The 142,506-nt window shown below is 48.0% G+C and overlaps 6 protein-coding genes and 1 pseudogene across 8 annotated transcripts in view; 4 read left to right on the forward strand and 3 right to left on the reverse strand.

The window, feature by feature from the left end:
• The window catches only part of LOC141116825 (gonadotropin-releasing hormone II receptor-like), a 10,651-nt gene extending 8,033 nt beyond the window's left edge, over positions 1-2,618 (forward strand). The window contains exon 4 of the mRNA XM_073609277.1: positions 1,500-2,618. Coding sequence (XP_073465378.1) covers positions 1,500-1,993 — 494 coding nt within the window. The 3' untranslated portion in view covers positions 1,994-2,618. The remainder of the gene's footprint in view (positions 1-1,499) is intronic.
• Positions 2,619-11,122: 8,504 nt separating this feature from the next.
• Positions 11,123-17,402, reverse strand: RBM8A (RNA binding motif protein 8A). Its single transcript, XM_073609285.1, has 6 exons — positions 17,224-17,402; positions 15,441-15,500; positions 15,236-15,313; positions 12,933-13,069; positions 11,747-11,883; positions 11,123-11,479 (listed from the first exon to the last, which is right to left on the reverse strand). The coding sequence occupies exons 1-6, from the start codon at positions 17,288-17,290 to the stop codon at positions 11,434-11,436; spliced, it is 525 nt and encodes a 174-aa protein (XP_073465386.1). The 5' UTR covers positions 17,291-17,402; the 3' UTR covers positions 11,123-11,433.
• Positions 17,403-24,746: 7,344 nt separating this feature from the next.
• On the forward strand, positions 24,747-37,647 carry LIX1L (limb and CNS expressed 1 like). Its single transcript, XM_073609287.1, has 6 exons — positions 24,747-25,036; positions 29,357-29,520; positions 30,354-30,494; positions 33,448-33,543; positions 34,092-34,169; positions 34,742-37,647. The coding sequence occupies exons 1-6, from the start codon at positions 24,829-24,831 to the stop codon at positions 34,982-34,984; spliced, it is 930 nt and encodes a 309-aa protein (XP_073465388.1). The 5' UTR covers positions 24,747-24,828; the 3' UTR covers positions 34,985-37,647.
• A 16,611-nt stretch (positions 37,648-54,258) lies between these two features.
• LOC141116833 (nucleoside diphosphate-linked moiety X motif 17-like) lies at positions 54,259-100,499 on the forward strand. Of its 3 annotated transcripts, XM_073609290.1 has the most exons (9): positions 54,259-54,312; positions 54,436-54,584; positions 57,253-57,375; positions 57,685-57,868; positions 58,480-58,505; positions 58,595-58,687; positions 99,239-99,337; positions 99,414-99,550; positions 99,789-100,499. In XM_073609290.1, the coding sequence occupies exons 2-9, from the start codon at positions 54,510-54,512 to the stop codon at positions 99,976-99,978; spliced, it is 927 nt and encodes a 308-aa protein (XP_073465391.1). In that variant the 5' UTR covers positions 54,259-54,312; positions 54,436-54,509; the 3' UTR covers positions 99,979-100,499. The 3 variants fall into 3 exon arrangements, with proteins under 3 accessions (XP_073465391.1, XP_073465389.1, XP_073465390.1); XM_073609288.1 differs by lacking the exon at positions 58,595-58,687; XM_073609289.1 differs by lacking the exons at positions 58,480-58,505; positions 58,595-58,687 and adding an exon at positions 71,890-71,915.
• A 6,537-nt stretch (positions 100,500-107,036) lies between these two features.
• On the reverse strand, positions 107,037-107,171 carry LOC141120774 (U2 spliceosomal RNA; annotated as a pseudogene).
• An 11,971-nt stretch (positions 107,172-119,142) lies between these two features.
• On the forward strand, positions 119,143-128,597 carry LOC141116834 (nucleoside diphosphate-linked moiety X motif 17-like). The gene is made up of 9 exons (XM_073609291.1): positions 119,143-119,271; positions 119,355-119,502; positions 121,555-121,677; positions 121,987-122,170; positions 123,205-123,230; positions 123,315-123,407; positions 126,986-127,084; positions 127,170-127,306; positions 127,455-128,597. The coding sequence occupies exons 2-9, from the start codon at positions 119,428-119,430 to the stop codon at positions 127,612-127,614; spliced, it is 897 nt and encodes a 298-aa protein (XP_073465392.1). The 5' UTR covers positions 119,143-119,271; positions 119,355-119,427; the 3' UTR covers positions 127,615-128,597.
• A 94-nt stretch (positions 128,598-128,691) lies between these two features.
• Positions 128,692-142,506, reverse strand: part of PIAS3 (protein inhibitor of activated STAT 3) — a 54,310-nt gene continuing 40,495 nt past the window's right edge. The window contains 13 exon segments of the mRNA XM_073609069.1: positions 128,692-132,147; positions 133,817-133,857; positions 134,007-134,140; positions 136,094-136,262; positions 136,403-136,539; positions 136,639-136,799; positions 138,185-138,258; positions 138,359-138,464; positions 139,342-139,476; positions 139,563-139,653; positions 141,660-141,710; positions 142,192-142,213; positions 142,216-142,275. Coding sequence (XP_073465170.1) covers positions 131,887-132,147; positions 133,817-133,857; positions 134,007-134,140; positions 136,094-136,262; positions 136,403-136,539; positions 136,639-136,799; positions 138,185-138,258; positions 138,359-138,464; positions 139,342-139,476; positions 139,563-139,653; positions 141,660-141,710; positions 142,192-142,213; positions 142,216-142,275 — 1,442 coding nt within the window. The 3' untranslated portion in view covers positions 128,692-131,886.

Consider the following 142,506-nt stretch of genomic DNA (forward strand, 5'->3'; position numbering starts at 1 on the left):
ACTGTATCAAATACTTACCGTATTTGTCTTTTCTTGGCTCCCATGCATGGGCGCCTATATATGGATTGGCGCCAAGAAAATTGTATCATATACTTACCATATGTTTCTTTTCCTGGCACCAATCCATGACAACATACATATGGAATGGTGCCAGGAAAATGGTAAATTGTATCTAACACTTACCGTTATTTTTCTTTACTGGTGCCAATCTATTTGTATGCTGCGATGTTGGTAGCAGGGAAATTGAATATGGTATCAAATACTTACCGTAATTTTCTTTTCCTGGCGCAAATCCATGGCAGCATACATATTGATTCGCACCAAGAAAATTGTATCAAGTACTTACTATAACTTTCCTTTCCTGGCACCAATCTATATGATATGTATGCTGCTATGTTTGTGCCAGATACCTGGAAAATTGTATCAAATACTTACCGTAATTTTCTTTTCCTGGCACCAATCCATGGCAGTATATATATATGGATTGGCGCCAGTAAAATGGTAAATTGTATCAAGTACTTACCGGAATTTTCCTTTCCTAGTGCCAATTCTTATTTATGCAGGCATGTTGATGCCAGGAAAATAGAAAACTGCATCAAATACTTACCATAAATTTTATTTTCCTGGTGCCAATCCATGGCAGCATACATATGGATTGGCGCCAATAAGATGGAAAATTGTATCAAATACTTACCGTAATTTGCTTTTCTTGGCGCCAATCCATGGCAGTATACATATGGATTGGCGCCAGTAAGATGGAAAATTGTATCAAATACTTACCGTAATTTTCTTGGCACCAATCCATAGCAGTATACATAGGGATTGGTACCAGTATAATGGAAAATTGTATCAAATACTTACCATAATTTTCGTTTCCTGGCACCAATCCATGGCAGTATATATATGGATTGGCGCCAGTAAAATGGAAAATTGTATCAAGTACTTACCGGAATTTTTCTTTCCAAGTGCCAGTTGTTATTTATGCAGCCATGTTGATGCCAGGAAAATAGAAAACTGTATCAAATTCTTACCGTAATTTTCTTTTTCTGGTGCCAATCCATGGCAGCATACATATGGTGGTTATATCAGTACTGAGAAAGTCCTTTTAATCCCCCCCTGGGTGTCTATGTGTATGGGTTAGCTTTGGCAACTACCCCCACATCTTCACCCTCCCCAATCACATACATATGGCTTGGCGCCAGAGAAATTGAAAATCGTATCAATTAATTACCATCATTTTCTTATCCTGGCACCAATCCATATGTATACTACCATGTTTGTGCCAGGAAACTAGAAAATTGTATCAAATACTTACCTAAATCTCTTTTCCTTGAGCCAATCCATATGTATGGTGCCAGGAAAAATAATTATCAGTTGAGTCAGACTTTTGGTGGCTCCTCTCCCCTCTCTATGACTTGCTCTTCCATGACTGACCATTTGGCTAAACCCAACCGTTGACTTCCTGGTTGTCCATTGAGTTGATTTATTCTTTCTTCCAGTCTCCTCCAGAGAAGTCAACCTCCGGCGCTCCTACAACAACATCCCGCGGGCTCGGATGAGGACTTTCAAGATGTCGCTGGTCATCGTCTTGACGTTCATCGTGTGCTGGACTCCGTACTACCTCCTGGGGATCTGGTACTGGTTCTCCCCGGAGATGCTGACCAGTCGAAAGGTTCCTCCATCCCTCAGTCACATCCTCTTCCTCTTTGGCCTTTTCAACACATGCCTGGACCCCATCATCTACGGCCTCTTCACCATCCACTTCCGCCGGGAAATACGACGAGTCTGCAGGTGCGCCACTCAGGGAAAGGACGCCGACGCGACCTCGCTGGGTACCGGGTCCTTCCGCATCTCCACAGCCGCCGTGCCCTTGAAGAGGTCGGCGGGTGCTTCGGGGGGCTCCTGCAAGTTCGACCTGGAGGTGACCGGAGTGGGCCTCCATTCAGGGAAATGCGAACACTGTAAGCGTCAAATCGTAGAGAGCTTTATGTGAATGAGCGGCCATCGGAGGTCACCCGGCGGGCAAAAACATAAAGAACAAACTGAAAGCTACTTTTTTTTCAGGGTATTGTGGTTGTCTTGTTGATCCTGAATGTTGTGTTTTCGGTAGAGCAGAGGTTGTAATCCCTCATCACTCCATCCAAAACAGAAAATAATATTAGCTTTGATTACATTTTAAAGGGTGCTGTGATGTTTTCAGAAACTATGTGCAGCACCCCGCTGGCCCCTCCTACCAGCTATGCTTTTCATAGACAAGCACAGGGACCCAGTGATGCACTGCACTCGGCTTACTATGCCTCAAAATTTCACCTTTTTTTCAGATGAATAAATTTCACGACATCAAAAGTGGTAAAAAAAAAAATGGGCCAATTGGTGAAATTACCAAGAAAATTAATTATACAAAAGGAACAAAAAGTCTTAATACGTGGGCGAAGAGTTTCTACAAAAACTGATATGGTTGGTTGATAGTCTTTTCATCGAATTACAGTGCAAAGTCAAAAGTCGATCGCCTAGGGCGGCTCCATAAGTGTGATTATTTCTGATGATAGCAATCAACAGTTACCGAGCTAATGGTTTTATAATGAGACCCATAAGAGACGGGGGGGGGGGGGGGGGGGGGGGGGGGGGTGAGGGGGCTGGGACTGAGAGGGGGTGGACAGCGCCCTCTTGTGGTCACAGGCAAGATTTGTTATTGTCCTTCTACAAGACGTATGTTGTGTTTGTAGCCGGATACCATTAAATCCTGATTTTATTAGATCATTGACCTGCTCGTTATTTTACATGTACATCATCTTCTGTGTTTATGTTAAACACCTCATAATGGGCACAGCGGGTGTACAGACCCGGGAACTCAGCACAGGGATGGTGGGAACCCCTCATAATGGGCACAGGGGGTGTACAGACCCGGGAACTCAGCACAGGGATAGTGGGAACCCCTCATAATGGGCACAGCAGGTGTACAGACCTGGGAACTCAGCACAGGCATGGTGGGAACCCCTCATAATGGGCACAGCGGGTGTACAGACCCGGGAACTCAGCACAGGGATGGTGGGAACCCCTCATAATGGGTACAGCGGGTGTACAGACCCAGGAACTCTGCACAGGGATGGTGGGAACCCCTCATAATGGGTACAGCGGGTGTACAGACCCGGGAACTCAGCACAGGAATGGTGGGAACCCCTCATAATGGACACAGCAGGTGTACAGACCCGGGAACTCAGCACAGGGATGGTGGTAACCCCTCATAATGGGCACAGCGGGTGTACAGACCCGGGAACTCAGCACAGAGATGGTGGGAACCCCTCATAATGGGCACAGCGGGTGTACAGACCCAGGAACTCAGTACAGGGATGGTGGGAACTCCTCATAATGGGCACTGCGGTTGTACAGACCTGGGAACTCAGCACAGGGATAGTGGGAACACCCAGAAATTGACAAGGCCCCCATAAGGCATTGGAGCTTGACCTGCACTGCGTGAGCTCAGCAATCAGTACCAGGATGCAGCGTGGGGGTGGAGGGGGAGGGACAGAGCATGTAGTTTGTGAGGGTATCAGGTATTATATCTACACACTGATCAGAGCAGAAGCTAAAACTGATACTTGGTTGTGTTTTTCAGCAGCTTTCCTTCTGAGAACAACTTCTTTTTATAGAACAATAGATGTCCTGATTTTTCGAAGGACAAATTGATTCTATTTTTATATTGAGGGCTGCGGTGTAATAGCTTTTTCCTCACAGCGGCGACGTTTCCGCAATCCGCCTGGCGTCTCAGGAAGATCGTCCGGTAATACGATATGAGATGTGTTTCCCATCGCTAGAAAATTACCCCAACATCAGCGACCTTGAGCACGGACGCAGCCTCCCCCACCCCCCCATTAGCAGAGAGACGTGCGGCTGTTCCTGTAAGAGGAGAAGGCAACGACCGACTCATCCACTGATCCGTCTACTGCAGAGAGTGATCAACTAGATTCTACCATTCCAAATGGTGTCTGGAGGGAAAGATTTCTGCCACTTGTGTTTTGGAGATGAAGAACTAAGAATATAATAATGATGCATATCTGGTGCCACTTCCACTTTACAGAGCAATATCTGGCCAGTTTACACAGCCATATTTAGTGCCGCTTTTACGTTTATAGAGCCATATCATTTGCGGTGTTGGTTCCAGTTTACACAGCCATATCTGGGGCCGCTTTTTTTTTTTTTACAGGGCCATATCTCACACTGCTTTGACTTTACAGAGCCATATATAGTGTCATTTCCAGTTTACAGGCCCAAATATTATGCCACCCCCACTTTACAAAGCCATATCTGCTTATGCTTCAAGATTACCCACCCATATCTGGTGCTGCTTTCACTTTACAGAGCCATATCTGATGCTGCTTGCAGTTTACAGTCACATCTGTGCCCTTTCCACATCACAGAGCTATAACTGGTTTCACTTCCAGTATAAACAGCCATATTTGGTGCCGCTTTCACTTTGTAGTGCCGTATCTGGTGCCCTTTCACTCCACAGAGCTATATCTGCTTTCACTTCCAGTTTAAACAGCCATATTTGGTGCCGCTTTCACTTTACAGAGCCATATCGGATACCCTTTCACTCCACAGAGCTATTTCTGGTTTCACTTCCAGTTTAAACTGCCATATTTGGTGCCACTTTCACTTTACAGAGCCATATCTGGTGCCCTTTCCACATCACAGAGCTATATCTGGTTTCACTTCCAGTATAAACAGCCATATTTGGTGCCGCTTTCACTTTACAGAGCCATATCGGATACCCTTTCACTCCACAGAGCTATATCTGGTTTCACTTCCAGTTTAAACTGCCATATTTGGTGCCACTTTCACTTTACAGAGCCATATCTGGTGCCCTTTCCACATCACAGAGCTATATCTGGTTTCACTTCCAGTATAAACAGCCATATTTGGTGCCGCTTTCACTTTACAGAGCCATATCGGATACCCTTTCACTCCACAGAGCTATATCTGGTTTCACTTCCAGTTTAAACTGCCATATTTGGTGCCACTTTCACCTTACAGAGCCATGTCTGGTGCCCTTTCCACTTCACAGAGCCATATCGCGTGCGGCTATTAGTTTACAGTCATATCTTGTGCTGTTTCCACTTCACAGAGCCATAACTGGTGCCTCTTCCACTTCAGAGCTATATCTGGCTTCACTTCGAGTTTAAACGGCCATATTTGGTGCCGCTTTCAATTTACAGAGCCAAATCTGATGCTGCTTCTAGTTTAGTCACATCTGTGCCATTTCCCCTTCACAGAGCTGTAACTGGTTTTACTTCCAGTTTAAACTGCCATATTTGGTGCCACTTTCACTTTACAGAGCCATATCTGGTGTCCCTTCCACTTCACAGAGCCATATCGGGTGCTGCTTCCAGTTTACAGTTATATCTTGTGCTCTTTTCACTTCACAGAGCCATAACTGCTGCCCCTTCCACTTCACAGAGATATATCTGGTTTCACTTGCAGTTTAAATTGCCATATTTGGTGCCACTTTCACTTTACAGAGCCATATCTGGTGCCCCTTCCACTTCACAGAGCTATATCTGGTTTCACTTCAACCGGGCTCAAGCAGCTATACTGCGGCAGAATGGCTCACCTGGGCGAAATCCCGTATATATACTGCTTTGCCCAGGAGAGCCACTAGAGGGCGCACGCACCTGCTGCACAGCGGGGGACCCGATGCAAGTGGGCAGCGGACGCATTCGCTGCTGGCCACACGCGATCCTTTGCACGAGAGCCAGCACGGGGATATGTGTGTGTAAGCACACAAATCCCTGTGCTGTCAGAGGAGAGAAGACAGACCGTGTGTTCCTACAAAGTAGAGACAGCGATCTGCATCTCTCCTAGTTAGTCCCATCCCCACACCGTTAGAACACACTGAGGGAACACACAGTTAAGCCCTGGGATCGCCCCCTAGTGTTAACCCCTTCCCTGCCAGTGACATTTATACAATAATCAGTGCATATTTATAGCACTGATCGCTCTATAAGTGTCAGTGGTCCCAAAAATGTGTCAAAAATCTCCGACCTGTCCGTCGCAATACCACTAAAGATCGCAGATCACCGCCATTACTAGTAAAAAATAAATAAAATAAAAATGCCATAAATCTTTCCCATAGCTTGTAGACTCTATAACTTTTGCGCAAATCAATCAATATACGCTTATTGCAATTTTTTTACCAAAAATATGTAGAAGAAAACATATCGGCCTAAACTGATGAAGAAATTATTTATTTTTTTAATGTGGGGGATATTTATTATAGCGTTAAGTAACATCACATCATTACAATGTGAACTAAGAAAATGCCACGTGAGCACATGTGACAGTGACTGGTGAGCAAAATGATAATACATATAAGTGTTCAATTCAAATAAACATCAAAAACAATATCAAATATAAAGTCCATAACACCAAAGAAAAAGTCTGTGATAACAGTGCATAAACGATGATGAGCAGGTGTTTTCTTGTACGTGCAGAAAAATTATTTAGACCCAGTAGCCTGGTAGATAAATGGACCATGGAAGAACAGAGGTGCACGGAAGTTTGAAAACAATGCCAGGACCATCACCGGAAAATAAGGTTTGGTTTGCCAGTATAATACCTGTGGCAGAAGGGCGAGCCATGAATTTACCTCTACCGTGACTGGCCGCACATATGCAATCAAGCAATTTTGCACGTGTGCCACCACCGGGATTGTCTACCTGCTAACCTGCCCTTGTGGCAAACAATATGTGGGCCGTACTATTAGATCCTTTACTGTACGGGTCTCAGAGCATATTAACCTTATTAAGGCAGGTAGTACTAAACATACTGTCCCTAGGCACTATAGGGAATGTCATGATAGAAATCCTACTGGCACTCAGTTCCTCGTCATAGACAAATACACGGCCCCTTGGCGGGGGGGGGGGGGTCGACTCTTAGGGGTGTCTCCCGTCTGGAGACATACTGGATTTACGAATTGGGGTCCCATTTTCCGCAAGGTATCAATGTTGAATGGGACATCAATTCTTTCATTAATCAGGTGTAAATTTAGATTTGATCTCTCTCTTTTTTAATATTTTTTTTTTATTTTTTTTTTTTATTATTCATGCTAGCCCGATAAGCGATGATTTCTGTAATTTTTATGTAGCGTTACGGTATTATCTGATTCTCTATGTTTTTTATCATGCTTATATACTGTATATGCGATTTTGTTATCATAGCTGTACAGAAGATTGCTCCGATGCCCCCTACTGGCAGTGTCTGGTAGGCTTTTTGTCTGAATTTTTACATCTTAGATTATGGGATAATGTTCCCGTTTTATGATTTATGCATAAAACAATTTTTTATAACTTGTTTAACCTTTAGATTTTTGTAGGTACTTTTAAGTTTTTTTGCAATTTATTATTTTTCTGGATTTTTATAAAGTTCTCATATCTTTCAGCATTACGCTTTCCACCCTTGATGACACTTTGTTGTCCTTTCCGCCCCTTTATTAGGAGGCTGGGCTCCACTTCCTGGTTTTTGGCGATTGTGCTGGATGTAGTCAAACTGACTGAGAACGGGGCTTGGTTAATACCTCTGAGCGCACCGCCGTCGTTATTCGGCCATACGCGTGACGTCATCGCGTTATGGGACGGCTGACCGAAAACAAGGCTTGGGTGACGCCTTTGGAGCGCACCGATGTCGCTACCTGGCCATAGGCGTGACGTTATTACGTCACCGCGCTCAAACGAGGCTTGATACTGAGTGTGGAGCGCAGCGGTGCGGATGCGCTCTCACTCATTTGATAGAGCTATTGATAGTGAGGCTTGGTTACGGATTTAACCATCCGGACCAATGCCAATTTATATTCACCTAATATTTTATAATACTTTATTATTTGGGCCTTACATTTGAGTATATGACCTCAGTGTCTAGCCCTCAAATGAATGGCTTTAAAAATAATGTGTAATATATGCCCCTCTAACCGGAAATAGGGTCATCTAAATCACTTCCGGTTTCGGACACTTCCAGTGGGGGTCATTATCTATCTGTCTATAAATAGAGCGGTGGGGTGAGAGGGTTCCACACCCCAGAAGACGACTTTTTTAGTTGAAACATGTCGGGTGGACCCCTCATGACTACCGCTACACGATTTATATGCTATTCTTATCTGCAAAAAAATGTGAGTTTGTTTTTTATTGCTATTTTTTAAATAAATCCAAGTTTAAACGTTATTATACTATGTGAGTGTTTTCATCCCTCACATGCAACACGAATCTTTCGCTTGGCTTATGGTGGTACATCTACTAATGAGGAAGTCGTGCTGACCATTTCCCCCTCCCCCTCGTTTTGTGCGGTGATGACATCTGACCAGATAACACATCTAGACCTGTTGGTCATCAAGCTTTTTTGACCTGTATGGCATACGCTATTTCAGGCCACTACTTCTGGTAAGCCTCCATATTTTCCGGTGATGGTCCTGGCACTGTTTTCAAACTTCCGTGCACCTCTGTTCTTCCATGGTCCATTTATCTACCAGGCTACCGGGTCTAAATAATTTTTCTGCACGTACAAGAAAACACCTGCTCATCATCGTTTATGCACTGTTATCACAGACTTTTTCTTTGGTGTTATGGACTTTATATTTGATATTGTTTTTGATGTTTATTTGAATTGAACACTTATATGTATTATCATTTTGCTCACCAGTCACTGTCACATGTGCTCACGTGGCATTTTCTTAGCTCACATTGCAATGATTTGATGTTACTTAACGCTTAGGCTTTTATATTGCATACACTTAACAAATAGCGCCACACTTTTAATTTTTTGTTGTTATTTTTGTCCCTGAGTCTACGGGTGTGTTGGCTGCTTCCTTAGTTTGCTTTTAGCGCAGCACCATACTCTTTTAATATATTTTAACGGATATTTATTATAGCAAAAAGTTGAAAATATTGTTTTTTTTCAAAATTGTCACTTTTTTTTTTTTTTGTTTATAGCGCAAAAAAATAAAAACCTCAGCGGTGATCAAACACCACCAAAAGAAAGCTCTATTTGTGGGGAAAAAAAGGACGAAAATTTTGTTTGGGTACAACATTGCACGACCACGCAATTGTCAGTTAAAGCGACGCAGTGCCAAATTGTAAAAAGTGCTCTGGTCAGGAAGGGGGTAAAATCTTCCGGGGCTGAAGTGGTTAAAGGGCCATATTTTGTGCCGCTTTCACTTTACAAAGCCATATCTGATGCTGCTTCCAATTTAGTCACATCTGTGCCATTTCCCACTTCACAGAGCTGTAACTGGTTTTACTTCCAGTTTAAAACTGCCATATTTGGTGCCACTTTCACTTTACAGAGCCATATCTGGTGCCCCTTCCACCTCACAGAGCCATATTGGGTGCAGCTTCCAGTTTACAGTCATATCTTGTGCCCTTCCCCTTCACAGAGCTATATCTGGTTTCACTTCAAGTTTAAACGGCCATATTTGGTGCCGCTTTCACTTTACAAAGCCATATCTGATGCTGCTTCTACTTCACAGAGCCATATCGGGTGCGGCTTCCAGTTTAGTTATATCTTGTGCTCTTTTCACTTCACAGAGCGATAACTGGTGCCCCTTACACTTCACAGAGATATATCTGGTTTCACTTGCCGTTTAAAACTGCCATATTTGGTGCCACTTTCACTTTACAGAGCCATATCTGGTGCCCCTTCCACTTCACAGAGCCATATTGGGTGTTGCTTCCAGTTTACAGTTATATCTTGTGCCCCTTCCCCTTCACGGAGCTATATCTGGTTTCACTTGCAGTTTAAACTGCCATATTTGGTGCCACTTTCACTTTACAGAGCCATATCTGGTGTCATTTTCTTTTGCTAGTATTCACATTTCAGCCTTTTTCTGTAACGAGGGTCCATGTTTCGGTGCACACTAGGAAATCTAGAGAGAACCTGCCACGTGAGGCTCTAGGAGGGCTGTGACTGTACATTCCCTCTCTTAAAATCTTGCGGTTTCAGTTCTTGGCATCCCGAACTTGGAGCAAGCGTGCGGCCAATAAATTTAAAGGGGAAATCGTACTCCCTGGGGCCAGTGAAGGTTTTGGTGCGGGGGGGGTGTTTGATTGCACTTAGACAGCACACAAAGCAGTATACATAGATAGTATACAACTCAGTTATACATTGGGGGATTCAATAAAAATAAAAATCACATGAAGAAATACAGGATCTCTTTATAATATGCATACACCATGACTCATGAGTAAAACCTGAGATTTTCAGTATCTGCCAACTATTGATCAGCGATTATTCTTTATGGTCAAGATGAAGAAGAGTATAAGGAATAAAGATAGTCATCAGCGCCATCTTGTGGTAGAATCTGGAAGTGACAAAGTCGTATTTGAACTTGTACCTATGCATCTGCATTGATGAGTCCTATTGCGGTCTTGAAGTGGTTAAGATCATGTTCTGTGTGCACCCGCCCCCTCCCCCAGATTCAAACACCGCGCCCCCCTCCCCCCAGATTCAAACACCGCGCCCCCCAGATTCAAACACCGCGCCCCCAGATTCAAACACCGCGCCCCCCAGATTCAAACACCGCGCCCCCCAGATTCAAACACCGCGCCCCCCTGCCCCCAGATTCAAACACCGCGCCCCCCTCCCCCCAGATTCAAACTCCGCGCCCCCCAGATTCAAACTCCGCGCCCCCCTCCCCCCAGATTCAAACTCCGCGCCCCCCTCCCCCCAGATTCAAACTCCGCGCCCCCCTCCCCCCAGATTCAAACTCCGCGCCCCCCTCCCCCCAGATTCAAACTCCGCGCCCCCCTCCCCCCAGATTCAAACACCGCGCCCCCCTCCCCCCAGATTCAAACACCGCGCCCCCCTCCCCCCAGATTCAAACACCGCGCCCCCCTCCCCCCAGATTCAAACACCACGCCCCCCTCCCCCCAGATTCAAACACCACGCCCCCCTCCCCCCAGATTCAAACACCACGCCCCCCTCCCCCCAGATTCAAACACCACGCCCCCCTCCCCCCAGATTCAAACACCACGCCCCCCTCCCCCCAGATTCAAACACCACGCCCCCCTCCCCCCAGATTCAAACACCACGCCCCCCTCCCCCCATGTTGTCTGAATAAAACCCATTCCCAATCAGGTAACATAAAAAGACTTTATTTAGCAGTTTTGGAACAATCTCTCACACACACCGACCACCTTCTGATATCATCGTATTTCCTTCAGGCTCCATTGTGGCCTCTGGTAGTAATCCAGTGCGGTCCAATGGTGGATCTCTTATATTTAGGACAATCAGCTGTACAGGCCTGACCGCCTTCCTCCCTCCCACAAGGGGGAGCAACGTACACCCCACACACTACCCCATCATTACCAAAAACACAGCATAACAAGAACATAAAAAGGGGGTTAAGAACAGAAAACGGATGCAGGGTGCTGATTGGGGGGGGGATCTTTAGCGCCGTCTCCTGTCCGGACTTCTGCTCCTCCTCCGCCCACTTCTGCAAAAGAGGGAAAAATAAAATAAAATTCAGAGCGGGTTATTACTGGGCATCAAATCCATTGATGACATTTCTCCTTAAAGGGAACCTGTCTAGTCCCAATGCAAATCTGTCAGAGCTTACACAGGGTCACCGACCTTCTCCCCTCCCCCCAACATGCCTGGCTACTTAGATCTGAGCACTGAATCCCAGGAGAAGGTCACAGATTCTGCCCTCTATTTGTCCTGGTGACTTACTGTTATCAAATCTAAGGGAACAAAATCTTACCGTCTCTTTCCCTTTGGTGGTCCACGAACAAATCCCCAATCCACGCTGACCGGCTGCCCCATGAGGTCCTGACCGTTCAATCCTTCCATAGCAGCCAGAGCCTCTTTGTAAGTCTCGTATTCCACCAATGCGTAACCCTACAAGAGACAGAGAGTCACAGAAAATTAAAATGGTGACGGGGGGGCCCTTTAAAACTAAAAGTTTAAATCAGTATTTATTTCTTGCTATAAAATTAATTATAACCACCCCCCAAACATGACATAAAATATTGCAACAATCACCATTTGCAGCGGGCACGAGCGCGCCTACAGTATCCCATGCACGAAACGACGTACAGGTACGGCATTTCGCGCAGCCAGGGGCCGCGCTGCCACAGTATATGAGCGGTGGGCGGTCTGGAAGCGGTTAAACACCTTGACAGGTTACCAGTTTAGAGTTAGGAGGAGGTCTAGTGCTAGAATTATTGCTCTAACGAGAGAGAGAGAGAGAGAGAGAGAGAGAGAGAGAGAGAGAGAATCTATCTCCTTTATAATAGAAATAGGGATGACAGGTCCTCTTTTTGGAGGGATCTGGAGTCAAACACCCCCAAATCTCTCCTTTACTTTAAATGCAAAATATAAAAAAAAAATAAAAACACACACGCAAAAAATACTAATAAATAAATAAAATAATAAAATGGTTACTTCTGCCCTAGACCAGAAGGGAGGTCATGACGGCGCTCCAGTCCTCCAAGGCCACAGAGGTGATCAAAGACTATCTGGTCTTTGTTCACCTCTGTGACCATCCGGCTGCACCATCAGATCGTTTCTCGGGCGCGCATTTATTTTTTCCTTTATATACTTTATATACTGGCCTTTTAAAATTTATTTTTTGACCAAACTTTATTGAACACAACATCCCTCATGATAGCATCGACACCAACAGGTCCTCTTTATGGAGAGATCTGGTGTCTATTCGACCCCAAGATTTTTTTTTTCCCTCTGCCCTTAAAAAGCATCTGAACAAACCAAGATGGGTTCGATCTGATGCTTTCCCAAAGCCAGTAATGGCGCCATTTAGATCCAGTGAAAATACTGGAAGTGATGAAATACTCAGGAGATGAAGATGAATCGGGGGGACATTCCGGTCCTCAGTCATCTCTATGGTCAGTCGGCTTCAGTTCCTGGACAGAGAGAACATGTCTCACCTTCAGATATCCCGTCCTGCGGTCCAGATTCAGATGAACGTTTTTGATCTCTCCGAAATCAGCAAACTTATCGTGGATATCCTCTTCTGTGGCCTCCTCGTGGACTCCGGTGATGAACAAGATCCAACCCTCCACAGCTGGCAAGAAAAAAACATCAAATGTCAGATAAAAACAGTCACTGTGCGCAAATCTGAGGATAAACCCCCAACTGTCCTAATAGGGTGGAGACCTGACCAGGGCTCCGGGTGGGTTCAACGGGCCAACAGAAACCAGAGGACCAGTAACTCTGCACAGCAAACAGAGGAAATAGGCACCGCCCCCATTTACCACTTCATGCCCGCCGGCATTGTACTGCGGACGGGTGGCCGCTGTAGGCAAAGCGAAGCACTGGTACTACTTCCAGGTTTAGGGCTCCCCCTGGCTGGCTCCTGCTGGGACTGTACACACCGGGAGCCTGTCAGCAAATCCCACCCAAGCGATTCACGGACGGGACCTGCTGATCGGCTGTGTCCAATCACAGCCCAGAGCTCTGTGTTGACATTCAAACACAGAGCTCTGTACAAAGGGCGAGCGATCTCTCTGTTTCTTATCTCTGCAAAAACAGGGATGAGAAACTTAGAGATCAGTTAGTAATATGTGCCTACACATAGTTAGGCACATATTTAACCCTTTGATCACCTCTGATGTTAACCCCTTCCCAGCCATCATTAGTGCAGTGTATAGTATTATCACTGATCACAGTAGTAGTGTCACTGGTGATGTCACCAGTCAGTTCCTCTCCCCCCAGCAGCATCAATTAATGTCAGATTATCCGCCGCCCCATTGTTAAATACCGCCATTACCAGTATATATAAAAAAAATAATAATAATATTCCAGTATATGACTAAGTTTCAACTTGTGCGACTTCCCATGCGACCTGGGATCGCAAAGTCACATGACAAGTCGTACCCCATGATTTCCAATGATTACCGTTCATATCTGTGGGACTTCAAGTCGCAGCGACTTCAGAAAGTAGTTCCTGTACTACTTTGGTCCCACTTTGATGTGACTTGCTGTCCATAGACACAAGAATACGCAGGAATTGCTTTAAGTCGCATCAAAATCATGGAAAAAAAAAAAAAAAAAATAGCACAACTTTTTAGGTCGCAATAGTGGAAAACTAGGCTTAATTCTATAGTTTGTAGACACTATTACTTTTGCGCAAACCAATCAAGATTTTTGTTTTTAACCAAAAACATGTAGTAGAATACATATTGGGCTATATTTATGAAGAAATTAGATTTCTTTAAATTGAATGTTTTATAGCAGAAAGTAGGAAAAAAAATAAAAATTAAAGTAACTGCGTTACTTTAACTGACAATTGCGCAGTTGAGCGATGCTGCACCCAAATAAAAAAATTGATGTCCCTTTTTTCCCCCCACACAAATAGTTTTCTTTTGATCACCTCTGCAGGTTTAATTTTTTGTACTATAAACAAAACAAAAAAGCGACAATTTTGAAAAATATAAACAATATTTTTTTTAAACTTTGTTATAAAACAAAATAATAATAAAAAAAAAAAGTCAATTTCTAACTTTCTGTTATAAAACATCTAATAAAAAAAAAAAGTCAATTTCTTCATCCATTTAGGCCAATATGTATTCTGCTACAGGTTTTGGTAAAACAACAAAAAAAAAAAAAATCCCAAAAAAGCATATATTGATTGGTTTGCGCAAAAGTTATAGCATCTTACAAACCATGGTATATTTTTATGGAATTTTTTTTTGTTTTTTACTAGTAATGGCAGCGATCAGCAATTTTTAGTGGGACTGCGGCGGACAAATCTGACACTTTTTGGGGACCAGTGACACCAATACAGTGATCAGTGCTTAAGAAAAAAAAAAAAAAAAAAAAAAAAAAAGAAAGAAAAATTTTTTTTTTTTTCCATATTGTGAAAGATAACGTCACTTCTTCCTATTACAAGGAATGTAAATATCCCATGTAATAGAAAAAAAGCATGACAGGTCCTCTTATATATGATATCTGGGGGGTCAAAAAGACTTCAGATCTTTATTTTATATTCCATTATTCTCTTTTCTATTCTATTATATTGGGGATGTAGGTGACGGGGTCAATGTTTTTCTGTAATAAATAGGACCGTTCAGTAACGGAAGTCTTGCTCCGGGTGGCAGTGTGGACTGGAGGATATAAATTTGTACTCTAGGACTTGATCGGGTGTCCCCATTAGAAGATTCCGCCCTTCATCATCTACCAAACACCAAGGAGGACGAGGTGAGGTGCCGCTTCCATCACCCGGACTTACATCTCTGAGGGCCGGGCTCGTCTCCGTCCTGCTCCACACTTTCGTAGTCCTCTCGGACGCGGGCCCGGGACCCCTCCTCTGTGGGGGGGAACAAAGAGACAAAATTAGCCTTCATCTAAAGGACAGAAAATGTCCAATTGTTCGATCTGATCGTCTCCTGAGACACCAGACCACAAGTATAGGCATTGGGGGAGGGAGATCTCACCTGCACCGAATCCTCGGCCTTTCCTCTTCTTGGCCTTCTCCTTCAGCTTGTGAATACTTTCTGGAAGGGAAAAGGATAAAAATTGGACGGGTCAATATCTATAGTAGGATGGATTATTGAGGTTGTGGAGATGTTTGTATCCCCATTGTAAAGACTTCCCTCACTTCCTGTTCTGTTGAGTCCATACAGAAGGTGGTTGGGTTTTACTGATAAACTACGGATCATTTTTTATTACAGCTGACAGTCATTTTATGAACAGCGACCGTCATCTCCTCCCCGATCCAGCCCTGGGTGTCACCTGAAGTACCACAGCCAATCAGGAAACAGACCTCAGCTTAAAGGGCTAAGCGAGACGTTGTTTGGTGGTCAAACAATTTGTCACCTGGGGTGGAGGCACCTCTAGTCCTCCTCCACTGGTCTTCACCCGCTGGAGCGCCAACACCCCACAGTCCTCCCCCACCTGGTCCTCTGGCACCCCTAGTCCTCCTCCACTGGAGGCACCTCTAGTCCTCCTCCAGTGGTCTTCACCCGCCGGAGCGCCAACACCCCACAGTCATCCACCACCTGGTCCCCAGGCACCCCTAGTTGTCCACCACTGGTTCTCACTCCTGGAGCGCCGGCACCCTACAATTCCCCCCCACTTTGTCCCCAGGCAGCCCTAGTCCTCCTCCACTGGTCCTCACCCGCTGGAGTTCCGGCACCCCACAATCCTCCTCCACCTGGTCCTCTGGCACCCCTAGTGGTACCCCTAGTCATCCTCCACTGGTCCTTACCCGCTGGAGCGCCAGCACCCCACAATCCTCCCCCACCTGGTCCTCTGGCACCCCTAGTCCTCCTCCACCGGAGACACCCCACAATCCTCCCCCACCTGGTCCTCTGGCACCCCTAGTCCTCCTCCACCGGAGACACCCCACAATCCTCCCCCACCTGGTCCTCTGGCACCCCTAGTCCTCCTCCACCGGAGACACCCCTAGTCCTCCTCCACTGGTCCTTACCCACTGGAGCGCCGGAACTCCACAATCCTCCCCCACCTCCTCCACGGGAGACACCCCTAGTCCTCCTCCACGGGAGACACCCCTAGTCCTCCTCCACGGGAGACACCCCTAGTCCTCCTCCACGGGAGACACCCCTAGTCCTCCTCCACGGGAGACACCCCTAGTCCTCCTCCACGGGAGACACCCCTAGTCCTCCTCCACGGGAGACACCCCTAGTCCTCCTCCACTGGAGACACCCCTAGACCTCCTCCACTGGTCCTTACCCGCTGGAGCGCCGACACCCTACAATCCTCTCCCACCTGGTCCCCAGCCACCCCTAGTTCTCCTACACTGGTCCTCACCCGCTGGCGCGCCGGCACCCCACAGTCCCCCCCCCCCGCACCTGAGACAACCCTAGTCCTCCTACACTGGTCCTCACCCGCTGGAGCGCTGGCACCCCCACAATCCTCCCCCACCTGGACCCCAGGCACACCTAGTCCACCTCCTCTGGACTATCCCCCCGGCGGTCCCCTGGCGCCCCTCGCCCTCCCCCCCGCCGGTCCCCTGGCACCCCTCTGGCGCCCCTCGTCCTCCCCCCACTGGTCTGCTAGGATCCATAGTCCTACCAGTTAACCCCCCTAATGTACTCCGCTTGTACCCCTAATCCTCCCCCATTGGTTTTCTGGGTCTCATAGTCCTTTACACTGCCCTGCCAGGACCCTCAATACTTCCCACCAACCCCCCTAACACTGTCCACCCGGATCCCCCAGTCCTCCCCCTCTATGGGGCTCTCCCACCCCTCCTCTCACCATCACCGTCCTCATCCATGGCGAAATCCTCCCCGCCAGCCTCGTGTAAATCCAGAACATCCGCCATGATCGCTGTGCACTCTCCGGGGAAACCAACGGGCTACAGGAGACAAGAATCACTCCTCTTCCGGCGCCGCCTGATGACGTATCTACAGTTGCGTCCAACAGGAGCGGAAGTGAGAGGGCGTGTACCACCGGACGGTCTCTACATTGAGGGTGGCAGAGGGGCGTGGCCGACATGAGCTGGGCGCCATATTGGAGGTGGCAGAGAAAAAAAAAAAGCATACTTCATCTTCTGCATGTCATCCAGAAATAAATCATCCCATGTCTCATAAATACCGGACTTTGTATCAAAATGTATCTAAAAATAGTCTTTATTTCTATCTTTGTAGTCATCGCTTCCTGCCTGAGGTCTGTGAGACACCAACTTAGCGTGGAACCCCCTTTGATACACGATATTGCCAAAAGTATTGGGATGCCTGCCAACCCAGCCTTAAAGCCCTGTACACACGATCGGATTTTCCGATGGGAAATGTCCGATGACGGGCTGTTGGCGGAAAATACCATTTGTACGCTCCATCGGACAATTGTTGTTGGATTTTCCGCGGACAAATGTTGGATGGCAGGTTTTAAAATTTTCCGCGGACAAATGTGTGTTGTCGGATTTTCCGATCGTGTGTACACAAGTCCGTCGGACAAAAGTCCAAAGTACAGACACGCATGCTCGGAGGCAAGGAACGAGCCGGAAGCGGCCGGTCTTGTAAAACCAGCGTTCGGAATGGGGAATTAACGCTCGTGACGCGGCAAATTATGAAATCGGGAAATTCAGCGCACAATTCTCTTCTTCTTTAACCGCTTCGCCCCCCGGAAGGATTTACCCCCCTTCCTGACCAGAGCACTTTTTGCGATTCGGCACTGCGTCGCTTCAACTGAGAATTGCGCAGTCGTGCGACGTGGCTCCCAAACAAAATTGACGTCCTTTTTTTCCCCCACAAATAGAGCTTTCTTTTGGTGGTATTCGATCGCCTCTGCAGGTTTTTATTTTTTGCGCTATAAACAATAAAAGAGCGACAATTTTGTAAGAAAAAAAAAAAAAAAAACAATATTTTGTACTTTTTGCTATAATAAATATGAAATAATAATAATGAAAATGAAATAAATCAAATAATAATATAATAAATATCCTATTTTTTTTAATTTTTTTTAAAAAGCAATTTTTTTTCTCAGTTTAGGCCGATATGTATTCCTCTACATATTTTTGGTAAATAAAAAATCGCAATAAGCGTATATTGATTGGTTTGCGCAAAAGTTATCGCGTCTACAAAATAGGGGATAGATTTATGGCATTTTTATTTATTTTTTGTTTCTTTTTTACTAGTAATTTACTAGTAATTCATTTTTTACTAGTAATGGCGGCGATCTGTGATTTTTATCGTGACTGCGACATTGTGGCGGACACATCGGACACTTTTTTTTTTTAAACGCATTATTTTTTTACTTTTTGCTATAATAAAAAACCCCCAAAAATGTATAAAAAAACATTTTTTTTCCTCAGTTTAGGCCGATACGTATTCTTCTACATATTTTTAGTAAAAAAAACTGCAATAAGCGTATATTGATTGGTTTGCGCAAAAGTTATAGGGGATATATTTATATTATTTTTATTTTTTTATTTTTTTACTAGTAATGGGGCGATCTGCGATTTTTATTGTGACTGCGACATTATGGCGGACACGTCGGACAATTTTGACACTTTTTTGGGACCATTGGCATTAATACGGCGATCTGTGCGATTAAAAATGCATTGATTACTGTAAAAATGTCACTGGCAGTGAAGGGGTTAACCACTAGGGGGCGGTGAAGGGGTTAAGTGTGTCCTAAGGAGTAATTCTAACTGAAGGGGGGAGGGGACTGTGTAGGGGAGATGACAGATTGTCTGTTCATATTCTGTATGAACAGACGACCTGTCTCTTCTCCCCTCAGAGAACCGGAAACTATGTGTTCACACACACAGTTCTGGGTTCTCTGTGTCTCAGCGGCGATCGCGGGAGCCACGATCCGTCACTTCCTCTAGTCAGTCCCCTCCCCCTACAGTTAGAATCACCTCCCAGGGAACACAGTTAACCCCTTCACCGCCCCCTAGTGGTTAACCCCTTCACTGCCAGTGACATTTTTACTGCCAATGGTTCCAAAAAATGTACATAGAGAAAAAGAACCAACACGACGGACTATCGCGATACCAAAGAAGAATTTTTAAGACTAAATATTTTTAATAAATTTATTATACAAAAAAAATTTCATACATAGAAAACACCATAAAAATATTAAAATTATTCTGAGGGTTTTAAGCAATAATCATTACAAAGTCAAAAAGATGGTTGACGCGTTTCACTTATTAGCTTCTTCAGAACCACTCTACTTAGTGGCTTGTAACAGAAAAGCATAAACTTGGAGACCTGGGAGAAAACAGACAATATTGAAAATGATTCTGAACATCTTTTCTGTGGGTTCCAAAAATGTGTCAAAAGTGTCTGACGTGTCCGCCATAATGTCGCAGTCACGATAAAAATCGCAGATCGCCGCCATTACTAGTAAAAAAACAAAAAAAAATAATTAAAAAATGCTATAAAACTATCTCCTATTTTGTAGACGCTATAACTTTTGCGCAAACCAATCAATATACGCTTATTGTGATTTTTTTTTTACCAAGAATATGTAGAAGAATACATATCGGCCTAAATTGAGAAAAAAAATTTGCTTTTTTTTTAAAAAAAAAAAAAAAATGAGGATATTTATTATATTATTATTTCATTTATTTCATTTTCATAATTATTATTTCATATTACAAAATATTGAATTTTTTTAAATTTCATATTGATTATAGCAAAAAGAACAAAATATTGTGTTTTTTTTATTTCATATTTATTATAGCAAAAAGTACAAAATATTGTGTTTTTTTTTAATTTCATATTTATTATAGCAAAAAGTACAAAATATTGTGTTTTTTTTATTTCATATTTATTATAGCAAAAAGTACAAAATATTGCGTTTTTTTTAATTTCGTATTTATTATAGCAAAAAGTACAAAATATTGTGTTTTTTTTTTAATTTCGTATTTATTATAGCAAAAAACACAAAATATTGTGTTTTTTTTTTATTTCATATTTATTATAGCAAAAAACACAAAATATTGTGTTTTTTTTATTTCATATTTATTATAGCAAAAAGTACAAAATATTGTGTTTTTTTTTAATCTCGTATTTATTATAGCAAAAAACACAAAATATTGTGTTTTTTTTTATTTCATATTTATTATAGCAAAAAGTACAAAATATTGTGTTTTTTTTATTTCATATTTATTATAGCAAAAAGTACAAAATATTGTGTTTTTTTTTTTTTTTTTCAAAATTGTCGCTCTTTTTTTGTTTATAGCGCAAAAAAATAAAAACCGCAGAGGCGATCAAATACCACCAAAAGAAATCTCTATTTGTGGGGAAAAAAGGACTAAAATTTTGTTTGGGTGCACAACCGCGCAATTGTCAGTTAAAGCGACGCAGTGCCGAATCGCAAAAAAACGCTCTGGTCAGGAGGGGGAGGGGGGGGTAAATCCTTCCGGGGCTGAAGTGGTTAAAGAAAGAAAACAAATAAAATTAGACATGAAATCTGCCAATAGAACTTAACCAAAAAGTGCATTCTATGCATCCAAAAATATAAAGAATATACCAAATCAAATCATTATTATTCAACCAAAAAAAAAAAAAAAGCCTCACGCATGTGTCCTGCTTCTTAACCACTTCAATACCGGGCATTTTCACCCCCTTCCTGCCCAGGCCAATTTTCACTTTTCAGCGCTGTCGTATTTTTGAATGACAATTGCGCGGTCATGTAACGCTGTACCCAAATGAAAAAAATGTTTATCTTTTTTTTTTACCCCACAAATAGAGCTTTCTTTTGGTGGTATTTGATCACCTCTGCGTTTTTTATTTTTTGCGCTATAAACAAAAGAAGAGCGACAAGTTTGAAAAAAAACGATATTTTTTTTTTTTTTTAAATTTAACAAAAAGAGACAATATTTTTTTACTTTTTGCTATAATAAATATCCCAATTTAAAAAAAAAAACAAAAAAACAATTTTTTTTTCTCAGTTTAGGCCGATATGTATTATTCTACATACTTTTGGTAAAAAAAAATCCCAATACGTGTATATTGATTGGTTTGCGCAAAAGTTATAGCGTCTACAAAATAGGGGATAGATTTATAGCATTTTTTTATTATTATTTTTTTACTAGTAATGGCGGCGATCTACGATTTTTATCGTGACTGCGACATTATGGTGGACATATCGGACACTTTTGACACTATTTTGGGACCATTCACATTTATACAGCGATCAGTGCTATAAAAATGCACTGATTACTGTATAAATGTGACTGGCAGGGAAGGGGTTAACACTAGGGGGCGATCAAGGGGTTAAATGTGTTCCCTAGGGGAGTGATTCTAACTGTGGGGGGGGGACCCACAAGGGGAGGAGACCGATCGGTGTTCCTCTGTACTGGGGACACACAATCGGTCTCCTCTCCCGACAGGATGTGGATCTGTATGTTTACACACACAGATCCACGGTTCTGCTCTGTTATCGGGCAATGGCGGGTACCCGGCTCCCGAGTGACGCATGTGCGTGCCCCCTAGATGGCCGGGAAGCCCAGGACGTCATATGACGCCCGCCCCGGATGGGAGATCCCTCCTGTGGACGTCATATTACTATGGGTGGGGTATGAAGTGGTTAATATAGGGGGGTCAACAATGCCAAGAGTTGGTGAAAGCAGGGGTCCGTCATCCGGAGATAATTCCGAAAATCATCCGGATTATTCTCCTGGAGCTCCCGCAGCAAAGGCATATGACATCATTGGTCACCATTAATGAAGCAACCAATTTTTGGTCCAAGAAATCCTCCTCCTCCTGTTCCTGGACTGGACTTGGGTCAAACCAAAAACTCCAAGGCCAATAATAAATAATACGTTATCTCCTCCGATTCCGCAACATGGCTGGTTGACGAACGGCCGTTCAGAAACGAACTGAAAAGTGCGAAATGAAAAGAGCGAAATGAAAAGCGTGAACCGAAAAGCGCCAATTGAAAAGCGCAAAATGAAAAGCGCAAAATAAAAAGCACGAAAGGAAAAGCGCAAAATAAAAAGCGCAAAATGAAAAGCGCGAACTGAAAAGCACAAAATGAAAAGCGCAAAATAAAAAGTGTGAAATGAAAAGTGCAAACTGAAAAGTGCGAAATGAAAAGTGCCAAATGAAAAGTGCGAAATGAGAAGCGCCAAATGAAAAGTGCGAAATGAAAAGCGTGAACTGAAAAGCGCAAAATGAAAAGTGCGAAATAAAAAGTGCAAAATAAAAAGCGACAAATGAAAAGCGTGAACTAAAAAGCGCAAACTGAAAAGCGCGAACTGAAAAGCGTGAAATGAAAAGCGTGAAACGAAAAGCGCAAACTGAAAAGTACGAAGTTAAAAGCGTGAACTGAAAAGCATGAACTGAAAAGTGCGAAATGAAAAGCGCCAAATGAAAAGTGCGAAATAAAAAGTGCAAAATAAAAAGTGCGAAATGAAAAGCGCAAACTGAAAAGCGCGAAGTGAAAAGCGTGAAATGAAAAGCGTGAAACAAGAAGTGCGAAATGAAAAGCGCAAACTGAAAAGCAAGAACTGAAAAGCGTGAAATGAAAAATGCAAACTGAAAAGCGCCAAATGAAAAGTGTGAAATAAAAAGTGCAAAATGAAAAGTGCAAAATGAAAAGCGCGAAGTGAAAAGCACGAAATGAAAAGTACGAAGTTAAAAGCGTGAAATGAAAAGCGCAAACTGAAAAGTGAGAAATGAAAAGTGCAAAATAAAAATTGCGAAATGAAAAGCGCAAACTGAAAAGCGCGAAGTGAAAAGCGTGAAATAAAAAGCGCGAAACGAAAAGTGCGAAATGAAAAGTGCGAAATAAAAAGTGCAAAATAAAAAGCGTGATATAAAAAGCGCGAACCGAAAATTGCAAACTGAAAAGTGAGAAGTGAAAAGCGTGAAATGAAAAGTGCGAAATGAGAAGCACCAAATGAAAAGCGTGAAATGTAAAGCGCCAAATGAAAAACGCAAAGTGAAAAGCACGAAACGAAAAGCGCGAACTGAAAAGTACGAAGTTAAAAGCGTGGAATGAAAAGCGTGAAATGAAAAGCGCAAACTGAAAAGTGCGAAATGAAAAGCGAGAAATAAAAAGCGCGAAGTGAAAAGTGCGAAACGAAAAGTGCAAAATAAAAAGTGCAAAATGAAAAGCGCAAACTGAAAAGCGCAAAGTGAAAAGTGTGAAATAAAAAGTGCAAAATGAAAAGTGCGAAGTGAAAAGCGTGAAATAAAAAGCGCGAACCGAAAAGTGCAAAATGAAAAGCGCAAAGTGAAAAGCGCGAAATGAAAAGTGCGAAATGAAAAGTGTGAAATAAAAAGCGCGAACCGAAAAGTGAGAAGTGAAAAGCGCCAAATGAAAAGCGCAAAGTGAAAAGCACGAAACGAAAAGCGCGAAATGAAAAGCGAGAAATGAAAAGTGCGAAATGAAAAGTGCCAAATGAGAAGTGCGAAATGAAAAGTACGAAGTTAAAAGCGTGAAATGAAAAGCGTGAAATAAAAAAGCGCGAACTGAAAAGCGAGAAGTGAAAAGCGTGAAATTAAAAACGCAAACTGAAAAGCGCCAAATGAAAAGTGCGAAATGAGAAGCGCCAAATGAAAAGCGTGAAGTTAAAAGCGTGAAATGAAAAGCGTGAAAATCTCCATAGGCGACACTTTGAACATTTTTTCCAGTTTAGAATTACAGAGGAGATCTGGTGATAGAATTATCGCTCTCACTCTGACGTCACGGCGATACCATTTTTTTTTCTTGTTTATATTTTATTTTTAGTTTTTATTTTATTATATTTATTAATATTAATATTATTTATTCATATTATTTTATTATATTTTTATGTTTATTTTATTATATTTATTTATATTATTATTATTTATATTTTTTATTTTATTTTGGGGATATTAATTACTGAGAACATAATCCCCCAGGCAGTAGAGCCTTCTGCCACCCCTAAGGAGCATGCGCATTGCACTGCAATGAGAACGCGCACAGGAGCGCGCCGTCATCCCGGGTTATAAGCGGGACTTTCACGCCCACGCCGATGACTGAGATTGGCCTCGCCCCTTTTTGTTGGTGTTGAGTGACGGATCGACCGTGCTATCCTGCGCCGCTTACTCATCAGATTGAGGCGTGTGATTGGTTGGTTGCGCTCAGTCCCGCCTTCCCCTTTTTATTGAGCTCGGTCCCGTTATTCACACACACTGAAGCCTTAGAGAGCTGTTGATTGGCTGGTAGTTGAAATGCCCCGCCTATCCAGCAGATGAGTGGCACTTCAGCCTCCTCAGTACCGTTATTCGGCCCGCCCCCTCCGCTCATCTGCCGTGAGGATTGGCTGGCGATGTTCTCAGTTACCATCCGCTCCCGCCTACCCTGGTGTAGGAGGCCGCTGATTGGCTGGCAGTGTGTTGAGTGGCAGTAGGCTCTCCTGGGTCCCGTTCTCCGGCAGACATGGAGTCGGTGGGCGCTCAGAGGCTGCAGCCGGGGGTGTCCGGGGGAAGTCTGCGCTCTCTCCGGCCCGGGGTGACGGGCGGGGCTCAGGCCACGGCTCCTCCCCCTCCGCTCAGCCTCGGGGTGTCCGGGAGTCCAGCGGTGCTGCGGGAAGCGGTGGAGGCGGTGGTGAGGAGCTTCGCCAAACACACCCAGGGCTACGGGAGAGGTGAGGGGCCCCGGGGGGGAGGGAGAGGTGAGGGGCCCCGGGGGGGAGGGAGAGGTGAGGGGCCCCGGGGGGAGGGAGAGGTGAGGGGCCCCAAGGGGGGGGGAGGGAGAGGTGAGGGGCCCCGGGGGAGGGAGAGGTGAGGGGCCCCGGGGGGCCACAGACTGGGGAGCAACGGAGGTTTATGACGTCCCCCCCCCTACTTACCTTATAACTACCCTTTGTGTCCCCCCACTTATAGAAAAATTGCCTCTCGTCCCCCCCGTCCCTTATAATCGCCTCTTGTTGTCCCCCCCGTCCCTTATAATTGCCTCTTGTTGTCCCCCCCCGTCCCTTATAATTGCCTCTTGTTGTCTCCCCCCCCCCCCCCTGTCCCTTATAATTGCCTCTTGTTGTCTCCCCCCCCCTGTCCCTTATAATTACCTCTTGTTGTCCCCCCCCCTCCCTTATAATTACCTCTTGTTGTCCCCCCCGTCCCTTATAATTACCCCTTGTAGTCCCCCCGTCCCTTATAATTACCTCTTGTTGTCCCCCCCGTCCCTTATAATTGCCTCTTGTTGTCGTCGTCCCCCCCCCTTATAATTGCCTCTTGTTGTCGTCCCCCCCCCCCCCCCCCGTCCCTTATAATTGCCTCTTGTTGTCCCCCCCGTCCCTTATAATTGCCTCTTGTTGTCTTCCCCCCCCCCCCGTCCCTTATAATTGCCTCTTGTTGTCCGCCCCCGTCCCTTATAATTACCTCTTGTTGTCCCCCCGTCCCTTATAATTACCTCTTGTTGTCCCCCCCGTCCCTTATAATTACCTCTTGTTGTCCCCCCCGTCCCTTATAATTGCCTCTCGTTGTCCCCCCTCCGTCCCTTATAATTGCCTCTCGTTGTCCCCCCTCCGTCCCTTATAATTGCCTCTCGTTGTCCCCCCTCCGTCCCTTATAATTGCCTCTCGTTGTCCCCCCTCCGTCCCTTATAATTGCCTCTCGTTGTCCCCCCTCCGTCCCTTATAATTGCCTCTCGTTGTCCCCCCTCCGTCCCTTATAATTGCCTCTCGTTGTCCCCCCTCCGTCCCTTATAATTGCCTCTCGTTGTCCCCCCTCCGTCCCTTACAATTGCCTCTTGTGTCCCCCCCCCCGTCCCTTATAATTGCCCCTAGTGTTCCCCCCGATCCCTTATAATTACCATTATTATTATTATACAGGATTTATATAGCGCCAACAGTTTGCGCAGTGCTTTGCAACATTGGGGAAGACAGTACAATACAATACAGGAGGGATCAGAGGGCCCTGATCCTGAGAGCTTACAATTACCCCTTCAAGCCCCCCCCCCTCCTGTCACTTATAATTGGGGGTAATTATGGGGGAGGACGTGAGGGGTCACGAGGTTTAATTTATAAGGGATGGGGGGGGGGTCTTGGGAGGCAATTATGTGGGGTGAGGGGTAATTTATAAGGGCCGGGTGGTATTTATAGGGGACTGGAGGTCCTGAGGGGTATTTATAGAGGTGGGGGGGGGTGGATAATCATGTTGGTGGGATAACAAAGTGACAGTTATTGATAACAAGGGGTTCATTAGGAAGGGTAAGGGGTAAACTGGGGACATCTGTCAGATGAGTGATATGGGGGGGTAACTTTGGAAGATGGAGATCTGAGGGATTAGTTATTGAGAATGGGGGGGGGGGGAGGTTGGTTTGGTATGTTGTTTATTATTGGGGGGGGGGGCAGCGTTCAATATGAAGGAGGGGGTGTCATGGTGTCATGGGGGGGGGGGGGTTTGGTCTGGGATGTTGTGTTTATTATTGGGGGGGTGGGGAGGGTTCAATATGAAGGAGGGGGTGTCATGTGGGGGGGTTTGGTCTGGGATGTTGTGTTTATTATTGGGGGGGTGGGGAGGGTTCAATATGAAAGAGGGGGTGTCATGGAGGGGGGGGGGGGGTTGAAGGGATAAGTTTTGTCCCCATATATAACATTCATAATAAGACCTGACAGTCTCGTGTTTCAGGCATTGGAGGGCGGCCCATAGACTGTAGATATGTGTCCCGGTTATGAGGTAAATAATTGCGGGCAGAGAAGGTGGTGGTCTCGCTCCTCGGGGTTGGTAGATGTATGGAGTGTAGTCATTGCAGATCACATCCCTTTATTTATTTTTCCTCCGGTCTCTCCGCGTTCCTCTGGTGGTTTGGGGGGGGGGGGGGGGGCGCTGTTCAGCACATGTGATAATCCCATCCCCAGCTGTGTGCCGGAATCCTCCCCGTCTGCTCAGAGACGGCGCTGGGATCAGACAAAGCCGCGGAGTGGTGGAGCTCCTCCACCATATGGGATCAATTCCTCCCGACATCTCCAGCCCTCCTTGTCACTTCCGCAAATGTTTTCATTCTTTTCATGTAAACTTTTCTTTTTTTTTTCCCCCGGCAGAGCTGACGGTCAGGAGATGTAGTCGCAGTGACCGCAGCCTCACTGTGGGTGGTGGTGGTGGTGGTGGGGGGGGGGGGGGCAGGGCTGGCGTTGGATCCTCACTTGGCATCTGTCGGGATTAATATAGAAAATTAGCAGCTGCTGAATCGGCGCTCGTTCAATGATTGTTGCTTGGGATCGGGTTGTCTTCCTGCTACCGATTCTGTATAAAGTTTTTTAAAGGACATGTTCATGTTTCAGTATAGAAACTGCCCTGCATTACCCCATCATCTCACCCCCCGCCCACCTAGTTGCCCACTTCACTCTTTACAATGACAGTGGATTACAACCTCTTTCTTCCACCCTGCCCGCCCCTACGTGGTGCGTCCCCAACTGATTTTATAGGGTGTAAGGCCACATTCAAGTCTGTAGGAAGCTCCTGCATGGGCAGTGTGCCACAATACATCTACAGGGAGGATGTAAACATGGGAGGGGTACCCCCCAATGGAGGTTATTCAGTGTAAGTAGGAGGGAGGAGGCAGGCCATGAGGGGAGATTTTGAAGGACAGGGTGGCAATGAGAAGGTAATTATGAAGGACAAGGGAGGTTATTAGGTGTAAGTAGGGGAGAGGAGGTGGGCCATGAAGGGATATTTTGAAGGACAGGTGGCAATGAGAAGGTAATCCTGAAGGGCAGGGTGGCAATGAGAAGGTAATCCTGAAGGGCAGGGTGGCAATGAGAAGGTAATCCTGAAGGGCAGGGTGGCAATGAGAAGGTAATCCTGAAGGGCAGGGTGGCAATGAGAAGGTAATCCTGAAGGGCAGGGTGGCAATGAGAAGGTAATCCTGAAGGGCAGGGTGGCAATGAGAAGGTAGTCCTGAAGGACAGGGTGGCAATGAGAAGGTAATTATGAAGGACAAGGGAGGTTATTAGGTGTAAGTAGGGGAGAGGAGGTGGACCATGAGGGGAGATTTTGAAGGACAGGGTGGCAATGAGAAGGTAATTATGAAGGGCAGGGTGGCAATGAGAAGGTAATTATGAAGGACAAGGGAGGCTTTAGGTGTAAGTAGGGGAGAGAAGGTGGACCATGAGGGGAGATTTTGAAGGACATGTGGCAATGAGAAGGCAATTATTAAGGGCACGGTGGCAATGAGCCAGGTAGGTAAGGGCAGGTAATGAAGGTTGAATATGAAGCACAAGGGGGTCAATGAGGAAGGGTTTTGAGGGACGGGAAGGGGGATTAGGGTTGAATATGATGGGCGATTTATGAGGGACAGGAGGCAATAAGAAGTGATGGGGGGGTATCAGTGAGGGATGGTTATGAAGGATGGGGGGGGGGGACGGCAATGAGGGACGGGGTTGGAATGGGGGATGACAACGAGGGGTGATTATAGGGGACGGTGGAGGACTGAGAGGTGATTAGGAGAGACAGGAAGGCAATAAGGAGTGACTGGGGGGCAACGAGGGTTGATTATGAGGGACAGGAGGCAATAAGAAGTGACGGGGGGTGGGATGGGTGAGGGATGGTTATGATGGAAGGGGAGGCAATGAGGGGTGATTAACGGGGGTGCAGTGAAGGGTTATCATGAGAAATATGGGGAAAATAGAGGGTTGTGGGAACAGGTGGGCAATGAAGTTGCAATTATGAGGGACAAGGGGGGGGGTGGCAATAAGGGGTTGTTAATGGGGGGGGGGGTTATGAGGGTTATTAAGGGAGGGGCAACAATGAAGGGTAATTATGAAGAGCAGATTGACACTAAAGGGTTGATTATGAGGGGGGGGGAGCAATGAAGGGTAATCGTGAGAAACATGGGGACAATAAAGGGTTGTGAGTAACAGGTGGGCAACAAGGGGTGATTATGAGGGACGGGGGGGGAGCAATAAAGGGGTATCTGAATAGACTCCTCACACCTCCTGATTATTTTTCTTCTCTCCGTCCCGTAGTAAACGTGGTGGAAGCTCTACAGGAGTTCTGGCAGATGAAGCAGACCCGGGGGGCAGACCTGAAGAATGGAGCCCTGGTGGTTTACGAGATGGTCCCGTCCAACAGCCCGCCATACATCTGCTACGTCACCCTGCCTGGAGGAAGCTGTTTTGGGAGCTTCCAGGTATGCATGAATACATTTTATTTATTTTTTTGTGTTTTATAACGTTGTTTTAAAAATGTGAACACCTCAAAAGCCTGTAGAGCGGGGGATCGGCGGAGCTGGGAGTTACTACTGAGCGGGGGATCGGCAGAGCTGGGGGTTACTACTGAGCGGGGGATCGGCAGAGCTGGGGGTTACTACTGAGCGGGGGATCGGCAGAGCTGGGGGTTACTACTGAGCGGGGGATCGGCAGAGCTGGGGGTTACTACTGAGCGGGGGATCGGCAGAGCTGGGGGTTACTACTGAGCGGGGGATCGGCAGAGCTGGGGGTTACTACTGAGCGGGGGATCGGCAGAGCTGGGGGTTACTACTGAGCGGGGGATCGGCAGAGCTGGGGGTTACTACTGAGCGGGGGATCGGCAGAGCTGGGGGTTACTACTGAGCGGGGGATCGGCAGAGCTGGGGGTTACTACCGAGCAGGGGATCAGCAGAGCTGGGGGTTACTACTGAGCGGGGGGGGGAGATAGGCGGAGCTGGGAATTACTACTGAGCGGGGGATCGGCGGAGCTGGGGGTTACTACCGAGCAGGGGATCAGCAGAGCTGGGGGTTACTACCGAGCGGGGGATCGGCGGAGCTGGGGGTTACTACCGAGCAGGGGATCAGCAGAGCTGGGGGTTACTACCGAGCGGGGGATCAGCAGAGCTGGGGGTTACTACCGAGCGGGGGGGGGGGGGATAGGCGGAGCTGGGAATTACTACTGAGCGGGGGATCGGCGGAGCTGGGGGTTACTACCGAGTGGGGGATCGGCGGAGCTTCAAAAAAAGTATTAATCTCTATTTTTCTTTCTTCTTAGTTCTGTCCGACCAAAGCTGAAGCCAGGAGGAGCGCGGCAAAGATCGCGTTAATGAATTCCGTGTTTAACGAGCATCCTTCCCGCAGGATCACCGACGAATTCATCGAGAAGAGCGTCTGCGAAGCCCTGGCCACGTTCAATGTAAGAGGATTTCCTATAGTAGTGGGCTCCCCCCTCCCCCCCCAGTCCTGGCGGGATCGTTATGGCTGTTAATTGCTCCATTGAATTTCTCTCCGGCGTCGCTCTTCGTGTCATTTTAAATGAACTCTTTGCTGGAAGTTATTAAATCTCGGTGTCTTCGCTGCTGAAATGTGATCAGTGCATTCGAGAGACGACCGAAATCTTACAAACCTTTGTTGTCTCCCCACCCCCCACCCCCCATAAAAATAGAGTTTCTCTCTCCTTATTTTCTTGCTCTGTCTTAAACCAGCCATAAACGTTGCAGTCTGATTGTATGACCTCAATACAATTTTCTTTAGATGTGAGACCCTTCCCAATCCATCCAATCCTATCCAGTCTGATACGCTTCTACTGTTGTTTTTTTTAATTTCATTGAATCGTACATTTGGATTATACCTTTTTGTATGGTCGGCTTTAGTTGCTCACCTTTTCAGAGTTCATCCTACTGGTCATTATAGGATTTGGTAGAGCTGGGGGCCACCGCGTGACAGGATAGAGGGCGGGGGGGGGGGGGGGAGTGGCGCGTGACAGGATAGAGGGCGGGGGGGGGGGGGGGAGAGCGCCACGTGACAGGATAGAGGGCGGGGGGGAGCGCCGCGTGACAGGATAGAGGGCGGGGGGGGAGCGCCGCGTGACAGGATAGAGGGCGGGGGGGGAGCGCCGCGTGACAGGATAGAGGGCGGGGGGGGAGCGCCGCGTGACAGGATAGAGGGCGGGGGGGGAGCGCCGCGTGACAGGATAGAGGGCGGGGGGGGAGCGCCGCGTGACAGGATAGAGGGCGGGGGGGGGAGCGCCGCGTGACAGGATAGAGGGCGGGGGGGGAGCGCCGCGTGACAGGATAGAGGGCGGGGGGGAGCGCCGCGTGACAGGATAGAGGGCGGGGGGGAGCGCCGCGTGACAGGATAGAGGGCTGGGGGAAGTGCCGCGTGACAGGATAGAGGGCGGGGGGAAGCGCCGCGTGACAGGATAGAGGGCGGGGGGATGCGCCGCGTGACAGGATAGAGGGCGGGGGGATGCGCCGCGTGACAGGATAGAGGGCGGGGGGGAGCGCCGCGTGACAGGATAGAGGGCGGGGGGGGGAGCGCCGCGTGACATGATAGAGGTCGGGGGGGGGAGCGCCGCGTGACAGGATAGAGGGCGGGGGGAGCGCCGCGTGACAGGATAGAGGGCGGGGGGGAGCGCCGCGTGACAGGATAGAGGGCGGGGGGGGGAGTGCCGCGTGACAGGATAGAGGGCGGGGGGGGGAGCGCCGCGTGACAGGATAGAGGGCGGGGGGGGGAGCGCCGCGTGACAGGATAGAGGGCGGGGGGGAGCGCCGCGTGACAGGATAGAGGGCGGGGGGGAGCGCCGCGTGACAGGATAGAGGGCGGGGGGGGAGCGCCGCGTGACAGGATAGAGGGCGGGGGGGGAGCGCCGCGTGACAGGATAGAGGGCGGGGGGGGAGCGCCGCGTGACAGGATAGAGGGCGGGGGGGGAGCGCCGCGTGACAGGATAGAGGGCGGGGGGGAGCGCCGCGTGACAGGATAGAGAGTCTGGGGGCTACACTATTACAGTGTGGGGGGGGGCGGCCTGACTGAAAGGGCCTCATTATAGTATAGATCGACGAGGACTACTCTGACCGTTTAAAGTTCCTTTAAGGTACCCCTATGACAGTATAGAGGGCGGGGGGGCCACCACGTGACAGGATAGAGTGTGGGGCTACACTATTACAGTAAGGGGGGGGGGGGCGCTGAAAGGGCCTCACTATAGTATAGATTGATTAGGACTACTCTATGATATCATATATATGGAGGACCACTCTATGATATGATATATGTGTATATATATATATATATATATATATATATATGGAGCACCACTCTATGACCGTGTAAAGTTCCTAGGGCCACCCTGTGACAGGATAGAAAACTGGGGGCCACCCTATAACAATATAGAGGGCCAGGTGTACCCCTATGACAGTATAGAGGACGGGGCGGCCTCCCTTGGGCAGTACCTGGTAGTGTGTCGGAGTACAATAGATTCTGTCCAGGAGAGGCGCCGGAGGGAGGATTTAGAGACAAAACTTAGCAGGTGGTCCGGAGTTCCCCTTTTATTGTGTATTTTATGGGTTTGCTTCCAAAATTCCATTGTAAGTCGCTGTGACAAATGCATTCCCCCGGCTGGATGTTTTCATTCGTCGCGGTTTCCACGCACGGCTCCCCCTGGAGGTTTCTTCCGGGATTTGTATTGTTTGAAGTTTTTCAGAAATACGTGTGTGTGTGTGTGTGTGTGTGTGTGTTTTTTTTTTTTTTTTTTTTTTGGGTGGGAGAGAGAGAGAGGAGCGGCTGGTTTAGTTGCAGATCCCCGTATTGGAGCGTCATTAACTATTTATTTACCATCCACAGGCGGGGGGGGCCACCCTGAGAAGTTTAGTGGGAGGGTGAGGGGGGGCCACCCTGAGAAGTGTTGTGCTGGGTGTGCGCTGTCACTGACTGCTCCTGGGAACCAGTAGGACGGGCTCCTGGTCACTGTGAAAGCCAATCGGAGTGATCACGGAGCGCATGTAGCAGCCACACACACAACTGAAACGTTTGCCTTGGTTGGAGTGAGTCGCATGCCAAGTGCTGCAACTTGCACCCTTTATAATATATGAACTGGAAGAAAATGATTGCAGTGTGTGTGGCGAGTCTCCTGTGTTGTAGGAAGGAGTTAAGACAAGTTGTCCTCCGCCGGGTTTTCTGGGTCTAATTAGTCACAAGTGTCCTGGCAGATCCTCGTCCTGCGTCAGTGTCAAGACATGTGTTTGGTTTCCTCGCCGCATTTGTGTTGCGACAACGAGGAGCAGATGGACTGTCAGCGACACGTGAAATTATTCACAGATGTGATTGGTGGGAGGTTCACTCAATTTTTTTTTTTTTCCATGTTCGTTTCTTAGGGGAACCGCGAGGAGGCCGACAACCCCAACACCGGGATCGGAGCATTTCGATTCATGCTGGAGGCCAACAAAGGAAAATCCATGCTGGAGTTCCAGGTACGGCTTCCCATAGGTCTGGCTGAGCTCTCCTTAACGCCATGGACGCACCCGGGCGCTGCTGCCTTTCCTGGCCTGCTAGGAGTCATTAAAGCCAAACTCCACACTCTACACCGCTCTGCGCGGCCCCCAACTCCTCCAGACTCTGCCCCAGTACAAACCGCATGGAAAATGACAGAGCTGTATGATGTATAGTGTGACGTAGATTCCAGCTTACGTGGACAGTAAAGTAGATCTGATCCTGTGCAGTCACTTTTGTCTGCATGCGCTCGCTCCGGTGTAGATTCCACGTCATTGTTCTGGACCTTTTTCCTGACGGGGACAATAGTGGACCAGTCCCTGTGCAATGTGTGTCCACAAGGCCACTCGTAGTCTCTGCCAGGGGGGCATGTGACAGGTGCACACTATTATGATTAGATTTGGCTTTACCTTGAAGTGTATGGAAGCCCCAACAATAGATGAGCTCCGTATTTGTGAATTATACAGATTATTGTTTTGTCGAATTGTTAGAATTCCTTTTTATGATTTTTCTCTCTCTGTTTCTCTAGGAGCTCATGACGGTCTTCCAGCTCCTTCACTGGAATGGCAGTCTGAAGGCCATGCGGGAACGGCAGTGCTCCCGTCAGGTATGTGACCCATAATGTGGTGGGCAGCTGCTGTCTACTTGTTGACGATCACAGCCAAGTAGACGACGTTCCCACTTTACTGACCCTCCCCTCAGAAGTTCTTTTCCTCATTATACAGCAAGACAAAGTTGCCTGTTCTGGTTCCCTCCTATCCACCTCTAAAATACATGTGCCTGGGATGGATGGGGGGGGGGGGGAAATTGGCAGGGATGTGGGCACCAGAACAGGTAGGCATGTTACTGGGCCTCCTCACTGACCACCAATGTAAGAGGACATGTTACTGGGGCTCCTCAACGACCTCCAATGTAAGAGGAGATGTTACTGGGGCTCCCTACTGACCACCAATGTAAGAGGGGGTGTTACTGTCCCCTTTTGAAAATATCCCCTCACCCGGTGATATTTGGGTTCTTCTGTGTTCAGTAGGTCTCTGCCTCTCTGGAGATGCCTACCCCTTGCAGTAGTGTCATGTGGTATCTGCATTTGTCATTTCCTATACCAATCTCTAGAGGGCATCATGTCCCTAACCATAGTTATTCCTGACTTTTTTTTTTTTCTATTTTTTTTATATTCAGGAGGTCCTGGCCCACTACTCCCACCGGGCCCTGGACGACGACATGAGAAACCAGATGGCGATGGACTGGGTGAACCGGGAGCAGGACTCTCCATCAACCCTGACCCGGGAGCTGGCGGCCACCGAGAGGCAGCTGGATGAGGCCCGGCTAGCTGGGAAAGAGCTCCGTTATCACAAGGAGAAGAGGGACATCCTGATGCTGGCCGCAGGACAGCTGGGGAACATACACTCCTCCAACTGCTAGGTGTCGCCTCCCCCACACTAATCCATGCAGTGGGCAGGCTGTGTCTGTTAGGCTAGCTAGCTGGTCCTACAGCTTATCCTGTATGTGATTCTGTACTCCTTCCTGGTGTCACCTAATGGACAAATGGAGAATTGCACGCTTGAAGTGCATGTCCCCCCTCCCACCCCAAAAGTAATATTTCAGTTATAGTTGGGGGGTCTGCTGGGTGTATCCACTGACTCCCTTTTATCTCTCGGGTCCCCCAGAATTCATCTTGTAGCCACAGTTGCTGGCTCTCTTCCTGCTTGTATGTTTCCATTAAAATTTCAGCAGGGAGAGTGAGACCCTCATAATGTGGAGACCCTGGAACCCAAGGATCTCGTCGCTTGGGTCCTCCCAGAGATGAAGCGGTTCAACTCAAATATTAGTTTTGGGTGGAGTGACCATTTAAAGGGCTGTATGAGGTTTCCGAATCTGTTTGTTCGGTCTCCCTGTAGTATTTTTTTTTTTTTTGCTTCGCAAACAGAATGTAGAAATTTTTTCACTTTTGGGGTCTGCAATTTCTCAGGAGTACGATCTGCATTAGGGAGATTTCAGGCAATGGAAGTCTCACTGGAAGGAGAAAGGAATTCTGGGTAAATGGACTTTAGGCCTTGAAGTGAATGCCTTGGGGGGATTTTTAAAGCCTCACACAGCCTTTGCAGACTCGGAAGTTGCTGTGCCAAGTGGGTCCATTAAGCTGAAGTACCATCCCCTAATGAGGGTCGCCCTTCTCTGTTATATAACCTTCGTACTCTGGTGCATCAAACTCCCCTTCCTCAATGCTGCTGCTGCATTCAGTGCTGAGCTCATACAATGTGGAGCACCGGTGCCATCTTGTTTCTCCATGCAGGAGCGACCCAGCCTTTCCCTAGGAGTTTGGGTTCCCAGTTGCCCAACCTTTCACCAGGTGCAGGGGGGATGCTGTAAGAGGTTCGGTAGGAGCGGCAGGATCTGTAAAGGACCAGGACAGAGCTCTGAAACTGCTCACATCTTGGATGTCGGACTTGCCCCCCCCCATCGGGACAGCTCACTTTGCAAGTTAGTCCCATCCAGATCCCGCCTTTGGATATGCAGGGGGGGCTGCCTGCTTTACAGATTGTCCCACCCAGAGTCCGCTTTTAAATATGCAGGGACTCCCATACTGAGGTCCCCCCACACCTGGACCTGTAATGGACCTTGGGTGGTGGTCTTCGTTATACTTGCCTATCTCCACCATGCAAAGTTAACTTTGCAGAATTGGTTATGGGGGGTGGGGGGGTGGAAGAGGGTTTGTATTTTGCTCAGAGTGGGGCTTTAAAATCAGTTTACAGTATAAGCACTTGTGTTATAGAATAATCTGTGGAAACCTTTTCCTCTAAGAGGCTTTTCCTCTCTGCACTAGCAGGGGTCTAGTATAGTTGGGGGCAATGGGTAGGCAAGGATAGAGAAGAGAGGGGCACTATTGGGTCTGGTAGGAAGGGAGCAGCTGATGACTCTAGCCTGTACGGGAGCTGTGGTGGTTGGCATTCCTCAAGGTCCAAGTGAGCCGCCAACCATAAAAATCCATGGAAACCTTCTCCTCCAAGAGGTAATTTGAGCAAATGTCTACCAAGGTACAAGTCTTTCCATGTCCTTCTGAGCCAGCAGGGGTCTATTATACTAAGGAAGGGGGGAAGAAGCAATAGGTAGACAAAGGATAGAGAGGAGGGGCACTATAGGGCTGGGATCAGGTAGGAGAAGGGAGCAAAGGATGACTCCAGTCTGTATAGGAGCTGTGGTGGTTGGAATCCCTCAGGGTCCAAGTGAGCCGCCAACCATGGAAATAAACTTTCGCTCCAAGAGGTAAATTGAGCAAGTGTCTACAATGGTTCAGTCTCCCCATGTCTCTCTACTAGCAGGGGCCTAGTATAGTAAGGGGAAGCAATGGGTAGGCAAGGCTAGAGAAGAGAGGCACTGTAGGGCTGGCATCAGGTAGGAGGGGAGCAGCTGTGGTGGTTGACATCCCTCAGGATCCAAGTGAGCCGCCAACCAAGGAAATAATCCATGGAAACCTTTTCCCTCCAAGAGGTAAATTGAGAAAACTTCTACCAAGGTACAGTCTCTCCATGTGTCTCTTTCCTAGCAGGGGTCTATTATAGTAAGGGGGTGGGGGGAGCAATGGGTAGACAGGGACAGAGAGGAGGGGCACTATAGGGTCGGGTAGGAGAGAGAGAGCAGATGATGACTCCAGCCTGTATAAGAGCTGTGGTGGAAGCTTGGGAGAAGAGAGGGGCACTATAGGGCTGGCGGCAGGAGGGGAGCAGCTGTGGTGGTCGGTATTCCTCAAGGTCCAAGTGAGTCGCCAACCATGGAAATAATCCCATGGAAACCTCTTCCTCCAAGAAGGAAATTGACCAAACCTCTTCCAAGGTACAGTCTCCCCATGTCCTTCTGAGCCAGCAGGGGTCTATTATAATAAGGAATGGTGGGATGAAGCAGTGGTTAGACAAGAGCAGAAATGAGGTGTAGGTTAGGGCCAGGGTTGGGTAGAAGGGGGAGCAGATGATGATTCCAGCCTGTATAGGAGCTGTGGTGATTGGCGCCACTTTGGGTCCACCTGAGCCGCCAACCCATGAAAATATTCCATGGAAACATTTTCTTTCAAGAGGTAAATTGGGCAAACTTCTACCAATGTAGTATCCCCATGTCTCTCAGTGCCAGCAGGGATCTGTTCTAGTAAGGGGGGGAGCAATGGGTAGACAAGGACAGAGAGGAGGGGCAGTATAGGGTTGGGAGTCAGGTAGAAGGGGGCGCAGATGATGACTCCAGCCTGTATAGAAGGTTTGATGTTTGGTTCCACTTGGGGTCCAACTGTGCCGCCAACCCATGAAGAAATTCCATGGAAGCGTTTTCTTGTAGAAGGGGGAACAGCTGATGACTCCAACCTGTATAGGAGCTGTGGTGGTTGGCACCACTCGGGGTCCAACTGAGCCACCAACCACATTTAATCTCTTCTAGGACAGGGGATTGGTATTCTCAGCCCCCTGGAGGATTTATAGGCAAAGCCCATAGGGGGGGGGGGTAACCTATCTAGGGAGGTTGACAAAGACTAGTACACCACAGAGCTTACGGAATGAAGCCAAAGGGCCCCCAGAGATCATTGGGTATCAGAGAGACAGGACCATTCGATTTTCCATTGTTATCAGCAAAGTATTTTTACCCCATCATAAATGGTGGTGGTGGGGGGGGGGGGGGGTTGCTAGATGAGCACTAGTGTCTCAAAAATAAAGGTAGACAATGGTCAGCCTGATTTCATTTTTCAGATTGGATCTGAACTCGTTTAACCCCACAAACACGGACCCTTCTGTACCATCAAACATCAAGTCAGTAGGTTGTTCGATGCGCTTGTAACGTGCGGCCAGATTTATAACGTAATACACAATAGAAGATCGCTACACGAGGCGTTCACTTTCAGACCTGCTGTGTCAGAAAATGTCATTTACCCAGAAGTCCTTGCTCCTTCTCGACATCAGTTTGCAAAGCAACCGTGAACCGGGTCACCAATCGATGGGACCAGCTGCCTTTTTATTTCCGATTTACGCTGGCCTTCGACACTCTCTGAATGTGTCTAAAGACAAAAAAAAAAAACAACCCTCCCCACAAGTGGTGGCTTCCGCCTACGATACACTTTTGCACATTTTCTTTGTAGGAGCGCGCTCTGTACAGCAGTTTTTATACTCCGGCGCTCTGTGTGTCCTGTACTGTTTTTATATATATATATTCTATATTTTGATAGCCGCAATCAGTCGCATCTTCCAAGGCTGAGATGGTAACATATTCCTAACAGTTCGGTCGGAAATCGGCTTTTCTAGAAAAGTTTTTTCGTTTTTTATAAGTAGTTTACAGATCTAGCGGCAGTTTGGAGAAGGATGCTGAGTTAGATTTCATTTTGTGTGTTTAACACTACGCAAGCTATAACACAAACGCTAATTACTGGGTGCTAGACAAAATGGGAGGAGCTTAAAGTGGACCTGTTTTAAAATGTACACCTTCCGGGGACCGATCGAGGATGTGTGGCCATGTTAATCACATTAGTGTTTTTGAGCTGAGCTCGGTCACATGCTGGCTGCTGGGAGCATTTAAGCCGGCCATAGACTGTGATTCTTCTTTCCTGCAGCCGTGGGTGATGGGCTGATGTGGGAAATCCTAGCCCTCAGAACCATGCAGACCCTGGCCATTTCAGAAGGCAGAACTATCCTCAAGGCTGAGGAAGGAACACCACCTGGGTTTATTGGCCAAGGTTTAGAGTCCAACCCACATCAGTACCCTTAGGGCTGAGAAAGTAACCACCCCCTCCCCCCCTCTGGGTTGATTGGCCAAGTTTTAGAGTCCAGCCCACATCCTCAAGGTTGAGGAAGGAACACCTCCTGGGTTGATTGACCAAGGTTTAGAGTCCAGCCCACATCCGTACCCTCAGGGCTGAGGAAGGAACAAGTAATTGCCCCGCTACCCCCTCCTGGGTTGATTGGCCAAGGTTTAGAGTCCAGTCCACATCCACAAGGCTGAGGAAAGAACACCCCCAGGGTTGATTGGCCAAGGTTTAGAGTCCAGCCCACATCCTCAAGGCTGAGGAAGGAACACCTCCTGGGTTGATTGGCCAAGGTTTAGCGTCCAGTCCAGCCCACATCAGTACCCTCAGGGCTGAGGAAGGAACAACTAATGGCCCTACCCCCACCCGGGTTGATTGGCCAAGGTTTAGAGACCAGCCCACATCCACAAGGCTGAGGAAAGAACACCCCCAGGGTTAATTGGCCAAGGTTTCGAATCTGGCCCAAATCCACATCCTCGGGGCTGAGGAAGGAACACCACTAGTATTGATTGGCCAAGGTTTTGAGTCCGGCCCACAACCTCAGGGCTGAGGAAAGGACACCCCTAGTGTTTTTCCAAGGTTTAGAGTCCACCCCACATCTGTATCTTCAGGGCTGATGAAGGAACAATTCCCCCCCCAGGTTGATTGGCCAAGGTTTACAGTCCAGCCCACATCCTCTGGGGTGAGGAAGGAACACCCTCAGGTTTAAATGTCGCCAAGGTTAGGAGTCTATCCACATCCTCAAGGCTGAGGAAAGAACACCCCCAGGGTTGATTGGCCAAGGTTCAGAGTTTGTCCCACCTCCGTATCCTCAGTGCTGTAACAGGGACCCCCCCCCCCCTGTTGATTTACCAAGGGCTAGAGTCCGGCCCACATCCATATCCTCAGGGCTGAGGAAGGAACACCCCTTGTGTTAATTGGCGAAGGTTTAGTCTGGTCCACATCTGTATCCTCAGTGACTGGTCATAGTCTTCTGAACTCCGTCATGTGACCTTGAGCCTTGGCGAAGATCAGATGTTGGTGGGGCATTTTGGGTGTTTCACGTCAATAGTGACTGTACAGTCTTCTGAGCTTGGTCATGTGCCCTAGAGACTTGGTAAGGATCAGATGCTGGCTGACTGCTAGGGGCCTTGTGGGAGTTTTATATCAATAGTGACTGTGCCTAGTCTTCCTAGCTGGGTCATGTGACCTAGAACCTTTGCGAAGATCAGATGTTGGTGGGACATTGTAGGTTTTTAATGTCAATAGTGACTGTACATAGTCTTCTGAGCTTGGTTATGTGACCTATAACCTTGGCAAAGATCAGATGCTGGCTGAGTGGCTGGTGGGGCATTGTGGGTGATAGAGTGGGGTTTTTATTTGTCTGTGACCCCACCGGGGAGATTTTCCTCATTTCCTGCCTCTGTGATGCCTATACACGAAAAAAGGGGCGCGCTCGTCGTCAGCAGAAAGAGGAACATTCTCTCCTTTCCCCACTTTACAGTCTGGGTTAGCATTGGAGAGATTTCCCATCACTTCCTTTCCTGGCAGGAAGTGAAGGGAAACCTAAGGTTCCAAAATAAAATAAGACCATTTCCCTGGAGCTGGGCTTTGTTGCTTATGGGTCAGATTATATTAAACTGATCTCATCCACATGAATGGAACAAAGGGTTAGAATGTAGCGCTCCTTAAAAAAGGGGATATTAGGCAGCCTTATCTGAGACTGAACATGTCATGAATGTACCCAAACAGAAAAATATATCACTTTGTGTATACATTGCAGCTTGGTGGCGCCCACTGCTGCCCATTGTTATGACTGGTCCACTTTTCTTCTATATACACCATAATGCGGTCCTTTTGGCGTAATTGTGATTGAAAGCAAATATGCTATTGACTGGAATGATATATTGGAGAAGCACAATCGCAGAGCCATCCCTCGCTTTTATAGCAAATGAATGATATAATCATAAAGATAACACACCTGGACAAGGATCCTTATTTTCAGCCGTGTCCAATGAGGTTTGAATATGAGTCACATGACTAAAATAAAGATCCTTATCCTATTGTTAAAGGATACCTGGACTTTGAAAAAAATGTGGATTTAGCCTTTGTACCCCGCCCCGTGACCTCACTAACTAACACCACCACCCCCCTCCAATTCACATTTATCCTTTGTACCAAACCCCCCCCTCAACCTCACCAACCAACCTTTTTCCAAATGTGCATTTATCTCGAATAGGCAGCCACAGATTATGGTGCCTGTTTACATCCAGCACCGCAAGTCTTCACTGCCCTGTCTGGGTCTGCATAATATATTTACATAGACTTCTATGGGACCATCTCTGGTCTCAGGACACAACCCTATAGAATCCTGTGGGGTCGTCTCTGGCCTCGGTAGACAACCCTATAGATTCTGTGGGATCATCTCTGGCCTCAGGACACAACCCTATAGATTCTGTGGAACCATTTCAGGGCTCATGACACAACCCTATAAATTCCTGTGAGATCTTCTCTGGCCTCGGGACACAACCCTAAAAAATTCTGTTGGATTGTAACTTGGCCTTGGGACACAGCCCTATAGATTCTGTGGGAACATCTCTGACCTCCGGACACAGCCCCATAGACTTCTGTGAGGTTGTCTCTGGCCTCGAGATACAGCCCAAAGACTTCTATGGGACCATCTCCAATTGTCTTTAGCTTTGGGACTAAAGATAAGGTCAGGGGTCCTCCAAACTCTGAACATTCACTCTTTATTTTTACATCAGCTAGCTTCAAGGGCCTCCTCTCTGTTTACATGAGGAGCTCATTGGAGTTAAAAAAAAAAAAAAAAAAGCACAAGCTTTGAGTTTGGCCAGAGATGAGTTCAGAGGACACCCAAGCACACCTCTGTTTGGGACACAGCCCTATAGATTGCTGTAGGATTGTCTCAGGCCTCGGGACTCAATTCCACAGACTTCTATTAAGACACTCTTTGGCGTTTGGAAAAAAGCCCCAAAGACTTCTATGGAATCCTGTCTGACCTTGGGCCACAGCCCTATAGACTTCTATGGGATCATCTCTTGCTGAAGGAAATGGCCCTATAGACTTCTATGGGGCCATCTCCAATCTTCTCCAGCTTCTGGACTAGAGTGTTCTCCAGACTCCTCTCTAGCCAAACTCTGCACTTTTCCTTTCTTTGTTTACTCCAATGAGCTCCTCACGTAAACAAAGAGATGACTCTTGAAGCAAAGGGGCACAAGTTTTATGTTCAGCCAGAGATGAGGATACCCAAGCTCATCTCTGTTTGGAACACAGCCCTATAGAGTCCTGTAGGACCAGCTCAGTACTCAATTCCATAGACTTCAAAGTCAATGCCGCAGCACCACTGACTTTTATGGGACCATTTCTGGCCTCAGGACATAGCCCTTTAGACTTCTATAAGATTGTCTCCGGTTTTGTAACGCAGCCCCAGAGACTTCGGCCAGGTTCCGCCATGGTGTGGCCAGGACCGTAAAGACTTTATAGCGCTGGATGTAAACAAATGCAGGAGGCTTCAGCTGCCCAATCAAGGTAAGTATGCATTTGTGGAGTAGGTTAAGTCAGGGAAAAGGGGTAAAAGGGATCCTTTAGCAATCGAACCTCAAAGATAGCGGGGGGGGGGGGGGGAATAAGGATACTAAGCTGTGTCCATTGAAGTTTGAAAATGACCATCACATGAATAAAAAAAAATATCCTTATCCGTGCGTTTAAAGGCTTTGTGAATTGGCCTTTAATATCCATGATGGTGAATTTTCCTCTCTGTGACAGGATATGACACTTCCTGGTCAATGTAAAATGTTTGGTAGTTCTGTATCATTTCCCAGGACGGGGTGGGAGGTGTACAGGTAGCTCTGTGATATCCATGTTTTCTAGATCAAAAGCAATATGTCGGTTCCCCCCCACATACAGAGCGGGGGCTGTACACTATATTCTTGTATAAATCTTTTTTTTATTATATCTTTTGCTTCTTACTACCTAACGAAGTCTCCATGACTGCTTCCGGACCAATATCCTGTGTTTTATATCCATACTCAGCAACTCTTTGTATTTCGGTATATACAAATAAAAAAAAAATATGGATTTAAGATGAGCTGTGGCCTCTTCTTCTGGGGTGAAAGGTACAGTCCATTGGCATTGGATGAGCTTGTCCTGGCACTGTACATGCTGTTTGCATGCGCGCGGTTGTTTGCCGGGGAATGCTTCCGCCACCAAAGTATGACTGGCTGTTGGCTTTCGCTCTTTAGTCCACTAATACTGGATGGATGTTCCTCAATTAGAATTTTAAAAGAAAAGAGCAGGCCTGTAAAGCAGAATTATCACCTTGATGCCTATGACATCCTCAGATCCTTGTCGTGTAGAAAAGGATAAATGAAGCTCACTGAGCCTCAAAGGGAAGCCCAAGTCATTTTATCTTGAAGCCCAGCAGGAGGGGAGACATGTGCACCCAGAAGACTCTGAACTGTTTATCAGCAATTGACTTTCTCACAGATCAGAGAAATACAGTATCTTGCAAAAGTGAGTACACCCCTCATATTTTTGTAAATATTTTATTCTATCTTTTCATGTGACAACACTGAAGAAATGATACTTTGCTACAATGTAAAGTAGTGAGTGTACAGCTTGTATAACAGTGTAAATTTGCTGTCCCCTCAAAATAACTTAACACACGGCCATTAATGTCTAAACCGCTGGCAACAAAAGTGAGTACACCCCTAAGTGAAAATGTCCAAATTGGGCCCAAAGTGTCAATATTTTGTGTGGCCACCATTATTTTCCAGCACCGCCTTAACCCCCTTGGGCATGGAGTTCACCAGAGCTTCACAGGTTGTCACGAGTCCTCTTCTACTCCTCCATGATGACATCACGGAGCTGGTGGATGTTAGAGACCTTGCGCTCCTCCACCTTCCATTTGAGGATGCCCCACAGATGTTTAATAGGGTTTAGGTCTGGAGACATGCTTGGCCAGTCCATCACCTTTACCCTCAGCTTCTTTAGCAAGCCAGTGGTCGTCTTGGAGGTGTGTTTGGGGTCGTTATCGTGTTGGAATACTGCCCTGCGGCCCAGTCTCTGAAGGGAGGGGATCATGCTCTGCTTCAGTATATCACAGTACATGTTGGCATTCATGGTTCCCTCAATGATCTGTAGTTCCCCAATGCTGGCACCACTCATGCAGCCCCAGACCATGACACTCCCACCACCATGCCTGACTGTAGACAAGACACACTTGTCTTTGTCCTCCTCACCTGGTTGCCGCCTCACACGCTTGTCACCATCTGAACCAAATAAGTTTATCTTGGTCTTATCAGACCACAGGACATGGTTCCAGTAATCCATGTCCTTAGTCTACTTGTCTTCAGCAAACTGCAGGCTTTCTTGTGCATCATCTTTAGAAGAGGCTTCCTTCTGGGACGACAGCCATGCAGACCAATTTGATGCAGTGTGCGGCGTATGGTCTGAGCACTGACAGGCTGACCCCCCACCCCTACAACCTCTGCAGCAATGCTGGCAGCACTCATACGTCTATTTCCCAAAGACAACCTCTGGATATGATGCTGAGCACGTGCACTCAACTTCTTTGGTGGACCATGGCGAGGCCTGTTCTGAGTGGAACCTGTCCTGTTAAACCACTGAATGGTCTTGGCTACTGTTCTGCAGCTCAGTTTCAGGGTCTTGGCAATCTTCTTCTAGCCTAGGGAAGTGTTTCTCAACTCCAGTCCTCAAGGCACACCAACAGGTCATGTTTTCAGGATTTCCACTATTTTGCACAGGTGATTTGATCAGTTTTCACTGCCTTAGTAATTACCACAGCCATTTCATCTGAGGGAAATCCTGAAAACATGACCTGTTGGTGCGCCTTGAGGACTGGAGTTGAGAAACACTGGCCTAGGGCCTAGGCCATCTTTATGTAGAGCAACAATTCTTTTTTTTCAGATCCTCAGAGAGTTCTTTGCCATGAGGTGCCATGTTCAACTTCTAATGACCAGTATGAGAGTGAGAGCGATAACACCAAATTTACCACGCCTGCTCCCCATTCACACCTGAGACCTTGTAACACTAACGAGTCACATGACACCGGGGGGAGGGAAAATGGATAATTGGGCCCCAGTTTGGACATTTTAACTTGGGGGGTGTACTCACTTTTGTTGCCAGCGGTTTAGACATTAATGGCTGTGTGTTGAGTCATTTTGAGGGGACAGCAAATTTACACTGTTATACAAGCTGTACACTCACTACTTTACATTGTAGCAAAGTGTCATTTCTTCAGTGTTGTCACATGAAAAGATAGAAGAAAATATTTACAAATGTGAGGGGTGTACTTACTTTTGTGAGATAATGTATATATTATTTCTCATAAAAACTAAAATATTCCTGGCACAGATGAAAATAATTCTTTCTGATCATGAACATTTTGGGGTACATGTACCTATAAAATTGTATAAGTAATGTGTACAGATTGAGAGATCCCCAAAACAGTGGTATGGAGCCTGCTTGCGGCAGCCAAGTGGTAATTGGTGCTGTTGCAATTGAAAGGATGCGCTGGTGTTGGAACTCCTATGCCCAACCCAGCCCTCAGAACCATTTCAGAAGGCAGAACCATCCTCTGGTTGGGAACACCCCCAGGGTTGATTAGTCAAGGTTTAGAGTCCGGCCCACATTCATAATCTCAGAGCTGAGAAAGAAACACCCCCAGGGTCAACTGGCCAAGGTTTAGAGTCCCACCCACATTCATATCCTTAGAGCTGAGGAAGGAACACCCCAAGGTTGATTGGCCAAGGTTTTGAGTCCGGTCCACATCAATAACTTTAGGGCTCAGGAGGGAACACCCGTGGGGTTGATTGGCCAAGGTTTTGGGTCCAGCACACATCCATATCTTCAGGGCAGAGGAAAGAACCCCCCCAGGGTTTATTGGCCAAGGTTTAGAATCCAGCCCACATCTGTATCTTCAGGGCAGAGGAGGGAATACCCAGAGGGTGGATTGGTCGAAGTTTTGAGTCTGGCCCACATCTGTATCCTCAGGGCTGAGGAAAGAACATCCCCATGGTTTATTGGCCAAGGTTTAGAATCCAGCCAACATATATCTTTAGGGCAGAAGAAGGAATACCCCCAGGGTTGATTGACCAAGGTTTAGAGTCTGGCCCACATCTATATCCTCAGGGCTTAGGATGGGACACCCTCAGGGTTGACTGGCCAAGGTTTAGAGTCCGGCCCACATCCATATCCTCAGGGCAGAGGAAGTAACACCCCCAGGGTTGATTGGCCAAGGTTTAGAGTCCAGCCCACATCCATATCCTCAGGGCTGAGGAAGGGACAGCCTCAGGGTTGATTGGCCAAGGTTTTGAGTCTGGCCTACATCCACACCCTCAGGGCAGAGGAAGTAACACCACCAGCTTTGATTGGCCAAGGTTTAGAGTTCAGCCCACATCCATACTCTCAGGGCAGAGGAAGTAACACCCCCAGGGTTGATTGGCCAAGGTTTGAGTCCGGCCTACATCCATACCTTCAGGGCTGAGGAAGGGACACCCTCAGGGTTGACTGGCCAAGGTTTTGAGTCTGGCCTACATCCATATCTCTGTAAACTGAAGAGCATGAGACATAGATGGGATTATTCACATAGAGCCAGACCTGAATGAGATGGATTGCTAAATATCCACGGGCAGGATAAACCACAATAAAAGCTTATTTTAGATTTGTATCCCTTTCTATTTTATAGCCATACTGTGTATGTCCTTTTTTTCCTCTTTGTAATTTGTTTTTTATTTGCTCATATTTTATGCATTGCCCACCTTCGGGATAATAAATTGTAATATTCATAAGTGGCTTTTGTGTACTAAGCTAAGACTCATATCCCGAGAGAGATTTCCGAATTGTAGTGTCTGTGCTCTCTTTCTAAACTCCGTGCTGAAATGTATGCAATGCACTGTGTGCAGAGTCCATATATACAGAATAAGAACAGATACCGAGAATTACACCCGACATACAGGACAAGAGAAGTAGTATTGTGCAGAGTCCATACATACAGAATGAGAACAGATACCGAGAATTACACCCGACATACAGGACAAGAGAAGTAGTACTGTGCAGAGTCCATACATACAGAATAAGAACAGATACTGAGAACTGTAATGCCCTGTACACACGATCGGACATTCCGACAACAAAATCCATGGATTTTTTCCGACGGATGTTGGCCTAAACTTGTCCTGCATACACACGGCCACACAAATCTTGTCAGAAATTCCGAATAGACAAGAACGCGGTGACGTACAACACATACGACGGCACAAAAAAAGGGAAGTTCAATACCAAGCGCGCCACCCTTTGGGCTCCTTCTGCCAATCTCGTGTTAGTAGAAGTTTGGTGAGAGACGATTTGCACTTTTCAGCCTCGTGCTTTTCAGATCGTTACTGCTCTTCAGTTTGTGCTTGTGGGTTCGTATCTGGTTTTCAGTGCGTGCAGTCAGTTCGCATTTGTTTTTCAGTACGTATTCTATAGTACGTATTTGATTTTGCAGTGCGTTCTAGTCTGCTCGTTTATGATTTTCAGCTTGCTCTTCTCGGGCCTTTCTGTTTTTCAGTGTGTTCTGTTAGTTCGTTCTGACCAGCCGACCGTTTTGAAGCCATGCGGTCCTTCACCCAGGGCCAGAGGGTTTTTAACTACCGGCTGGCCAGAGCCAGAAGAGTGATGGATAACGCTTTTGTGATAATGGCCAGCTGGTTCCGCCTATTCCTTACACCAATAAATATGGTGGAATATAAACGTAACCATATAATCCTTGCATGCTGCATTCTACACAAGTATTTAAGGAGAAATTCAATGATCTATGTTGCCTCAGTTGGGCCTGAGGCCAGACTTCAAGAAGAAACCCTGATGGCGCTTGAAGCTGGCCGTCCTGGTTTGCCCCCCCCCCCCAAAGCGCCCGCGAAGTAAGACAGAAGTATGCCGAGTACTTTGCGGGTAGGGGGGCCATTAATATGCCAGAAAACGTTTAAGAAACATTTTCAAAATATTTTTTTTAGTTAAACTGAAAAAAGATTTACTGCTTGTGTTTCTTTTAGCTGTCTCCTAGGTTCTCCAGTGGGCTTTTCTTTTTGGCCATTTTCTTCAATAGTGCTAATTAGGGTTGTCCCGATACCGATACTAGTATCAGTATTGGCACCGATACCGAGCATTTGCCCAAGTACTTGTACTCGGGCAAATGCTCCCGATGCTTCCACCGATACCTGTACAGTCAGCGGTGATCGGCGCGTGGGGGAGTTACAAGCTTCTCCCCCGCGGCTTTCAGCTGCTTTGTGACATACAGCGGTGAGCGGTGCTTGTAACTCCCCCACACGCGATCACCGCTGACTGTCACCTCATCCTCCATGCCCCCTCCGTTCCTCTGTCCCCCTCTGCTGTCCCCCTCCGTTCCTCTGTCCCCCTCTGTTGTCCCCCTCTGTTCCTCTGTCCCCCTCTTTTCCTCTGTCCCCCTCCTCTGTCCCCTTCCGTTCCTCTGTCCCCCTCCTCTGTCCCCCTCCGTTCCTCTGTCCCCCTCCGTTGTACCCCTCCATTCCACTGTCCCCCTCTGTTCCTCTGTCCCCCTCCGTTCCGCCGCTTCGCTGTCCCCCTCTCCTTCTCTGTCCCCCTCCGTTGTGCTGTCCCTCTCCGCTGTCCCCCTCCGTTGTGCTGTCCCCCTCCGCTGTGTGAATGGACAGAGTCAGCTGACTCTGTCCATCCACATAACTGAAACATTGTAATCTCCTGTGATTACGATGTCTCAATTTATGAATGGAGAGGAGCCGCTGTCTTCTCTCCATTCATTCTCAGTGTAGCTGAGGCTGCAGAGAAAGGGACTGGAGAATCTCTATCCTCGGTCTCAAGGGGGAGATATCAGGCAGGGGTCTGTTAAGACCCCTGATATCTCACCAAAGCCCCCCAACAGGGCTGATTAAAAAAAAAAAACACATATTGCAATAAAGAATAAAAAAAAATATTATTGTAAAAAATAAATGTAAATAAAAAAAAACACACAGACACCGCTCACCCTCTCCCCCCACCCTAAAAAAAAAAGAAAAAAAAAAAAAAAACCACTGTCACGTGACATTAAAAAAAAAAGTATCGGTAATCGGTATCGGCGAGTACTTGAAAAAAGTATCGGTACTTGTACTCGGTCCTAAAAAAGTGGTATCGGGACAACCCTAGTGCTAATGTAATTTATTTGATACATGAAGTGACAATCTCTTCTTCAGCGAACTATTATTATGTTGTGGGTCTGCTACACACACACCTTGTTTTTGTTGTTAATGTATGTAATGCATTACTGATAAAAATATACATAATTTTCAGCACCATGAATGAATTTTGTTGAGTCATGAAAATGGCATGATTGTGGCAAATTATAAAGCACTGTGGGAGTTATTTACTAAATGAAAATCCACTTTGCACTCCAAGTGCACTGCAAAAGTGCACATGAAACTGCACTGAAAGTGCACTTGTAGTGCAAAGTGGATTTGCCTTTAGTAAATAACCCCCATTTCAGTGTAAACCCCAACTTAGTCCAAAAAATGATATTGAGCCTTGAAAGAAGAAGCCACACGTTGTGTATAAAACTTTTTACTCTGTGCACATTCACATGTGCCTTAGAAAAGGGTTTTTGAACAAACCAACATATTTTAGTAATAACATTTTTTTTTGCACAGTACAAATAGCCTTTTTTTGTGTTAAAACAGGCACGTTTAAAACCATAAAACAATACACAACTCAGGAACTTACAAAGTTCTACTTTGACAAAGTGAAGACAAGATCAGACATTAGTATGTCCAAACTGTGTTGATATTGCCTTCATCAGATGGGGTGATGTCACCCCTGTGAAAGCAAAATTTTGAAGATGCACACAAATTGACAGTCAAAATGGGGATTTCCCTCCTGATCCCATGCCTAATGTCAACATGTGCTAGCTCCCATCATGGGGGATCAATGGACGTGTTTCAGGGGTGCAACCCCTTCCTCTGATCTACTTTATTTGTGAGGAAGGGGTTGCACCCCCAAAACGCATACATTGATATCCCGTGATGGCAGATAGCACATGTTGACATACTGTGTGCATCTTCAAAATTTGGCTTTCAAAATTTTGGAGAAAAGTTAAAAAAATAGAAAGAATTTGAGAAATGTTGGTGTGTTTTCGATTCTGCCTAAAACATCAATTATGTTTTTGAGTCTTTTTTTCCACATCATTGATGTCTTCTTTGATCTTCTGTAAATCCCGATTGCACACCATGATCTCCCCGAGGAGGACTTGTGCGCTTGTGAAATGTCTTTCTTCTTCAACAACATCCAAGACACCTAAAAAAAATAAAACATCATGTATTATAAATATGCAGGCATCCATCTATTACCTGAAGCTGTGGTCTCAGTCACTCACCTGTTGTGGTCACTATTTCGTCCTACTTCATAAATCTCTCCTTCCTTCACATCCTCTGGTTGTTGTTTTTGGATTTCCCCTTCTTTAGGAGGTTGGGGGTCCCTGGTGACCTCAGACGTCCCCAGTCTTTTCTCCCCTATGTGAATAAAATAAAGGTATACTTAGGACACAGATATTTGAGGCAAGAAATAGGAATATGAAACATTGCTTGGAAGTGTCGTACAATTGTCTGTTTTGGCAGAGTTCCAAGCTGAAGACATGATTTTTTCCCTTTACAATGCTGGAATACTTACCTTTTTTTGTTAAAGTATCACACATGTAGAGAGCCCTAGTATCCACTGGAGCACCTGAGTGGGACACCCCAAAAAGTTTGTTCTGGTGTCCCACACTAGTGCTCCTGCGTCCAGATGTGTCAACAGCTGCTGAGTGTCCTCTCCTTACACTGAATTAAGTTTGCATTTCATTCTAGTTACAAACCCATCTAGACAACAATGTCATAAACTTCTTTTAATACAAATAGGCCTGAACAAATTTAGTTAACCTGCATCTGCCAAAAACATTGTATTAGTGGGCGAACGAACAACGTTTACTACGAACGATTACTGTGCCCACGAACCTGAAACTTTCCATTTTAAACTGTACAACAGTAAAGAAAAGCACATGGAGCAGCACGAACGTAAGAAGAAGAATAGGAACACACGACAAACTACTCATCCTGCTCCCTCAATTTGAGGTCTGACCATCGTTTCCTCAGTTGAGCCTTGGATCGCCGTACCCCAAAATTCTTCGGCAGACTTTTCACAACTTTAGTCATGATCTTGGCCTTTCTCACATTTGGGTTTGGGTAAGGTCCATGCTTCCCGTCATAGTCGGCCCTCTTGAAGATGTCCACTGTCTCCACCATCTCTATAAAGGCCATATTTGAGTCCTTAAATATTCTTCGTGATCGGGACGTTTGTGGCTCCGGGCTTTTGACGTTGCTGCTGTCTGCATGCACTTGTTGTCTCTCCGCCATGTGCTCTCCCACTGCGCCGAAAGACAAGGGGCGGGGAATATACTAGAAAGAACGTCAGGGGTGGGCGGAGTTTCATTGATGCGCAGTTTATATTTAGCGTAACACGCGTGTGTCGTACGTACGATCTGTGAGCGGAGGAAGGAGTAGCAGAAGTGCCGATCGTTCTAACGAAGGTACAATTTTAACTTGGTGCATCAGTGGCCTATACTGCTTCTATATTGAGGCCTATATTGGGCCTTTATCCCCATATTCATTGATATGTACAGGGAGCTGCCCTGTCTGTGGCAGGTAAACCACCCCTTTTATAACAATAAACCAAAGAGGAAGGTAGCGCTGGATCAATTGCTGGAATTTGTGAAGCCGGTGATCCCCCATGGCAGACATCCCCTATTTGAAGGCCCTAACTGGTGGCATGAAGAGCACTTATAATAGGGAGCGCAAGAAGGTCCAGGATTCCCAGAGAGCAGGAGCTGCAGCAGATGACATTTATGTCCCCAGGTTGTGGTACTATGACAGACTGCATTTTCTGGCAGGCCAGACTGAAACCAGGCCAGCACTCTCCAATCTTCCTTCAAGGCTTCCTTCCACCTTAGCTGGGGCTTCCGACATCCAACCTGGGCCTTCCAGCCATGAAGAAGTGGAGGAGCCCAGCTTGAGCCAAGTATAGCATTGTTCAACATATTTCTAGTCAAATAATTAATGATGCTAACTAGATGTTATTGTTGATCAGTAATTTCTGATTTTACAGTGTTTTATATATCAATAGACAGTAGTGGCCACAAATGATTGGGACAAGAATGAAAAATTCTGGGGTCAGAATGATAATCTTTTCTATTTATTAGCAGTCAATTTGCAACAGTCATTAGCTGAAAATTGTGTGTGATTGATGAATCAAAAACTAAAACTATGTTCCCTTTTTTCATACACAGTAAAGTCTCAGCCAGGAGGAGGTTGTGGAAAGTGGCAGCCAGGAGGTGGCTGGGGTATGTGGCAGCCAGGAGGTGGCCGGGCCCAGTAGCCTGCCCGAATCCCAGGTCCCTCCCCTCCGCCTTCCAAAAAAAAGTCCCAGGAAGAGGAGCAACCTGGAGGAGGCAGCACTTGGCCTATTTCGGAAGGCTAATGCGGCCCTCAGAACCCCCTCCAGTCTTCAGGAGGACTATGCCTACATGGCAGCCTGCAAAATGCAGGAGATGGAGAAGGGCCAATGCCTTTTCTGTGAGGAAGTTATGTTACAAGCCCTAAATAAGGGGTGGAGGGGCGAACCCACAAGCCAAAGCCACGTTTGTGAATTCAACCATGGTGCTCCTCCTCCTTCACCTCCTGCCACAACTACAACACCAGAGCCACAGCCTGGAAGCAAGCGTGGAAGGAAGACAAGAGAGTGATGGCCTGGGTTCAGTCTGGTCTGGCAAAAGACGCAGGCTGTTGTAAGACCACAGCCTGGGGACAGATATGTCATCTGCTGCTGTTCCTGATCTCTTGTAGTCCTGGACCGGATTGTGCTCACTATTATAAGGACTCCTCAGGCCAACGATTTTGACTGTAAAATAATTGATGTCTGCCCTGGGGGTACAAAGGCTTCGCAAATTTCAACAGTTTCTCCAGCGTTGCCTTCCTCTTTATTTTGTTATGACCCATAATAAATGGCTATTTATTTTTCACAAATACTTGCCTGTGTGTTTAACTTCAAAAAGGACAGTTTGTTTGTGAGTAGGCAGGTACATTTCCAAAAAGACAATGTGAAATTAACAAGGGACACCAACACCAACCTCCTTGAGGTTAAAAAAATACAAGATAATAATGGTGTTGTGGTAACTTGACACAAAACGAAAGAATAAATTATGGAGATCACTATAAAAAAACAAAAAAAAAAAATAGGAGATCTGGATAAAAAACAAACAAACAAAAAAAACACTATAACCAAAAATTTGAAACATTATTATGGAGATCTGACGAAAAAAAAAAAAATGCATGAGATCACGAGAAATAATAAAGAAAGAAGCTTGTCAGAACTCTGTGTGAATATCAGCAGCAAAACAACTTCATTCTACTAGCATTCTAAAGAAGAAGAGAGTGCGCTGCATTGAAAGATTTAAAAACTTGCAGCGTGACGAATGTGCTATCTCCATTATGAGCGCTAGTTTTACCAGACCGAGCGCTTCCGTCTCATAATTGATCCCGAGCATGCGTGGCACTTTGTGCGTCGGAATTGTGTACACACGATCGGAATTTACCAGAACGGATGTTGTTGTCGGAAAATTTGAGATCCGGATCGCAAATTTTGTTTGTCGGAAATTCCGACGGAAAATGTCCGATGGAGCCGACACACGGTCGGAATTTCCGACAACAAGCTCCCATTGCACATTTGTTGTCGGAAAATCCGACCGTGTGTACGGGGCATTATGGTAAAAATCGGAATCATGTTTTTCTTGATGGTTGCTAACAAAAAACTATTTCACTCTGCTACCATCGGGGGGCGCCAATATTCAGTTTTGGTTTTTTTTTTGTTGTTTTTTTTTTCTTGACGCTGAGGATTCTGGGAAGGAATGGCTTCCTGGTTAAAGTACAATGTGTGTCTCCAGTGCTGAGGACAATTCATAGTCTGATCCCGGGCTTTTTTTTTCTTTGCCTAACAATTGTATTTGTACAGTAAGTGCCAATAATGGACTAATCTATTCTCACTCTCCCTCCAGGATGGAGGAATCGCAGTTTTGGACGGAGTCGTCGTAGAACACGCCTGAGCTTCAGGGGACAACCGGTGACAGAGATGGAGTCTGCGAAACGAATCCTGGTGTATCTGAGCAAAGAGAATTCTCTGCTGCAGTGTGCCAGGTTTGTGCAGGTAAAGACCCCCCCGTGTCCCCCCCAAGTGTCCCCCCCCTGTGCCCTCCCCCATGTGTCGTCCCCCCGTGTCCCCACTCCCCGTGCTCCACCCAAGCCTGGCTACACACATGTGCATTGTGATAATACGCCTTAAAATGTGCGTTAATATAGATCACCTTACTGCACATTGCTGTGCAAGCTGCATTATGGCGTCATTGATTTTATGTGATAGACCAACACAAAGTGGCACATAATTGTGAAGTGGAAGGAAAATGATAAATGATACAAATAAATATGTGAAAAGTGTGTGTGTGTGTGGGGGGCATTTGTATTCAGCCCTCTTTACTTTGATACCCCTAACTAAAATCTAGTGGAACCACCAGGTTCTAGTGGAACCTACCAAGACATGGCCGTCCACCTAAACTGACCGGCCGGGCAAGAAGAACATTCATCAGAGAAGCAGCCAACAGGTCCATGGTAACTCTGGAGGAGCTGCAGAGATCCACAGCTCAGGTGGGAGAATCTGTCCACAGGACAACTATTAGTCGTGTTCTCCACAAATCTGGTCTTTATGGAAGAGTGGCAAGAAGAAAGCCATTGGTGAAAGAAAGTCATAAGAAGTCCCATTTGCAGTTTGTGAGAAGCCATGTGGGGGACACAGCAAACATGTGGAAGAAGGTGCTCTGGTCAGATAAGACCAATATTCAACTTTTTGGCCTAAAAGCAAAACGCTATGTGTGGGGAAAAACTAACACTGCACATCACCCTGAACACACCATCCCCACTGTGAAACATGGTGGTGGCAGCATCATGTGGTGGGGATGCTTTTCTTCAGCAGGGACAGGGAAGCTGGTCAGAGTTGATGGGAAGATGGATGGAGACAAATACAGGACAACCTTAGAAGAAAACCTGTCTGCAAAAGACTTGAGACTGGGGCGGAGGTTCACCTTCCAGATGTGGTCCTTTCGCTTAATTTGGCCCTTGGGACATGGTTTTCATCCACTGACACCAGCAATGGGACATAATTACCCTCCCCCCCACTGACACCCAATGAAGGGGCAGAATTCCTCTCAATGACACCAAGGATGGGCCACTATTCTACCCACTGATACCAAAGATGGTGCATTGTTTGATGTCGGGACCTTTTCTACTCCTGATGCCCACAGTCTGCATGAAGCCTTACCTTCATGCAAACCTCCTAACACTAAATCCTAACCTTCCATCCCTGACCCCCAACTCTAAACCCTAACACTCTAACTTTAATCTCCTAACCTCAAACCCTAGCTCACTTACTCTAACCCCCAGCTCAGCCCCCCAACCCTAACCCTCCAATACTAACCCCCCTAACTCTAATCCCTAACCCTCTAATTCTAACCTCCTAACTCCAAACCCTAACCCTGTGTGTTTTTGGTGTGCTGTGTACCCGAACATTCTGCAGGTGCAGTTTTTTCCCATATTAAGGAGTGATGTTGGCGCATTTAACCACTTCCGGACCGGCTCACGCCGATATACGTCGGTATTTTGAGGATATCGTTGTTATGGCAGCAGCTAGCTACCCTAACCCCAGTATCCTCTTCTTTAGTGAGCGGTCTGGTTTCAGATAAAAGTGGTCTCTGCGGCGGATTCGCCGCAAGATCACTTTTTAATCGGTGGCGGGAGAGGAGGCTCCACCCCCCCTTCCCGCCGTTCTCTGGTGCCCTCCGCCGCTTACCAGAGCCGTCGGTAGCGGCAGAGGCGATCGGGTCCTCTTCCTGGCTTGGCATGGAGACGAGTGAGGAGGAAGATGGCCTCCACCCGTCTCCATTCCATTGCAGGGCGGAAGCGACGTCAAAATGTCACTTACGCCCTTAGCTCTTGAAGCGACATTTAAAAAAAAAAAAATACATTTGATTTATTTATTATTTTTTTGCATTTTAGTGTAAATATGAGATGTGAGGTCTTTTTGACCCCAGAGCTCATATTTAAGAGGTCCTGTCATGCTTTTTATTTTCTATTATCTAATAGGAATAAAAGTGACACTTTTTTTTTTTTTTTTTAAAGAACAGTGTAAAAATAAAAGGTAAAATAAATAAGAAAAAAAAAAAGTAAATGCGCCCCCTCCCGCCGAGCTCGCGTGCAGAAGCGAACGCATACGTGAGTAGCGCCCACATACGAAAACGGTGTTCAAACCACACATGTGAGGTATCGCTGCGATCGTTAGAGCGAGAGCAATAATTCTAGGCCTAGACCTCCTCTGTAACTCAAAATGTGCAACCTGTAGAATTTTTTTTAAAACATCACCTATTTGAGATTTTTAAGGGTAAAAGTTTGTCGCCATTCCACGAGCGGGCGCAATTTTGAAGCGTGACATGTTGGGTATCAATTTACTCGGCGTAACATTATCTTTTACAATGTAAAAAAAATTGGGCTAACCTTACTGTTTTTTTATTCAAAAAAGTGTATTTTTTCCCCAAAAAAAAGTGCGCTTGTAAGACCGCTGCGCAAATACGGTGTGTATTGCAACAACTGCCATTTTATTCTCTAGTGATTAAAACAAATGCACCAAGTGTGAAGGGAACCTTAAAGGTATATTCCACCTATTTTCAAAAACGATCTCACGCTCTTTGTAAATTGGCGATCTGTAGATTTGTGGGTGTTTTGCAAGGCATTTTCTGATATGGTTTTTTTTTTGGATATGTTTTTTTTAGGGTATCACTGGGCATTTTTCCTCCGGTCACGAGGACAAGGCTGTTGTGAACTGTGGACTGGACCAGGACCGGTTTGTCATCTCCGATCGGCCATTCAGCGGTTCCAGCGGCGTCCGGCTACAGGTCAGCAGACAGTACTAAGAATGAGAGCTGGACGCATACAGGGGCTATGAGGTTGCAGCAGCCTGTGAGCTCTACTGCTTCTGGTCACATGATCACTGTCACAGCCAATCATAGTGGTCATAAAATCACAGGAGCCTGCTTACTGGCTTTCTGCATGCGGATCCTCTTAAAGGGCCAGCTCCCATTCAGAAGGGGGCTAACATGTATTTAAAAAACTTAGATCCCTGACTAAGTGTCTTGGCATAGAAGCACATTATTACGGCAAACACAGGCGGAGTGCTCGCCTGATTCATGTTGCTCTTCCTACAGAGGTCGTCCTTCTGCCCCATAAAAATCCTGAATCCGGACCAAGCCGCCCGCCTGCCAGAGCAGATCCGGGGCCGAGGTGTGGATGTCGGAGTCGCCATCTTGCTGCAGACGGCCAACAAAAAGGTTCTGCTGACGAGGAGAACCAAAACCCTGAGCATCTTCCCCAATGTCTGGGTACCACCAGGTCAGTATTCTGCAGCAGTCAGGATAACGGCAATGTGCACTAATAGTGCTGTCAGTGTCCATGTGTGCCCGCCTCTTGTGTGCTCCTCTCGCCATGCCTCCAGAACACTCTGCATTACGCAGTGACCCCAGAGCATTCTGTGTGTCTCCCAGTGTTCCCGGAGCACCCTGTGTGTCTCACAGTGACCCCGGAGCATCCTACGTCTCCCATTGACCCCAGAGTTAAATGTGTCTCCCAGTGACCCCAGAGCACCCTGTGTCTCCCAGTGACCCCATAGTATAATGTGACCCCAGAGCACCCTGTGTGTCTTCCAGTTACCCCGGAGCATCCCTGTGTGTCTCCCAGTGACACCGGAGCATCCTGTATCTCCCAGTGACCCCGGAGCATCCTGTGTGTCTCCCAGTGACCCCGGAGCATCCTGTGTGTCTCCCAGTGACCCCGGAGCATCCTGTGTGTCTCCCAGTGACCCCGGAGCATCCTGTGTGTCTCCCAGTGACCGTAGAACATTTTTTAAAAAATATTGTTTCCCCCCTTTATATAAGTTATTTTTTATGAACTTGCACTGTCCCTGTGTGAGAGAGTTTCAGCCGTTTTCATCTTATGTTGTACAGGTGGTCACATGGAGCCAGGAGAGCAGGTGAGTGCAAGGCGTCTCGTCAATATACCTGTTTTTTTTTTTTTTTTGTATCGTATCTCGGGTAATTGTGTACACATTCACATTGGCAGCTCCTCAATGCCGGGCTGAGAGAGCTGCAGGAGGAGACTGGGCTGGACCTGAGGAACAAGACTCCGCCCTGGAGGATCCTGGGGCTTTGGGAGGTAACTTGTGCACAACCCCCATTCCACAGCAGCGTGTAGATTCTTCTTCTCAGAGTTCTCAATGCTCAGTGATTGGTAATCTACCATCTGTCTGAGAAATAACCGCGCAGGCCAGTGTACGTACACCGTCTTAGGTCGAAGACCGCACAGCCACGGGTGATACATTCACCTCCTCCCAGGATCCAGCACTGGCTCTTCTTTCTGGCACTTCCAGCTTTCACCCCGTGGGACCAGTTCAGGAGATCGCTCTTTTGATTGCTGTGGCTTTAAATTTGCAAAGCCATGCATGGCATTCAAGCAAAGTGTTGCTGCGATCCTACCTGTGGCCTTCAGTGATTTGTGTCCTCCTATTCTTTCATGCTGCCAGTGGTTAGGAGGTACCTGGCCTCCTGTGTGCTCCTGTCTCCATACCACCAGTACACCTCTGTGTAACCCAAAGGGCACCAGATCAACCTTTGAGACATAGTCATATCCAGTGACCCCGGGACAAGCTGTGCCTCCCAGTGACTCCGGGGCATCCTGTGTGTCTCCCAGTGACCCCGGAGCATGCTGTGCCACCCAGTGACCCCAGAGCATCCTGTGTGCCTCCCAGTGACCCCAGAGCATCCTGTGTGCCTCTCAGTGACCCCGGAGCATGCTGTGCCTCCCAGTGACCTCAGGCAACCTGTGCTTCCCAGTGACCCCGTAGCATGCTGTGCCTCCCAGTGACCCCGTAGCATGCTGTGCCTCCCAGTGACCCCGTAGCATGCTGTGCCTCCCAGTGACCCCGTAGCATGCTGTGCCTCCCAGTGACCCCCGGGACATGCTGTGCCTCCCAGCGACCCTGGGGCATCCTGTGTGCCTCCCTGTTACCCCAGAGCATGCTGTGTCTCCCAGTGACCCCGGAGCATGCTGTGCCTCCCAGTGACCTCAGGCAACCTGTGCATCCCAGTGACCCCGGGGCTTTCTGTTGTTGTGCTTATTAACCACTTGAGCCCCGGACCATTATGCTGCCTAAGGACCAGAGGTCTTTTTCCAATTTGGCACTGCGTCGCTTTAACTGCTAATTGCGCGGTCATGCAATGCTGTACCCAAACGAAATTTGCGTCCTTTTCTTCCCACAAATAGAGCTTTCTTTTGATGGTATTTGATCACCTCTGCAGTTTTTATTTTTTGCGCTATAAACGGAAAAAGACCGAAAATTTTGAAAAAAAATGATATTTTCTACTTTTTATTATAAAAAAAATCCAATAAACTAAATTTTAGTCATACATTTAGGCCAAAATGTATTCGGCCACATGTCTTTGGTAAAAAAAATGTCAATAAGCGTATATTTATTGGTTTGCGCAAAAGTTATAGCGTCTACAAACTAGGGTACATTTTCTGTAATTTACACAGCTTTTAGTTTATGACTGCCTATGTCATTTCTTGAGGTGCTAAAATGGCAGGGCAGTACAAAACCCCCACAAATGACCCCATTTTGAAAAGTAGACACCCCAAGGAAATTGCTGAGAGGCATGTTGAACCCATTGAATATTTATTTTTTTTGTCCCAAGTGATTGAATAATGACAAAAAAAAAAAAATATATATATTTACAAAAAGTTGTCACTAAATGATATATTGCTCACACAGGCCATGGGCCTATGTGGAATTGCACCCCAAAATACATTCAGCTGCTTATCCTGAGTATGGGGATACCACATGTGTGGGACTTTTTGGGAGCCTAGCCGCGTACGGGGCCCCGAAAACCAAGCACCGCCTTCAGGATTTCTAAGGGTGTAAATTTTTGATTTCACTCTTCACTGCCTATCACAGTTTCAGAGGCCATGGAATGCCCAGGTGGCACAAAACCCCCCCAAATGACCCCATTTTGGAAAGTAGACACCCCAAGCTATTTGCTGAGAGGCATATTGAGTCCATGGAATATTTTATATTTTGACACAAGTTGCGGGAAAGTGACACTTTTTTTTTTTTTTGCACAAAGTTGTCACTAAATGATGTATTGCTCACACAGGCCATGGGCATATGTGGAATTCCACCCCAAAATACATTCAGCTGCTTCTCCTGAGTACGGGGATACCACATGTGTGGGACTTTTTGGGAGCCTAGCCGCGTACGGGGCCCCGAAAACCAATCACTGCCTTCAGGATTTCTAAGGGCGTACATTTTTGATTTTACTCCTCACTACCTATCACAGTTTTGAAGGCCATGGAATGCCCAGGTGGCACAAAACCCCCCCAAATGACCCCATTTTGGAAAGTAGACACCCCAAGCTATTTGCTGAGAGGCATGGTGAGTATTTTGCAGCTCTCATTTGTTTTTGAAAATGAAGAAAGACAAGAAAAAACTTTTTTTTTTTTCTTTTTTCAATTTTCAAAACTTTGTGACAAAAAGTGAGGTCTGCAAAATACTCACTATACCTCTCAGCAAATAGCTTGGGGTGTCTACTTTCCAAAATTCGGTCATTTGGGGGGGTTTTGTGCCACCTGGGCATTCCATGGCCTCCGAAACTGTGATAGGCAGTGAAGAGTGAAATCAAAAATTCACGCCCTTAGAAAGCCTGAAGGCGGTGCTTGGTTTTAGGGGTCCCATACGCGGCTAGGCTCCCAAAAAGTCTCACACATGTGTTATCCCCGTACTCAGGAGAAGCAACAGAATGTATTTTGGGGTGTAATTTCACATATTCCCATGGCATGTTTGAGCAATATATCATTTAGTGACAACTTTGTGCAAAAAAAAAAAAAAAATTTGTCTCTTTCCCGCAACTTGTGTCACAATATAAAATATTCCATGGACTCGACATGCCTCTCAGCAAATAGCTTGGGGTGTCTACTTTCCAAAATGGGGTCATTTGGGGGGGTTTTGAACTGTCCTGGCATTTTATGCACAACATTTAGAAGCTTATGTCACACATCACCCACTCTTCTAACCACTTGAAGACAAAGCCCTTTCTGACACTCATTGTTTACATGAAAAAGTTATTTTTTTTTTGCAAAAAAATTACTTTGAACCCCCAAACATTATATATTTTTTTAAAGCAAATGCCCTACAGATTAAAATGGTGGGTGTTTCATTTTTTTTTTTCACACAGTATTTGCGCAGCGATTTTTCAAACGCATTTTTTGGGGAAAAAACACACTTTTTTAAATTTTAATGCACTAAAACACACTATATTGCCCAAATGTTTGATGAAATAAAAAAGATGATCTTAGGCCGAGTACATGGATACCAAACATGACATGCTTTAAAATTGCGCACAAACGTGCAGTGGCAACAAAATAAATGCATTTTTAAAAGCCTTTAAAAGCCTTTACAGGTTACCACTTTAGATTTACAGAGGAGGTCTACTGCAAAAATTACTGCCCTCGATCTGACCTTCGCGGCGATACCTCACATGCATGGTGCAATTGCTGTTTACGTTTGACGACAGACCGCCGTTTGCGTTCGCCTTAGCGCGAGAGCAGGGGCCGACAGGGGTGTTTTTTTTTTTTTTTCTTTATTATTTTTTTGCCTTTTTATCTTATTTTTAAACTGTTCCTTTCATTTTTTTTTTTTTTAATCATTTTTATTGTTATCTCGGGGAATGCAAATATCCCCTATGATAGCAATAGGTAGTGACAGGTACTCTTTTTTGAAAAAATTGGGGTCTATTAGACCCTAGATTTCTCCTCTGCCCTCAAAGCATCTGATGACACCAAGATCGGTGTGATAAAATGCTTCCCCAATTTCCCAATGGCGCTATTTACATCCGGCGAAATCTAAGTCATAAAATGCTCGTAGCTTCCGGTTTCTTAGGCCATAGAGATGTTTGGAGCCACTCTGGTCTCTGATCAGCTCTATGGTCAGCTGGCTGAATCACCGGCTGCATTCTCAGGTTCCCTGTTGAGACAGGAGAGCCAGAGAAAAACACGGAAGACGGTGGGGGGGGCATTCCCTCCCACGGCTTGTAAAAGCAGTCTAGAGGCTAATTAGTCACTAGGATTGCTTTTACATGAAAGCCGACCGCTGGCTGAAAAGAATGATACCAAGATGATACCTAAACCTGCAGGCATCATTCTGGTATAACCACTCAAAGTCGTGAATGGCATACCTGAAGACAAAAAAATGGTTAACAATAAAGCACAGTAAACGGTAAAGTATAAAAAATTGCATACCTGAAAAGCAAACATGATAAAACATAATAACAATAAAACATTGCAGAATAGAATACAGTAAAAAAGAGCAGAACAAGAGAGAGAGAATAGAGAGAGAGAGAACAATAAAACAACAACTATTTTTTTTTATTTTATATATATTTTTTTTTTTTTACACTTTTTTTGTAACTGTAACTTTTATAACTGTAACCGGTTCCAGGTTCGAGTCTCTCAAAATGCGATGGCATCTTGGGAGACCCTGTGAAAGTGTGCCTAGTCTGTGCAATGCTGTACCCTACGCTAATACTCAACTAGTGTATGGTAGCGTTCAAAACATTCACCAATGCAAAGACCAGGATTGTCAGGACAGGAGGGACAATAATAGCGGGTGTCACGCCTATATCCGCGCTTGCTGCAGACACAACATCTTTTTTGGGGGGGTTCGTTGGGTAGGGGTACTCGGGAGGACATAAAGAAAATGCCTCTCATGCAGCCGACTGCATTTGGTTGGGGATGTGAATGGAGGAAGTACGGGCGCTGCAGAAGCGGTGGGTTCCCAATTAGGATTGGCGAATGCAGCAGGAAGGGCATTATGGGCACGACGGGCCTGTGTTTGTCTTCTTGGTGGCAGCGGGACACTACTTGTGCTTGCCACCTCACCAGCTTGAACTGCACTTATGGGACTCGCCACGTCACCAAGTGTTACTGCAGTGCTGGTTTGACTACGACCGGGTGTACTAGGCCGCTGATGCTTGCCAGTTCAATAAAAAGCTACCAAAAAAACTGTTAGCGATCGCAGGGATCAGGCCTGACTCTGCGAACACTGCAGTTATGCGTTAAGTGTTTTGTAAGTGACAGTGATCGATCGATACTGCACTTGGGTGGGCTGGGCCGGGCGGAGGGGCAAAATGCAGGTGCTAGCAGGTATCTGGGCTGATCCCGCTAACACTGCATTTTTGGGAACCCTAAACTGCTGGGGACGCCAGTATAGATCTGATCGGATCAGATATTGATCCGTTCAGATACTATACCACTAAGGGAGGTGTACGGTGCGTGCGTGGGTGTTAGTGGTACTGGCGCTAATCTGACGCTGCCTGGGGCTGGTGCTTGCCAGTTCACCAAAATGCTACCAAAAAAAGGGTTAGCGATCGCAGGGATCAGGCCTGACTCTGCGAACGCTGCAGTTATGCGTTTAGTGTTTTGTAAGTGTCAGTGATCGATCGATACTGCACTTGGGTGGGCTGGGCTGGGCTGGGCCGGGCGGAGGGGCAAAACGCAGGTGCTAGCAGGTATCTGGGCTGATCCCGCTAACACTGTGTTTTTGGGAACCCTAAACTGCTGGGGACGCTAGTATAGATCTGATCGGATCAGATATTGATCCGTACAGATACTATACCACTAAGGGAGGCGTATGCTGCGTGCGTGGGTGTTAGCGGTACTGGCGCTAATCTGACGCTGCCTGTGGCGACACATATCACCGCCGGGCGATCAGGGGGCTAAACCTTTATTCGGTAATAAACGGCGTGTGCCCTGACACTATAAAAAATAAACGAACTAACCAGCGTCATCCGTAACGGTTATACGGTGATCAGTGGTGAAAGGGTTAACTAGGAGGCAATCAAGGGGTTAAAACATTTATTCGGTAGTATATGGGGGTCCCTGACGCTATAAAACGCTGACGGCGAACCTAAATATTTACCTCACTAACTAGCGTCACCAGCGACACTAATACAGCGATCAGAAAAATGATCGCTTAGTGACACTGGTGACAGGGGGTGATCAAGGGGTTAAAACTTTATTAGGGGGGGTTAGGGGGGTATCCTAGACCTACAGGGGGGTAATACTAACTGTCCCAACACTGTAACTGTCACAAACTGACACCATGCAGTAATCAGAAAAAAAAAAAAAACTGCTGGTGTCAGTTTGTGACAAGGGGGGGGGGGGGGGTGATTGGGGGGGGATCGGGGGCCGATCGGGGGGGGGGGATCGGGGTGTTTTGTGTGCCTGGCATGTCCTACTGTGTGTGTGTTGTGCACTCACATACCTGTCTTCTCTCCTCGGGCCGGAACGGAAATTACCGAGCCGAGGAGAGATGACATCATTTCCTTTGCTGCTGTTTAGCATACAGCAGCAAAGGAATGTTCTCATTGGCCGGCGGCGATCGCGAGGGGGGGGGCCATGAACGGATGGCCTCCCCCTCAACTCCGATCGCCGTGGGAGAAAAGACGACCGCCTCGGGCACCGGGGGGGGGGGGGTCCGATCGGACCCCCCACCCGCGGAAGGCAAATCACGTATATGTACGTGATTTTGCCTGTCCGTGCCACCTTGCCGACGTAAATCGGCGTGAGGCGGTCGTCAAGTGGTTAAGGAAAGTTTTCCTGCACGGTATTTATGATTAAGTAATTTTTAACGATGATATTTTTAAGATACAAATTCAATCTATTATGATCACAGCCTAAAATATGAAATGTATTCACCAGACATGTAATCATACAAAATAGTTTTATATATTGGTTGACATAAACAAACGTTACATAAAATTAAAATACCGATTGCGTTACATAAAATATTGAATATCAATTGAAACACCTGCTAAATTGGAGTGTAGTACCTTTGATGTGATACAACAGTGATAAACTTCCCTGTAGAATCAATATCCTTGTAAAATGACAATTAGACAGAACGTCTATATTTCACAAATTCAACAGTTACTGTACTGCAGGTAAGTAAGTGGTTAACAGCGTGAAATAAAATTAGACGTTTGTTATGTCATAAAATGGAAACTATGCAAAATGAAAAATATATATTGAAAATTGAATCTTTAGAGAAAAATCTACAAGGCGGTTATTGATTCGGGAGAAAAATGATCAATTGTAAAATACTCAATTAATCAATATTTAAGAGAACACAAATGAATATAAGATAAAATCAACACAATATAATTACCAATTCCAAAATGGCTACTGGTCTGAATTTCTGGTTACCAGAGTTTTTAGAATGGCTGCTGTGGCTTTCAAGATGGATACTCTTAAAGAGGAATTACTTCTTGCGACCTCCAAGTTCCAAAGCATAAGGTGTTCCGGAATCTTAATTAATGTACAAGTGTGAGTAGATGAATGGTGTATGATTGATGGTAATCAGGTGTTTCTGAATGTTCTTGAGTCCCTCTCATGGTATCTCTCCTCCCTCTAAATCCCATCTCAGACAAAAAGATCATAAAAATTATAATAGGCTCAGCCCAATAGGTATGGCTTCTTTTCCATTGGTTAAAGAAATCTAATAATTTACTTCTTAGTGAGTTTCAGGTAATATCACCTTCAACCACTAGGCATGTCTGAGAGCAGAAAAATGTGTTCTGAACTATCTTTTAAATAAAATGTTCTATTTTCTTAATGTGTATTTGTTTGTATCTTGGTGAGAAGAATATATATCTTTAAGTATAACCGGTCTAATATAAAATATGCTCAGTATAATTTTGATTAATCACTATCACATAAAATGGTTCTATCTATATAAATGTATATCTTATAAAGACTGGTCTATCTAGGAAAGACACATGTTATATATATATTAATCGATATCACATAAAATGATTATCTATGTGGATAAATTTATAACTCTGGTATATCCAATGAATATTTGTTTATCTAAAGACACATGCTATGTGTACAGTTATAATCGCGATTCATATGTTTTCATAATACTGACTGCCATCTTAAACAATTCTACTTATAATTTGTCCTAAATCACAACCTTTATATTTTTCCCTTTATAACAGAATTATCATTAGGTCAGTAGATACTAAAATTTTAATGGTATCTGTGGTCTGGAATATAATATTATAATTTGAATGACTTATAACCACATGTATTTTAAACATAATACTGACTGCACCATTTGAAGTGAACTTTGGACAGACTCAATGGAGATGAATTAGCTATCTACACAGCTCCTAAAATCTAACACAATGGGTTTTGCTAGCCAAGGGTGATTTTTATGTGATAATAGTCTGTATAACCCTTTTTTTTGTGGCTGTGTTTGTCGCTTTTATTTACCCACCAAAGACAGGTAAATATCTTCTTGTTTTGTGAAACGGGACATTATTGTTAAAGCAAATTTGTTTCATAACAAAGTTTGTATAAACTAAAAATGGTTGATCCATTGAAAATTTGGAAAACATATGAATTCACAAAGACCTTTAGTCCATCTATCTTGTCTTGAGGCCTAACCGATTTTAACATCTCCATCAGAAGATTATAAAATGTATTATTTCTTAATCATAATTACAACAAAACACCCCTTGTAAAAGGTTCAAATGCAGTAGTTGTTTGAAACATTTTACCGATGCAGAATGTTGAAGAAATAAGGCTTCATTCGGACCTTGTAAGTCTAGTTGTGAAGATGGTTCCGGACTGTGTGTCTCCCAGTGACCCCGGAGCACCCTGTGTGTCTCCCAGTGACCACAGAGCATCCCTGTGTGTCTCCCAGTGACCCCAGAGCATCCCTGTGTGTCTCCCAGTGACCCCAGAGCATCCCTGTGTGTCTCCCAGTGACCCCAGAGCATCCCTGTGTGTCTCCCAGTGACCCCAGAGCATCCCTGTGTGTCTCCCAGTGACCCCAGAGCATCCCTGTGTGTCTCCCAGTGACCCCGGAGCATCCAGTGTGTCTCCCAGTGACCCCAGAGCATCCAGTGTGTCTCCCAGTGACCCCAGAGCATCCAGTGTGTCTCCCAGTGACCATGAAGCACCCTGTGTGTCTCTACCAGTGACCCCGGAGCACCCTCTGTGTCTCCCAGTGATTCCAGAGCATCCTGTGTCTCCCAGTGACCCCGTAGCATCCCTGTGTGTCTCCCAGTGACCCCGGAGGTTCCCTGTGTGTGTCCCAGTGACCCCGGGGCATCCCTGTGTGTCTCCCGTGACCCCGGAGCATAGTGTGTCTCCCAGTGACTCCGGAGCACCCTGTGTGTCTCCCAGTGACCCCGGAGCACCCTGTGTGTCTCCCAGTGACCCCGGAGCATCCCGTGTATCTTCCAGTGACCCCAAAGCACCGTGTATCTTTCAGTGACCCCGCAGCATCCCGTGTGTCTCCCAGTGACCCCGGAACATCCCATGTGTCTCCCAGTGACCTAGAAGCACCCTGTGTATCTCCCAGTGACCCCAGAGCATCCTGTGTCTCCCAGTGACCCCAGAGCATCCCGTGTGTCTCCCAGTGACCCCAGAGCATCCCGTGTGTCTCCCAGTGACCCCAGAGCATTCCGCGTGTCTCCCAGTGACCCCAGGGCATGCTGTGCCTCCCAGTGACCCCAGGGCATCCCTGTGTGTCTCCCAGTGACCCCAGGGCATCCCTGTGTGTCTCCCAGTGACCCCGGAGCATCCCTGTGTGTCTCCCGGTGACCCGGGAGCATCCTGTGTGTCTCCCAGTGACCCCCCGAAGCATCCTGTGTCTCCCAGTGACCCCGGAGCATCCCATGTGTCTCCCAGTGACCCCGGAACATGCCGTGTATCTCCCAGTGACCACAGAGCACCCTGTGTCTCCCAGTAACCCCGGAGCATCCCTGTGTGTCTCCCAGTGACCCCGGAGCATAGTGTGTCTCCCGGAGCACCCTGTGTGTCTCCCCTTGACCCCAGAGCATCCTGTGTCTCTCCCAGGGTCCCCGGAGCACCCTGTGTGTCTCCCAGTGACCCCGAGGGCACCCTGTGTGTCTCCCAGTGACCCCGCAGCATCCTGTGTGTCGCCCAGGGACCCCGCAGCATTCTGTGTGTCTCCCAGTGACCCCGCAGCATCCTGTGTGTCGCCCAGGGACCCCGCAGCATCCTGTGTGTTTCCCAGTGACCCCGCAGCATCCTGTGTGTTTCCCAGTGACCCCGCAGCATCCTTTGTCTCCCAGTGACCCCGAAGCATCCCGTGTATCTCCCAGTGACCCCAAAGCACCCCGTGTATCTCCCTGTGACCCCAGAGTATCCTGTGTCTCCCGATGACCCCAAAGCACCCCGTGTATCTCCTAGTAACACCCCAGAATATCCCGTGTGTCTACTAGTGACAACGAGGCATGCTGTAGCTCCCAGTGACTCCAGAGCACCCTGTGTATCTCCCAGTGACCACGGGGCATCCTATGTGTCTCCCAGGGACCCCGGAGCTTCCTGTGTGTCTCCAAGAGACCCTGGAACATGCCGTGTATCTCCCACTGACCCCAGAGCACCCTGTGTCTCCCAGTAACCCCGGAGCATCCCTGTGTGTCTCCCAGTGACCCCGGAGCATAGTGTGTCTCCCAGAGACCCTGGAGCACCCTGTGTGTCTCCCCTTGATCCTGGAGCATCCTGTGTCTCTCTGAGTGACCCTGGAGCACCCTGTGTGTCTCCCAGTGATCTCGGAGCATCCTGTGTGTCTCCCAGTGACCCCGCAGCATCCTGTGTGTCTCCCAGTGACCCCGCAGCATCCTGTGTGTCTCCCAGTGACCCCACAGCATCCTGTGTGTCTCCCAGTGACTCCACAGCATCCTGTGTGTCTCCCAATGACCACGGAGCATCCTGTGTCTCCCAGTGACCCCGAAGCATCCTGTGTGTCTCCCAGTGACCACGGAGCATCCTGTGTCTCCCAGTGACCCCAAAGCACCCCGTGTATCTCCCAGTGACCACAGAGCATCATGTGTGTCTCCCAGTGACCCCAAAGCACCCAGTGTATCTCCCAGTGACCCCAGAATATCTTGTGTGTCTCTCAGTGACCACGAGGCATGCTGTGGCTCCCAGTGACTCCAGAGCACCCTGTGTATCTCCCAGTGACCACGGAGCATCCTATGTGTCTCCCAGTGACCCCGGAGCATCCCGTGTGTCTCCCAGTGACCCCGGAATATGCCGTGTATCTCCCAATGACCCCGGAGCACCCTGTGTCTCCCATTAACCCCGGAGCATCAATGTGTGTCACCCAGTGACCCCAGAGCATAGTGTGTCTCCCGGAGCACCCTGTGTGTCTCCCCTTGACCCCAGAGCATCCTGTGTCTCTCCCAGTGACCCTGGAGCACCCTGTGTGTCTCTCAGTGATGCCGCAGCATCCTGTGTGTCTCCCAGTGACCCTTCAGCATCCTGTGTGTCTCCCAGTGACCCTGCAGCATCCTGTGTGTTTCCCAGTGACCCTGCAGCATCCTGTGTGTCTCCCAGTGACCCCGGAGCATCCCGTGTATCTCCCAGTGACCCCAAAGCACCCCGTGTATCTCCCAATGACCCCAGAGCATCCTGTGTGTCTCCGAGTGACCACAAAGCACCCTGTGTATCTCCCAGTGACCCCAATATATCCAGTGTGTCTCCCAGTGACCACGAGGCATGCTGTGGCTCCCAGTGACTCCAGAGCATCCTGTGTATCTCCCAGTGACCACGGAGCATCCTATGTGTCTCCCAGTGACCACGGAGCATCCCGTTTGTCTCCCAGTGACCCCAGGACATGCCGTGTATCTCCCAGTGACCCCGGAGCACCCTGTGTCTCCCAGTAACCCCGGAGCATCCCTGTGTGTCTCCCAGTGACCCCGAAGCATAGTGTGTCTCCCAGAGCCCCCGGAGCACCCTGTGTGTCTCCCCCTGACCCCAGAGCATCCTGTGTGTCTCCCAGTGACCCAGCAGCATCCTGTATGTCTCCCAGTAACCCCGCAGCATCCTGTGTGTCTCCCAGTAAACACGGAGCATCCTGTGTCTCCCAGTGACCCTGGAGCATCCCGTGTATCTCCCAGTGACCCCAAAGCACCCCGTGTATCTCCCAGTGACCCTAGAATATCTCGTGTGTCTCCCAGTGACCGCGAGGCATGCTGTGGCTCCCAGTGACTCCAGAGCACCCTGTGTATCTCCCAGTGACCACGGAGCATCCTATGTGTCTCCCAGTGATCCCGGAGCATCCTGTGTCTCCCAGTGAACCTGGAGCACCCTGTGTGACTCCCAGTGACCCCGGAGCACCCTGTGTGTCTCCCAGTGACCCCAGAGCACCCTGTGTGTCTCCCAGTGACCCCAGAGCACCCTGTGTGTCTCCCAGTGACCCAGGAGCACCCTGTGTGTCTCCCAGTGACCCAGGAGCACTCTGTGTGTCTCCCAGTGACCCCGGAGCATCCCGTGTGTCTCCCAGTGACCCGGAGCATACCGTGTGTCTCCCAGTGACCCCGGAGCATCTCTGTTTGTCTCCCATTGACCCCAGAGCATCCTGTGTCTCTCCCAGGGTCCCCGGAGCACCCTGTGTGTCTCCCAGTGACCCCGAGGGCACCCTGTGTGTCTCCCAGTGACCCCGCAGCATCCTGTGTGTCGCCCAGGGACCCCGCAGCATTCTGTGTGTCTCCCAGTGACCCTGCAGCATCCTGTGTGTCGCCCAGGGACCCCGCAGCATCCTGTGTGTTTCCCAGTGACCCTGCAGCATCCTGTGTGTTTCCCAGTGACCCCGCAGCATCCTTTGTCTCCCAGTGACCCCGAAGCATCCCATGTATCTCCCAGTGACCCCCAAAGCACCCCGTGTATCTCCCTGTGACCCCAGAGCATCCTGTGTCTCCCGGTGACCCCAAAGCACCCCGTGTATCTCCTAGTGACCCCAGAATATCCCGTGTGTCTACTAGTGACAACGAGGCATGCTGTAGCTCCCAGTGACTCCAGAGCACCCTGTGTATCTCCCAGTGACCACGGGGCATCCTATGTGTCTCCCAGGGACCCCGGAGCTTCCTGTGTGTCTCCAAGAGACCCTGGAACATGCCGTGTATCTCCCACTGACCCCAGAGCACCCTGTGTCTCCCAGTAACCCCCGGAGCATCCCTGTGTGTCTCCCAGTAACCCCGGAGCATCCCTGTGTGTCTCCCAGTGACCCCGGAGCATCCTGTGTGTCTCCCAGTGACCCTGGAGCATCCTGTGTGTCTCCCAGTGACCCCGGAGCATCCTGTGTGTCTCCCAGTGACCCCGGAGCATCCTGTGTGTCTCCCAGTGACCCCGGAGCATCCTGTGTGTCTCCCAGTGACCGTAGAACATTTTTTAAAAAATATTGTTTCCCCCCTTTATATAAGTTATTTTTTATGAACTTGCACTGTCCCTGTGTGAGAGAGTTTCAGCCGTTTTCATCTTATGTTGTACAGGTGGTCACATGGAGCCAGGAGAGCAGGTGAGTGCAAGGCGTCTCGTCAATATACCTGTTTTTTTTTTTTTTTTTTTGTATCGTATCTCGGGTAATTCTGTACACATTCACATTGGCAGCTCCTCAATGCCGGGCTGAGAGAGCTGCAGGAGGAGACTGGGCTGGACCTGAGGAACAAGACTCCGCCCTGGAGGATCCTGGGGCTTTGGGAGGTAACTTGTGCACAACCCCCATTCCACAGCAGCGTGTAGATTCTTCTTCTCAGAGTTCTCAATGCTCAGTGATTGGTAATCTACCATCTGTCTGAGAAATAACCGCGCAGGCCAGTGTACGTACACCGTCTTAGGTCGAAGACCGCACAGCCACGGGTGATACATTCACCTCCTCCCAGGATCCAGCACTGGCTCTTCTTTCTGGCACTTCCAGCTTTCACCCCGTGGGACCAGTTCAGGAGATCGCTCTTTTGATTGCTGTGGCTTTAAATTTGCAAAGCCATGCATGGCATTCAAGCAAAGTGTTGCTGCGATCCTACCTGTGGCCTTCAGTGATTTGTGTCCTCCCATTCTTTCATGCTGCCAGTGGTTAGGAGGTACCTGGCCTCCTGTGTGCTCCTGTCTCCATACCACCAGTACACCTCTGTGTAACCCAAAGGGCACCAGATCAACCTTTGAGACATAGTCATATCCAGTGACCCCGGGGCATGCTGTGCCTCCCAGTGACTCCGGGGCATCCTGTGTGTCTCCCAGTGACCCCGGAGCATGCTGTGCCTTCCAGTGACCCCAGGGCATCCTGTGTGTCTCCCAGTGACCCCGGAGCATGCTGTGCCACCCAGTGACCCCAGAGCATCCTGTGTGCCTCCCAGTGACCCCAGAGCATCCTGTGTGCCTCTCAGTGACCCCGGAGCATGCTGTGCCTCCCAGTGACCTCAGGCAACCTGTGCTTCCCAGTGACCCCGTAGCATGCTGTGCCTCCCAGTGACCCCGTAGCATGCTGTGCCTCCCAGTGACCCCGTAGCATGCTGTGCCTCCCAGTGACCCCGTAGCATGCTGTGCCTCCCAGTGACCCCCGGGACATGCTGTGCCTCCCAGCGACCCTGGGGTATCCTGTGTGCCTCCCTGTTACCCCAGAGCATGCTGTGTCTCCCAGTGACCCCGGAGCATGCTGTGCCTCCCAGTGACCTCAGGCAACCTGTGCATCCCAGTGACCCCGGGGCTTTCTGTTGTTGTGCTTATTAACCACTTGAGCCCCGGACCATTATGCTGCCTAAGGACCAGAGGTCTTTTTCCAATTTGGCACTGCGTCGCTTTAACTGCTAATTGCGCGGTCATGCAATGCTGTACCCAAACGAAATTTGCGTCCTTTTCTTCCCACAAATAGAGCTTTCTTTTGATGGTATTTGATCACCTCTGCAGTTTTTATTTTTTGCGCTATAAACGGAAAAAGACCGAAAATTTTGAAAAAAAATGATATTTTCTACTTTTTATTATAAAAAAAATCCAATAAACTAAATTTTAGTCATACATTTAGGCCAAAATGTATTCGGCCACATGTCTTTGGTAAAAAAAATGTCAATAAGCGTATATTTATTGGTTTGCGCAAAAGTTATAGCGTCTACAAACTAGGGTACATTTTCTGTAATTTACACAGCTTTTAGTTTATGACTGCCTATGTCATTTCTTGAGGTGCTAAAATGGCAGGGCAGTACAAAACCCCCACAAATGACCCCATTTTGGAAAGTAGACACCCCAAGGAAATTGCTGAGAGGCATGTTGAACCCATTGAATATTTATTTTTTTTGTCCCAAGTGATTGAATAATGACAAAAAAAAAATATATATTTACAAAAAGTTGTCACTAAATGATATATTGCTCACACAGGCCATGGGCATATGTGGAATTGCACCCCAAAATACATTCAGCTGCTTCTCCTGAGTACGGGGATACCACATGTGTGGGACTTTTTGGGAGCCTAGCCGCGTACGGGACCCCGAAAACCAATCACCGCCTTCAGGATTTCTAAGGGTGTAAATTTTTGATTTCACTCTTCACTGCCTATCACAGTTTCAGAGGCCATGGAATGCCCAGGTGGCACAAACCCCCCCAAATGACCCCATTTTGGAAAGTAGACACCCCAAGCTATTTGCTGAGAGGCATATTGAGTCCATGGAATATTTTATATTTTGACACAAGTTGCGGGAAAGTGACACTTTTTTTTTTTTGCACAAAGTTGTCACTAAATGATGTATTGCTCACACAGGCCATGGGCATATGTGGAATTGCACCCCAAAATACATTTAGCTGCTTCTCCTGAGTATGGGGATACCACATGTGTGAGACTTTTTGGGAGCCTAGCTGCGTACGGGGCCCCGAAAACCAATCACTGCCTTCAGGATTTCTAAGGGCGTACATTTTTGATTTTACTCCTCACTACCTATCACAGTTTTGAAGGCCATGGAATGCCCAGGTGGCACAAAACCCCCCCAAATGACCCCATTTTGGAAAGTAGACACCCCAAGCTATTTGCTGAGAGGCATGGTGAGTATTTTGCAGCTCTCATTTGTTTTTGAAAATGAAGAAAGACAAGAAAAAACTTTTTTTTTTTTCTTTTTTCAATTTTCAAAACTTTGTGACAATAAGTGAGGTCTGCAAAATACTCACTATATCTCTCAGCAAATAGCTTTGGGTGTCTACTTTCCAAAATGGGGTCATTTGGGGGGGGGGGTTTGTGCCACCTGGGCATTCCATGGCCTCCGAAACTGTGATAGGCAGTGAAGAGTGAAATCAAAAATTCACGCCCTTAGAAAGCCTGAAGGCGGTGCTTGGTTTTCGGGGTCCCGTACGCGGCTAGGCTCCCAAAAAGTCTCACACATGTGGTATCCCCGTACTCAGGAGAAGCAACAGAATGTATTTTGGGGTGTAATTTCACATATTCCCATGGCATGTTTGAGCAATATATCATTTAGTGACAACTTTGTGCAAAAAAAAAAAAAAAAAATTTGTCTCTTTCCCGCAACTTGTGTCACAATATAAAATATTCCATGGACTCGACATGCCTCTCAGCAAATAGCTTGGGGTGTCTACTTTCCAAAATGGGGTCATTTGGGGGGGTTTTGAACTGTCCTGGCATTTTATGCACAACATTTAGAAGCTTATGTCACACATCACCCACTCTTCTAACCACTTGAAGACAAAGCCCTTTCTGACACTCATTGTTTACATGAAAAAGTTATTTTTTTTTTGCAAAAAAATTACTTTGAACCCCCAAACATTATATATTTTTTTAAAGCAAATGCCCTACAGATTAAAATGGTGGGTGTTTCATTTTTTTTTTTCACACAGTATTTGCGCAGCGATTTTTCAAACGCATTTTTTGGGGAAAAAACACACTTTTTTAAATTTTAATGCACTAAAACACACTATATTGCCCAAATGTTTGATGAAATAAAAAAGATGATCTTAGGCCGAGTACATGGATACCAAACATGACATGCTTTAAAATTGCGCACAAACGTGCAGTGGCAACAAAATAAATGCATTTTTAAAAGCCTTTAAAAGCCTTTACAGGTTACCACTTTAGATTTACAGAGGAGGTCTACTGCAAAAATTACTGCCCTCGATCTGACCTTCGCGGCGATACCTCACATGCATGGTGCAATTGCTGTTTACGTTTGACGACAGACCGCCGTTTGCGTTCGCCTTAGCGCGAGAGCAGGGGGCGACAGGGGTGCTTTTTTTTTTTTTTTCTTTATTATTTTTTTGCTTTTTTATCTTATTTTTAAACTGTTCCTTTCATTTTTTTTTTTTTTAATCATTTTTATTGTTATCTCGGGGAATGCAAATATCCCCTATGATAGCAATAGGTAGTGACAGGTACTCTTTTTTGAAAAAATTGGGGTCTATTAGACCCTAGATTTCTCCTCTGCCCTCAAAGCATCTGATGACACCAAGATCGGTGTGATAAAATGCTTTCCCAATTTCCCAATGGCGCTATTTACATCCGGCGAAATCTAAGTCATAAAATGCTCGTAGCTTCCGGTTTCTTAGGCCATAGAGATGTTTGGAGCCACTCTGGTCTCTGATCAGCTCTATGGTCAGCTGGCTGAATCACCGGCTGCATTCTCAGGTTCCCTGTTGAGACAGGAGAGCCAGAGAAAAACACGGAAGACGGTGGGGGGGGGCATTCCCTCCCACGGCTTGTAAAAGCAGTCTAGAGGCTAATTAGTCACTAGGATTGCTTTTACATGAAAGCCGACCGCTGGCTGAAAAGAATGATACCAAGATGATACCTAAACCTGCAGGCATCATTCTGGTATAACCACTCAAAGTCGTGAATGGCATACCTGAAGACAAAAAAATGGTTAACAATAAAGCACAGTAAACGGTAAAGTATAAAAAATTGCATACCTGAAAAGCAAACATGATAAAACATAATAACAATAAAACATTGCAGAATAGAATACAGTAAAAAAGAGCAGAACAATAGAGAGAATAGAGAGAGAGAGAACAATAAAACAACAACTATTTTTTTTTATTTGATATATATTTTTTTTTTTTTACACTTTTTTTGTAACTGTAACTTTTATAACTGTAACCGGTTCCAGGTTCGGGTCTCTCAAAATGCGATGGCATCTTGGGAGACCCTGTGAAAGTGTGCCTAGTCTGTGCAATGCTGTACCCTACGCTAATACTTAACTAGTGAATGGTAGCGTTCAAAACATTCACCAATGCAAAGACCAGGATTGTCAGGACAGGAGGGACAATAATAGCGGGTGTCACGCCTATATTCGCGCTTGCTGCAGACACAACATCTTTTTTGGGGGGGGTTCGTTGGGTAGGGGTACTCGGGAGGACATAAAGAAAATGCCTCTCATGCAGCCGACTGCATTTGGTTGGGGATGTGAATGGGGGAAGTACGGGCGCTGCAGAAGCGGTGGGTTCCCAATTAGGATTGGCGAATGCAGCAGGAAGGGCATTATGGGCACAACGGGCCTGTGTTTGTCTTCTTGGTGGCAGCGGGACACTGCTTGTGCTTGCCACCTCACCAGCTTGAACTGCACTTATGGAACTCGCCACGTCACCAAGTGTTACTGCAGTGCTGGTTTGACTACGACCGGGGTGTACTAGGCCGCTGATGCTTGCCAGTTCACCAAAACGCTACCAAAAAAACTGTTAGCGATCGCAGGGATCAGGCCTGACTCTGCGAACACTGCAGTTATGCGTTAAGTGTTTTGTAAGTGACAGTGATCGATCGATACTGCACTTGGGTGGGCTGGGCCGGGCGGAGGGGCAAAATGCAGGTGCTAGCAGGTATCTGGGCTGATCCCGCTAACACTGCATTTTTGGGAACCCTAAACTGCTGGGGACGCCAGTATAGATCTGATCGGATCAGATATTGATCCGTTCAGATACTATACCACTAAGGGAGGTGTACGGTGCGTGCGTGGGTGTTAGCGGTACTGGCGCTAATCTGACGCTGCCTGGGGCTGGTGCTTGCCAGTTCACCAAAATGCTACCAAAAAAACTGTTAGCGATCGCAGGGATCAGGCCTGACTCTGCGAATGCTGCAGTTATGCGTTTAGTGTTTTGTAAGTGTCAGTGATCGATCAATACTGCACTTGGGTGGGCTGGGCTGGGCCGGGCGGAGGGGCAAAACGCAGGTGCTAGCAGGTATCTGGGCTGATCCCGCTAACACTGTGTTTTTGGGAACCCTAAACTGCTGGGGACGCTAGTATAGATCTGATCGGATCAGATATTGATCCGATCAGATACTATACCACTAAGGGAGGCGTATGCTGCGTGCGTGGGTGTTAGCGGTACTGGCGCTAATCTGACGCTGCCTGTGGCGACACATATCACCGCCGGGCGATCAGGGGGCTAAACCTTTATTCGGTAATAAACGGCGGGTGCCCTGACACTATAAAAAATAAACAAACTAACCAGCGTCATCCGTAACGGTTATACGGTGATCAGTGGTGAAAGGGTTAACTAGGAGGCAATCAAGGGGTTAAAACATTTATTAGGTAGTATATGGGGGTCCCTGACGCTATAAAACGCTGACGGCGAACCTAAGTATTTACCTCACTAACTAGCGTCACCAGCGACACTAATACAGCGATCAGAAAAATGATCGCTTAGTGACACTGGTGACAGGGGGTGATCAAGGGGTTAAAACTTTATTAGGGGGGGTTAGGGGGGTATCCTAGACCTACAGGGGGGTAATACTAACTGTCCCAACACTGTAACTGTCACAAACTGACACCAATGCAGTAATCAGAAAAAAAAAAAAAACTGCTGGTGTCAGTTTGTGACAAGGGGGGGGGGGGTGATTGGGGGGGGATCGGGGGCCGATCGGGGGGGGGATCGGGGTGTTTTGTGTGCCTGGCATGTTCTACTGTGTGTGTGTTGTGCACTCACATACCTGTCTTCTCTCCTCGGGCCGGAACGGAAATTACCGAGCCGAGGAGAGATGACATCATTTCCTTTGCTGCTGTTTAGCATACAGCAGCAAAGGAATGTTCTCATTGGCCGGCGGCGATCGCGAGGGGGGGGGGCATGAACGGATGGCCTCCCCCTCAACTCCGATCGCCGTGGGAGAAAAGACGACCGCCTCGGGCACCGGGGGGGGGGTCCGATCGGACCCCCCACCCGCGGAAGGCAAATCACGTATATGTACGTGATTTTGCCTGTCCGTGCCACCGTGCCGACGTAAATCGGCGTGAGGCGGTCGTCAAGTGGTTAAGGAAAGTTTTCCTGCACGGTATTTATGATTAAGTAATTTTTAACGATGATATTTTTAAGATACAAATTCAATCTATTATGATCACAGCCTAAAATATGAAATGTATTCACCAGACATGTAATCATACAAAATAGTTTTATATATTGGTTGACATAAACAAACGTTACATAAAATTAAAATACCGATTGCGTTACATAAAATATTGAATATCAATTGAAACACCTGCTAAATTGGAGTGTAGTACCTTTGATGTGATACAACAGTGATAAACTTCCCTGTAGAATCAATATCCTTGTAAAATGACAATTAGACAGAACATCTATATTTCACAAATTCAACAGTTACTGTACTACAGGTAAGTAAGTGGTTAACAGCGTGAAATAAAATTAGACGTTTGTTATGTCATAAAATGGAAACTATGCAAAATGAAAAATATATATTGAAAATTGAATCTTTAGAGAAAAATCTACAAGGCGGTTATTGATTCGGGAGAAAAATGATCAATTGTAAAATACTCAATTAATCAATATTTAAGAGAACACAAATGAATATAAGATAAAATCAACACAATATAATTACCAATTCCAAAATGGCTACTGGTCTGAATTTCTGGTTACCAGAGTTTTTAGAATGGCTGCTGTGGCTTTCAAGATGGATACTCTTAAAGAGGGATTACTTCTTGCGACCTCCAAGTTCCAAAGCATAAGGTGTTCCGGAATCTTAATTAATGTACAAGTGTGAGTAGATGAATGGTGTATGATTGATGGTAATCAGGTGTTTCTGAATGTTCTTGAGTCCCTCTCATGGCATCTCTCCTCCCTCTAAATCCCATCTCAGACAAAAAGATCATAAAAATTATAATAGGCTCAGCCCAATAGGTATGGCTTCTTTTCCATTGGTTAAAGAAATCTAATAATTTACTTTTTAGTGAGTTTCAGGTAATATCACCTTCAACCACTAGGCATGTCTGAGAGCAGAAAAATGTGTTCTGAACTATCTTTTAAATAAAATGTTCTATTTTCTTAACCACTTGAGCCCCGGACCATTATGCTGCCTAAGGACCAGAGGTCTTTTTCCAATTTGGCACTGCATCACTTTAACTTTTAATTGCGCGGTCATGCAATGCTGTACCCAAACGAAATTTGCGTCCTTTTCTTCCCACAAATAGAGCTTTCTTTTGATGGCATTTGATCACCTCTGCCGTTTTTATTTTTTGCGCTATAAACGGAAAAAGACCGAAAATTTTGAAAAAAAATGATATTTTCTACTTTTTGTTATAAAAAAAATCCAATAAACTCAATTTTAGTCATACATTTAGGCCAAAATTTATTCGGCCACATGTCTTTGGTAAAAAAAAAGTTAATAAGCGTATATTCATTGGTTTGCGCAAAAGTTATAGCGTCTACAAACTAGGGTACATTTTCTGGAATTTACACAGCTTTTAGTTTATGACTGCCTATGTCATTTCATGAGGTGCTAAAATGGCAGGGCAGTACAAAACCCCCCCAAATGACCCCATTTTGGAAAGTAGACACCCCAAGGAAATTGCTGAGAGGCATGTTGAACCCATTGAATATTTATTTTTTTTGTCCCAAGTGATTGAATAATGACAAAAAAAAAAAAAAAAAAAAATATTTACAAAAAGTTGTCACTAAATGATATATTGCTCACACAGGCCATGGGCCTATGTGGAATTGCACCCCAAAATACATTCAGCTGCTTCTCCTGAGTATGGGGATACCACATGTGTGGGACTTTTTGGGAGCCTAGCCGCGTACGGGGCCCCGAAAACCAATCACCGCCTTCAGGATTTCTAAGGGCATAAATTTTTGATTTCATTCCTCACTACCTATCACAGTTTTGAAGGCCATAAAATGCCCAGATGGCACAAAACCCCCCCAAATGACCCCATTTTGGAAAGTAGACACCCCAAGCTATTTGCTGAGAGGCATGTTGAGTCCATGGAATACTTTCTTTTTTGACACAAGTTGCGGGAAAGTGACAATTTTTTTTTTTTTTGCACAAAGTTGTCACTAAATGATATATTTCTCACACAGGACATGGGCATATGTGGAATTGCACCCCAAAATACATTTAGCTGCTTCTCCTGAGTATGGGGATACCACATGTGTGGGACTTTTTGGGAGCCTAGCCGCATACGGGGCCCCGAAAACCAAGCACCGCCTTCAGGATTTCTAAGGGCGTAATGTTGTGATTTGACTCCTCACTACCTATCACAGTTTTGAAGGCCATAAAATGCCAAGATGGCACAAAACCCCCCCAAATGACCCCATTTTGGAAAGTAGACACCCCAAACTATTTGCTGAGAGGCATGTTGAGTCCATGGAATATTTTATATTTTGACACAAGTTGCGGGAAAGTAACACTTTTTTTTTTTTTTTTTTTTTTTTTGCACAAAGTTGTCACTAAATGATATATTGCTCAAACATGCCATGGGCATATGTGGAATTACACCCCAAAATACATTCTGCTGCTTCTCCTGAGTACGGGGATACCACATGTTTAGGACTTTTTGGGAGCCTATCCGCCTACGGGGCCCCGAAAACCAAGCACCGCCTTCAGGATTTCTAAGGGCATAAATTTTTGATTTCACTCCTCACTTCCTATCACAGTTTTGAAGGCCATAAAATGCCAAGATGGCACAAAACCCCCCCAAATGACCCCATTTTGGAAAGTAGACACCCCAAGGTAATTGCTGAGAGGCATGTTGAGTCCATGGAATATTTTATTTTTTGACACAAGTTGCGGGAAAGTGACAATTTTTTTTTTTTTGCACAAAGTTGTCACTAAATGATATATTTCTCACACAGGCCATGGGCATATGTGGAATTGCACCCCAAAATACATTTAGCTGCTTCTCCTGAGTATGGGGATACCACATGTGTGGGACTTTTTGGGAGCCTAGCCGCATACGGGGCCCCGAAAACCAAGCACCGCCTTCAGGATTTCTAAGGGCGTAATGTTGTGATTTGACTCCTCACTACCTATCACAGTTTTGAAGGCCATAAAATGCCAAGATGGCACAAACCCCCCCCAAATGACCCCATTTTGGAAAGTAGACACCCCAAACTATTTGCTGAGAGGCATGTTGAGTCCATGGAATATTTTATATTTTGACACAAGTTGCGGGAAAGTAACACTTTTTTTTTTTTTTTTTTTTTTTTTGCACAAAGTTGTCACTAAATGATATATTGCTCAAACATGCCATGGGCATATGTGGAATTACACCCCAAAATACATTCTGCTGCTTCTCCTGAGTATGGGGATACCACATGTGTGGGACTTTTTGGGAGCCTAGCCGCGTACGGGGCCCCGAAAACCAAGCACCGCCTTCAGGATTTCTAAGGGCATAAATTTTTGATTTCACTCCTCACTTCCTATAACAGTTTTGAAGGCCATAAAATGCCAAGATGGCACAAAACCCCCCCAAATGACCCCATTTTGGAAAGTAGACACCCCAAGCTATTTGCTGAGAGGCATGGTGAGTATTTTGCAGCTCTCATTTGTTTTTGAAAATGAAGAAAGACAAAAAAAATGTATTTTTTTTTTCTTTTTTCAATTTTCGAAAGTTTGTGACAAAAAGTGAGGTCTGCAAAATACTCACTATACCTCTCAGCAAATAGCTTGGGGTGTCTATTTTCCAAAATGGGGTCATTTGGGGGGGGGTTGTGCTATCTGGGCATTCCATGGCCTCCGAAACTGTGCTAGGCAGTGAAGAGTGAAATCAAAAATTTACGCCCTTAGAAAGCCTGAAGGCGGGGCTTGTTTTTCGGGGTCCCGTGCGCGGCTAGGCTCCCAAAAAGTCCCACACATGTGGTATCCCCATACTCAGGAGAAGCAACAGAATGTATTTTGGGGTGTAATTTCACATATTCCCATGGCATGTTTGAGCAATATATCATTTAGTGACATCTTTGTGCAAAAAAAAAAAAAAAAAAAAAATATTTGTCTCTTTCCCGCAGCTTGTGTCACAATATAAAATATTCCATGGACTCGACATGCCTCTCAGCAAATAGCTTGGGGTGTCTACTTTCCAAAATGGGGTCATTTGGGGGGGGTTTGAACTGTCCTGGCAATTTATGCACAACATTTAGAAGCTTATGTCACACATCACCCACTCTTCTAACCACTTGAAGACAAAGCCCTTTCTGACACTTTTTGATTACATGAAACAATAATTTTTTTTTGCAAGAAAAATACTTTGAACCCCCAAACATTATATATTTTTTTTAAAGCAAATGCCCTACAGATTAAAATGGTGGGTGTTTCATATTTTTTTTTCACACAGTATTTGCGCAGCGATTTTTCAAACGCATTTTTTGGGGAAAAAACACACTTTTTTAAATTTTAATGCACTAAAACACACTATATTGCCCAAATGTTTGATGAAATAAAAAAGATGATCTTAGGCCGAGTACATGGATACCAAACATGACATGCTTTAAAATTGCGCACAAACGCGCAGCGGCGACAAAATAAATACATTTTTAAAAGCCTTTAAAAGCCTTTACAGGTTACCACTTTAGATTTACAGAGGAGGTCTACTGCTAAAATTACTGCCCTTGTTCTGTCCTTCGCGGTGATACCTCACATGCATGGTGCAATTGCTGTTTACATTTGACGCCAGACCGACGCTTGCGTTCGCCTTTGCGCGAGAGCAGGGGGGGACAGGGGTGCTTTTTTTTTTTTTTTTTTTTTTCTTTATTATTTTTTTGCTTTTTTATCTTATTTTTAAACTGTTCCTTTCATTTTTATTTTTTTAAAATTAATTTTATTGTTATCTCAGGGAATGTAAATATCCCCTATGATAGCAATAGGTAGTGACAGGTACTCTTTTTTTAAAAAATTGGGCTCTATTAGACCCTAGATCTCTCCTCTGCCCTCAAAGCATCTGATCACACCAAGATCGGTGTGATAAAATGCTTTCCCAATTTCCCAATGGCGCTGTTTACATTCGGCGAAATCTAAGTCATAAAATGCTCGTAGCTTCCGGTTTCTTAGGCCATAGAGATGTTTGGAGCCATTCTGGTCTCTGATCAGCTCTATGGTCAGCTGGCTGAATGACCGGCTGCATTTTCAGGTTCCCTGTTGGGACAGGAAAGCCAGAGAAAAACATGGAAGACGGTGGGGGAGGGGGGGCATTCCCTCCCACTGCTTGCAAAAGCAGTCTAGAGGCTAATTAGCCACTAGGATTGCTTTTACATGAAAGCCGACCGCTGGCTGAAAAGAATGATACCAAGATGATACCTAAACCTGCAGGCATCATTCTGGTATAACCACTCAAAGTCCAGCAACATACCAGTACGTTGCTGGTCCTTGTTAGGCATATATTGTAAACTTTTTTTTCATGCAGCCTGTGGGCTGAACGAAAAAAAGATATTGATCGGTGGGTATGCCCACCATTAGAATACCTCCCTTCATCCACCCACTTCTAATGATGGGCATACATGCACCATTTATATATGCCGAAGCATGGGGGCATCCTCCCGCAAAAGGCAGGAGCAAATTGCTCCTCCACCCACTGCTGCCCCCACGCTTCGGCATATATGCTGAAGTATGTAACTGTGGTGGTGAAATCACCTCCGACAGCGCTGGAGTCACGGCTTTATATATCGTGGGAGCAAACGCTGTTGCTGTCAAGATAAATAAATCCGCGCTGCAACTGAATGGCGTACCTGCTAAGCAAATGATGGTTAACAATAAAACAAAGTAACATTACAGTATAACAGTAAGACTTACCATACCTGCAAAGCAAATACAAAAAAAAAACATAGTAAAAAATAAAACATTTAACGCAACCTGTGCCTAAAATATATATATGCCGAAGCATGGGGGCATCCTCCCGCAAAAGGCAGGAGCAAATTGCTCCTCCACCCACTGCTGCCCCCACGCTTCGGCATATATGCTGAAGTATGTAACTGTGGTGGTGAAATCACCTCCGACAGCGCTGGAGTCACGGCTTTATATATCGTGGGAGCAAACGCTGTTGCTGTCAAGATAAATAAATCCGCGCTGCAACTGAATGGCGTACCTGCTAAGCAAATGATGGTTAACAATAAAACAAAGTAACATTACAGTATAACAGTAAGACTTACCATACCTGCAAAGCAAATACAAAAAAAAACCATAGTAAAAAATAAAACATTTAACGCAACCTGTGCCTAAAATATATATATATGCCGAAGCATGGGGGCATCCTCCCGCAAAAGGCAGGAGCAAATTGCTCCTCCACCCACTGCTGCCCCCACGCTTCGGCATATATGCTGAAGTATGTAACTGTGGTGGTGAAATCACCTCCGACAGCGCTGGAGTCACGGCTTTAGATATCGTGGGAGCAAACGCTGTTGCTGTCAAGATAAATAAATCCGCGCTGCAACTGAATGGTGTACCTGAAAACAATAAAATGGTTACCAACAAAACAAAGTAAACGGTAAAGTATGAAAAATCTGAAAAGGAAACATGGTAAAACATAATAACAATAAAACATTGCAGAATAGAATAGAGTAAAAAAGAGAAGAACAATAGAGAGAGAATAGAGAGAGAGAGAACAATAAAACAACAACTATTTTTGGTTTTTTTATTTTATATTTTTTTTTGTTTTTATTTTTTTTAATTTTTTTTTAATTTTTTTTTTACACTTTTTTTTAGTAACTTTTAACTTTTGTAACTTGTTCCAGGTTTGGGTCTCTCAAAATGCAATGGCATCTTGGGAGACCCTGTGTTAGTGTGCCTAGTCTGTGCAGTGCTGAACCCTACGCTAATACTCAACTAATGTATGGTAGCGTTCAAAGCATTCACCCATGCAAAGACCAGGATTGCCAGGACAGGAGGGACAATAAGACCGGGTGTCACGCCTAAATCCGCGCTTGCTACAGACACGACATCTTTTTTGGGGGGCTCGTTGGGTAGGGGTACTCGGGATGGCATAAAGAAAATGCCGCTCATGCAGCCGGCTTACTGCATTTGGTTGGGGAAGGTGAGGTAGAGCACCGTCTGGAAACAGAAGGGCTCTGACGATCTCTTCCTGGAATTTAAGGAAGGATCCAGTCTGTCCTGAAGCTCTGTATAGCACATGAGCATTCAGCAAAGCCAATTGAAATAAGTATACAGACACTTTTTTGTACCAGCGTCTGGCCTTACGGGCAACTAAGTACGGCGCCAACAACTGGTCGTTGAGGTCCACCCCTCCCATATTAAGGTTGTATTCGTGGACACAGAGGGGTTTCTCCACAACACCAGTCGCCGTAGAAATTTGGGTCGTCGTGTCTGCATGAAGGGAGGTGAGAACGAAAACATTCTTCTTATCCCTCCACTTCATAGCGAGCAAATTATTATACTTCAAGCAGGCTCTCTCCCCCAGCCTAAGACGGGAATCTACAAGCCGCTGGGGAAAGCCCCGGCGATTAGGTCGCACGGTGCCACATGCTCCAATCTGCTGATCAAACAAGTGACTAAAAAGTGGCACGCTCGTATAATAATTGTCCACGTACAAGTGGTACCCCTTTCCGAATAAGGGTGACACCAAGTCCCACACTATCTTGCCAGCGCTTCCTATGTAGTCAGGGCAGTTGATCGGCTCTACGTGACTATCTTTGCCCTCGTAAACCATAAATCTACATGTATAGCCTGTGGCCCTGTCACAGAGCTTATACATCTTGACCCCGTATCTGGCACGCTTGCTGGGAAGGTACTGTTTGAATGACAAGCGGCCAGAAAACTTAATCAGGGACTCATCAACGCAGACAACTTGATGGGGGGTAAACAAGTCTGCAAAACGTTGGTTGAAGTGGTTTACGAGGGGCCGAATTTTGTAGAGCCGATCGTATGCAGGGTCTCCACGAGGACGACAGAGTTCATTGTCGTTGAAGTGCATGAACCGCAAAATCTGCTCGTATCGTGCCCTGGCCATGGAAGCAGAGAACAAGGGTGAATGGTAAATTGGGTCAGTGGACCAATATGACCGCAACTTACTCTTTTTATTCAACCCCATGAGGAGGGAAAGGCCCAGAAAGGTCTTAAATTCGGAGACCGTAATTGGTCTCCAATCTCTGGCAAGGGAGGACTGGGGATTAGCGGCGATGTGTTGACCAGCGTATAAATTGCTTTGGTCCACAATAGATCTATAGAGATCTTCGGTGAAAAACAGTGAATAAAAATCCAGTGGCGTAAAGTCAACTGTTTCCACCTGAATTCCGGGTTGGCCAGTGAAAGGGGGAAGTACGGGTGCTGCAGAAGTGGAAGGTTCCCAATTCGGATTGGCCAATGCAGCAGGAAGGGCACTATGGGCACGACGGGCCTGTCTTTGTCTTCTTGGTGGCAGCGGGACACTACTAGTGCTTGCCACCTCGCCAGCTTGAACTGCACTTATGGGACTCGCCACGTCACCACGTGATACTGCAGTGCTGGATGTACGACCAGGGTGTACTAGGCCGCTGGTGCTTGCCAGTTCACCAGAAGGAATAGCGGCGCTAGTACTTCTCTGCTCCATACGAGAGCCCTGCGGTTCTTGCACTTCAAGGACAGAAGAAGAAGAATGGGGTCTGGTACGCCTGACTCTAGCAGGGACCACAACTCTGTCGTCAGAGCTATCTGTCATGGAGCCGCTGTCCTCTACAGGTTCGTATTCTGAGCCTGAACTTGACAGATGAGTGACTTCCTCTTCACTATCTGTCATACTCAGAAACGTGTAGGCCTCTTCACTAGTGTACCTTCGATTTGCCATTTTGGCCTCTAAATTTAGGGGTACACTAGTGAGACTCACAGGCAAAAAAGCTCCTGACTGTTGGCGACTGTATAAAAACGCTACCAAAAAACTGTTAGCGATCGCAGGGATCAGGCCTGACTCTGCGAACGCTGCAGTTATGTGTGCTTAGTGTTTTGTAAGTGTCAGTTATCGATCGATACTGCACTTGGGTGGGCTGGGCAGGGCTGGGCCGAGGAGCAAAACGCAGGTGCTAGCAGGTATCTGGGCTGATCCCGCTAACACTGCGTTTCAGGGAACCCTAAACTGCTGGGGAGTATAGATCTGATCGGATCAGATATCGATCCGTTCAGATACTATAGCACTAAGGGAGGTGTATGCTGCGTGCGTGGGTTTTAGCGGTACTGGCGCTAACCTGACGCTGCCTGGGGCGACGCAGACCTTATCTGATCCTAAAAACTTAACTTCTATCACCGCCGGGCAATTAGGGGGTTAAACCTTTATAGGGTAATAAACGGCGGGTGCCCTAAAACTATAATAAACTGTAATAAACTACAAAAAACAAACTAGCTAACCAGCGTCACCCGTAACAGTTATACGGTGATCGCTGGTGAAAGGGTTAACTAGGGGGCAATCAGGGGGTTAAAACCTTTAGCAGGTAGTATATGGGGGTCCCTGTCGCTATAAAACACTGACAGCGAACCTATATACTTACCTCCCTAACTAGCGTCACCTGTGTCACTAATACAGCGATCAGAAAAACGATCGCTTAGCGACACTGGTGACGGGGGGTAATCAAGGGGTTAACTTTTATTAGGGGGGGTTAGGGGGGTACCCTGGACCTAAGGGGGGGTACCCTAGACCTAAAGGGGGCTAACCTAACTGCCCTAACACTTCTAACTGACACAAACTGACACCAATGCAAAAAAAAAAAAAAACTGCTATTGGTGACAGAGTGACAGGGGGTACAGGGGGGTGATCGGGGGGTGATCGGGGGGTGACAGGGGGGTGAAATGTGTGCCTGCGTGTTCTACTGTAAGTGTAGTGTTGGTGCACTTACTTGGATGTCTTCTCTCCTCTGCGTCGGATCAAAAAGACCGACTCGAGGAGAGATGACATCACTTCCTTTCCCTCTGTTTACATTACAGAGGGAAAGGAAGCATTTTCATTCGCCGGGAGCGATCGGGAGGGGGTGGCCAACAATGGATGGCCGCCCCCTCACCTCTCATCGCCCGGGAACAAATGGCGACCGCCTCGGGCACCGGGGGGGGGACCGATCGGACCCCCCACCCGCGGAAGGCAAATCACGTACATGTACGTGATTTTGCCTGTCCGTGCCACCTTGCCGACGTACATCGGCGTGAGGCGGTCGTCAAGTGGTTAATGTGTATTTGTTTGTATCTTGGTGAGAAGAATATATATCTTTAAGTATAACCGGTCTAATATAAAATATGCTCAGTATAATTTTGATTAATCACTATCACATAAAATGGTTCTATCTATATAAATGTATATCTTATAAAGACTGGTCTATCTAGGAAAGACACATGTTATATATATATTAATCGATATCACATAAAATGATTATCTATGTGGATAAATTTATAACTCTGGTATATCCAATGAATATTTGTTTATCTAAAGACACATGCTATGTGTACAGTTATAATCGCGATTCATATGTTTTCATAATACTGACTGCCATCTTAAACAATTCTACTTATAATTTGTCCTAAATCACAACCTTTATATTTTTCCCTTTATAACAGAATTATCATTAGGTCAGTAGATACTAAAATTTTAATGGTATCTGTGGTCTGGAATATAATATTATAATTTGAATGACTTATAACCACATGTATTTTAAACATAATACTGACTGCACCATTTGAAGTGAACTTTGGACAGACTCAATGGAGATGAATTAGCTATCTACACAGCTCCTAAAATCTAACACAATGGGTTTTGCTAGCCAAGGGTGATTTTTATGTGATAATAGTCTGTATAACCCTTTTTTTTGTGGCTGTGTTTGTCGCTTTTATTTACCCACCAAAGACAGGTAAATATCTTCTTGTTTTGTGAAACGGGACATTATTGTTAAAGCAAATTTGTTTCATAACAAAGTTTGTATAAACTAAAAATGGTTGATCCATTGAAAATTTGGAAAACATATGAATTCACAAAGACCTTTAGTCCATCTATCTTGTCTTGAGGCCTAACCGATTTTAACATCTCCATCAGAAGATTATAAAATGTATTATTTCTTAATCATAATTACAACAAAACACCCCTTGTAAAAGGTTCAAATGCAGTAGTTGTTTGAAACATTTTACCGATGCAGAATGTTGAAGAAATAAGGCTTCATTCGGACCTTGTAAGTCTAGTTGTGAAGATGGTTCCGGACTGTGTGTCTCCCAGTGACCCCGGAGCACCCTGTGTGTCTCCCAGTGACCACAGAGCATCCCTGTGTGTCTCCCAGTGACCCCAGAGCATCCCTGTGTGTCTCCCAGTGACCCCAGAGCATCCCTGTGTGTCTCCCAGTGACCCCAGAGCATCCCTGTGTGTCTCCCAGTGACCCCGGAGCATCCAGTGTGTCTCCCAGTGACCCCAGAGCATCCAGTGTGTCTCCCAGTGACCCCAGAGCATCCAGTGTGTCTCCCAGTGACCATGAAGCACCCTGTGTGTCTCTACCAGTGACCCCGGAGCACCCTCTGTGTCTCCCAGTGATTCCAGAGCATCCTGTGTCTCCCAGTGACCCCGTAGCATCCCTGTGTGTCTCCCAGTGACCCCGGAGGTTCCCTGTGTGTGTCCCAGTGACCCCGGGGCATCCCTGTGTGTCTCCCGTGACCCCGGAGCATAGTGTGTCTCCCAGTGACTCCGGAGCACCCTGTGTGTCTCCCAGTGACCCCGGAGCACCCTGTGTGTCTCCCAGTGACCCCGGAGCATCCCGTGTATCTTCCAGTGACCCCAAAGCACCGTGTATCTTTCAGTGACCCCGCAGCATCCCGTGTGTCTCCCAGTGACCCCGGAACATCCCATGTGTCTCCCAGTGACCTAGAAGCACCCTGTGTATCTCCCAGTGACCCCAGAGCATCCTGTGTCTCCCAGTGACCCCAGAGCATCCCGTGTGTCTCCCAGTGACCCCAGAGCATCCCGTGTGTCTCCCAGTGACCCCAGAGCATTCCGCGTGTCTCCCAGTGACCCCAGGGCATGCTGTGCCTCCCAGTGACCCCAGGGCATCCCTGTGTGTCTCCCAGTGACCCCAGGGCATCCCTGTGTGTCTCCCAGTGACCCCGGAGCATCCCTGTGTGTCTCCCGGTGACCCGGGAGCATCCTGTGTGTCTCCCAGTGACCCCCCGAAGCATCCTGTGTCTCCCAGTGACCCCGGAGCATCCCATGTGTCTCCCAGTGACCCCGGAACATGCCGTGTATCTCCCAGTGACCACAGAGCACCCTGTGTCTCCCAGTAACCCCGGAGCATCCCTGTGTGTCTCCCAGTGACCCCGGAGCATAGTGTGTCTCCCGGAGCACCCTGTGTGTCTCCCCTTGACCCCAGAGCATCCTGTGTCTCTCCCAGGGTCCCCGGAGCACCCTGTGTGTCTCCCAGTGACCCCGAGGGCACCCTGTGTGTCTCCCAGTGACCCCGCAGCATCCTGTGTGTCGCCCAGGGACCCCGCAGCATTCTGTGTGTCTCCCAGTGACCCCGCAGCATCCTGTGTGTCGCCCAGGGACCCCGCAGCATCCTGTGTGTTTCCCAGTGACCCCGCAGCATCCTGTGTGTTTCCCAGTGACCCCGCAGCATCCTTTGTCTCCCAGTGACCCCGAAGCATCCCGTGTATCTCCCAGTGACCCCAAAGCACCCCGTGTATCTCCCTGTGACCCCAGAGCATCCTGTGTCTCCCGATGACCCCAAAGCACCCCGTGTATCTCCTAGTAACACCCCAGAATATCCCGTGTGTCTACTAGTGACAACGAGGCATGCTGTAGCTCCCAGTGACTCCAGAGCACCCTGTGTATCTCCCAGTGACCACGGGGCATCCTATGTGTCTCCCAGGGACCCCGGAGCTTCCTGTGTGTCTCCAAGAGACCCTGGAACATGCCGTGTATCTCCCACTGACCCCAGAGCACCCTGTGTCTCCCAGTAACCCCGGAGCATCCCTGTGTGTCTCCCAGTGACCCCGGAGCATAGTGTGTCTCCCAGAGACCCTGGAGCACCCTGTGTGTCTCCCCTTGATCCTGGAGCATCCTGTGTCTCTCTGAGTGACCCTGGAGCACCCTGTGTGTCTCCCAGTGATCTCGGAGCATCCTGTGTGTCTCCCAGTGACCCCGCAGCATCCTGTGTGTCTCCCAGTGACCCCGCAGCATCCTGTGTGTCTCCCAGTGACCCCACAGCATCCTGTGTGTCTCCCAGTGACTCCACAGCATCCTGTGTGTCTCCCAATGACCACGGAGCATCCTGTGTCTCCCAGTGACCCCGAAGCATCCTGTGTGTCTCCCAGTGACCACGGAGCATCCTGTGTCTCCCAGTGACCCCAAAGCACCCCGTGCATCTCCCAGTGACCACAGAGCATCATGTGTGTCTCCCAGTGACCCCAAAGCACCCAGTGTATCTCCCAGTGACCCCAGAATATCTTGTGTGTCTCTCAGTGACCACGAGGCATGCTGTGGCTCCCAGTGACTCCAGAGCACCCTGTGTATCTCCCAGTGACCACGGAGCATCCTATGTGTCTCCCAGTGACCCCGGAGCATCCCGTGTGTCTCCCAGTGACCCCGGAATATGCCGTGTATCTCCCAATGACCCCGGAGCACCCTGTGTCTCCCATTAACCCCGGAGCATCAATGTGTGTCACCCAGTGACCCCAGAGCATAGTGTGTCTCCCGGAGCACCCTGTGTGTCTCCCCTTGACCCCAGAGCATCCTGTGTCTCTCCCAGTGACCCTGGAGCACCCTGTGTGTCTCTCAGTGATGCCGCAGCATCCTGTGTGTCTCCCAGTGACCCTTCAGCATCCTGTGCGTCTCCCAGTGACCCTGCAGCATCCTGTGTGTTTCCCAGTGACCCTGCAGCATCCTGTGTGTCTCCCAGTGACCCCGGAGCATCCCGTGTATCTCCCAGTGACCCCAAAGCACCCCGTGTATCTCCCAATGACCCCAGAGCATCCTGTGTGTCTCCGAGTGACCACAAAGCACCCTGTGTATCTCCCAGTGACCCCAATATATCCAGTGTGTCTCCCAGTGACCACGAGGCATGCTGTGGCTCCCAGTGACTCCAGAGCATCCTGTGTATCTCCCAGTGACCACGGAGCATCCTATGTGTCTCCCAGTGACCACGGAGCATCCCGTTTGTCTCCCAGTGACCCCAGGACATGCCGTGTATCTCCCAGTGACCCCGGAGCACCCTGTGTCTCCCAGTAACCCCGGAGCATCCCTGTGTGTCTCCCAGTGACCCCGAAGCATAGTGTGTCTCCCAGAGCCCCCGGAGCACCCTGTGTGTCTCCCCCTGACCCCAGAGCATCCTGTGTGTCTCCCAGTGACCCAGCAGCATCCTGTATGTCTCCCAGTAACCCCACAGCATCCTGTGTGTCTCCCAGTAAACACGGAGCATCCTGTGTCTCCCAGTGACCCTGGAGCATCCCGTGTATCTCCCAGTGACCCCAAAGCACCCCGTGTATCTCCCAGTGACCCTAGAATATCTCGTGTGTCTCCCAGTGACCGCGAGGCATGCTGTGGCTCCCAGTGACTCCAGAGCACCCTGTGTATCTCCCAGTGACCACGGAGCATCCTATGTGTCTCCCAGTGATCCCGGAGCATCCTGTGTCTCCCAGTGAACCTGGAGCACCCTGTGTGACTCCCAGTGACCCCGGAGCACCCTGTGTGTCTCCCAGTGACCCCGGAGCACCCTGTGTGTCTCCCAGTGACCCCAGAGCACCCTGTGTGTCTCCCAGTGACCCAGGAGCACCCTGTGTGTCTCCCAGTGACCCAGGAGCACTCTGTGTGTCTCCCAGTGACCCCGGAGCATCCCGTGTGTCTCCCAGTGACCCGGAGCATACCGTGTGTCTCCCAGTGACCCCGGAGCATCTCTGTTTGTCTCCCATTGACCCCAGAGCATCCTGTGTCTCTCCCAGGGTCCCCGGAGCACCCTGTGTGTCTCCCAGTGACCCCGAGGGCACCCTGTGTGTCTCCCAGTGACCCCGCAGCATCCTGTGTGTCGCCCAGGGACCCCGCAGCATTCTGTGTGTCTCCCAGTGACCCTGCAGCATCCTGTGTGTCGCCCAGGGACCCCGCAGCATCCTGTGTGTTTCCCAGTGACCCCGCAGCATCCTGTGTGTTTCCCAGTGACCCCGCAGCATCCTTTGTCTCCCAGTGACCCCGAAGCATCCCATGTATCTCCCAGTGACCCCAAAGCACCCCGTGTATCTCCCTGTGACCCCAGAGCATCCTGTGTCTCCCGGTGACCCCAAAGCACCCCGTGTATCTCCTAGTGACCCCAGAATATCCCGTGTGTCTACTAGTGACAACGAGGCATGCTGTAGCTCCCAGTGACTCCAGAGCACCCTGTGTATCTCCCAGTGACCACGGGGCATCCTATGTGTCTCCCAGGGACCCCGGAGCTTCCTGTGTGTCTCCAAGAGACCCTGGAACATGCCGTGTATCTCCCACTGACCCCAGAGCACCCTGTGTCTCCCAGTAACCCCGGAGCATCCCTGTGTGTCTCCCAGTGACCCCGGAGCATAGTGTGTCTCCCAGAGACCCTGGAGCACCCTGTGTGTCTGCCCTTGATCCTGGAGCATCCTGTGTCTCTCTGAGTGACCCTGGAGCACCCTGTGTGTCTCCCAGTGATCTCGGAGCATCCCTGTGTGTCTCCCAGTGACCCCGCAGCATCCTGTGTGTCTCCCAGTGACCCCGCAGCATCCTGTGTGTCTCCCAGTGACCCCACAGCATCCTGTGTGTCTCCCAGTGACTCCACAGCATCCTGTGTGTCTCCCAATGACCACGGAGCATCCTGTGTCTCCCAGTGACCCCGAAGCATCCTGTGTGTCTCCCAGTGACCACGGAGCATCCTGTGTCTCCCAGTGACCCCAAAGCACCCCGTGTATCTCCCAGTGACCACAGAGCATCATGTGTGTCTCCCAGTGACCCCAAAGCACCCAGTGTATCTCCCAGTGACCCCAGAATATCTTGTGTGTCTCTCAGTGACCACGAGGCATGCTGTGGCTCCCAGTGACTCCAGAGCACCCTGTGTATCTCCCAGTGACAACGGAGCATCCTATGTGTCTCCCAGTGACCCCGGAGCATCCCGTGTGTCTCCCAGTGACCCCGGAATATGCCGTGTATCTCCCAATGACCCCGGAGCACCCTGTGTCTCCCATTAACCCCGGAGCATCAATGTGTGTCACCCAGTGACCCCAGAGCATAGTGTGTCTCCCGGAGCACCCTGTGTGTCTCCCCTTGACCCCAGAGCATCCTGTGTCTCTCCCAGTGACCCTGGAGCACCCTGTGTGTCTCTCAGTGATGCCGCAGCATCCTGTGTGTCTCCCAGTGACCCTTCAGCATCCTGTGTGTCTCCCAGTGACCCTGCAGCATCCTGTGTGTTTCCCAGTGACCCTGCAGCATCCTGTGTGTCTCCCAGTGACCCCGGAGCATCCCGTGTATCTCCCAGTGACCCCAAAGCACCCCGTGTATCTCCCAATGACCCCAGAGCATCCTGTGTGTCTCCGAGTGACCACAAAGCACCCTGTGTATCTCCCAGTGACCCCAATATATCCAGTGTGTCTCCCAGTGACCACGAGGCATGCTGTGGCTCCCAGTGACTCCAGAGCACCCTGTGTATCTCCCAGTGACCACGGAGCATCCTATGTGTCTCCCAGTGACCACGGAGCATCCCGTTTGTCTCCCAGTGACCCCAGGACATGCCGTGTATCTCCCAGTGACCCCGGAGCACCCTGTGTCTCCCAGTAACCCCGGAGCATCCCTATGTGTCTCCCAGTGACCCCGAAGCATAGTGTGTCTCCCAGAGCCCCCGGAGCACCCTGTGTGTCTCCCCCTGACCCCAGAGCATCCTGTGTGTCTCCCAGTGACCCCAGAGCACCCTGTGTGTCTCCCAGTGACCACGCAGCATCCTGCGTGTCTCCCAGTGACCCAGCAGCATCCTGTGTGTCTCCCAGTAAACACGGAGCATCCTGTGTCTCCCAGTGACCCTGGAGCATCCCGTGTATCTCCCAGTGACCCCAAAGCACCCCCTGTATCTCCCAGTGACCCTAGAATATCTCGTGTGTCTCCCAGTGACCGCGAGGCATGCTGTGGCTCCCAGTGACTCCAGAGCACCCTGTGTATCTCCCAGTGACCACGGAGCATCCTATGTGTCTCCCAGTGATCCCAGAGCATCCTGTGTGTCTCCCAGTGACCCCGCAGCATCCTGTATGTCTCCCAGTGACCCCGGAGCACTCTGTGTGTCTCCCAGTGACCCCAGAGTATCCTGTGTGTCTCCCAGTGACCCCGGAGTATCCTGTGTGTCTCCCAGTGACCCCGGAGTATCCCGTGTGTCTCCCAGTGATCCTGTGTCTCCCAGTGACCCAGAAGCACCCCGTGTGTCTCCCAGTGACCCCGGAGCATCCCGTGTGTCTCCCAGTGACCCCGGAGCATAGTGTGTCTCCCAGAGACCCCAGAGCGCCCTGTGTGTCTCCCAGTGACCCCGCAGCATCCTGTGCATCTCCCAGTGACCCCGCAGCATGCTGTGTGTCTCCCAGTGACCCCGGAGCATCCGTGTATCTCCCAGTGACCCCAGAGCATCCTGTGTGTCTCCCAGTGACCCAGGAGCACCCTATGTGTCTCCCAGTGACCCAGGAGCACCCTGTGTGTCTCCCAGTGCCCCGGAGCACCCTGTGTGTCTCCCAGTGACCCCGGAGCATCCTGTGTGTCTCCCAGTGACCCAGGAGCACCCTATGTGTCTCCCAGTGACCCAGGAGCACCCTGTGTGTCTCCCAGTGCCCCGGAGCACCCCGTGTGTGTCCCAGTGACCCCAGAGCACCCTGTGTGTCTCCCAGTGACCCCGGAGCATCCCGTGTGTCTCCCAGTGACCCCAAAGCACCCCATGTATCTCCCAGTGACCCCAGAATATCCCGTGTGTCTCCCAGTGACCACGAGGCATGCTGTGGTTCCCAGTGACTCCAGAGCACGCTGTGTTTCTCCCAGTGACCACGGAGCATCCTATGTGTCTCCCAGTGACCCCGGAGCACCCTGTGTGTCTCCCAGTGACACCAGAGCACCCTATTTGTCTCCCAGTGACCCCGGAGCACCCTATGTGTCTCCCAGTGACCCAGGAGCACTCTTTGTGTTTCCCAGTGACCCCGGAGTATCCCGTGTGTCTCCCAGTGACCCCGGAGCATCCCTGTGTGTCTCCCAGTGACCCCGGAGTATCCTGTGTGTCTCCCAGTGACCCCGGAGTATCCTGTGTGTCTCCCAGTGACCCCGGAGTATCCCGTGTGTCTCCCAGTGATCCTGTGTGTCCCAGTGACTCCCAGTGACCCCGGAGCACCCTGTGTGTCTCCCAGTGACCCAGGAGCAACCTGTGTGTCTCCCAGTGACCCAGAAGCACCCTGTGTGTCTCCCAGTGACCCCGGAGCATCCCGTGTGTCTCCCAGTGACCCCGGAGCATAGTGTGTCTCCCAGAGACCCCAGAGCGCCCTGTGTGTCTCCCAGTGACCCCGCAGCATCCTGTGCATCTCCCAGTGACCCCGCAGCATGCTGTGTGTCTCCCAGTGACCACGGAGCATCCTGTGTCTCCCAGTGACCCCGGAGCATCCGTGTATCTCCCAGTGACCCCAGAGCATCCTGTGTGTCTCCCAGTGACCCCAAAATATCCCGTGTGTCTCCCAGTGACCCCAAAGCACCCAGTGTATCTCCCAGTGACCCCAAAATATCCCGTGTGTCTCCCAGTGACCACGAGGCATGCTGTGGCTCCCAGTGACTCCAGAGCACCCTGTTTATCTCCCAGTAACCACGGAGCATTCTATGTGTCTCCCAGTGACCCCGGAGCATCCCGTGTGTCTCCCAGTGACCCCGGAACATGCCGTGTATCTCCCAGTGACCCCGGAGAACCCTGTGTCTCCCAGTAACCCCGGAGCATCCCTGTGTGTCTCCCAGAGACCCCGGAGCATCCTGTGTGTCCCAGTGACCCTGGAGCATCCTGTGTGTCTCCCAGTGAGCCCAGAGAATCCTATGTCTCCCAGTGACCCCAGAGCAGCCGGTGTGTCTCCCAGTGACCCCAAAGCACCCGGTGTGTTTCCCAGTGACCCCGGAGCACCCTGTGTCTCTCCCAGTGACCCCGGAGCATCCCGTGTGTCTCCCAGTGACCCCGCAGCATGCTGTGTGTCTACCAGTGACTACGGAGCATCCTGTGTCTCCCAGTGACCCCAGAGCATCCTGTGTGTCTCCCAGTGACCCCAAAGCACCCCGTGTATCTCCCAGTGACCCCAAAATATCCCGTGTGTCTCCCAGTGACCACGAGGCATGCTGTGGCTCCCAATGACTCCAGAGCACCCTGTGTATCTCCCAGTAACCACGGAGCATCCTATGTGTCTCCCAGTGACCCCGGAGCATCCCGTGTGTCTCACAGTGACCCCGGAACATGCCGTGTGTCTCCCAGTAACCCCGGAGCATCCCTGTGTGTCTCCCAGAGACCCCGGAGCATCCTGTGTGTCTCCCAGTGACCCCGGAGCATCCTGTGTGTCTCCCAGTGACCCCGCAGCATCCTGTGTGTCTCCCAGTGAGCCCAGAGAATCCTATGTCTCCCAGTGACCCCAGAGCACCCGGTGTGTCTCCCAGTGACCCCAAAGCACCCTGTGTGTCTCCCAGTGAGCCCGGAGCACCCTGTGTGTCTCCCAGTGACCCTGGAGCATCCTGTGTGTTTCCCAGTGACCCCGGAGCACCCTGTGTGTTTCCCAGTGACCCCGGAGCACCCTGTGTCTCTCCCAGTGACCCTGGAGCACCCTGTGTGTCTCCCAGTGACGCCGGAGCATCCTGTGTGTTTCCCAGTGACCCAGGAGCACCCTGTGAGTCTCCCAGTGACCCCGAAGCACCCTGTGTTTCTCCCAGTGACCCCAGAGCATCCTGTGTCTCCCAGTGACCCCGAAGCACCCTGTGTGTCTCCCAGTGACCCCGGAGCACCCTGTGTGTCTCCAAGTAATCCTGGAGCATCCTGTGTCTCCCAGTGACCCCGGAGCACCCTGTGTGTCTCCCAGTGACCCCGAAGCACCCTGTGCGTCTCCCAGTGACCCCGCAGCATCCTGCGTGTCTCCCAGTGACCCCGGAGCACCCTGTGTTTCTCCCAGTGACCCCAGAGCATCCTGTGTCTCCCAATGACCCCGAAGCACCCTGTGTGTCTCCCAGTGACCCCGGAGCACCCTGTGTGTCTCCAAGTAATCCTGGAGCATCCTGTGTCTCCCAGTGACCCCGGAGCATCCTGTGTGTCTGCCAGTGACCCCGGAGCATCCTGTGTGTCTGCCAGTGACCCGGGAGTACCCTGTATTTTCCAGTGACCCCGGAGCACCCTGTGTGTCTCCAAGTAATCCCGGAGCACCCTGTGTGTCTCCCAGTGACCCCGAAGCACCCTGTGTGTCTCCCAATGACCCCGAAGCACCCTGTGTGTCTCCCAGTGACCCCAGAGCACCCTGTGTGTCTCCCAGTGACCCCCCCAGAGCACCCTGTGTGTTCCAGTGACCCCGGAGAATCCTGTGTGTCTCCCAGTGACCCCGGAGCACCTTGTGACCAACTCCCAAAGTAAATAAATAATTAACATTTTGAAGCAAATCGTTTAAATCCCATGATTTAGGCTTTTGTCAATTTGCAGTAAAATCCTGAGCAGGGAATTTATTAGAACTGATTTATTTTACAGTCCACCTTCCCACCGCTGCTGAGCCGCGGACTCCCCACAAGACACCATATTGTCACTTTCCTTCTCGTCACCTCCAGCAAAACCCACCAGGAGTTGCAGGTAAGTCGGCCAGAATCGGAGCGGTCAGTCTGCTTCTTTCAGAGATGTAATGTTGGGATTTTTTTTACTGTAACAGGAGAAACTCCACCCGGCTGAGGAGGAGGTCAGCGCATGTGTCTGGCTGGACCCGGAGATCGCTGAGCGGATAGTGGCAGCTCAGGAGGGAGAGGAGGATTCTGGGAAAATCCTGCCAGGGATTCCAACCTCCGTTCAGTAAGTTTATATTTATCTCTAGAGAGGTCAGTGATGGGATAATCTGCAGAATATATCAATATGGATATGTCAGGTGGGGGAGGGGAGGGAGCGATGTTCTGCAGATCTCTAGAGGGGTCAGTGATGGGATAATCTGCAGAATATATCAATATGGATCTGTCAGGAGGGGGAGGGGAGGGAGCGATGTTCTGCAGCCGTCAGATTTTTCCCTAGTAATACTTTTCTCGGCCTCTTCCAGGGTCACAGAGGTGTCCGGGAATTCTCTCTCTCGGAGGGATGTGGATGTGTTGGTGTTTTTGAACACAGCCCCGGTTGCCGGGGAAGATGTGGAGCGTATGAGCACTGGCACCAAATACGCTCTGGAACTTTGGTTAGAAACGTTGCAAGCACGGGAATACATCCAGCCGTATGGAAGGAATTTTCGATGAACCTCAAGGCAATGAAGCAAAAATAATTATTTTCTAAACTTTTTTTTTTTTTTAATTCAGCAGCCCCGCCCACGAGGAACCAATATGTACAACACCACAGAACACTGAATGAATTAAAAGGTTTATTCCCGTTTAAAAAGTTTTTTTTCTCTTTGTTTTATCGTCAACCTTGGATTGGAGCTTGTGTACGGAATATAAAAAGAGAGAAAAAAAAAAGAAAATATATAAATGTATTTTTGTATTCATCTATGTACAATATCCTGTAAATACAGTTAGGAAGAGACAGTGAGTTTAAAAAAATACATACCGGTATATACAAAATGACAATATACAAAATAAAACAGCAAAGTCTAGAAAATAGCTTGTAGTCACTTCATATCCACCATTTAAAACCACAGACCTAAAATTAAAAAAGCAAAACAAAAACAGGTAAGCTGTATTGAAAATCAATTTTTTCAAATCCTCAGAGAGTTCTTTGCTATGAGGTACCATGTTGAACTTCCAGTGACCAGTATGAGAGAGTGAGCGATAACACCAAATTTAACACACCTGCTCCCCATTCACACCTGAGACCTTTTAACACTAACGAGTCACATGACATCGGGGGGGGAGGAAAAATGGCTAATTGGGCCCCAATTTGGAAATTTTCACTTAGGGCTGTACTGACTTTTGTTGCCAGCGGTTTAGACATTAATGGCTGTGTGTTGAGTTATTTTGAGGGGACAGCAAATTTACACTGTTATACAAGCTGTACACTCACTACTTTACATTGTAGCCAAGTGTCATTTCTTCAGTGTTGTCACATGAAGAGAAATTAAAGTAATTCCTTCTGATCGTGAACATTTTGGGGTACATGTACCTATAAAATTGTATAAGTAATGCGTACAGAATCTGTGAGAGATCCCCAAAACGGTGGTATGGAGCCTGCTTGCGGCAGCCAAGTGGTAATTGGTAATTGAAATGATGCGCTGTTGTTGGAAATCCTATGCCCGACCCAGCCCTCAGAACCATTTCAGAAGGTAGAACCATCCTCTGCTTTGGAACACCCCCAGGGTTGATTAGCCAAGGTTTAGAGTCCGGCCCACATTCATACTCTCAGAGCTGAGAAAGGAACACCCCCCAGGGTCAACTGGCCAAGGTTTATAGTCCCACCCACATTCATATCCTTAGAGCTGAGGAAGGAACACCCTAAGGTTGATTGGCCAAGGTTTTGAGTCCAGTCCAAATCAATAACTTTATGGCTTAGGAGGGAACACCCGTGGGGTTGATTGGCCAGGGTTTTGGGTCCAGCACACGTCCATATCTTCAGGACAGAGGAAAGAACTCCCCCAGGGTTTATTGGACAAGGTTTACAATCCAGCCCATATCTATATCTTCAGGGCAGAGGAGGAAATACCCCGAGGGTTGATTGGTCAAGGTTTTGAGTCTGGCCCACATCTGTATCCTCAGGGCTAAGGAAAGAACACCCCCATGGTTTATTGGCCAAGGTTTAGAATCCAGCCCACATATATATCTTTAGGGCAGAAGAAGGAATACCCCCAGGGTTGATTGGCCAAGGTTTAGAGTCTGGCCCACATTTTTTGCAAGAAAATATACAAAAAACAAATACTTAAACAGGGTACATTCTGTACTGCGACGCAGCGCATAAATACACTACATAACAATACATTGCCAAGCATACAAATAAATTACATTCATCCTGCGGTATGATGCCTAATGTGTTGTGCAGAGTAGTAATACCCCGAAACATCACATCATGCATGACGCCGCATTACCCTGAAAGCAGTACTTAAAAAACATTTCACAAAAAGTCCAGTCATACAGTCAAATAACATTCAAAATGGGCAACGGGTGTGATGGGGGGGGGGGTGGAGAAGGTGGGGCAGGGGAGGGAGTAAAGAGTTCACAGGCCCGAAGCTTTATTTGAACTGCCAAAGGATACACGGGGGAGAGGGGGGGGATGGGGAAATCTTCAGACCTCCTCTTCCTCCTTGAAGTCCATCAGGTGATAGTCTCTGAGCAGACTGTGAACCAGTCTGCGACAGTCCTCGATGGACATCCTCTCCCGCTGGTGGATAAGGCGCTTTCTGGCGCACCATAAAGCGTCCTTAAAGCAACACAGCACCCGCCAGGCACCGTCAATGTCCTTCTGTGAATGAGTTCCACAGAAGAGTCCGTTCAACACACCAAAGTGTGTGATTGCAGTCTGTGGCACAAAGTCTTTGAGCTCAGGTTCCAAGGCCCTCAACAGGTCCTGTGCAAAGGGGCACTCCCAGAAAACATGCAGAGCAGTTTCCTCCTGGATGATGCAAAAGGGGCAGTGCCTGTATCTGCACAGGTTTCTGGCATGCATGAATGTCCTGAGTGGCAACCCCCCTTGGATTGCCATCCATGCCAGATCTTTGTGCCTGTTGGTGAGTCTCTTTGAAGAAACATTCCTCCAGACCACTTTACAAGTGGCTGAAGGGAGGCCTGGAACAGTCTCAACAATGTCCGATGCTCTGATCAACTTGTGGATAGTTTTTGGCTTCCACAAGTCGGGCTTCACTCCATGTAGCCCCAGCTCCTTAATAAACTTGAAGGTGTCCAAGTAGTACCAAGGGGTGTCCCAGTTGTAGAGGATGGAGCTGTCCCATTTGTCCCAGCCCAGGGTCCTCCATAGAGGCAGGAGGAAAAAACGGGACATAGAGTTACCACCAGAGTCCACAGTTCTGTCCACCAATGTCCTGCGGATGCAGTTACAAGCAAAGCACACCCTCAATAGTGTAGCGATGTCGGGCACGCCCTTACCGCCCTTGAGGGGTTCCTTGAACATAACCGCCCGCTTCACTCAGTCCATTTTGGAGCTCCAGATGAAGTGAAACACTGCCCTGGTGATGGCCTTACAGGTGTTAACCCCAGGGGGCCAGGCCTGGGCGAGGTACTGCAACACAGGGAGGATCTCGCTGCGGAGTACCAGTGTTTTTCCTTCGATGGTGAGTTCTCTGAGGCTCCAAAGTCCAAACTTCTGTCGCATCTTTGACAGTCTTTCTTCCCAGGACTTCAGGGCTGCGCCCTCAGCTCCAAACCAGACCCCAAGAATTTTGATGAAGTCCGTCTTGATGCTGAAAGAAATTGGTGCAGAAGAAGGCAGGAACCACTTTCCGAAGAGCATGACTTCTGACTTCCCGCAGTTGACCTTTGCCCCTGAAGCTTGGCCGAAGTCCTCACAGGTCTGGGCGAGTGTGTCGATGGAGCGCCGATCAGCACAGAACACCGTCACGTCGTCCATGTAGAGTGAGCACTTGACCTCCCGTCTGTCCGGTCCTGGTGCGGTGATCCCTCTGATCTCTGGGTTCCGTCTGATGCTTCGGGCGAAGAGCTCTATACAACAAACAAAAAGCAGAGGTGAGAGAGGGCAGCCTTGTCTGACCCCAGACAAGATTGGAAAGGGGTCAGTTTTCCAGCCATTTACCAGCACCAAGCTAGAAATGTCAGTGTACATTACATTTACATACGAACAAAACATTTCCCCAAGACCAAACCTGCGCAGAGCTCTGCACATAAACTCATGGGAGACACGGTCAAAGGCCTTCTCCTGGTCAAGGCTGACCAGGGCCGCGTGCACACGGCGGCCATAAATGTACTGGACCGTGTCCCGGACAAGCGCAAGGCTGTCCGCAATCCTGCGACCAGGAATGCCGCAAGTCTGATCCGGGTGGATGATCTGTCCGATGACAGACTTCAGCCTGTTGGCCAGGACCTTGGCGAGGATTTTGTAGTCCACGTTCAGCAGAGAGATCGGACGCCAATTTTTAAGATCCGATCTCTCCCCCTTCCGCTTATACAAAATCGTGATCATCCCCTCCCTCAGTGACGGAGGCATTCTGCCCTCCACCACCATCTCCTCGTACAGCTCGAGCAGGTCCGGGCCCACGAGATCCCACAGTGCTACATAGAGCTCAACTGGGAGACCATCGCAGCCCGGGGTCCTGCCCCGCCTAAAGGATTTAGCGGCAGAGTGCAGCTCCTCCAGCACCAAGGGGGCGTTGACGGTTGATGAACCTGCAGGATCAATTTGGTTAGAGATACCTGACAGGAACCTGTCGGCCGCCTGTGTGTCTGTTTCTTTCGGGGAGTAGAGGTTGGTGTAGTAGTCGCTGACCACTTGCATCACAGCCTTCTTCCCCTTCTGGAGTGTTCCGGTCTCGTCACGCAGCTCTGACAAGGGTGTGTGTCCTGAGTGAAGTTTCCTGAAAAAGAAAGAATTACACTTCTCACCTTTCTCAAGATTCTCCACCTTGGCACGGAAGACAATGTGCCTGGATTCTTCCTCGAAGTGTCCTTTCAGGCTCTTCTTGGTGTCCTCCAGGTCCTGCCTAACGTCCCAGCCGCAGTGATGAAGGTCCTGCAGGGACTGCAACTGACGCTGCAGTCTCCTAAGTTCCCTCCTCCTGGCGCACACACACTGGCGTCCCCTTGCCTGAAAGAAGCTACGCAGCTTAACCTTCACAAACTCCCACCAGTCACTTACCCTTCCGAAGAATCTCTTTTCCTCCGTCCAGGTGGCATAGGCCTCCCGGAGTTCCCCCATCAGTTCCTCGTTTTCCAGCAGGGTGCTGTTCAGCTTCCAGGAACCCGGTCCGCGGGCAAAGCCCTCGCCCAGGTCACCCCGAAAGTGAATAGCCCTGTGGTCAGAGAAAAAGCAGAGGACCATGGAGAACTCACGATGCTTGACTGTTCTTGAAGTGAGCACGAAGTCAATCCTGGAACGCACGGATCCATCGGGTCGGCACCACGAATAGTTCACGGTCCCTTTCCCTATGGATCCCACGGCGTCCTGCAAGGAGGCCTCCGAGATCATCTCCTTGAGCAGCCTAGAAGTAGCATCAAGTTTTGCGTATATGCTGGAGCTGCGCCCATCCTCCTCGATCGGACAGTTAAAATCACCGCCGATCACTACTGTTCTGGTGGTGATGAGTTGGGTCCGCAGGGTCTGGAAAAGTTCCAGCCACGCATTCTTGTCTGGGGGAGCGTACACGTTGATGAGCCTAACTGGCTCTTCCACCCACGAGCCGTCTATGACCAAAAGACGGCCACAGACTAGCTCATGGATAGAGTCAACCGTGAAACGCCCACCCCTGACCAAAATGGCTACGCCTGCAGACTTGCAATCGCCACCCCCGGACCAGTAGGAGGGACCAAGGGTCCACTGGGAGGACAGATGAGTGTACCTCCTCAAGGGGGGAAGGGCGCACTCCTGAAGCATGTAGACATCACTCTGCTGACTTGAAAGAAAGGTCAGGACCGCTTGCCTTCTAGATGTATCCTTGATACTCCTCACATTAATGGAAAAGATTGAGATCTCAGCCATAATGAAAAAGGGTATGAGGGTCTAGTTAACAAGGGTCCGAACTTACCTCCCCGGAGGGGGGGGGGTGGTTCTTCCGTTGCGTCTTCTGCCTGTCCTGTGTCCTGGGCCAGGCCCAGCTCCTCAAGGACAGACTCCATCATCTGCTGGCTGATGTGGACGTTGGGGGGGAGGTCATGCTCGGGGTCGACCACAATCTCCTCCCCTTCCTCCTCCTCTCCTGCAGACTCTAGGTCCTCCACTACTTGCTCGGTCCATCGCTGTCGCGTTGGACCCCGTTGGGCCGTTTGGTGGAGGTGGCAGGTTCCTCCGCTGTTGGGCTCTCTGGCTTACGTTTCCGGCTTCCTCTTGGGCCACTGGTGGGGGTGGAGGGGGGTGGGAGGGTGGGGAAGTCCTCCAGGGAGGACAGGTTGGGGGGGGAAGGGGTGGGGAGGGGCTCCTCCGGCACAGAGGGGGTGGGAGGGGGTGTGCTGGAGGTAGGGGATGGGGCAGGGGCAGGAGGGGCAGGGGCAGGTGGGGCGGGGGTGGACTTACCTTTGGCCTTTCGAGGTTCTTTTGGTTTTTCTGGCAGCTTTCTCCCGGATAGCTTACCCTGGCTTACGGCTCCAGCGTAGGTCCGGGTTCTCTGGGGGCAGTGTCTGAAGACATGCTCTGCCAATCCGCAAAGGTTGCAGGCTTTGGACCTCGGACAGTCCTTGGTCTCGTGGCCTGTCACCCTACAAAACTTGCAAGCAAGTTCTGTACAATCCTTCCCTATGTGTCCCGGCTGCCCACACTTGTTACAGTTGTAGGGTATGCCGGGGTAGAAGAGGATTCCTGCGGAGGATCCCAGGGAGAAGAAAGGCTGCAGGTGCTGGATGTCCCCCGAAGGGTCTTTCCTCAGTTTGCAGAGCACAGACCACTTACCTATCCAGAAGCCGTTGGCATCGAAGATTTGGATCGGGTCCTTCACCACGGTGCAGAACCTCTGGAGGTAGGTGGCTATGTCCTTTGCACTGGTATGGGGGTTCCTCATGGCCACTGTCACCCGCTTTTCGTCCCGTGTTATGGGGCAGTTCGCAGTGAACTTCCGGAAAGGGGATTCAGGGCCACTGGTCTTCACCATCTCCCAGTATCTTCTGCAGACCTGAAACGACACAAAAGTTATAAAGAATATACCTCTTGTGAAGGCCTGCACAGAAAGCGTCTCCGCTTTGCTGAACCCCTGTTCCAGGATCATCTTCTTTCCGAAGATTTCCGGGGTCATGTCGGGGACTCCTCCATCCACCTCCTTCAGCTGCAGCACGACCGTCTGCTTCATCCATGGCTCCAAAGCTGGGAGCCCGTCTGCAGGCTGGTCTGGCTTGGCTGGTCCTGGACGGCTGGTGCCGGTCGGGGTAGGGGCGGGGGCTGAGGCAGCGGCATTCCCGGTCTTGGAGGAAGTGGCTGGAACGGGGTTCTTCTTCTCTTTTCCGGTCTTCTTTTCGCTCTTCCCCATCGTCAAGGATTTGGATGTCGCTTCAGATGTTTCTTAGGCGGCTTCCTTCTGGTTCCTCGACGTCTTCGCTCTTTTTCGTAGCCTTTAAAAAGGCTCTAGCATCTACTGCCCAGAGGTAGTAATGCGGAGTGGGGGAGGAGGGAATCTCGTTCCCTGTGGGGGCTAAGCCTCTAACCCAATAGCAGCAGGTAGGTGAAGCTGAATTTAATCAACGATCCTACCAGGCCGAGCAGAGGGTACCCCACAAGGACCAATTAGCTTGGATAGATGCAAGTGGTTCTCAACGTCCTAGCTGTGAAGCAGAGACACCCCTAAGGGCTAAAGTCGATACTACACTTGATCTTAGCCAAAAGGCCGAGAAGCGATTTATTGGCCAAGGTTTAGAATCCAGCCAACATATATATCTTTAGGGCAGAGGAAGGAACACCCCCAGGGTTGATTGACCAAGGTTTAGAGTCTGGCCCACATCTATATCCTCAGGGCTGAGAAAGGGACACCCTCAGGGTTGACTGGCCAAGGTTTAGAGTCTGGCCCACATCCATATCATCAGGGCTGAGTAAGGGACACCCTCAGGGTTGATTGGCCGAGGTTTAGAGTCCTACCCACATCCATATGCTCAGGGCTGAGGAAAGGACACCCTCAGGGTTGATTGGTCAAGGTTTTGAGTCCGGCCTACATCCATACCCTCAGGGCTGAGGAAGGGACACCCTCAGGGTTGACTGGCCAAGGTTTTGAGTCCGGCCCACATCCATATCTCTGTAAACTGAGGAGCATGAGACCTAGATGGGATTATTCACATAGAGCCAGACCTGAATGAGATGGATTGCTAAATATCCACGGGCAGGATAAACCACAATAAAAGCTTATTTTAGATTTGTATCCCTTTCTGTTTTATAGCCATACTGTGTATGTCCTTTTTTTTCCTCTTTGTAATTTGTTTTTTTATTTGCTCATATTTTATGCATTGCCCACCTTCGGGATAATAAATTGTAATATTCATAAGTGGCTTTTGTGTACTAAGCTAGGACTCATATCCCGAGAGAGACTTCCGAATTGTAGTGTCTGTGCTCTCCGTCTAAACTCCGTGCTGAAATGTATGCAATGTACTGTGTGCAGAGTCCATATATACAGAATAAGAACAGATACCGAGAATTACACCCGACATACAGGACAAGAGAAGTAGTACTGTGCAGAGTCCATACATACAGAATAAGAACAGATACTGAGAATTACACCCAGCATACAGGACAAGAGAAGTGGTACTGTGCAGAGTCCATACATACAGAATAAGAACAGATACCGAGAATTACACCTGACATACAGGACAAGAGAAGTAGTACTGTGCAGAGTCCATACATACAGAATAAGAAGAGATACTGAGAATTACACCCGACATACAGGACAAGAGAAGTAGTACTGTGCAGAGTCCATATATACAGAATAAGAACAGATACTGAGAATTACACCCGGCATACAGGACAAGGGAAGTAGTACTGTGCAGAGGGTGTGGCTGCTTGTGGAGCAGCTGAAGTCTGTGTGGTGCTGAGCTCCTCTGATGTCTGGTACAAGCCCAGGGTTGGGCTCCCCTGGGCGGGGATCTCTCTCAGGAGAGTCCCAGGCTTTCCGGCCTACACAAGGACTGTCTGGTGAAGCTGTGGTTGGTGGTGAAGCCGGAGGACAGAGCTCTGGGAATGGGAAGCAATCTGCAGAGACTGTAAGTAGACGTGGAAATGTTTGTATGAAAAGTACCGATAATACTGATAAAAGGAAGTCTGGAGATGTTATTCAGCAAAAGAGTTCTCAGTCCAGCCAGTCATTGCAGGCCCAGCAAGCCCAGCACAGTGCAGCTCAGTCTGCTCAGAGACATGTTATTATCACTCAGCACAGTCCAAACACTGGAAGTCCAACTCAAAGAACCCCTCAGAGTGGGGCTCATTCAGTCCAGGAACATACTAATACCACCCAGTACAGTCCAAGTTCTGGAAGCGTGATCCAATCCAGCCAGCCATTGCAAGCCCAGCACAGTGCAGCTCAGTCTGCTCAGAGACCTGTTATTGCTCAGCACAATCCAAACACTGGAAGTGCAACTCAATCCAGCCAGTCATTACAGTCAATGCAAACCCCTCAGAGTGGGGCTCATTCAGTCCAGGAACTTACTAATACCACCCAGTACAGTCCAAGTTCTGGAAGTGTGATCCAATCCAGTCAGCCATTACAACCACAGCAAGCTCAGCAGAGTGCAGCTCATAGAGCTCAGAGTGGAGCAGAGACATCGGTTTCTCCCAGTACTCCTCGCAAATACACCAGAACCTCCTTAGAACAGAAAACCATTAAAGAGAACTTACAACAGTGTGTAATGGTGGGCAGCGGCCAGAGACGTTCATCGCGCTCTAAGTTGCAGCAGAATAAAGAGGAGGGGGGTAATAATTTTCCACAATCTGCCCCAGTGAAACCATCTACACCCAGCAGAGACCCTCAGACCAGCACTGGTAATGGGAAGGTGGATCAGGATTTCAAGCGTCCTGCAGCCGCGAAGCAGAAAGTGTTAAAGTCTGAACCTGCGCTGCACCTGGCTGACAAAATTCCTTTCCTGGTAAAAAGAATGGAGTCCCTGAGGAAAGCCAAGACTAAGATCCAGAAGCAGATTGACTGTGTTTATAGACTTAAAGCTGCCAACCCCAAGAAGGAAATTTTATATGACAGCAAACTGAACTCCCTGGGCATTGAACTGGCCGGCGTGTCAAAGGACATTGATGCTGTTCTGGAAGAACTGGGACCAGTGGCGGAGGTGTACCACAATCGTGATCGATTTGAGGCGGGATTGAGTGGAAGGATTGAGTCTTCTACAGAGTCAGACTCTGGGGATCCGGTCCAACGCACGCAGCCACCACACGTGTCTCCTGAAGGGAAGACTGTGCAGCCTCTGGAGGACAGTGAGGTTGGAGTAGATCCTCCTGCTGGACTTCCAGCTCTGGAGGGTGGTGGGAACATCAGTATAACCCAGCAGACATTTACAGTACAGGAGACTCAGAGGAGTGACATGGTGGACTCCCAGCACATGGATTGTGAGAACAGTGCTGCTGCCACTAGTACTCCTGGTGGGAGCCATGCTGGGGGGACTGGTGTTCATGGTGGGAGCCATGCTGGGGGGAGCCATGCTGGGGGGACTGGTGTTCATGTGGGGAGCCATGCTGGGGTGACTGGTGTTCATGGTGGGAGTAACACTGGGGTAACTAGTAATGATGATATGAGGTGCAGTGATGATGTCACTAATATTGATGTGGTGAATAATCCTGATGTTATCAATGCTGGTATATCTGAATGGGGTCATCAGCAGTCTGAGGGCTCTGAGAATGTAACGATGGAGGAGTCAGTTCAGAATAACTCTCAGGATTTCCCCCCTTTGGTAGATCCACCACCTGCTCCACAAGGGAATGCTGGTCCATCTGGTCATGTCCCTCCTCGGAATGCCTGGAGCCGTGGGGCCCCTTCTTTTTCCACCAGTAACAGTTATACTGGTCAGGCCTTTAAGAGAAGGAATGTGGTCAGATTGAAGCATAGGGGTTCCAGAGAGGAGCTCCCTGATAGGAGGTTTGTAGTAAGGGAGTTGCTGTGTCATCAGATGGGGTTTGCTCCTGCAGACATACTGGCAGTCATCAATCTCCCTGACAGACAAGGTTATGATGTCAGCTTTAAGCTCATGTCTGACTTAGACAGGTTCTGGGCCAGTTTCAGTGGTTTGCGGGACAAAGAGGGTTGGAGGAATTTCATCTTTATTCCCATCTCCAAACCTGACACAGCAAATGTTACCATCATGTTCTGGAATGAGTCTGTGCCCCCCCAGGATGTTGTCATCTGGCTCAGAAGACATTGTGAAATGGTTTCTGAGTTGACAAAAACTAAAGACAGTGATGGGATCTGGACGGGTGGTTGGAGGGTTCTTGTTAAGTTGAGGCAAAGTAACAATGTTACCCATCACCTGCCAAACTCTTTTTTCATTGGGCGGGAGAGAGGAGTTTGCTTCTATGCAGGTCAGCCCAGGTTATGTTATAAATGTGGTAAATCTGGCCATGTGGCGAATGTTTGTACGATCCTGAAGTGTAATCTTTGTGGGGAGGTTGGCCACATCAGTTCTACCTGTGAGAAGGTTAAGTGCAATCTGTGTGGTGGGCTTGGCCATTTCCATAGGGATTGCCCGGAGGCCTTCCATAATAAGGATGGGGAATCTGCAGACAATGAATTGTTGGCTGCAGCAGAACAACTAGAGGAGGAAGCTTTAATGAATGGGGCTGTATTGACTAGGGAGGAGGTGGTCCCGGAGGTCCAGGAGACTACTCCCGGGCGGGCGGACAGTGTTCAGCAGGCTGAGGAGCAGCCGGCCCCACACTCTTCTTCTGTTCCAGTTCCTGTCTCTGTGAAGATCACTGGTCAGAAGAGGAGGAATAAAAAAGATAAGTCTACCCGTAAACCCGAAAGTGACTGGATATTAGTGCAGAAGTCAGCTAAAAAAGTGAAAGGGGCACCAGAAGTGGGTACGGCACTTTCCACCAATAGGTATGAAGCGTTATCGGATTCGGATGTGGGTTCCTATTCACTGGAGGCCCAGGAACTGGAGCAGGAATTAAAAAGGGTGGGAAAAGAGTATGCGACTGGCTCAGAGGATGACCCGCCCACTAAAAGGCGTCCGCCCCCTGATCCTGGATCCGCAGAATCTGATATGGAAACTGGTAGTCAGCAGAGTGACTCCGATTCTGACTTATAATGGGGGTCTTATTTTTTCTCCTCTTTGCTGTGATGGCAGGTTTTTCTCTAAACATTGTCTCCAGCAATGTGAACAGCATTAAAAACAGGAGGACAAGGCATGCCGTTTTTGAACACCTCAGGTACCTGGATGCTGATGTCTATTTTTTACAAGAGACACATCTAACATCTGTTGGACTTATGCGGGAGGCAGAGAGGGAGTGGCACACAGGACCCTCATTTTGGTCTTTGGCTGTGGAGTCTTATGCAGGTGTTGCCATCCTTTTCAATACTAAGGATGTGACGGTGCATAGACTCACTGAGGTGTCAATGGGAAGATGTCTTATATTGGAGGTAACAATTCACGGCAGGAGACTCCGATTAATTAACATATATGGGCCTCAAACAATAGCAGGAAGAATTGGGTTATTTAATGATGTGAAATCATATCTTTTTACATCAGTCCCTGTGGTTATGGTAGGAGACTTTAATGTCACTAGGACATCAAGTGACCGTTCTTCTGGTAGGGTGGTGGGTAGTGACTCCAAAGTTCTTAATCGTATTATTTTGCAAACCGGTTTAAGTGATATTTTTGCACAAAATGGCAGGAAGCCAGGCTTCACCTTCTTTCGCGGTAATATCAAAAGCAGACTAGATATGGCACTGGTAAGTCCTACAGAATTGGTGACCAATATGAGTGAGAAGCTGGTACCTTACTCAGATCATGTGGCCCTTTACTTTTGTCTGGGAACCTGTAAGCATCCTGATATGGGCAGGGGGCTATGGAGGCTAAACTCTAATCTTTTAGAAGATGTATCTGTCCAGCAACAAGTACAGAACCTCTTGCAACACCATGATGAGAGACTAGACTTCTATGACTGTACTGCGGATTGGTGGGAGGATGTTAAAAAGGACATCTCTTCTCTCTTGAGGAAGTTGTCTGCTAAAATGGGGAAAAGTAGATATAGCTATTATCTCAGGCTGAGGAAAGAGCTGGAGTCGCTTTATTCTGGCGGGTTGGAGGCAGGGAGGAAGATTGATCAAGTAAAATCTGAGCTAAGTCAATATCAATATAGCAGATACAACTCCCTGGTATTTGAACGGGATTATGGATCCCCAGGGACACCTGATCCCTTTGAAAATTGTAGGGACAAGGTGACTAGGAAGTTAATGATGGGCCTGAAGGATTCCCAGGGGATTTTGCAGGAGTCTCAGGAGGGTATTCTGGGAGTGGTAAGATCATACTATGCTGACTTATTTCGGGAGAAGGGTTTGGATAAGAAGAAGATGGCACAGTTCTTGGAGGCGGTTCCAGGTCCTGTTGTTGATAATTTGGATTTTTCTCCTTTGACAGCAGACATAACGGTGGAGGAAGTTAGGGAAGCTATTGATAAATTACGTCAAAAGAAGGCACCAGGACCTGATGGCATTACAGCTGAATTTTATAAGAAATTTAAAGAGCTCCTGGCTCCGATTCTTGTGGATGTGTTTAAAAGTTGTTTGGAGAAACGCCTGATGCCTCCATCCATGAGAGTATCATCCTTAGTTCTGCTGTTCAAGGGTAGAGAACCTAATGACATCAAGAATTGGAGGCCTATAGCCCTTTTAAATGTAGACCGGAAGATTCTGGCAAAAATATTATTTTCTAGGTTGAAGTGTTTTTCTCCAGCACTATTGACAGACTGTCAGTATGGCACGGTAAAAGGGCGGAATATTTATGGTGCTCTCATTTCCCTGAGGGAAGCTTTTGAGAGGTGTAAGGTTCTTAGGCATGGGAAGTATATGGTGAGTTTAGACCAAGCTAAAGCTTTTGACAGGGTTGACCATGGGTATCTGTGGGCGACTTTGTTAAAATATGGTATCCCAAGGTTATTTGTTGATTGGCTGAGAACTTTATACTGGAAAGCTGAGAGTTTTCCACTTATCAATGGGTGGCAGGGCGGTACTTTTGGGGTTGAGGCTGGGGTGAGGCAGGGTTGCCCCTTGAGTCCCCTCTTATATGTTTTTGCCATTGATCCTTTTTTGAGATCACTGCAGGAGTGTGATTTTCGGGGGGTACCTGTGCCCCATGCCTCGGCCCTATCCGTATTCGCTTATGCGGATGATGTCACTGTAGTGGTGTCCACCTCCCATGAGGCCCAGTTGCTAGCAGCTTCCATTGGAACTTACTCTGAGGCCTCTGGGTCTCTTGTCAACTTTGAGAAGACTGAAGCTCTCTGGACACTGCAGGGTGATCCAGATTTTGATCTGCCCCAGTTTGCAAAAGCTTCAAGTTGTCTTAAGATCTTAGGGGTTAAGTTTGGAAGGGAAGATAATGCCAGGCTAAATTGGGAGGAGAAATTGGATGCTGGTAATGCAAGGGTTCAGCGATGGAAGAATTGCAAGTTGACCTACAGAGAAAGGGTCAAAATGTTGAAGACGTACTTAATTCCTATCTTTCTATATGTCTCTATGGTTTTTCCGTTGCCAGAATCTTTCTCTGTAAGGCTCTTCAGTCTGTTTTTTCAGCTCTTCTGGGGTAATAGACTGAATCCAATAAAAAGAGGGGTTACTTACCTGCTGAACAAAGAGGGTGGGTTGAATATGATAAATCCTAAGGTGTTTTTTGATTCTCTGTTTCTTAAAGTTAATTTTGGGTGTTTGGACTCCGATGTTGGCCCTCCGTGGGTAAATAGTGTTAGGGCCTGGATATTGCCTCGTGCAGAGTCCTGGATGCGGGGCGGTTCTCTCAAAAGGAAGAGATGTACTCAGGGTTATCTCCCACCATATCTGGACTCAGCTCTGAAGTCTCTGAGGAGGTGGGGGATTGAGAAATCCTACCTTGAAAAAAGTCCAAGGAAATTGTTATACCGGAGGATCTGTAGGACCTTTTTCTGTTCTCCACTTGTACTCAGAGACTGCACTACAGGTGTTATGGAGGAAAGCTTAAAGTTGTTGAATAGCCCCAGATTACCCTCAAAGTTTCATGACATTGCCTGGCTGTCTCTCCATGGGAAGATGTATGTGAGGGGGAACATGAAAGGTCTGGCCGCATCTGAAAGGATCTGCCCTTTGGGCTGTAATCAGGAGGAGTCCATGGAGCATTTCTTGGTGGATTGTTGGGGAAGCCGTGAAGTCTGGAAGGAAGTAGCTGCTGGAGTTGGGATCCAAAGGTTGGAAAACCTAAGTTGCTCAGACAGGCTTTATGGTGTTCCCCCAACAATACACGGTGTAGATAGAGGGACAATGTACATCATCATTACCGTAGTCAAGTACTATCAATGGCATGCAAGGACTAAAGTTGCCATGCATAATGAACAGTTTATCTCCAGTAAAATTGCAGGTTTAGTGTTATCCGAGTTACGATGGATTAAGGGTTTGGAAATTAGGAAATGTTGGAGAAGTATAGACTTATGGAAAGGAGTCTTATTGTGACATTTGTTTCCTATTAATGCCCTTTTTTAACTGCTAAGTTTTTGACCTAAACAACATGTCAGTAATTGTTGTATTTATGTTATTTTAAGTCAGTTAGTTTGTTATTATGTATCTTGTTTGGTTTTTACAAATAAAAATCTCCATACATACAGAATAAGAACAGATACCGAGAATTACACCTGACATACAGGACAAGAGAAGTAGTACTGTGCAGAGTCCATACATACAGAATAAGAAGAGATACTGAGAATTACACCCGACATACAGGACAAGAGAAGTAGTACTGTGCAGAGTCCATATATACAGAATAAGAACAGATACTGAGAATTACACCCGGCATACAGGACAAGGGAAGTAGTACTGTGCAGAGGGTGTGGCTGCTTGTGGAGCATCTGAAGTCTGTGTGGTGCTGAGCTGCTCTGATGTCTGGTACAAGCCCAGGGTTGGGCTCCCCTGGGCGGGGATCTCTCTCAGGAGAGTCCCAGGCTTTCCGGCCTACACAAGGACTGTCAGATGAAGCTGTGGTTGGTGGTGAAGCCGGAGGACGGAGCTCTGGGAATGGGAAGCAATCTGCAGAGACTGTAAGTAGACATGGAAATGTTTGTATGAAAAGTACCGATAATACTGATGAGAGGAAGTCTGGTGATGTTATTCAGCAAAAGAGTTCTCAATCCAGCCAGTCATTGCAGGCCCAGCAAGCCCAGCACAGTGCAGCTCAGTCTGTTCAGAGACATGTTATTATCACTCAGCACAGTCCAAACTCTGGAAGTGCAACTCAAAGAACCCCTCAGAGTGGGGCTCATTCAGTCCAGGAACTTACTAATACCACCCAGTACAGTCCAAGTTCTGGAAGTGTGATCCAATCCAGCCAGCCATTGCAAGCCCAGCACAGTGCAGCTCAGTCTGTTCAGAGACATGTTATTGCTCAGCACAGTCCAAACTCTGGAAGTGCAACTCAAAGAACCCCTCAGAGTGGGGCTCATTCAGTCCAGCAACTTACTAATACCACCCAGTACAGTCCAAGTTCTGGAAGCGTGATCCAATCCAGTCAGCCATTACAACCACAGCAAGCTCAGCAGAGTGCAGCTCATAGAGCTCAGAGTGGAGCAGAGACATCGGTTTCTCCCAGTACTCCTCGCAAATACACCAGAACTTCCTTAGAACAGAAAACCATTAAAGAGAACTTACAACAGTGTGTAATGGTGGGCAGCGGCCAGGGACGTTCATCGCGCTCTAAGCTGCAGCAGAATAAAGAGGAGGGTGGTAATAATTTTCCACAATCTGCCCCAGTGAAACCATCTACACCCAGCAGAGACCCTCAGGCCAGCACTGGTAATGGGAAGGTGGATCAGGATTTCAAGCGTCCTGCAGCCGCGAAGCAGAAAGTGTTAAAGTCTGAACCTGCGCTGCACCTGGCTGACAAGATTCCTTTCCTTGTAAAAAGAATGGCGTCCCTGAGAAAAGCCAAGACTAGGATCCAGAAGCACATTGACTGTGTTTATAGACTTAAAGCTGCCAACCCCAAGAAGGAAATTTTATATGACAGCAAACTGAACTCCCTGGGCATTGAACTGGCCGGTGTGTCAAAGGACATTGATACTGTTCTGGAAGAACTGGGACCAGTGGCGGAGGTGTACCACAATCGTGATCGATTTGAGGCGGGATTGAGTGGAAGGATTGAGTCTTCTACAGAGTCAGACTCTGGGGATTCCGTCCAACGCACGCAGCCACCATATGTGTCTCCTGAAGGGAAGACTGTGCAGCCTCTGGAGGACAGTGAGGTTGGAGTAGATCCTCCTGCTGGACTTCCAGCTCTGGAGGGTGGTGGGAACATCAGTATAACCCAGCAGACATTCACAGTACAGGAGACTCAGAGGAGTGACATGGTGGACTCCCAGCACATGGATTGTGAGAACAGTGCTGCTGCCACTAGTACTCCTGGTGGGAGCCATGCTGGGGGGACTGGTGTTCATGGTGGGAGCCATGCTGGGGGGACTGGTGTGGAGTATCACTGGGGTAACTAGTAATGATGCTGCTAGTAATGATGATATGAGGTGCAGTGATGATGTCACTAATATTGATGTGGTGAATAATCCTGATGTTATCAATGCTGGTATATCTGAATGGGGTCATCAGCAGTCTGAGGGCTCTTAGAATGTAGCAATGGAGGAGTCAGTTCAGAATAACTCTCAGGACTTCCCCCCTTTGGTGGATCCCCCACCTGCTCCACAAGGGAATGCTGGTCCATCTGGTCATGTTCCTCCTCGGAATGCCTGGAGCCGTGGGGCCCCTTCTTTTTCGACCAGTAACAATTATACTGGTCAGGCCTTTAAGAGAAGGAATGTGGTCAGATTGAAGCATAGGGGTTCCAGAGAGGAGCTCCCTGATAGGAGGTTTGTAGTAAGGGAGTTGCTGTGTCATCAGATGGGGTTTGCTCCTGCAGACATACTGGCAGTCATCAATCTCCCTGGCAGACAAGGTTATGATGTCAGCTTTAAGCTCATGTCTGACTTGGACAGGTTCTGGGCCAGTTTTAGTGGTTTGAGGGATAAAGAGGGTTGGAGGAATTTCATCTTTATTCCCATCTCCAAACCTGACACAGCAAATGTTACCCTCATGTTCTGGAATGAGTCTGTGCCCCCCCAGGACGTTGTCATCTGGCTTAGAAGACATTGTGAAATGGTTTCTGAGTTGACAAAAACTAAAGACAGTGATGGGATCTGGACGGGTGGTTGGAGGGTTCTTGTTAAGTTGAGGCAAAGTAACAATGTTACCCATCACCTGCCAAACTCTTTTTTCATTGGGCGGGAGAGAGGAGTTTGCTTCTATGCAGGTCAGCCCAGGTTATGTTATAAATGTGGTAAATCTGGCCATGTGGCGAATGTTTGTACGATCCTGAAGTGTAATCTTTGTGGGGAGGTTGGCCACATCAGTTCTACCTGTGAGAAGGTTAAGTGCAATCTATGTGGTGGGCTTGGCCATTTCCATAGGGATTGCCCGGAGGCCTTCCATAATAAGGATGGAGAATCTGCAGACAATGAATTGTTGGCTGCAGCGGAACAACTAGAGGAGGAAGCTTTAATGAATGGGGCTGTATTGACTAGGGAGGAGGTGGTCCCGGAGGTCCAGGAGACTACTCCCGGGCGGACGGACAGTGTTCAGCAGGCTGAGGAGCAGCCGGCCCCACATTCCTCTTCTGTTCCAGTTCCTGTCTCTGTGAAGACCACTGGTCAGAAGAGGAGGAATAGGAAAAAAGATAAATCTACCCGTAAACCCGAAAGTGACTGGATATTAGTGCAGAAGCCAGCTAAAAAAGTGAAAGGGGCACCAGAAGTGGGTACGGCACTTTCCACCAATAGGTATGACGCCTTATCAGATTCGGATGCTGACTCCTATTCTCTGGGGGCCCAGGAACTGGAGCAGGAATTAAAGAGTGGGAAAGGAGTATGTGATTGGCTCAGAGGATGACCCGCCCACTAAAAGGCGTCCGCCCCCTGATCCTGGATCCGCAGAATCTGATATGGAAACTGGTAGTCAGCAGAGTGACTCCGATTCTGACTTATAATGGAATGTTGGAGAAGTATAGATTTATGGAAAGGAGTCTTATTGTCACATTTATTTCCTATTAATGCCCTTTAACTGCTAAGTTTTTGACCTAAACAACATGTCAGTAATTGTTGTATTTATGTTATTTTCAGTCAGTTAGTTTGTTATTATGTATCTTGTTTGTTTTTTACAAATAAAAATCTCCATACATACAGAATAAGAACAGATACCGAGAATTACACCCGACATACAGGACAAGAGAAGTAGTACTGTGCAGAGTCCATACATACAGAATAAGAACAGATACCGAGAATTACACCCGACATACAGGTCAAGAGAAGTAGTACTGTGCAGAGTCCATACATACAGAATAAGAACAGATACCGAGAATTACACCCGACATACAGGACAAGAGAAGTGGTACTGTGCAGAGTCCATACATACAGAATAAAAACAGATACTGAGAATTACACCCGACATACAGGACAAGAGAAGTAGTACTGTGCAGAGTCCATACATACAGAATAAGAACAGATACTGAGAACTGTTATGGTAAAAATCGGAATCATGTTTTTCTTGATGGTTGCTAACAAAAAACTATTTTTCTCTGTTACCATCGGGGGGCGCCAATATTCAGTTTTTGTTTTTTTTTTTCTTGACGCTGAGGATTGTGGGAAGGAATGGCTTCCTGGTTAAAGTACAATGTGTGTCTCCAGTGCTGAGGACAATTCATATTCTGATCCTGGGCTGTCACCGAACGTTCAAAGTATTTTTATTTTTCCTGCCTGACAATTGTATTTGTACAGTAAGTGCCCATAATGGACTCATCTATTCTCACTCTCCTTCCAGGATGGAGGAATCGCAGTTTTGGACGGAGTCGTCGTAGGACGCGCCTGAGCTTCGGGGACGACCGGTGACGGAGATGGAGTCTGCTAAACGAATCCTGGTGTATCTGAGCAAAGAGAATTCTCTGCTGCAGTGTGCCAGGTTTGTGCAGGTAAAGACCCCCCCCCCCTATGTCGTCGTCGTCCCCATGTGCCCCCCCATGTGTCCCCCCCCTGTGCCCCTCCATGTGTCCTCTCCTGTGCTCCCCCCCATGTGTCGTCCCCTGTGCCCCCCCCATGTGTCGTCCCCCCCAAGCCTGGTTACACACAGGTGCACTTTGATAATACGACTTACATATAGTAGGTGAGGTTGAAAAAAGACACAAGTCCATCAAGTCCAACCTTAAAATGTGCGTTATCAAACATGTAGTGTACATTGCTGTGCGAGCTGCATTATGGCGCCATTGATTTAGGTTGGCCATAGATCCGTAGATGGATCGATCCTTTTTTTTTTTTTTTTTTTTTTTGATTTGTCAGCGGGCTGATAAAAAAAAAATGTGTGTGTGTATATATTAAAATATATAGACTCCTCCATCCACATACAGTGCCTTGAAAACGTATTCATACCCCTTGAAATTTCCCACATTTTTGTCATGTTACAACCAAAAACGTAAATGTATTTTATTGGGATTTTATGTGATAGACCAACACAAAGTGGCTCATAATTGTGAAGTGGAAGGAAAATGATAAATGATACAAATAAATATGTGTAAAGTGTGGGGGGGGGGCGCATTTGTATTCAGCCCCCTTTACTCTGATACACCTAACTAAAATCCTGTGGAACCAATTGCCTTCAGAAGTCACCTAATTAGTAAACAGAGTCCACCTGTGTGTCATTTCATCTCAGTATAAATGCAGCTGTTCTGTGAAGCCCTCAGAGGTTTGTTAGAGAACCTTAGTGAACAAACAGCATCATGAAGGCCAAGGAACACACCAGACAGGTCAGGGATAAAGTTGTGGAGAAGTATAAAGCAGGGTTAGGTTATAAAAAATATCTCCCAATCTTTGAACATCTCACGGAGCTCTGTTCAATCCATCATCGGAAAATGGAAAGAGTATGGCACAACCGCAAACCTACCAAGACATGGCCGTCCACCTAAACTGACCGGCCGGGCAAGGAGAACATTCATCAGAGAAGAGCCAAGAGGCCCATGGTAACTCTGGAGGAGCTGCAGAGATCCACAGCTCAGGTGGGAGAATCTGTCCACAGGACAACTATTAGTCGTGTTCTCCACAAATCTGGCCTAAAGCAACATATTTTTTTTTTAATCACATTTAATTTTTATTTATTTTTTGCATTTTAGTGTAAATATGAGATCTGAGGTCTTTTTGACCGGAGAGCTCATGTTTAAGAGGTCGTGTCATGCTTTTTTTTCTATTATCTAATAGGAATAAAAGTGACTTTTTTTTTTAAAGTACAGTGTAAAAATAAAAAAATAAAAGGTAAAATAAATAAAAAAATACAAATTCTGTTTTTTTAAAAGCGCCCGCGCACAGAAGTGGACACATACGTGAGTAGCGCCCACATAAGAAAACGGTGTTCAAACCACACATGTGAGATATCGCCGCGATCGGTAGAGCGAGAGCAATAATTCTAGCCCTTCTAGACCTCCTCTGTAACTCAAAACATGCAACCTGTAGAATTTTTTTTAAACGTCCACCATGGAGATTTTTAAGGGTAAAAGTTTGTCGCCATTCCACGAGCGGGCACAATTTTGAAGCGTGACATGTTGGGTATCAATTTACTCGGCATAACATTATCTTTCACAATAAAAATTGGGCTAACTTTACTGTTGTAAGACCGCTGCGCAAATTTGGTGTGACAGAAAGTATTGCAACGACCGCCATTTTATTCTCTAGGGTGTTAAAAAAAAAAAAAATAAAAAAATATATATATATATATATATATATATATAATGTTTGGGGGTTTCTAAGTAATTTTCGAACAAAAAAAATGTTTTTAACTTGTAAACACCAAATATCAAACAAAACAAATGCACTAAGGCATATGCACAGGTGTGAAAGGACCCTTAAAGGTATACTCCACCTTTTTTCAAAAACGATCTCACATTCTCTGTAAGTTGGCAATCTGTAGATTTGTGGGTGTTTTGCAAGGCATTTTCTGATATGGTTTTTTTTTTTTTTTTTTATATGTTTTTTTTTAGGGTATCACTGGGCATTTTTCCTCCGGTCACGAGGACAAGGCTGTTGTGAACTGTGGACTGGACCAGGACCGGTTTGTCATCTCCGATCGGCCATTCAGCGGTTCCAGCGGCGTCCGGCTACAGGTCAGCAGGCAGTACTAAGAATGAGAGCTGGACGCATACAGGGGCTATGAGGTTGCAGCAGCCTGTGATCTCTGGTGCTTCTGGTCACATGATCACTGTCACAGCCAATCATAGTGGTCATAAAATCAGGAGCCTGCTTACTGGCTTTCTGCATGCGGATCCTCTTAAAGGGCCAGCTCCCCATTCAGAAAGGGGCTAACAAGTATTTTAAAAAACCTAGATCCCTGACTAAGTGTCTTGGCATAGAAGCACATTATTACGGCAAACAAAGGTGGAGTGCTCGCCTGATTCATGTTACTCTTCCTACAGAGGCCGTCCTTCTGCCCCATCAAAATCCTGAACCCGGACCAAGCCGCCCGCCTGCCAGAGCAGATCCGGGGCCGAGGTGTGGATGTCGGAGTCGCCATCTTGCTGCAGACGGCCAACAAAAAGGTTCTGCTGACGAGGAGAACCAAAACCTTGAGCATCTTCCCCAATGTCTGGGTACCACCAGGTCAGTATTCTGCATCAGTCAGGATAACGGCAATGTGTGCTAATAGTGTTGCCAGTGTCCATGTGTGCCCGCCTCTTGTGTGCTCCTCTCACCATGCGTTACCCAGTGACCCCAGAGCACCCTGCGTTACCCAGTGACCCCAGAGCACCCTGCGTTACCCAGTGACCCCAGAGCACCCTGCGTTACCCAGTGACCCCAGAGCACCCTGCGTTACCCAGTGACCCCAGAGCACCCTGCGTTACCCAGTGACCCCAGAGCACCCTGCGTCTCCCAGTGACCCCAGAACACCCTGCATTACCCAGTGACCCCAGAACAGCCTGCATTACCCAGTGACCCCAGAGCACCCTGCATTACCCAGTGACCCCAGAACACCCTGCGTCTCCCAGTGACCCCAGAACACCCTGCATTACCCAGTGACCCCAGAACAGCCTGCATTACCCAGTGACCCCAGAGCACCCTGCGTTACCCAGTGACCCCAGAGCACCCTGCGTTACCCAGTGACCCCAGAGCACCCTGCGTTACCCAGTGACCCCAGAGCACCCTGCGTCTCCCAGTGACCCCAGAACACCCTGCATTACCCAGTGACCCCAGAACAGCCTGCATTACACAGTGACCCCAGAGCACCCTGCATTACCCAGTGACCCCAGAACACCCTGCGTCTCCCAGTGACCCCAGAGCACCCTGCATTACCCAGTGACCCCAGAACACCCTGCGTCTCCCAGTGACCCCAGAATACCCTGCGTTACCCAGTGACCCCAGAACACCCTGCGTTACCCAGTGACCCCAGAACACCCTGCGTTACCCAGTGACCCCAGAACACCCTGCGTTGCCCAGTGACCCCAGAACACCCTGTGCCTTGGAGTGTCTATTGTCTCCCAGTGACCCCGGAGTTTCCTGTGCACATAAAAATCTAGTTTTTAGTTTTTAATTTTTTTTTTAAATATTGTTTTCCCCTTTTATATAAGTTATTTTTTATGAACTTGCACTGTGCCTGTGTGAGAGAGTTTCAGCCATTTTCATCTTATGTTGTACAGGAGGTCACATGGAGCCAGGAGAGCAGGTGAGTGCAAGGCGTCTCGTCAATATACCTGTTGTTTTATTTGTATCGTATCTCGGGTAATTCTGTACACATTCACATTGGCAGCTCCTCGATGCCGGGCTGAGAGAACTGCAGGAGGAGACTGGGCTGGACCTGAGGAACGAGACTCCGCCCTGGAGGATCCTGGGGCTTTGGGAGGTAACTTGTGCACAACCCCCATTCCACAGCAGCGTGTAGATTCTTGTTCTCATAGTTCTCCATGCTCAGTGATTGGTAATCTACCATCTCTCTGAGAAATAACCACGCAGGCCTGTGTGCGCACACCGTCTTAGTTCGAAGACCGCACAGCCACGGGTGATACATTCACCTCCTCCCAGGATCCAGCACTGGCTCTTCTTTCTGGCACTTCCAGCTTTCACCCCGTGGGATCAGTTCAGAAGATCGCTCTTTTAATTGCTGTGGCTTTAAATTTGCAAAGCCATGCACGGCATTCAAGCCATGCACAGCATTCATGTGTTGCTGTGATCCTACCTGTGGCCTTCAGTGATTTGTGTCCTCCCATTCTTCCGTGCTGCCAGTGGTCAGGAGGTACCTGGCCTCCTGTGTGCTCCTGTCTCCATACCACTAGTACACCTCTGTGTGACCCAAAGGGCACCTGATCAACCTTTGAGACATAGTCATATCCAGTGACCCCGGGGCATCCTGTGCCTCCTAGTAACCCCGGGGCATCCTGTGTGTCTCCCAGTGACCCCGAAGCACCCTGTGTGTCTCCCAGTGACCCCAAAGCACCCTGTATGTCTCCCAGTGACCCCGGAGCACCTTGCTGTGACCCCAGAGCACCCCGTGTCTCCCAGTGACCCCAGAGCACCCCGTGTGTCTCCCAGTGACCCCGGGGCAACCCGTGTGTCTCCCAGTGACCCCGGGGCAACCCGTGTGTCTCCCAGTGACCCCGGGGCACCCCGTGTGTCTCCCAGTGACCCCGGGGCACCCCGTGTGTCTCCCAGTGACCCCGGGGCACCCCGTGTGTTTCCCAGTGACCCCAGGGCACCCCGTGTGTTTCCCAGTGACCCCAGGGCACCCCGTATGTTTCCCAGTGACCCCAGGGCACCCCGTATGTCTCCCAGTGACCCCAGGGCACCCTGTATGTCTCCCAGTGACCCCAGGGCACCCTGTATGTCTCCCAGTGACCCTCGGGCATGCTGTGTGCCTCCTACTGACCCCAGAGCACCCTGTGTGTCTCCCAGTGACCCCGGAGCATCCAGTGTGTCTCCCAGTGACCCCAGAGCATCCTGTGTGTCTCCCAGTGACCCCGGAGCACCCTGTGTGTCTCCCAGTGACCCCGGGGCACCCTATGTCTCCCAGTGACCCTGGGGCACCCTGTGTGCCTCCCAGTAACCCCAGAGCACCCTGTGTGTCTCCCAGTGACCCCGGAGCACCTTGCTGTGCCTCCCAGTGACTCCTGAGCACCCTGTGTCTCCCAATGACCCTGGTCACCCTGTGTGTCTCCCAGTGACCCCGGAGCATCCCGTGTGTCTCCCAGTGACCCCGGAGCATCCCGTGTGTCTCCCAGTGACCCCGGAGCACCCTGTGTGTCTCCCAGTGACCCCGGAGCACCCTGTGTGCCTCCCAGTGACCCCAGGGCATCCCCTGTGTGTCTCCCAGTGACCCGGAGCAACTTGCTGTGCCTCCCAGTGACCCCGGAGCACCCTGTGTGTCTCCCAGTAACCCCGGAGCACCCTGTGTGTCTCCCAATGCCCCCGGTCACCCTGTGTGTCTCCCAGTGACCCCTGAGCACCCTGTGTCTCCCAGTGACCCCGGAGCATCCCGTGTGCCTCCCAGTGACCCCGGAGCACCCTGTGTGTCTCCCAATGCCCCCGGTCACCCTGTGTGTCTCCCAGTGACCCCTGAGCACCCTGTGTCTCCCAGTGACCCCGGAGCATGCTGTGTGCCTCTCAGTGACCCCGGAGCACCTTGCTGTGACCCCAGGGCACCCTGTGTGTCTCCCAGTAACCCCGGGGCATGCTGTGTGCCTCCCAGTGACCCCGGAGCACCTTGCTGTGCCTCCCAGTGACCCCGGAGCACCATGCTGTGTCTCCCAGTGACTCCTGAGCACCCTGTGTCTCCCAATGACCCCGGAGCATCCCGTGTGTCTCCCAGTGACCCCGGAGCACCCCGTGTGTCTCCCAGTGACCCCGGAGCACCCCGTGTGCCTCCCAGTGACCCCAGGGCATCCCCTGTGTGCCTCCCAGTGACCCCAGAGCATCCTTTGTGTCTCCCAGTGACCCCGGGGCACCCTGTGTGTCTCCCAATGACCCCAGTCACCCTGTGTGTCTCCCAGTGACCCCGCAGTACCCTGTGTGTCTCCCAATGCCCCCGGTCACCCTGTGTGTCTCCCAGTGACCCCGGAGCACCCCGTGTGCCTCCCAGTGACCCCAGGGCATCCCCTGTGTGTCTCCCAGTGACCCGGAGCAACTTGCTGTGCCTCCCAGTGACCCCGGAGCATCCTTTGTGTCTCCCAGTGACCCCGGGGCACCCTGTGTGTCTCCCAATGACCCCAGTCACCCTGTGTGTCTCCCAATGACCCCAGTCACCCTGTGTGTCTCCCAGTGACCCCGCAGTACCCTGTGTGTCTCCCAATGCCCCCGGTCACCCTGTGTGTCTCCCCGTGACCCCGGAGCATCCCGTGTGCCTCCCAGTGACCCCGGAGCACCCTGTGTGTCTCCCAGTGACCCCGGAGCACCCTGTGTGTCTCCCAGTGACCCCGGAGCATGCTGTGTGCCTCTCAGTGACCCCGGAGCACCTTGCTGTGACCCCAGGGCACCCTGTGTGTCTCCCAGTAACCCCGGGGCATGCTGTGTGCCTCCCAGTGACCCCGGAGCACCTTGCTGTGCCTCCCAGTGACCCCGGAGCACCATGCTGTGTCTCCCAGTGACTCCTGAGCACCCTGTGTCTCCCAATGACCCCGGAGCACCCCGTGTGCCTCCCAGTGACCCCAGGGCATCCCCTGTGTGTCTCCCAGTGACCCGGAGCAACTTGCTGTGCCTCCCAGTGACCCCGGAGCATCCCTTGTGTCTCCCAGTGACCCCGGGGCACCCTGTGTGTCTCCCAATGACCCCAGTCACCCTGTGTGTCTCCCAATGACCCCAGTCACCCTGTGTGTCTCCCAGTGACCCCGCAGTACCCTGTGTGTCTCCCAATGACCCCGGTCACCCTGTGTGTCTCCCCGTGACCCCTGAGCACCCTGTGTCTCCCCGTGACCCCGGAACATCACGTGTGCCTCCCAGTGACCCCGGAGCACCCTGTGTGCCTCCCAGTGACCCCGGAGCACCCTGTGTGCCTCCCAGTGACCCCGGAGCACCCTGTGTGTCTCCCAGTGACCCCGGAGCACCCTGTGTGTCTCCCAGTGACCCCGGAGCACCCTGTGTGTCTCCCAGTGACCCCGAGCATGCTGTGTGCCTCTCAGTGACCCCGGAGCACCATGCTGTGTCTCCCAATGACCCCGGTCACCCTGTGTGTCTCCCAGTGATCCCGGAGCACCCCGTGTGTCTCCCAGTGACCCCAGAGCACCCTGTGTGTCTCCCAGTGACCCCGGGCATCCAATGTGTCTCCCAGTGACCCCAGGCATCCAATGTGTCTCCCAGTGACCCCGGGCATCCTGTGACCAACTCCCAAAGTAAATAAATAAATAACATTCCCTAAATTCCTGATTTAGGCTTTTTGTCAATTTGCAGTAAAATTCTGAGCAGGGAATTTATTAGAACTGATTTATTTTACAGTCTGCCTTCCCACCGCTGCTGAGCCGCGGACTCCCCACAAGACACCATATTGTCACTTACCTTCTTGTCACCTCCAGCAGAACCCACCAGGAGCTGCAGGTAAGTCGGCCAGAATCGGAGAGGTCAGTCTGCTTCTTTCAGAGATATAATGTTGGGATTTTTTTTTTTTTTTTTACTGTAACAGGAGAAACTCCACCCGGCTGAGGAGGAGGTCAGCGCATGTGTCTGGCTGGACCCGGAGATCGCTGAGCGGATAGTGGCAGCTCAGGACGGAGATGAGGATTCTGGGAAAAACCTGCCAGGGATTGCAACCTCCGTTCAGTAAGTTTATATTTATCTCTAGAGAGGTCAGTGATGGGATAATCTGCAGAATATATCAATATGGATCTGTCAGGAGGGGGAGGGGAGGGAGCGATGTTCTGCAGCCGTCAGATTTTTTCCTAGTAATACTTTTCTCGGCCTCTTCCAGGGTCACAGAGGTGTCCAGGAATTCTCTCTCTCGGAGGGATGTGGATGTGTCGGTGTTTTTGAACACGGCCCCGGTTGTCGGGGAAGACGTGGAGCGTGTGAGCACCGGCACCAAATACGCTCTGGAACTTTGGTTAGAATCGTTGCAAGCGCAGGAATAAATCCAGCCGTATCGAAAGAATTTTCTATGAACCTCAAGGCAATGAAGCAAAAAATAATTATTTTTTAAACTTTTTTTTTTTTTTAATTCAGCAGCCCCGCCCACGAGGAACCAATATGCACAACACAGAACACTGAATAAATAAAAAGGTTTATTCCCGTTAAAAAGTTTTTTTTTTTGTTTGTTTTGGATTATGTCTATTCGTCAGCCAGTAAGTAAAAACCATAGAGGACTAAATAACAGAATATGTTTATAGATATTTAAATACATAAATATGAAAAAAAAAGAACTCGCTGTCCCTACAATGGTGGCATTAACCCTTTTGGCTCCGAGGAGGGGAGGGGAGAGATCTGGAATGCGGTTTTGGTCTCTTTACAGGGCGGAAAGGGAGAGCTTAGAAACCTTCATAGAAAGTAAAGCATTGGAGCTTGTGTACAGAATATAAAAAGAGAGAAAAAAAAAAAGAAAATATATAAATGTATTTTTGTATTCATCTATATACAATATCCTGTAAATACAGTTAGGAGACAGGGAGTTAAAAAAAAAAAAATATACAAAAAGACAATATACAAAATAAAACGGCAAAGTCTAGAAAATAGCTTGTAGTCACTTCATATCCACCATTTAAAACCACAGACCTAAAAACAAAACATAAACGGGAAAAAAACAAAAACAAAAAAAACCTGGGTGCAGTGCCTAGTCATAGCCACTAGGTGGCGCTGTGCTTCTACAAGGATCTGGCACCACACACAGGCTGCAGGAGGTATTACAAGTATAGGATGATTATGTTAATGCTTTATTTAAAGGATTTTTTGGAATGATAGGAGGGCCAGGTGATGGCCCTGATTACCATAAGTCATTACAGCCATCCATAATGATTAAAGGAATAGTGTGGGGTGCAGGAAAAAGGGGCAGTGGTACACACGGATTTATAGCTGAAGGCTATTAAACCTCTTTCCCAGCGTGCCTTTAATTACACAATTTACAGTAGATCTGAAAGCAACAAGCCAACACCAGAATGGCGTGACTCCGAATGGTCCTGCTCCTGTAGGTGGCGACATCAAACCCATCGGACATCAAACCCATCGGTCATGAAGTATGGCTGTGTCCTTTAACGAACGAAAGAGAAAGAAAATTTTGGGCCTCAAAGGGGTCCTTTAGAACCCCCCCTAAACGTGAGTTTGCCTATTTCATTCCAGTATATTATGATAAAACAAAAAGAGACTATTAACTATTGGTGTGGTCCTACAAGGGGTGGGCAGGAAAGGAAGTTGCCCTGGGCACATCGGAGCAAGGGGACAGAGTTTCGGCACAGGGCCGTAAACCCATTCTAAGGCATGCATTAACAGTAGGGGAGGGGGAGCAGTTTCACATCCTTGCCCTCGGTGCTAGATGAACCTGTCCCGGGACTGGGTCCTACTTCTTGCCCAATTTGTGTCTAAAGTCCCTCGTATGAGGTCTCTAAAAATTCATGATTCTCTCCAGGGTTTTGTCCAAAGCCCCTCCCATGAGGTCTCTTCATGCATGATTTTCTCCTGAATTTTGTCCAAAGCCCCCTCCCATGAGATCTCTTCATGCATGATTTTCTCCTGAATTTTGTCCAAAGCCCCCTCCCATGAGGTCTCTTCATGCATGATTTTCTCCTGAATTTTGTCCAAAGCCCCTCCCATGAGGTCTTTTTACGCATGATTCTCGTATGAATTTTGTCCAAGGTCTTTTCATGCATAATTCTCTCCTGAGTTTAATCAAAAGCCCCCCCACGCATGATTCTCTCCTGAGTTTTGTCCAAAGCCCTTCCCATGAGGTCTTTTTATGCATGATTTTCTCTGGGGTTTTGTCCAAAGGCCCCCCGCTCCCATGATGTCTCCATGCATTATTCTCTCCTGAGTTTACACCAAAGCCCTTCCCATGAGGTCTTTTCATGCACGATTCTCTCCAGAGTTTGCCCTAAGCCCCTCCCATGAGGTTTCTTCATGCAGGACTTTCTCCAGGATTCTGTGCAAAGCCCCTCCCGTGAGATCTCTTCATGAACGAATGAAGGTGGCTTGACCCAAGTCAATGCACAAAGCCAGAGCACTCGTTATCTTGGATCTCCTACCATCCATTCCCTGAAGACCCAATAGGTTTTTTTTTTTTTTTATTATAAACGAAAACTGCCTATGTATACCTACATCATGGCAACTTTCTACTCCTCTGGCGAAGGGGCTGGGTGGGCCCCACTAAGTACTGCGAGCTGGACCGAGGAGGACGTTGGGGACAGCCTTGGAGAATGGAGAGGTTTCCATGTTGAGGAGGGGAGGTATTTGCGCTCCATCCTCCCTTTCCTAATAAACCCATTGCTGTGGCTACGGCGGGCCCCTTGGGTCTTGGTCAGCTAAGTAAGGCCTCAAAATGACTTTGATCTTTGTTGACCAGTTGCCACCCAAGTGACACAAAGGTGCCGCGTCAAAATGGGTGGGGCTACCTCACGCCGCAGTAGACTCCATACAATCTTCCCTGACACATCAGACCGTTGCTGGCGATGCCGCGGGGACAATCTTACACGTCTTTTGGTCCTGCCCTAAACTGACAGATTTTTGGACAGCTGTCCGCGCTGATTATAAGTTCAACTGATTGTATGTTATTCCTGTATCATCTGGGTTCTACCCTTTTCTTGTAGTTCAGTAAAAATTATATTTAAAAAAAAAAAAGTGTGGGTTTTAATGACCATTTATGTGCCCGATCCAGACCACCCCCCATAACGCATTTCACCCACTCCTGAGCTTAGTCTAGAGTCCCATCATGCCTCCTGCCTGTGGAAGTCATTCATGCTTGTAACCATCAGCCTTGCAATGCATCATGGGACTTGTGGTTCCGCAACAGCAGAAGGGCCGCCAGTTTGACACCTGTGGACTCCAGAACCAAGCCCAGAAGTAGGTAAAGAGGTGCGGTCTGGGCAGAGGAGAAGCTAAACCCCCGAGTGTAAAGACAGCCAGCTACCGATCATGTGACCGCGGTGGCAGCCAATCACAGTGGTCACATGATCGCCAAACCGTCCCCCCCCCCAGGCATTTGGAACCTTTTAAAGGGACACCGCAGTGGGCAAGAAGAGGGTAAGGATCCTCAATTTCCAGCAGAGATATGCGAGTTAATCGATGTCGGCTCTTCCTATCATTTGTGAAGTAGAATCCACCAAGCTTAGGATTGTTCACCTGTCCTCTGGGGGAATCGAACGCTCAGCATGCACTTCCCAAACGCCTACAATGCCGAACGTTAATGCGACTTGTATTCCAAGGACCAACTCACCCCAAAACGTTTCAACCCCCTTGAGCGTTTGGAAAGGGACGCCGCTGTGGGCGGGGGGGGGGGGGGGGTTAAGGATTCTCAATTTCCAGCTAGGATATGTGAGATGATATAATGTCCTCTGGGGGGAGATCGAATGCCCAGGAGGCGCTTCCCAAATGCCTACAAAGGCCGAACGTTAATGCGACTTGTATTCCCCAAAAATTTTGGAAATGCGCTGCGGCTGTATGGATCTTCCCGCACCTGCCAGCGTTTATGTCCATACAGGGGTGGACTCCGTGATGTCAACACTGGCATGTGCAGGAAGATCCGTACAGCCGCTGCGTCTCTCAGCTCCTCATTGTTTTTGACAGACTGACCTTATGGAACACTCATCACACCCCCCGGGCGCATAAATACAACCCTCTTCCTGGAAGCACGGGGGGGGGCAAAGGAGACCTTATAGGTCAGCATAGGCTAGGGGGGGCGGGGTGGCTAGTCACAGCAACGGAATAATCCCTCCAAAATCCAAGAGGGGTCAGACTCCACCCACACATTTCTGTATCCATAAAATAATAAAAAAAAAATAAAAAGATACAATGTAATTTAAGCATTGATCCGGATTGGTTGGTTGCACAAAACGGGCTGCGTCTGCATCCAACCTCGTAACAGGCTGAAATGTCAAAACGGATCGGCCAATCGCCTGTGTTGTAACATCTCACCAATCGTACCACCGTTTTTCAACCCTCCCCCCAAGCAAACCGCTCAGGTCATTTGGGGCTGCCCTACGTCATTAAAAAAAAAAAAAGAAGAAAATCGCCTGATATAAAACTATGATATACCCGCCATGTGGATCTTTTAATAAAAAAAAAAAAAAAAAAATCTGCGGGGCAGTAGTTTCCTGCGTCTGTCTTGGTTGAGAATGCGGTGTCCGGTCCCAAAAGGAGGATTCTGGGAACTGGAATACGTCCACCAGGCTTGGTGAGCCGGTCACCGAGCGAGAAGCGTCTGCTCAGTCCAGGGATATAATGTCTGGTCGGCACCCTGGTAACGTGGAGGAGGGGTTTTGTGAGGCGCTGTGGGCGTGGCTTTCCCGTAACGTGCTGGTGGACACGATGCTGCTGATCCGGCTGGCGCTGCTGCTGGTTGCGTGGGATGCAGTTATGGCCTGGGTCAGGGGGCTCATATAATGCGACGGAGTGGGGCGGTACTGGAAGAAGTGGCTGAGGGTGTCTTGTTCGTCCAAGGAAGTGATGACTGAGGGGCTGTAGTGCTGTAAAGGGAGGAAATAAGAGGTCATTATAACCAGAGGTCACCCATGCCGAGACCTACGTGAGCAGTGTTAGGTATTGTGACCATCCCGCTATGAGGACTATGCAAGTATTTAATAAATACACCCCTATGGCTAATTTGCCTACCTAGCTTACGAATGCACCCTCTGGGGTATATATATCATCTACGGGGGGCTCGACCCTGAGAAGTTCCTCCCCCTGGGCAATATCAGTGAACTAAACCCTGAGAGTTTTTTTTTGCTTGGCATGTATGAGGAGGTTCATGATCTTTATAGCTTTTCATTTGATGCTATACAAGTCATCCTCTCTTCAATTACTTTACCTTTTCTCTGACGGGACAGGAAAAGAGTACAGCTATTTAGATCCGGTCACCATCGGCCATGACCAAGGCCACCATCGGCCATCATGACCAAGGCCATCATGACTAAGGCCACTATTACAAAGATTACCATTTTGAAGGTCACAAATCGGTCACCATTACTAAGATCACAATTGGCCACCATTGACCACCAACAAGTCATCCTCTCTGCAATTATTTTACCTTTTCTCTGATGGGATAGAAGAGAAGAGAGTACAGCTATTTGTATCCGGTCACCAATGCTCATTTTTAGCAAGGCCACCTTTGGACATCATTACTAAGGCCACCATTACAAAAGGTTACCATTTTGAGGGTCACAAATCGGTCATTACGAAGGTCTCAATTACTTAGGTCACATTTAGCCAGGATTATTAAGGTCACCATTGACCAACAAGTCATCTTCTCTTCAAACATTTTACCTTTTCTCTGACGGGATAGAACAGCTATTTTTATCCAGGTCACCACTGCTCATCATTACCAAGGCCACTATTACCAAGGTCACCATTGGGGGTCCTTACCAAGGTCACCATTGGCCATCATTTTTTAAGGCCACCATTGACCATCATTACTAAGACCAGATCACCATTGTTGGTCCTTACCAAGGTCACCATTGGCCATCATTTTTAAGGCCACCATTGACCATCATTACTAAGGCAACCATTACAAAGTTTACCGTTTTGAAGGTCACCATTGGTCATCATTACGAAGGTCTCCATTACTGAGGACACAATCGGCCACAATTGACCACCATTGCTAAGGTCACCAATGACCACCCACGAGTCATCTTCTCTGCAATTATTTTTCTTTGATGGGATGGTACAGAGTACTGCTATTTTTATCCAGTCATCATGGCTAAGGTCACCATTGACCACCATTACTAAGGCCACCATTACTAACGTCACCATGTCTAGGGCCACCATCATCAAGGCAACCATGTCTAAGGCGACCATGTCTAAGGCCACCATTGACGACTCATAGTTGGAGGACGAGCAGAGCAGGTACATCTGCTGTCTTGCATACTTCCACCAGAGGCCTTGTTTTACTTCATAAAGGGGAGGTCCTCATTTTTACCCTCTCTGACGTAGGCTGCCTTCCATGTTAAACTGTTCTGCACTTTGCACCTTTTCTGCCTTTTCCATGCTACCATACTTGGGGGGGGTGGGGCTATACAACCCTGCCAGAGGGGATTCAGAAAGTCCGAGCAGTTATTATAGACTACCACTATTAGTCCACAATAGCACAACTCTAAACTAAATTATAAAAGTGCAGTCTAAAAGTTTAGGTATTCTCACCTGATTATCAGTGGTCTGGAGAAACGAGAACAGGTCGAGTCCTGTACATGACAAACACAAAACAGACAGTGAGAACGTGTATTTTCACAGAGGATGTCTACTAATTACAACCAAAAACATGAACATATTAAAGCTTCTATAAAATATTAGAGATTAGGTTTGTATCGACTTTAAATCCGGCTCCCCTTACCCTGAAGTTCACTTGGTACTGGGAAAGTCCGATGATAGTCTGGGATGGGAAGACTCGACAGGTACTCGCTGCCAATTGTCGTCAAGGGAGGGCTTCTCAACACGGAAGATGTTTGATGGTCGAGGCTGATCACCCTAAAATGCATATAAAAGGAATATTACTTAACAACTTCTAAGGGGTGTGGCTGTTACTCAGCTCTGCCAGCATAGAGCACTGTGGAGAGAGGAGTGATAAGAGGTGTGGCTGTTACTCAGCTCTGCCAGCATAGAGCACTGGAGAGAGAGGAGTGATAAGAGGTGTGGCTGTTACTCAGCTCTGCCAGCACAGAGCACTGGAGAGAGGGGAGTGATAAGAGGCATGGAGCACTGGAGAGAGAGGAGTGATAAGAGGTGTGGCTGTTACTCAGCTCTGCCGGCATGGAGCACTGGAGAGAGAGGAGTGATAAGAGGTGCGGCTGTTACTCAGCTCTGCCGGCATGGAGCACTGGAGGGAGAGGAGTGATAAGAGGTGTGGCCGTTACTCAGCTCTGCCAGCATGGAGCACTGGAGGGAGAGGAGTGCTCAGAGGTGTGGCCGTTACTCAGCTCTGCCAGCACAGAAAAACTAACAGTTACAACAGTATGGCTGCCTAAATAGAGTTACACATAGAATAACACAATCACAAAGGATCTGTTGAGTATTTAGGTACTTTATATAGTGTTGACAATTTATGCAGCACATTACACACTGTACATTCACATCAGCTCCTGTCCACAAGGAGATTACAACCCCCATCTCAGTCATATACACTTACTGGGGCTCATTTACACAGAAGTAATTTGACCTACCAGCACATCTTTGGAGTGTGGGAGGAAACTGGAGTATCCGGAGGAAACACATGCAGGGAAAGGGAGAACATGCAAACTGTATGCAGATGTTGGATGTGAACCAGGGACCTCAGTGCTGCAAGGGAGTCATGCTCAGTACTAAATCACTGAGCTGCCATGATCCATGCAAGGAAAGTGGCAAGGTATCCAGAGGATAACGGGGGGGGGGGGGGGGGGGATGGGATGGAGTGGAAGGGGAGTAAGGGAGAGAGGAGAAGAGGAAGACGAGCAGTAAGAGATCGGGGGGGGGTTGGAGGTGAGTAATAAGGGATATGGCGAGTAAAGGACAAAATGGGGAGTAAGAGAGAGGGAGGGTGGTGGGGGAGATCAGTAAGGGACAGAGAGAGGAGGATGAGGGAGACGACTAGTAAAGGAGGGGAGGGAGGGAGAGGGAGAGGGAGAGAGAGAGAGATGGGAGGAGGAGTAAGGGAGAGTGAGGAGGATGAGGAAGATGAATAGTAAGGGAGAAGATGGAGGAATAAGGAACAGAGAAATGGATAGGAGGAAGGGAGATCGAGGAGGATGAGGGAGACGAGTAGTAAGGGACAGAGAGAGGGGGATGGAAAGAAGAGGAGTAAGGGAGAGCGAGGAGGATGAGGGAGATGGGAGGAAGAGGATGAGGGAGACGAGAAGAAAGAAAGAAAGAAAGAAAGAAAGAAAGAAAGAAAGAAAGAAAGAAAGAAAGAAAGAAAGAAAGAAAGAAAGAAAGAAAGAAAGAAAGAAAGAAAGAAAGAAAGAAAGAAAAGAGGATGAGGGAGACGAGTAGTAAGGGAGATGGGGAATAAGGGGCAGAGAGAGGGTGGTGGAGAAGGAAGAGGAGTAAGGGAGAGCGAGGAGGATGAGGGAGATGATGGGGAGTAAGGGACAGAGCGAGGAGAATGAGGGAGATGATGGGGAGTAAGGGACAGAGCGAGGAGGATGAGGGAGATGATGGGGAGTAAGGGACAGAGCGAGGGTGGTGAAGAAGGAAGAGGAGTAAGGGGCCTGTCCTGGACACAACATACTTCTGTTTCATCTGGCTGGTGCGTCTCTGGAAACATGTGCAAGTCGTTCATTGACAAGCTTTTGGGCGGTGCATACAGGGACGATCCCTTAACTTGGATCCTCCCCAATGACATTAGATGTGGGAAGCCCCCCCAGGGACCCGGCTGTGGAGGGAGATCTTGCACCTTTGTAGAGACATCTTACCACGGAAGGATTTGGATCTTTGGCCAAGTCTTACCCTTTAGACCCGATGGAAGGCATGATGGTGGAGGTGATGGGACAGGTCCTCTTGGCCGGGGGTTCGTCTTCATCGGACGAGCTGTCCAGGGTCAGGTCAATGACCTCCACCTTCTTCATGGTCTCGGTGTTGTGCTTGAAGTCGGGGCTGAGGCTGTAGAGCGCACCGGCTGTAGGGGGAGGTTACAAGGTGTTCAGATAAATGACATTCAATGTGTATTTATTATTAAAAGCAGGCTTTAAAATCCTTTCTGCATGTGAGTGGTCGGGGAACCCAAGCATCCTATGGCTGAACATAAATGGCACTTACTATCGATGGTGCCGTAAGTCTGCGTCTGACACAGATCCTGCTTCTCCTTCTTGGGTTTCATGGGACACCAGGAACCGTCCTCCATGAACTGGATCTCATCACAGTCCGTGCAAGAGTTCAGGATCTCCATGAAGAGGCTGCGGAAGGGAGAAAACAGGGAAACTCTGGCTCATAAATCCACTATAATCTCATCTATATCCTTCCTAAATCTTCATAACTTTCTACATAGTGCTCACCCGTCGATGATTAACGTGTCATACGGCGCCTTCTTGTCGCAGACGGGACAAGTCCAGGTCGGCTTCTTCTCGTTCATCTGCAGGTACAGCGCGGCATCGAAGCACTGGAGGTGTGTGCAGGTGATCGCCCGGCAGGGAACCGTCAGACGCATCTTACCCAGCTAGGAGGGGAACCGAGACATGGAGACCTTTATAAAAGAGGGCCATCTATGGAGACCTGAGATCTATCATTAACCCCTCCCCCCCATATACCCCCTAGGGGGCAGAGCAGTTCTTACATTTCCGCTATGGACCTGAATTTTCGGCAATTGCTACAATATTGGTTTAGATAACAAAGTAATACAATGATCCTGGGTGGTGGGGACTAGGTTTTTTTTTTTTTTTAAATAAATGGAGTGAACTCACCGGACACATCAGAGACACCCAGAGCAGTTCTTACATTTCTGCTTTGGACCTGATTATTTGTTATCTAAATTAATGATGCAGCAATTGACAAATAATCAGGTCCAAAGCAGAAATATAAGAACTGATGTGGGCGTCTCTGATGTGTCCAGAGAGTTCACTCCATTTATTTAAAAAAAAAAAAAAAAAAGAAAAAAAAAAAAAACCTAGTCCCCACCACCCAGGATCATTATATTACTTTGTTATCCAAATTAATGATGCAGCAATTGACAGAGTAATACACTGATCCTGGGGGGTGGGAACTAAGCTTTTTTTTTTTTTTTTTTTAATAAAAATTGAGTGAACTCAACGGACACATCAGAGATACCCACAGCAGTTCTTACATTTCTGCTATGGACCGGATCATTCGACAATTGCTACAATATTAGTTTAGATAACAAACTAATACGTTGATCCTGGGGGGTGGGGACTGGGTTTTTTTTTTTAATAAGTTGATTGAACTCACCAGACACATCAGAGACACCCATAGCAGTTCTTACAGTTTTGCTATGGATCAGATTTTTCGGCATTTGCGACATCATTAATTTAGACAACAAAGTACTACATGGATCCTGGAGGGTGGGGACTAGGTTTTTTTTTTTTTTTTTTTAATAAATGGAGTGAACTCATCCGACACATCAGATACACCCAAAGCAGTTCTTACATTTCTGCTATGGTCCTTATTATTTAGAAATTACTACATCATTAATTTAGATAAACTAATACATTGATCCTGGGGGGGGTGGGGACTAGTTTTTTTTTTTTAACATAAATTGAGTGAACTAATCGGGCACATCAGGGACACCACCCACAGCAGTTCTTACATCTCTGCTTTGGACCTGATTATTCAGCAATCGCTACAATAATAATTTAGATAACAAAGTAATACATTGATCCTGGGGGGTGGGGACTAGGTTTTTTTTTTTTTTTTATAATAAAATTGGAGTGAACTCACCGGGCACTCAATTACCCCCAGCAGTTCTTACATTTCTGCTGCGGGACTAATTATTTAGCAATGGCTACATTATTTATTTGGATAACTAAGTAATATATTGATTATGGAGGGTGGGGACTAGGTTTTTTTTGATAAATTGAGTCTACTCACCGGACACATCAGAGACACCCTCAGGCTGGTCGTGGCGATTTCGCTGTCAGGATCGGCTGTCAGTTTTTCTTTTACTGTTGTGGAACAAAAAAGAAAATCAAAGCGTGAATTAGCAAACACTAGTCAGGGGAGCGGATTTCATTTTCAGGCAGAGGGAGGATGTTCTAGACTCACTCAGCGCTCTGGAGTGGTCCGGGTTCCGGATGCCTTTGGCCCTCAGTTTTTGCAGCAGAGTGACCGACGTCAGCTGCTTCACCAGATACACGGAGAGGGAGTAATTCTGTCATGGAGGACAGGGAACGAAAGCATTAATGAAATTATTATTAGAAATAATACAAAAATGAATAGTAAAAATAATAATAATGAAGTTTAATATCATTACATTTTATTATTATTAATAATTATAATAATAATGTTAGTTTTATCAATGATAATAATGTTTAATATTAATTTTAATAACAATTATTAATAATAATAATAATAATGATGATGTTTAATATCATTAGTTTTATAATAAAAAATAATGTTTAATATTTTATTAATAAAAAATAATGATGTTTAATATCATTAGCTTTATAAATACAAATTATTAATAATAATAAATAATAATGTTTAATATCAGTTTTATAAATAATAAAATAATAATAATAATAATAATAATAATATTTAATATCATTAATTTTATTAATAATATTATTAATAATAATAAATATCATTAATTTTATAAATAATAAAAATTAATAATAATAATAATAATAATAATAATGAGGTTTAATAACATTAGTGTTTTTTTAAATAATAAATTCATAATAATGTTGTTTATTATCATTAGTTTTATAAATAATAATAAAAATAATAAATAATATTAAAACTATTATTAGTAATATTATTTTATTACTATTAATGCTAAAATTATAAAATGAATAAACAAAATTAATTAAAAAAAAAAAAAAAAAAAAAAAAAGGTAGAATAGTAATAATAAAATGAACAATAAGATTTTCTTAAAGTGATTTTAAGTGTCACTTTCTCATCAGAGAGACAGAAGAATTCCATTGGATGGGGGGGGGGGGGGGTTAATTTTCCAGCTCTACCAATTCAGGGTGGAGTGACCCTTTAGCAGGTAGAGGACACAGAAGATCTGAGGTGTAGGACTTACCCTGCCGAACTCGGAGGACCAGTTGACCACGATGCTGTTGGCCGCGGTGGAGGAGAGGCGGATCAGCGGTGAGATGTTGATGGGTCTACTCGGCCGTTTGGGCTCGACGCCGTTCTTGGTGGGAGGAAGGTAACCCTGTGCGGATGGGAAGGGAGAATTCTGGTGAGTCCAGGGTAGGAAGATCGGGAGGGGAAGAGATCCGGAGTGACCGCTTAACTTACCGGCAGCGGGCAAAGCTTGCCGTTGACCTTCACAAACAGGTTGGGGGGGAAATAGTCCTCCTGGGGGCAGCTGGTCTCACAAAGACAGAACCTGGACACAAGAGAGGGGCGGTCAGGAGCCAAAACGTAAAAAAGGAGCTTTAGTCCCAAAACCTGGTTATACTGTCTTGTAGGGTCCCAAGCCCTCCTCCATAGGGGACATGGTTTGTATACCCTGCACTGCAGTGATGATGACCAACAAGCCTGAAACAGTTTGGAATAAATGGCTCTCCCACACGATCTGCACTGTACACCAGTCGTGTTGTGCATCTGGCCAATGGGGTGTAAACGATGGGAGGGGCTATGCAAATCCAACCATCCTGAAATGAGGAATAATCCTCTAACTTTTGGGATAAGACATTCTGCTCCAAGAAGGATTTACTAAGACATTGCCCCCTTCACTTTCCTATCCAAAAGTCTCCACTGACATGGTCGTCCTAAAAAATCCCAGTATTGTTTCTAATGTGTATCTTCTATGACTACCAGCTCCCTCTTTTGGCCAAAAGTGGTATTTTCCTGAGATACTTCAATCAGGAAAACACCGTTATGGCCATTAGATGGTGCTGACAATTTGGCTGTGCGATAGATTTAGGCCTGGTGTCTCCCAACGTCGGCCTGCAGCTTATGAGCATAGTCTGAGAAACCAGATCTACTGATGGGGACCCTGACGTCAGCGGGGACTCGGATTGGGGACCCCTTGGCGCAAGGTGGGGGGGGGCGGGGAGAGGAAAGGTGGGTGTTCCTAAATTATGAATGAAGGCGAGGCTGGTGCAAGCGGGAGCTCTGATGGGGAGCCTGGTGCAAGCAGGGATTCGGACCATAATGCAAGCGGAGGCTCGGGAGGGAGAACCTGGCACCAGCGGGGGGCTCGGACGGGGGATCCTGGCGCAAGCGGGGGGGGGGCTCGGATAGGGGGATCCTGGCGCAAGCGGGGGGTTCGGATAGGGGGATCCTGGCGCAAGCGGGGGGCTCGGATGAGGGATCCTTCCTGACGCAAGCGGGGGCTCGGATGAGGGATCCTTCCTGACGCAAGCGGGGGCTCGGATGAGGGATCCTTCCTGACGCAAGCGGGGGCTCGGATGAGGGATCCTTCCTGACGCAAGCGGGGGGCTCGGATGAGGGATCCTTCCTGACGCAAGCGGGGGCTCGGATGAGGGATCCTTCCTGACGCAAGCGGGGGCTCGGATGAGGGATCCTTCCTGACGCAAGCGGGGGCTCGGATGAGGGATCCTTCCTGACGCAAGCGGGGGCTCGGATGAGGGATCCTTCCTGACGCAAGCGGGGGGCTCGGATGAGGGATCCTTCCTGACGCAAGCGGGGGCTCGGATGAGGGATCCTTCCTGACGCAAGCGGGGGCTCGGATGAGGGATCCTTCCTGACGCAAGCGGGGGCTCGGATGAGGGGATCCTTCCTGACGCAAGCGGGGGCTCGGATGAGGGATCCTTCTGACGCAAGCGGGGGCTCGGATGAGGGATCCTTCCTGACGCAAGCGGGGGCTCGGATGAGGGATCCTTCCTGACGCAAGCGGGGGCTCGGATGAGGGATCCTTCCTGACGCAAGCGGGGGCTCGGATGAGGGATCCTTCCTGACGCAAGCGGGGGCTCGGATGAGGGATCCTTCCTGACGCAAGCGGGGGCTCGGATGAGGGATCTTTCCTGACGCAAGCGGGGGCTCGGATGAGGGATCCTTCCGGACGCAAGCGGGGGCTCGGATGAGGGATCCTTCCGGACGCAAGCGGGGGCTCGGATGAGGGATCCGGACGCAAGCGGGGGCTCGGATGAGGGATTCCGGACGCAAGCGGGGGCTCGGATGAGGGATCCGGACGCAAGCGGGGGCTCGGATGAGGGATCCGGACGCAAGCGGGGGCTCGGATGAGGGATCCTTCCTGACGCAAGTGGGGGCTCGGATGAGGGGACCCTGACCCAAGCGGGGGGATCAGGAGGGGGACCTTGGTGATAGGTTTGTAGCCCTTTATAATCTAGAACAATAAAAAGGTAAGTGAATAGGGGGAGGGGCAGAGGAAAGGTGGGTGTTTCTAAATTATGAATGAAGGATTACCTGAGCTGAACCTGTACTGTGTAATCACACTTCGCTCCTGGCAATATATCCCTGCAAAAGGAAAAAAATAAAACCACACAGGCCAATCAAAACCAGTTCAATTCAACATTTTCACATATCTACAACATGATAAAATGAATTTACTAAGGTGGGGTGGGAATATGTATTAAAAAAAAAAAAAAAAAAACTCACTGTGAGGAGGTCTTAAGCTTTTATGCAGCCACAACTAATGATCGTCGTATTGTCTGCAATATGGTTATCGCCATCTAGTGGCCACAATGCAGTATTTTCCAGAAATGCCTCAAACTAAAATACCACATTGTGGCCACTAGATGGAGCCAGACATCAGACAAAATATTATTACAATCAAGATGGCAATCACTTGTGGTGCCTGTGTGAAGACATGAACGTTTTTTAATACACATACCCCGATGTATCTCGGTATATTTTTAGTCAAGGTGAGGTTTAGATTTATCTGCTTTTTTTTTGTAATGTTCCCCATCAATGAACAGAGTCACCTCAATGAACTGACCTGGAAGTGAGGATCTGATGACCTGCTGGGGGGTTAATGCGAAGCTGAAATGGGCCTCTTCAAACCTCTGGGTGTTGGTTGAAGCTGGAAGGAGACAGAGATAGTTAGAGTCAGGTGAGGTGGCACCAAGAAAGGATCTGAGCACAGGGATGGTGGGGAACCCCTCATAATGGGCACAGCGGGTGTACAGACCCGGGAACTCAGCACAGGGATGGTGGGAACCCCTCATAATGGGCACATCAGGTGTACAGACCCGGGAACTCAGCACAGGGATGGTGGGAACCCCTCATAATGGGCACAGTGGGTGTACAGACC

The sequence above is a fragment of the Aquarana catesbeiana genome, linkage group LG13 (assembly GCF_042186555.1).
Source record: "Aquarana catesbeiana isolate 2022-GZ linkage group LG13, ASM4218655v1, whole genome shotgun sequence".
NCBI classification, from domain to species: domain Eukaryota; kingdom Metazoa; phylum Chordata; class Amphibia; order Anura; family Ranidae; genus Aquarana; species Aquarana catesbeiana.

Coding starts and splice junctions, on each gene's coding strand:
- RBM8A (XM_073609285.1), bottom strand. CDS start 17,290: ATGGCGGATGTTCTGGATTTACACGAGGCTGGCGGGGAGGATTTCGCC. Junction 15,501..17,223: donor CATGGATGAGGACGGTGATG/GTGAGAGGAGGG, acceptor TTTCCCTTCCAG/AAAGTATTCACAAGCTGAAG. Junction 13,070..15,235: donor CGAGCCCGGCCCTCAGAGAT/GTAAGTCCGGGT, acceptor TTTTCTTGCCAG/CTGTGGAGGGTTGGATCTTG.
- LIX1L (XM_073609287.1), top strand. CDS start 24,829: ATGGAGTCGGTGGGCGCTCAGAGGCTGCAGCCGGGGGTGTCCGGGGGA. Junction 25,037..29,356: donor CACCCAGGGCTACGGGAGAG/GTGAGGGGCCCC, acceptor TCCGTCCCGTAG/TAAACGTGGTGGAAGCTCTA. Junction 30,495..33,447: donor AAGCCCTGGCCACGTTCAAT/GTAAGAGGATTT, acceptor TTCGTTTCTTAG/GGGAACCGCGAGGAGGCCGA.
- LOC141116833 (XM_073609290.1), top strand. CDS start 54,510: ATGGAGTCTGCGAAACGAATCCTGGTGTATCTGAGCAAAGAGAATTCT. Junction 57,376..57,684: donor CCAGCGGCGTCCGGCTACAG/GTCAGCAGACAG, acceptor CTCTTCCTACAG/AGGTCGTCCTTCTGCCCCAT. Junction 99,338..99,413: donor AAACCCACCAGGAGTTGCAG/GTAAGTCGGCCA, acceptor TTACTGTAACAG/GAGAAACTCCACCCGGCTGA.
- LOC141116834 (XM_073609291.1), top strand. CDS start 119,428: ATGGAGTCTGCTAAACGAATCCTGGTGTATCTGAGCAAAGAGAATTCT. Junction 119,503..121,554: donor AGTGTGCCAGGTTTGTGCAG/GTAAAGACCCCC, acceptor GTTTTTTTTTAG/GGTATCACTGGGCATTTTTC. Junction 127,307..127,454: donor GGGATTGCAACCTCCGTTCA/GTAAGTTTATAT, acceptor GGCCTCTTCCAG/GGTCACAGAGGTGTCCAGGA.